The sequence below is a fragment of the Pelecanus crispus genome, chromosome 12 (genome assembly GCF_030463565.1).
Source record: "Pelecanus crispus isolate bPelCri1 chromosome 12, bPelCri1.pri, whole genome shotgun sequence".
Lineage (NCBI taxonomy): Eukaryota > Metazoa > Chordata > Aves > Pelecaniformes > Pelecanidae > Pelecanus > Pelecanus crispus.
This window is the reverse complement of record NC_134654.1, coordinates 13,043,429-13,154,331: the sequence shown is the minus strand read 5'-3', so window position 1 is coordinate 13,154,331 and position 110,903 is coordinate 13,043,429. Positions and strand designations below refer to the sequence as shown.

The following is a 110,903-nucleotide window of genomic DNA, read 5'->3' as shown; positions in this document are numbered from 1 at the left end:
GGGAATTCTGCTTCTTCTGTGCCGGCGTCTCCACCGCTACAGAAGGACACAAGTCAGGACCAGCTCTGGGCAGAGGAGGCATTTGGCTTGTACCAACGGGGTTGTCCCTTCTGACTCCTCTCTGGATGACCCATCTCAGAGCCAGGGGCGCGGCTTTAAGCCTAGGACAGGGCTGCGATACCCTGGAAGAGCAGCTGGCTGCAACACATCCCAGGGCAGCCTGTTACAAGAGCCTGCTGGGGCTCCATAGGGCAGCAGCCCCTTCCCACCTCCACGGACAGTCCTCGCACACTGCCTACCCAAAATACAAACCACACAAACTGTGTGAGCCAAACCTAGTGCTGTGCCATGGGACCCTATCTGCGATGGGCACAAAGGATTTCCTCTCCATTTTAGCTGAGGAAGCACTGGAATAAGCTCAGCCTAGAATGATCAGGGTGCTACTTGTACCACAGCAGATCTTGCCCCAAGGCTGACACCTGGACCTGTGCTAGGTTGGGGGCTGGTGTTCCCCCTTGCAAGCCAGCTCCCAGGCATCTGCTAGCACACTGACACTGTCAGCACCCCTTGCTTATCACCTGGAAATCCTTTTAGGGCAGTCGGTGAGGCCAGCAGAAGTGTCACTGCCTTGGGACCAGCACGTTCCTAGTTTCCAGGTGACATCTCAAGCCAATCCCACCTGCAGACCTCAGCTACCTCCTGTCCCACTGCTTGCTTGCACCGGTGGCCCATCCAACCTGGGCACAGAGCTGGGGCCCACCTATGCTCACCTTTCTCTGTCTGCAGCTCCTTGTCTGATTTCACTGGAGTGGAAGTGTTGGAGCAATGCAACTCCTCTTCCCTGCACAAGTTGGAGAGAACCAGTTAGGGTCAACCCCAAGCGTGGCCCCATCCCCAGGGAGGGTCAACCCCAGGCTTGGCGCCATCCCCAGGGAGCAGGACAAGACCAAACACGCTAAGGACTCCGACCAACATCTCTGGTGTGTTACTTTGCCTCCACCAAACAACAGACCTCAGGACAACAGCCTTGCCCTCACTGCACCAGCCTGAAAGCAGCTCCAGTCAGAGGAGCTACTCCCCTCCCCAGGACTCCAGCTTGGTCAGGCCGCTGAACCTGTGAACCCTGCGCAGAACAAGTCAGCCTCAGGGTGGCAGCCGGGGGCCCCAGACAGGCCACTGCCCCTTGCAGGTCCTGGCTTGGACCCACCCTGTCGCCAGGGCAGGCAGTTGTGTCAGTTTTAGTTCTGACGCAAGGTCCTTCTCTGAGCCGAGAGACAGGAGCACAAGGGCCTGTAGCTCCTGTGAATTGATTTTGAGGAGATGGCAAAAATTGGGACCTGTCTCTTCCCAATGTTTCAACAACCAGCAACCCAGGCCATGCCAAAGCCACAAGGCAACGTCACCTCTGTGGCAAACTGAGCCCTTAAATCTCTAACCCAGCCTGGGAGCGGGGCAGGGATGATGGAGCTCAGTGCTGCTGCCGGGACCACAGTGAAACAAGGCGGTAGGGATGCCATTCCACACTGCTGGGTGACCCAGCAGCCACATCTCAGAAAGGGGCCTGGATTGTCCCAGCTCCAGTGAAGAGCAGGACTTGGGCAGCAGGATGGCTGGGAAGGTGACTGCTCTCTTCCTGGCTGGCATGGACAAGCAGACGCTCACCAGGTGAGTGGCTAGTTACCTGGCTTTCTTGAGAGGCCACTCTGGCGTCTGGGAGCGGGAGGACGCTGGGCTGGACAGCGGGGTCATGCTCATACCACTTCTCTTCCACAGCTGGAAAGCAGAGAGAGACCAGCAGTAACTCAGTATGGGGGCGGGCAGGGAGCACAGCCTCCCATCCTTCTGCTCACCCACAGATTAAATCCCATCTCCCAGGGCCATGGCTAACAAGCCCAGAGCCTCTCTTGTTTCAACACTAAACTCCCCTCCACATTCCATGGAGCATGAAGTCTGGCCACCCCAAACTGAATCCGCTCTGGGAGCAAGTGGACTCCAGGCTCATTACAGCCTAGCCAAGAGGACGGGGAGGGAGGATACTGCTGGTCGGATGCTGGCTCTTGCCTTAATGTGGCACAGGCAGAGGCTGCCTGGCTGCCTCAGATGCCCCCCATGTGCACAGGGCTGCTCTGGCAGAAGCAGGCCACCTCCTCACCAGGAGCTCAGAGTGGATGGATCAAGATTCCTCAAGGATTTTAGACTCACCCCAGCCAGAGGAAACCTTTCCCTACAAATACATCCTGAAGGAAACCTTTCCTCACACAGACCGCAGAGCTCCATTAGCCATGGCTACATCCCACCACCACATGCAAGCCTGACCCAGGATGTAAGCAGTGTTTCATTATAGCTCAGCAGCTGCTGAAGGGATCTGGGTCAAAGTGGGAGTGCACAGCTCCAATACTTGCTGACTCCAGCTGAAAAAATGGCAGCGCAACAAAGTGATTTTTGTTTTTTTTTATCTTTTCACCTGGATCTATCCACCCTAGCAGACTGGCCAAGGCTGAGTAGGGAGGGGAAAAAAAGCCTCCTTCTTGCTTTGGTGTAAAACAAGCGCTGCAGCAGGACAGCTCAGCCTGGGGACTCCCCCCGCAGTGTGCGCCGAAGGACAAGTAACATCGCTGCCTGCTGCTGCCAGCCCAGCAGCCTGCCTAACCCATGAGAACATGAAACTGCTTGGCTGAGCTGCACTGGAGACTCCCTGCAGTGCTCATTGCCAGGCACCTAGCAACACTGTTCTCTTCTTATGAACCCAGGGGCAATCCCAGAGGAGGGCTGAGCCACTCTGTGCTGGCGTCCAGCGCTGCCTTTGGCAGGGTGTTTCCTACCTGTGAGAGGCCCCGACTGGAGCTGTAGGAGCTGGCGATGGCGTTGCGGATGGAGCCAGGGATCCCGCCAGTGTACGTATTGTTGAGGGAGCTCATGGAAGAGGTGCGTGACCTCTTGTTTGAGCAGTCATCTGGGCAGTGTGAGACAAGGCCCCTCTTCAGAGAGCCAGGCCTAGAGCACGTTAAAGAAGATTTTATGAGCTCCCCACCACTCTGCCCACAGGTCCCTTAAATGCAGGGCAGGTGGAGGAAAGCAACCCTGCTCTTTCTCACAGTGCAAGGTTTGGAAAGAGGCCTCAGCAGCGGCAGAGCCTTTATGACCACTGGCGCTCAGGGTGACAGACCAAAGGCATGGCCACAGCCTCTCTTGCTCTCCCCCGAAGCTGGGCTCTACAAGCAAAAGCCAAGCACCTCTTCCAGAGCCTGCAGGCTTTCAGACCCCGCTCACAGCTCACAGCAGTTGCTTTTGGCCCAATGGGCACTTACTTGGGTATAAGAGAGGCGGGGGCACCATTGGCTACCAGCGGCTCAAACGCCGACTGCCCACTTCCGCTGCTATCGTGGCGCCTGTGGGAGAGAGGGCAGAAGCCTGTGGCAGTGTGGAGGCAGCAGAGACAGAGGCTGCCCTCCCAGCCTCAGGAGAAGACCACTTCAGGTGGGCTCAGCACTGAGAAAACATAAACCTTGCTTTTTCCTTGTCACCCATTACCCAAGGACAGAGGTTTTCCCCATCCACATCCTGCTGTGGATTTTCTCTTCGCCTGACTCTCACCCCAAGCTGCCTCCTCCCAAGCACCAGCAGCTCCACCAGCTGCCTGCTGGGCAGAGTAGTTTTGATGTAATGAAATCTTTGCTCAAATCCATTATTCTAAACCAAAACATTTCAGAGAGTCTCAGCAGCTCATTTCTGGAACAGACCTGAGCTCCAAAACTCAGATCCACCTCTTCCTAGCCAGTGCCCTGGACTGTTTGAGTCAGAAACCAAACTCCCCCTTCCCAGAACAATTCAGTGAAGATCTGAAGTCTGAAAGTCTTAAAGCAAACCCCGTTGTGAAGCAGAGCTGGAGGTGTACGATCAGCCCTGTCACTTAGCCCAAGCACTTCCCTCAAGCTCAAGCATGCTGACCCCATTGCACAGGCAATCTAGCGCTCTCCAGCTGATGCAGGCTCCTTTCTGCCCTCAAAGGTCACAGGATTTTCTGCCTACAAGCATTCTTCATGCTGGCCAGGCTTTAATGCCTTCAGAGTTGGCTTTTGTAGCAGAGCTGGGTATTAGCATGTAAAAAAAAAAGAAAAATAGAATAAAGAAAAAAACCCAAGCTGATCCTGTCTGTGCACCCATCCTGTTGTTGTCCTGCTCAGCCCTTGCAGGGCTCAGATTCACCAAACTGGGGTAAAGGTTCAAAGGTAGAGGGAAATCCAGTGATGGAGGGGAGGACACCATGCCCTGCTGCAGCAAGGTGGCAGCCAGTAGCTCCCTGAAAACCTCTGCTCATCCTACTGTGCTCTCAGGGCTACCTCTAACAGTGGCCCCAGTGCAGCAGATGGGGCAAAGAGTCTGGGCACTGCCCAAACTGCTCTTCTGTGGTCTCTCAGCTCCTCTGCTCAGGCCCAGGCAGGCAGCCCTGGCACGCGAGGGGCAGAAGGGCACAAGGAGAACAGCCTCCATGTACACAAGCAGGAAGGACAAAAACCAGGAGGGGAGAATGGTGAGGCAGCGCTGTGGCCAGGCAGTTAGAAAGGCTCCGGGAAACCTTGGCACCCAGGATTTACACCTTGTCCTTCCCAGAGCGCTGACAAAGACACTGCACTGTCATTTCTTCAAGCTCAGAGCTGGAAATCATTGACCTTGACTAACAAAAGCAGAAGATAGTGTCTCTTGTTTTTACTTCCTTTTGCTAGCTACAGCACACAAAGGAAGCATGCAGACCTTTTAAAGTTTGACACTTCCACCCAGGGCTGTAAGACTTGGGGATCCCGTCTCTCCTGGAAGCCTGGGGCTGACTGAAGGACAGAGACAATGAGCCTACAGCAGATACCAGCATCTCCTGCTACATTTCCCCAGTGATGACAAAAACCCCTGTGATGACAGAAGCCACTTCCCTGCCAGGCCTCCCCAAACCACATCCCAGCCCCTCCCAACCCAAGCAACGCAGGGGAACATGCTGGACCCACAAACTTGCCCAGACAAAAACCTAAACCACACCCCTTTGATCTCAAGGACAAAACGAAGTCTCGGAGGACTTTCTAACATGGCCCAGAGGGCCGGGTGATGGGGTGTGCTTCCCCTCTGTGGTTCGCTTCCCACAGCACTTTTCCAACCCAGACTTGGTTGCGCTCTGAGATGCATCCCATTTGTCACCACTGAAGTGCTAGCCCCATTTATGACCTTCCCAACACACTGGCAGTGACCTGGACTGATGGCTTATTACCTTCTCTTACTCTCCTGATCATTCCCAAAAGCCTGGTCCTCCTCCTCCTCCTCCTCCACAGCTCTCTTCCTGCTCTCCTTGATGGCATTCAGCACAGTCTCTTTTGCACATGGGTCCAGGCTGCTGCTGGCTGGGAAGGCCACGGGTGAGATCGGCTGCTCCAGGCTGAGGCAAAGCAAAGCAAAGCGTTAGGTGAGTTCCGATCTCCAGAGGGAGATCCCTTGACCGGGTGCCCAGCTGCCCCTACAGATGCGGGGAGAGGGCTCTCCCATGAAGTCTCTCCAGGAGGTGTGGATCACACAATCCTCCCCGCAATGCCCGGGATAGGGATAGAGTGGTCACTACCAGGCCGAGAGCGGTGTGCTCTCCCCGGGGGACTGCTCCACGCAGCACAACCAGCTGAGGGCCAGGTAACCAACCGGTCACCCCCCCGCCCCTTCGGTCCCATCAAGGTGAAGTTCCTTTGGCACTGCCCGTGCGTGAGCCGAGGCCGAAGCGGGGCCCTGTCCCCACTCCCGTACTCACGCTAGGGAGCGGGCCAGGCCGGCGGCCGGCCGGGCGATCCTCACGGTGACGGGGCTGCGGAGCGGGCCGGCCCGGCGAGCCCATGGCGCGCTCCTGGGCGAGCAGCCCTCCCAGCGGGCGGCGGGCAGGCCGACCGGCACAGCGCTTCGGGCCTGCGGCAGCGGGTAGCGGCGGCGCGGGGCCTGCGGCGGGCAGCGCGGGGCGGCCGGCGTGGCCCTGCGGGGACAGAGGGGTCAGCGCCGCCGGGGCGCGGAGCTCTCCCCTCTCCCCGCCGCCCTCCCGCCACCCTCCGCCCCGCTTACCCGAGGACGAGGCGGCGCGGCGGGGCCCTCACGAGCCGGCCCGAGGCGGCGGCCGGGCCCCCGTTGGCGGCGGCTTTGCCGGGAGGGCGCGGCGCGGGCGGGCCGGGCCGCATCGCGCACCAGGCCCCCGCTGCGCCCAGCACTGCCGCGCCTACCAGCGCGCCCCGCAGCAGCAGGCAGGCCAGGGCCAGGGCCAGCGCCAGGGCCAGCGCCGCCGCGCCCCGCCGCTCCCAGCGCCCCGCGCCCGGCCCGCCCCCCGCCATCGCCGCCGCGCCGCGCCGAGCCCGACCGCGCCGAGCCGCCCGCCAGCCGCGGCCGCCCGGCATGCACTGCGCGGGCCGGGGCGGGGCCTGCCCCGTGCTTGGGCGGGGCCAGCCCCTCTCGGCGCGTGCCCCCACCCCGACCCCCGCGTCCTTGTGCCAGCCGCGGTGTCCCCTACCCCATCGCAGCCCCCGTGCCCCTCTCCTGACCCGTGTGTGGCCCCACCCTGACTCCTGTGTTCCCCCGTCCCCGTCCCCCCATCCCGACCGGTGTCCCCCGTCTTCATCCACATATCCCTGTCCCAGCCCACGTGCCCATGTCCCCACCCTGACCCTCGGTCTCCCCCACCCCGACCACCATGTCTCCCCCACCCAGATTCCCATTTCCCCATCCCCACTCCAAAACCTGTGTCCTTGTTGCCATCCCAATCCCCATGTCCCCCCTCTCCCGATCCCTACAGCCCCCCTCACTGTTCCAGCCTCTGTGTCCCCCCTGTCCCAGCCCCTGTGGTCACCTGCATGTCCCCACATGGCCCCATCTTGACCCCATCCCTGACCATGTGTGATCCAACGCTGCAGGCAGCTATGGGCACACAGCCCCAGTCCGGCATCTGCCTGTCCCCGGTCACCGCTGGCTTGCAGGGGCACCTCCTTGTGCGGCCATCCCCTGTCCCCCTGCCCCAGCTGAAGGGTGCCACCACCACCAGCCTGCGCTGCAAGGCAGGGCTGGGGACAAGCCACCCCTCACCATGCTGGGGACTGTGGGAAGGCCGCTCTGGCTGGCTGCGCCACTGGGTCCCTGGGGGACATGGGTATCCAGGGGAGTGCTGCACGCCCTGCTGCCTGCCAGCTGCCTGCAGCTTCTGCTGCTCTGCTGTGCCCTGCAGAGCAGGGCACCATAGCAGGGACCATGCAGAATGTGGCTGTAGGGACAGACCATAGCTGCAGGGACAGGCTCTCAGAGGGCTTTCTGCAGTCCAGGGGGGCTGGGTGGCCCTGGCCCAGGCTGGGGGAGGCTGGGTGCTGCCCAGGGTGTGACGTTCTGCTGCAGTGTCACACCTGGGAAGGGATGTTCGCCTGAGCATCTCCCTATCCATGGACCTCACAGGTCACCCAGCTGCAGGACCCCTGTGCCATGGCCCTCCCAGGGTGACCCTGCAGCATATGCAGAGAGAGCAGGATGGTCTGCATGGCCCCCCCACTGCAGCATCATCCCCCCAGGAAGGGACCACGGTGGTGGGGGCTTCGGGGCTGAGCAGAGACCAGGTCCTGATCCTCTCCCAAGGAACAACAGAGGTGCCATGCAAGGTGACCCTGGGGACAGAGCTGGGAGGTGGACATCATTGCCGAGACATCATTGCCAGGACAGCACCCAGGTTGCCTTGACAGCATCTCCCCAAGTTATTTTTTTGGGGGTGCTGAGCACACCTATCAGGGCAGAACCCTAGGGCCCCCATGGTAACACAGGTCCCCTGCTACCCACCCTGGAGCCGGCAGGGCTGAGCTGAAGGCTTTATTGAAAAATCGAAAACACGTAATGTAGTCATTATTATACAATGAAAAAAAAAAAATCAACCCAACCTGCAGCAGAGGGGCACCCCCACCGCCCCCGTCACCAGCCACCAGTGCTGGGGACTGCGCGGGGGACACTCCCTCCCTGCCAACACCCAGTCAAGATACAAAAAGGAGTAGTAGTAGTTTCGGCCAAGAGCAGTGCCACCACCTCCCAGCCCCTCGCCGACCCCCAGCCCTGACCCAGCCTGGAGGCCTGAGGTAGTTGGGGGTACCCCGTCCAGGTGAGACCCCCCTCAAGAGCAGGGAGGGTTTCAGGTCTGTGTCCTGCAGGAACGGGATGGTTGGTATTGCATCCTGAGGGGAGCCGTCACGGGTCAGGGTACTGCTGCAGTGGGTTGTGGGGAGGCAGTGGGAGCCCCAGGGGGGAGCCCTGAGGTCCTCGAGGAGCTCCCAGCAGGCTGGGGGCATGGAGCAGGTGTGTTGGCAGCAGGGCTGGCTGAGGGACATGGGGACACCAGGTCCCTGCACGGTGGACAGCTGTGCTCTCCTGCACGTAGTGGGTAGCAGCCCTGAGGCCATACTGATGGCCTGGCCAAGAAGGGGGATGCAAGCGGGTCCCACTGCTCTGAGTGCCAGCCAAGGGCTGACGGGCATCAGTGGGAAAGCATGCGGTGACAGCCCAGCCACTCTGGGTGATGCCACCACTTCCTAAAGGAAGAAAGGCCAAATCTTGCAACCCCAGGAGACCATGGGGATGGCCATGGGGGACACGGACATTGCTGCGCAGTCTGACGCCACCATCCCCGCCACAGTGAGACGAGCTGGGGGACCTGGAGCTGGCAGACACCCCCCTGCCCTCCAAGCCCCCTGCTCCAAGGCACAAAGGTTCCCTGGCCAGTGCCAGCCCCACGGCCACCCCTGCCCATGGAAAAGCTGGCACCAATTGTCCATGCACTGAAGAGGGTGGCGAGGATACAGGGGTGGCACCAGCCCAGAATGAGTGGGCGTGGGGAGCTGCTTGCTCTGGCTTCAGGGTGCTCTGGTTTTGGGGCACTCTGGTGGCCCCCGCACCCTCTGTGCTGTTGTCCTAGAGCTACCCCCTGTCCCCAGGAGCTGGTGGCTTGTTTGGTGGCACCATGGTTGCCCAAACCCGCGCCCAGCACCTTGCGGAGGGTTTATTGCTGGCATGAACACAGTGATCTGTTGGGGCAGGGCAGCCCAGCTCCGGGGGAGGAGGGGGCATTTTGAGGACCCGGGATGGGGGGGGCAGGAGCTCATGGCAGCATCCCTCCTGCTGCCTGTCCCCTCCTCACTGCTGGCTGCTCCTGGGTGGTGCTGCCGCCGGCACCCTGGTCTCACCAGCTGGGCTGTCCCATGGGAACGCTCCCCGCGTGCCCTGCAGTGGCCAAAGGCACTCGGTGCCCCCACCAGAGGGGGGAGCCCACCTAGCACCAAGCCCAACAGCACCCCAAAAGCTGGATCCCGACCCAGCGGCACCCCCCAGCGGCACCCCCGGGGCCCTGGGGACCGCGGCAGGCTCCTTTGCAGGGGGCAGATGTTCAAGCTGAGCCAGGGACCAGGTTAAGGCTGGAGAAGCAGCGAGAGGCGAAAGAAACCCAATCGCTCTCGCTCAAGCCAGAGCAGGCTCAAAGAGTTCCGAAAATCTGTGCAAAAACAAAACTAAAGGGTTAAAGACATCCCCCCACCCCCCCCACCCCCCACCCCGGAGACTCCCCCAACCCCAAGCAGCTCTAATAAATACACGTGCTGTTTGCGGCTGGCATCAGGCTGGCAAGCCCTTGCTTCTGGACCCGGGGTCTCGCTGGGTGGCTCTCGGTGCTCCAGCGCTGGAGGTGGCTCTTGGTGGGGGGGACGTGGAGGTGTGCTTTGGGGTGGCTTTTGCACTGGTATATTGTGGATCTTCTGGAAAGGCTGCACCGAGCTGGGTCCCAGCCACTGTGGGGGTGTCCCCTGTGGACTGCTTCCACAGCAGGTGTTAATCCGCAGCTGGAGAGGGGCAAGAGGGTAGTGGAGGGCAGGGCAACACTGTTCCCCCCAGAGCATACCTCTGCCCCATCCCTTTGGGACCCCAGGGCTTTGCAGGGCAGCAGAGACCCGGAAGCTCCTGGGTCCCACAGGCTCTTGCACAGTTCAGGGTCCCTGTGGCTTTGTCCATGTGTGCCGACTATCCTGGGGCTCTACTTGTGCCAGCTGGAGCGAAACCCATGCCCTTTTGCTGCCTGGACTGCAGGCAGGGCTTCCCCATCCTACCCCGCTCCTTCCCAGAGCAGCTTTCCAGCCGGAGCAAGACTGGAATCCACTCACCATCCTCCTCCCAGCCCTCTGCCACTCCTGCCAGCTCATAGTGCTTCTTGCGCAGCTCTCCCAGCTTCTGCCGCTCCTTCTGCAGCTGGTTTTCCAACTCCAGCACCCGCACCTGAAGGACATCAAACATGCCATGGCCACCCTGTACCCTGGCACAGCACCTGGGTGCTCCAGCTGGCATGGAGCCGTGCAGGGCTGGGCACCCCCCTTTCACACTCATTATCTCCCCAGTATCAAGCCCAAAGACCACTGAGGTACATCCCATGAGTGCTCTGATGGCAAACAGTCCTGGGGAGGGGACCGAACTCAGGTGGGCGCTGCTGGTGCAGGCAGGTGAAGGCAGAGCAATGCTCGTGGGCATGCAGGGAAGGGGAATTCCCCGGGGATACCCCATGCCAGGTGGAGGTGGGTGCCGTGTAGCAGCCTGGTGGGCGCACAGGAGCAGCGAGAGGCCTTGGGCTGTTGTGCCATGATGGGGACAGTGGCAGGGAAGGTTCCTGGGCAAACCTGGCCATTGCCTGCACACCTTGGGCCTTCCCTGCAAACTGGAGGTGCCCGGGGCCAGGCAGGGTGCCTGCACCCACCACATTTGGTGCCCCCACCCACCTCTCCTCCAGCTCAGGCAGCCTCTTCTGAGCCCAAATGAGGCACCAGCGGGTGCATTTCCCAAAGCATGGGGGAACCTCCTACCTGTGAGTCCATCTCCTGACGCTTGATCTGTGTGAGTGTCATGCTGGAGAAGTCCATGCTATCTGTGGAGAAAGACACCACCAGCCCCGCTTGAGCTCCGCTCTCCAGCTTGGACTCCCCCCAACAGCTCCCGTGCTGCTGGCAGGGTCTGCCATGATGGAATATGCAGGCAGCAAGGGGCAGCCACAGGCAGAGACCACCAGGGCACAGCCAGCTGAAGACGGCAAGTGCGAAAAGCAGAGGTTTTGGGGCAGGTCTATGCTCTTGCAGCCCGTGCTTACCTTTCTCCTCCACCTGTGACTTCCCGGCCTTGGTGGAGGCCACCACACCGGCTGTGGCCTGGTTGACACCCCGGGAGGCTTGCTGGAGCTTGCAAAGGTTGGCACTGTCTTTGTCTGCCTTCACCTGCCAGGGCAGTGAGGAGGGGTGCACTTACGCCCCACCAAGTGAGCAGAAGACCAACCCCACGGTTTTGGGTGACCACGTGGTGCCCCAGGGTCACCCCAGATGACAGCCAGGGGAGCAGCCTTGATGCTGCCTGCTCAGGGATGGAGCATCTCCCAGAGCTGAGTGCAGGCAGCAGTGGGGGGAACTGCTGGGCAGTGCAGACAGCTGCAGGGGAGCCTACCTTGGAGGCTGCCACCAACTGGGCAGTGCTGGCTGCAATCTCCCGGGAACAGACCATCAGCTCCTCGAATGTCCCCTTGCCTTGCACCACCAGGTCAGCAGCGTCACTGCAGGAGGGCAGAGAGAGGCTGGAGCATCCTCCCACCACCCCTGTCCCCTCCCTGTGGGGACAGCAGGACCCTGCCATCCTCTCCCCGCTCTGGGGATGGTGGCACTTACACCATGACGGTGGCGCCCCAGCCCACTGCCTTGGAGGCAGAGATGAGACCCTCGGTCCAGCGGGAATTCTTGGCGTAAAACTCCTTGGGGGATGCTGCACCCTGCCATCGGGAAAGGCACAGTCATGCATTGGGAGCCTAGGACACCCAATCCCCTGCTCTCAGGGGAACGGAGCAAATCAGGGTCTTATTTAGGATGTGCATGGGAGCCAGGGAGACACCAAACCCGGGGGGTCATGGGGTCCCCTACGTGGGAAAGGAGATCAGGGACCTCCATGACAGCCCAGGGACCACAGCCAGGGTGAGACCCCAGGGCTGGGGCAGGAGCTGCTGGCAGCTGGTGTTGATGCCCCAACTGGCCAAGACTTGGAGCAGCACGTCCCCAGCAAGTGTGCAGTGACCCTGGCTGGCCAAGCACCTGCTGCCCTGTGCCCTGCCTGCACCCCTGCCTGCATCCCTGTCCCCAGCTCACCCGTCCGCTCTCCACGATCTCTCTCTGGAGGTCCTTGGAGGCCAGGACCAGGATGTGGATGGCCTGCATGAGGCCTGTGCAGGAGCCTAGGATCCTGTGAGACAAACCCCACTGAGCCCCACTTGTGGGGCAGGGAGACCCCAGAGCCATGGGGCAGCTGCTCTGCCTGCCTGCCTGCCCATCTCTTCCCAGCACCCCAGCCACCGCTCACCTCTCGTTCACTTCCAGTTTGACCCCAGTGTCACCAGCCCGTGCCTTGCTCAGCATCTCCTGGTAGAGGGGGGAGAGGCCGTGCTGAGCCCTACATGTCGTCTTGGCTTCATGCCAGCGGTCCCAGCAGGCATGGCGCCCATGGGTGCCTTGTGGCATGTGGCCACCCTCACCTCAATGCGGGCGGCCGCCGTTTCAATGGCTGCCGCTGTCGCCGCCATCTCCTTGTCCACCAGGTCACCCAGCTCCTCCTGCTTGACATCCAGCCCTCTTGGACGCAGCTCCTGGGGATGGAATGGGATGAAAGGGAGCAGGGGTGGCACAGCCCCTCCGGCAGTGCCCACCACGGCCTGACCGCATCCCACCAGCCCTCCTGGGGCACCCACCTCCGCAATGGCGCTGATCCGGCCCAGGCAGGTCATCACCAGGCTGCAGTCGGCACCTTCCACCGTCCCTGGGTCTTGCAGGGCACTGAGGTAGCTCACAGCCTCGTTGCCACACTGCTTGCACATCTCCAGCAGACCTGCATGGGCAGCACAAGAGGCTGAGGGTGCCACACGTGGGGACAGAGACATCTGGCCCCTGCCTGCCCCAGAATTCTGATCGGCCTGGCCCCTGCCCAGCCCCACGTGCTGGCCCAAGCCCACCCTGGCCCCTGCTTGCCCCAGCATCCTGCCCACGCCGGCCCCTGCCCACTCTGGCCACTGCCCGCCCCAGAATCCTGCCCACCTCAATATCCTACTTGCCCCAGCATCCTGCCCACCCGGTCCCCTGCCTGCTGTGGCCACTGCCCACCCCAGCACCCTGTCTGCCCTGCCGGACAGCACTCACGGTCGGCAGGCTCCATGGGGGCCACGTGGGAGGTAGCGCTGCCATGCAAGAGGGTGTCGCTGACAAGGTGGGTGAAGAGGGCCAGGCAGGGCAGCAGGGAATCTACAGCTGCAGTGGGAGAGCAGGCACACGTCTCAGCCCCAGCAAGGCACTGCCCACTCAGCCCACGAGTGCTGGAGCTGCCCCCTTCCCCAAGCCCAGCCCCTGCCCAGGGCTGTTGGCTCTCACCTGCATGAGTGGAAAGGTATTTGCCATGAGCGTCCCGCAGCCGGTCCACGCACTCGGAGGCTGCCAGCGTCCTGGACAGGAGGCAATCTGCAGGCAGACAGCAGGCAAGACTCAAACGTGGGGCGTCCCTGTGTGTGGCATGGCTGCTCTCCGCCGCTGGCATGGCCCAGAGGAGAGCAGGAAGGGGGACTCTGCATTGCAGCGGGTTGGGATAACACCAGGTTTGGCGAGCACCAGAGAACTCTACCTGCTGAGCCGGTGCAGCCAATGTGAGCGGGATCCTCCAGGCGACTAAGGGCATCCTGCACCATCCGCTCCGCTTCCCGCGCGGTGCCCTGCAGCAGGGCAAACTGCTCCTCGGCAAGGCGCTGCTGCAGCGCCCGCTCCCTGCTCTCCTGCCAAGCCGGCATGGGTGTCACAGACCCTGCTGCACTGGCTGGGAATCACACCTCGGCAGGGAGGGGGATGCCAGGATGCCCCATGCCAGTGGTGCCCCCAGGGTACCTTGTCTCTCAGCTGGGTCTGCAACGTCTCCAACTCCATCTTGCTGCTCTCCTGCTCACGGCTGAGCATGTCCTGAAGCTGCTCCAGCTTGGCTCGCAGGGCGGCCATCTCCTCCCTGTGCCACTCTGCTGCCTGGCTCAGGCTGTCCCTCTCCTGCTCCAGGCTGATGATCTGGGTGCTCTGCTCTACTCCCACCTGGGTGGGCACAAAAAAGGGGTTGGGGCTGTGCCAAGGGCAAAACCTCCAGTTTGGGGACTTGTTCATGGTCCAGGCTCGGGCCACCCTGACTGTCCCTGCTTGGTGCATCGCAGCCCCAGCAGGTCACAGCACTGCATCACCTGCTGCCTGGCAGCACCCTTGCAGCACTGACAGCCTCACCTGGGGCCAGCTGAGTCTCCCTGGGGAGCCCTTTCACTTTTATCATTGAAAATTCACTTTTGTTATATCTGTCAGCATCCTGATGGAGGAGGGGATGAAGGGTGCTGGCTGCCAGCCCTGGAGCCAGCTCTGCCCCATCCCTGTCCTGCCGTAGCATGTCTGCCCACCCTGGGGACGGGCAATTCCATATTCCTGCCACCTTCTGCCTTCTACAATGAGCCAGAAACACCTGCAGTCCTTCACAGCTTCGGAGGCATGAAATACCCTCTGGCATGGCAGCAAGCCCGTGCAAAGGCTTACCATGTGATGGCACGTTCCCTGTCTGGGTTTTACAGCAGGCAGAGCCATGCTGCCTGACCCTGCTCTTGCACCCAGGAATGTTAAACCCCTTGGTATGATCATTAAACCCATCTAGATGTGAGGAGGAAGATGACAGGGATTTGGTTATCAGGCCAACAATGTGTAACACCTGCTGGATGGGTAACACGCTGCCCAAGCACTGCGTAAGCAGGCAGACATCCCCTTCGCCCAGGTTGCCCATCCTGGGGCGGTGATGGGGTTGGCGGACACTACCCATGGGCTCTCACCTGTGTGCTGGACTCCAGGCTGCCCTGGAGGACTTGCAGCTCCTGTCTGCTGGCTGCCAGCTCCCGCTTCAGTGTGTCCAGCACCTCTGCCTGCTCCTGAGACTGTGGGCAAGAAGAGAGTTGCTGGCACCAACGCCCCATGGGGAAGCCCCCTGCCCATCCCTGGCATGTCCCCCCCATGTCCCTACTCACCTTCCTCTGAGCCTGCTCACTCACCCGCTGGAAGGAGTCCTCCAGCTCCTTCTTCTCCCGCTCCATGTCCCCCTGAGCCTGCCTGGCTGCTGTCACCTGCTTGGTCACCTCCGCATTCTGGTGACAGCAGAGAGGGAGCTCAGTGACCCCCACTGTCAGGGGACACAGCTGGTACAGTGGACGCCGGGGGGGGGGTTTCAGGGAGCCCACCTTCCGCAGCAGGTCAGCATGGTTCTGCACCAGCTCACTGTACTTCTCCTTCAGCTTGCTGTAGCGCTGCTCGTTGGCCTGTGCCCGCCCTGCCATGCATGCAGGGACGCTGAGGTGAGCACCCGGGACTCCCACCCTGGGGCTCACCCCCACACTAAGCCGGGTGCTGGCTCTCCCTGCTCACTTTCAATCTCTGTCAGGCTCCTCTGTGCCTTCTCGGTGTCCTCACGCTGCTTCTTCAGCTCCTCTAGCTCTGCACGCAGGAACTCACTCTCATCCTGTGCCTGCTGCTTTAGGTGCCGCTGCTCAGCCAGCTCGGCCTCCAGCTCACTGGCGCGACCACGCAGCTGTACCGCACCCCGTGCGCTCTGCAGAGACAGCAGGCAGGCAGCTCCCGGCACTGTTCAGCTCCCGGCACCGTTCAGTGGCTGCCAGCATGGTCCGATGCCCACTGGTACTGTCCGGCAGCCACCCCGCGGGTAGCATCCCACAGAGCTCCAAATGTAGAAGGGTGAAACACTGAGGATGCTGGGCAGTAGGAGTGAGCCTGGCTCCCCCAGCAGGGATGCAGCCCCACCCCCAGCACACCTGGGGACCCCCTGTATGGGCAGGGATGGCTGCGCCAGGGATACAGAAGCCATCGGGGACAGGGCAGGACAGACAGACAGGGTCACTGCCTTACCCACCTGGGGACATAGCCACCACCCCTCCAGCCCCATTCCCAGCATGAGCCACTGGGTCTCATCCTGTCCCTAGACTGCCACATGGGTGCTCACTGCATGACACTACCGGATGGTTGTCACCCACCTCAGCCTTGAAGTTCTCCAGCTCCTCCTTCAGGGCTGCGATCTCCCCATAAAGCTGCTCGATTAACTGGTCCCTGGGAAGGAGAGACACCAGGTATATCCTCAGTGCCACCAGCTGCACTGGTGCTGTGGGGATGTATCCTGGGAGGGCAGGTGTCCCCTGTGCCACCGCGGCTGCTGTGCCGCCGCAGCCTGGCAGGCGGCTGCGGTGCTGTGCCAGGGAGGGAGCTCCCAGTCCGATACCGGCCACCACCATGGCATCACTGGGACTGCTCACTTGTCATCCTTGTTCATCCCGTTCTGGCTGTTGAAGTTGAAGGGGTCGCTGCTGAAAGAGCTGCCGAAGATGTCATCAAACTTATTGTCAGACAGGCTCTGCAGGGAGAGCAGCATGGACCTGGAGTGAACCCACCACCACCCGGGAGCCCTCGCCCCCTCCACGTCCCTGGCAGCACCACTGAGCCAGCCTACGTGCCAGGCTGCTACCTGCTCATGCTGCCTGGACACTGGAGCTGGATCCCCCCAGCAGCTCCCAGGGTGTTGAACATGGAGCATCTCTGGTCCGTCCCCACCTCACTCCCGTGGGAGGAAGATCCCCAAAGCCATGTCACCACACGCCCCTTCACCTCCCAAAATGCTCAGCGCCTGGGGACAACCCTTGGTGGAGAGGGGCGTGACGACCTAACGCGACCTAACGCAACGCAAGCGTGCAGAGCTGAGGGGTGATGCTGGGAAGCCAAACATCTCCAGCTGGCAATCACTGGGGGGCACCATACCACTAAGAGAAGCACCGTGACATCAATTCAGCCTGGCTCAGACCTAGCAGCACCCACATGTGACACCCAGCACCCATGCAGCCCCCTGCAGTGATGCTCCCCAGCACCTGAGGCCATCCCCACTGTCTCAGCTCCCACCATGGCATGGTTTTGCAGAAATAACCCTGGTCTTGGAGCCAAACAGCACCCACTGTCCTCTCCGCAGCCCAAGGGGCACAGGCAGTGCTACAGCAGCTCACCTGCGAGGCCGTGTCCATCTCCACCAGGTCTGTGATGGGCTCACTGTCGGGTGAGGATGCCTCGGCGGGGATGACTACCACGGGGCTAATGTGCTCTGACAGCGCTGAGGCACGCAGGAAATTGGGAGGATTCTGGGGAGGGAGGGGAGCACGGCTGGGTGAGGCAGAACTGTCACTGCCACAGGGCTTTGGGCATGGTTGGTTGAAATCTTGCCCTGGCACTGAGCTGGCCATGCCTGGGCCTGTGGGAATGGAGTCAGGACCCATAGGGATGAAGCCAGGAGCCATGGGGATGGACCCTGGCAAGAGCTGACAGTCTGTGTGAGAGGGGAACCCACCCAGGGAGGGGTGCAAGGATGAGCCTCAGGCCCCATGAGTCCCACATTGCCACCAGCCCTGGGAAGCCAGGCAAGGCAGCAGGTGACCCTTTTTGGGCACCCTCCCAGTGCCACCAGCCCCACTGCTGCTCCTGGCCATGGAGACAGCGGGCGTAGGGACTGGGGACCATGGGGTCTCACCTCTGGCAGCTGTGGGATCTGAATCAGCCGCTTGAAGTACTGAAGGTTGCTGGAGCGGTAGAAGAGGTCCTTCAGCCTGCAGGGAGCAGGGAATGGTTAGGGATGGCTCTTGCCCAACCCAGACACCCCACCCCACATGTGGGTAGCTCCAACCCCTTGCCTGGCTCCAGGAGGGTGTCACCGGGCCACCTCGCTGCACCAGATGGGACAGTGGCATGTGCTGCCACCAAACCCACAGCAGGTCCTGGCAAGACCCCATTGCCAGCCTCCCACCTCCAGCAAAAACTGACTGCTGGAGGCTTTCTCCCATAAACGCAGGACCTGATGAACAGAGAGAAGGACCTGAAACTTGAGCAACCTGATCTAGTGGAAGATGTCCCTGCCCATGGCAAAGGGCTTGGACTAGATGATCTTCAAAGGTCCCTTCCAACTCAAACCACTCTGTGAGTCTATGAAACCATGAACCAGAATGGCTGTACTGGGTTGCACCGAGGTACAACTACCTCTCTGTGCTGGCCTCACCACGGCCAAAGCTTGAAGGGACAGCTGAGAAACATTACCATTGCTCCCCCACCACAATCAGAGGGTTAGGGGCTTCCTGTCTGGAGGCCACATCTGCACCATCACCTTCAGCTCCCCGCAGGAGCATTTCCCCAGGAGCAGGGCTACTTCCCTTCAGGATTTCCAGTTCTGGGGAGGAGCAGCAGTGCCTGGCCATGCCACTTGTGGCTCACCTCCCTTCCAGCTGCCCCGGCATCCCAGTCGGTATCCCGGTGCTGTTGACACACCCCCCAACAGTCTCTGCCTTGGGTGGTCAGATCCCACAGACAGCCCCGCTATCTGCTCATATCGGTGCCTGGTGATTCTCCCATGGGTGCTGGTTTGCAGTTTATGACCTTGAATTGAGCTGTTCCTCAGCACAGTGACATCCTCCCCCTGCTCTCGGCGGCCAGTTGTCATTTTGACTATCCTAAATAATCATGTGCCAGAGCACTTCACTACTTGCTCTTTTTTGATCTCATTTAAAATACAGTGAGAAGACTGGTTCCAGCACCATCGCTGACGATCACCCCGAGACACTTGCTTGCTCTTGGGAGAGCGGAACAAAGGGGGAGCATCCCCTCCCTCAACCTGCTGGCCAAACTGCTGGTGATGCAGCTGAAGAGACACTTGGCTTTCTGGGCTGCAAGCCCACATTGCCGGCTCATGTCTCATCTGTCACCCACCAGTATACCCCAGTCCTTCTCCACAGGGTGCTCTCCATCATTCATCTATCCATTCATCCATCCATCCATCCATCCTCCAGTCTGTGCTGGTACTGGGGACTACCCTGACCCAGGTGCAGGACCTTGCCCTTGGCCTGGCTGAACTTCATGAGGTTCTCACGGACCCACTCCTCTAGCCTGTCCAGGTCCCTCTGGATGACGCCCCTTCCCTCCAGCATATTGACTGCACCACTCAGCCTGGTGTCATCTGCATTTCTCAGGGTAGTTCAATTTTTTTGCAGAACTTTTGGAAATAAGTATGTTCGCTCCCACTGCACATCACCCTGCAGCAGCTCATGGCCTCTCACGAACCCAACGCCCACCTCCCGCACACAGCAGCACCCACCCCATCCCATGCTGCCTTTTTCATGAAGACCTCCTCCCACTCCTTGTTTCCTTGCTGTGCCAAGCGTCAGGTCAGCCACTCCGCTGCCTCCCTCCCCTCTCCCTCAAGGCCTTTTTATCAACCAGCACCATAACACTTCTCAGCCCTTGGGCACTGGCAATACTCCAGCAGCATCACAGCTACCCTCACATCCAAGGTCTCAGGTAACTGGGTGACCAGTTTCTGGCTCTCTTGTCCTATACCTTTTATCTGCTGCTTTTAAAATCTCTCTTATTGATATCTTAAGTTGGGACAGACACAGGTGCCATGAGCTTTACCCTTTCCTTTTCTGTCTGTGTCCCTGGAAGGATGGTTTTTCCCACCCAAAAGCCACCTCTGCTCCACTGCACCACCCAGCAGCATCCCTGGCACCCAGGCTCTCTGCAAGGCTCTACACGGACTCCTCCTCAGCTCTGCAACACCCAAAGGCTTCATCCTTTGGCTGCCCCTTTTAATAAGCTCCCTCGGGTTTGTGCAACTGGCATTTTGTTTGAAATTCAACAGAATTGGGGGCAAAATCTCTTTTCCCTGTCCCACAGTCCCAGTGCCATGACCATGAGTCTTCCACAGGGCTTGTGCAGACCCTCCCTCCTGCAGCAGCATCTTGAACCGCCTCCATGTGCTGCTTGTGTTCTATCCCACTGCTCCTACCAAAGCATCCCTCTCCCAATGGAGCCAATCGACCCATTGCAAGCAGAAAACGCTGCTAAGGGTGCTGAGCACCCTGCTCACCCAGCACTCAGCCTAGGACATGCCTGGGGTGTCCCCACCAGCAACCCCCCATGCTTGGCTTCTCAGCCCATGCAGACTTTCATCTCATCAACCACAACTTGCATTTAAAACTGCAATTAAAGGGCTTGAGGGTTTTAAATTGTTGGACGTGCTGTCAGCAGCTGAACGCCTTGTTAGAATTAGTAACGGCATTATCTGGTAATTCAATAGCTGTGGATTAGCCAAGCGGAGCGGCTGTCCTGGAGGAAGCTCCAGGGAAAGCTGAGAGGTTGAAGCGGGCTGGATTTCAGAGCCTCAAGAAAGACTGACTCCTGCACTTCCTCCATCTCTGTTGCTCAGCTGCTGAGCCTCGGCACAGGAGCTCCGGCATCCCTTTGCACTCCCTCCACCCTGGAAGCACCCCTGAAGCATTGCTGGCAGGGGGGAGAGCCAGCGCCCCGGGTCTGGGCACTTACTTTCTGAACTGCTCCAGGAAGCGATCCCGGTGGCCCTGCAGTGTATCTGCCGGCAGACCTGGAAGAAGCAGCAAGCAGAAATCTCACCAGGCGTGTCCATGCCGGGAAGGAGCATGGATCAGGGGACAATCCCATCAGCACAGCCACACGGGGATGGTCTTTTGCAGAGATGGCCACCCTCCCTCCCAGGGTCTGAATGCTCCCAGGGCAGGGAAAGGCAGCAAGCTGGCATTCAGGCAGCTGCCACCACAATTTGAGGTCCTGGGGGATGTGGGTTTTGCAGCCAGCGCCTGTCCAAAGCCAGGGGGCCTCCTGCTGGGCATCGTCCCTGCGGCTGAGGTGCATTTGGCAGGGCAGGCTCCTGGGACAACTCGGTCCCTCGGCGCTTGCACCTCCTGGTCCCTTGCCCTGGTGACTCCCTCCACTCCCTCAAATAGGCTGGAAAAGAGATGGGGCGGCAAACAGCCCAGCCTGAGCAGGGTGGCAACTCGGAGTGTCCCCCTCTGTGTTGCCCCCCTGCCTAAGGTGGTGGTGCTGGGGACACTCACAGGAGTGGAGCTTGAAGAGCAGCTTGACAGTGTAGTCGTAGAGATGGCTGCAGTCCAGGATCACCTGGATGAGCGGGGCCAGGCGGCACTGCCCCGCGGCTGTCACCGACACTGAGCGTGACATGTCCAGGGAGCTGAACACTGCAGGGAAGGAATGTGGGATCAGGCTCCAGCAGCACCGGCAGCACCACAGGGTGCCATGCCGTGTCAGCCATGTCTGCAAACGTCACCCGGAGCAAGAGACCTACTGGCCCTTGGGGACCCAGCCTACCACTACACAGTCATTTGCTGGCTCAGAGAGAGGGGAAATTCCCACCCAGGACTCCCCTGCAGGCACGGGAACAATTCAGCCTAGCACTGTGGGCTGGAGGTGCCCAGTCCTGAGCCCCAGCTGGTTCCCAGGGCATAGGTCCCAGCACCACAAGGGTACGAAGCCCCTGTGCTCTGCCTGTCACTGCCATCCCGCTGGCATTTGCGTGTGACGGGGAGATGCTGCACAAACAGTCGGGAGCAGCTGGCAGTGCCTCACATCTGTGATCCTCTGCCCACATCACATCGACTTGCATCTTGTGCCAGGGTTGCAGATGTGCCCCACAACACCAGGCCACAAAGGTATTTCTGCTGCGGTGGGGACAGGCCAGCCTGGGGCACGGGATGCTGGGCTGCCAGAGACATGTCCAGTGACCGTCTTCATGGTCTAGGCTTTTGGGTCTCCCACGAGCCATGGGATGCCTGCCCTGAAAGCATGCCGGTGCAGCAGGCAGCCTAGCAGGGCAGTTGGAGATGATGTCAGCTTTATCTCCCCCCATCCAGGGACCCCATCTCCTTGCATCCGGTGACTCCCCTCCGACAGCAGTGAGAGCTCCTGGGAGCACTCTGGGGATTGGGCTGTGCCGCATGGATGAGCCCCCCGGCACCTGCACTATCCCACTGTGCCAGCATGTGGCCATGAGATGAGGGTGCTGCTTCAGTTCTGTCGAAACACAGCCCTGTCCCACCAGCACCCACAGCCTGGTGCATGCAGCAGATGAAGGCTTGCCCCAGAATTGCTTTAATTTATCCCAAACCTGATCCTGCTTGAGCGTGCAGAGTTGCATGACAGTCCTGAGGGTTGAGACTGCTTTGTTTTTACCCCTTCGCCTGCTTGCGCAGGACGAAGGCAGGGTAGCCCCATGCCTCCCCCAGCTCCAGCACTGCCACAAACATCCACGGCAGCTTGCATTTGCTGCTAATAAAACCCAAAACTTGTTGCAAGCCCATGAGTAAGATCAGAAGAAATTCAGCCCGGGGAGGCTGCTGGAGCAGGAGAGCCCAAAGTCTGGGTGGTGGAAGCGATGCACGTGGTGGGGAGTGGGATGGGGTGATGTGGCCAGCCCCATGGTACTGCCAGAGGGCTGCCACGAGGCAGCACGGCACGCAGGGACTTCAGTTAATAATAATTCAGATGAAGTGCCCAGAAAAGAGATGAGCTGCGATACTCTTCAGACAGCATCCTTCCCAGAGCCTCTGCCCAATGCAGCTCAGCCTCTGTGGACCCCCCACCCCAATCTCCAGCAGGACAGCATGGGGGCTTACCCGTCTGGAAGAGGTTCAGCTCACACTCCAGGTAGTCAAACATCTCCACTGTCAGCTGAAAACTAGGAAAAAGGGATGAGGATGGTTGGAGAACGTCCCCATGGCCAACCATGGGCCTCAACCTGTGCCAGGTGCCACCCCAGAGGGATGAGCGGGTGCTCCAATGTGGATGCGCCAGCCTTGCCCAGGGGCTCCCAGCACCCATGGCATGCGTGGGGGGAAGGTGAAAGGTCCCATTCCCAGCTCAGTCTCACTGCTGGTGAGGCTGGGCAGCGCCGTGCCACCCTGCCTGCATCTGCCCTCCTCCCTCGCCTCCCACCCCTGCCCTGTGCTCACAAATTATTGACGTCGTTCTCCCCTGCCTCGTCAAGCTGCCGGTCAGACATCTGGAGGTTGCCAGGGAAGCGGGGATTCTGCATGGGGAAACAGGAGTTGGGAAAGGTTTTCGGAGGATCTCCTGCTCTGGCCACAGCTCTGGGAACACCAGGGTTGCTGATCCAGCTGCCAGCCTCAGCTGCTCAAAGCCATGCAGGGCTTCCAAGTCCACCATGATTTCCCATTCTTCTCTTGGCAGCACGCTATTATTTTAATGCCACAAGCATATTCTATTCTATTCTATTCTATTCTATTCTATTCTATTCTATTCTATTCTATTCTATTCTATTCTATTCTATAGCATCTGCCTAAATAATAAGCTCCATCAACATAAGCACAGCTTTGTGAGGTGTGACAGGGCACTTTTCCCTTTCTATAAACATGCTCCCCATCACCCCAGCAGCCGGCATGGCATGGAGCAGACCTGGAGCCGGCCAACTCTGAGCGCATCCTCTCCAAAGTCCAGCCCAAAGAAGACACCTGCACTGCAGCACTGCTCTGGAGGCTGGAAACAAGCTCCTGATGAAGGGGAAAAAACCCAATCTGGAATGGTCCCCTGGGATTCCCCCAGGATGCTCCCACGCCCAGGACCACCCATAGCCCAAGAGCCCAAAAGGGAGATTCTGGTGAGCGGCACTGATTATTTCAACCTGGGGACAGCACTGGGTGGGACAAGATGGGACACCAGCTGAGACCAAACCCACAACATCCCACACGTACTGATGTTTATCAAGTGGGGCAAGTGAGGGAGGGCAGAAGCCCTGGGAGCACCAAGGCAGCTGGGAGCCAAGGGGTTTGTTCCATGCTACCTCGTCCTGATCTCCTGATAAATCTAAGTGAGATTTGTGGTCTGCAAGGAACTGGGTGTTCATAAAGAAACCTCAAATCTGTGACTGTTGAAAGTTCTGCTGAGAACTCAGGCTGTACACATTCAGCGGCACTTAGGTTAGGTTAACCATTATTTCTCCATCATTCTTAAATTTTCAGGCTGACTTGTTGCTTCCACTCCACTTTTCCTGCCCATATAAAAACCTTATTTCAGAAAGCACTAGAGCACCTTACATCCAAACTTTGGTCTTGATCAAAGACCAAGCCCCCAGCATCCCTCCCCGCATTCATGGTGATGCAGAAAAGCCAGGCTCCGCTGCAGTTTTCTAGGGGATTTACACCTCAGCACTGGCCCCTGCCCTGCCTGCGCTGCCTCCTGCCTATTCCTGCTGCCTGGACTTGCTTTAGCCATTGCAGGTCTTGCCAGAGCAGTGCTGGGGATAGGCAGGAGCTGCTCCTACAGCGCAGCACAGCATGGCATGTCGTGGCACAGCATGGCCCCCACAAGCCCTCCCCAGTCAAGAACCCCATGGCCTCTTCCATCCCTGCCCATCTAGGATACCTGGGAGGGGATGTGCACCCCAAAGCTGGGGGTCTTACTGCTTCTTGTAGTCCCCCCAGCTTCCAGCCCCTCCCAGGTGCCTCCAAGGAGCCCTGATCCACCACAAAACCATCCATCTCGGAGGCATTGGTCCTTGGCCCACTTTTGGTCCAGGCTAATCATAGAATCATAGAATGCTTTGGGTTGGAAGGGACCTTGAGAGATCATCGAGCCCAACCCCCCTGCAGTAAGCAGGGATTGAACCTGTGAACTTGGCGTTATTAGTACCATGTTCTAACCAACTGAGCTAACCCGGCTGGATCCTGGCAGCTTGGGACATATTTCATGGAGGCAGCAGGACAGCCATGACAGAGGAGAGAACCCATGGGGGTGACAGCACTGAGACAGCTCTGCCAGCCCCTGTCCTGCCCCATAACATTGCCACCACTTTTGTCCCAGCGCCCCATCACCCACCTCTTGCTGCGGCTGTGGGGACGGGGACAGGACAATGCTCACCTTCGTGTGAAACTCCATCTTTGTTCTCAGCAGTTTGAGGTAGATGCTGCAGAGCTGCCCGTAACCCTCGCTCAGGTGGCCCTGGGGACACCAAAAAGCTGTTGAGACCTGGGGCAGGCTGTGAAAAAGCCTTCTCCCCTTGCAGCATGAATGACCCCTCCCTTATGTCCCCCAAAACCACAGCCAAAACCCTCCTTGCCAACACCCTGGCTTCAGGCTGGCTTGCAGCAAACGTGCCGAAGCGATTTGGTCAGGACCTTCTCGTCACCTTCTCTGCAGATTTCAATGTTGCCTTTGGCTGCCAGAGCCAAGTTTTACTGGGTTTTGCCATAAAACAGGAAGAAGGCATTTGATTTTGGTGGAAAAGGATACTGAATGTGACTGGCAAACCCAGCCCAGGGACATCATGGCCATCACGGCTCAGCTGTGGCTGAGCACGTGCTCAGCCCTTGGAGCCTGGCTCTTCCTGGGCAAGACCACTGTCCAAGCCAGCACCACCCCCCAGCCCAGCTGGGGCACCAGGCACTGCCGAGGGACCTCCAGGGTGTCCCTACTGCAGTGGCTGGCAGGGTTGGCAGCTTACCCACATCCTGCTCATGTCACTCAACTCATTCTTGTATCTCACGGAGTCTTTCAGTACCTGGAAGAATGATGATGATAATTAGTAGGCAGCATGGGCAGCAGGCAGAGCACCAGGTCAAGGCATGCCATACTTGGAGCCGGCAATTTGGGTAAAGAATGGGAGGTCCAGATGCATTCACAACCCTGCAGCCCACCGGTGGTCTCATTACCCCCAGCCCCAGGGTGCCTCAGTTTCCCCAGCTACACACAGGGCATTGCTGGATCCTTGCTGATGGTCCTGCACCAATGCTGATGCCCCATGCTGAGCAGCTTCCTCCAGTACTGGTGCCACGGTCAGCACTGGGGGTTGTAGTGCAGGGGGGTTGTGGGCAGTGCACCACCAGGAAGGTTCCAGCAAAGCCAGCAGGGAGAGGTCCCCATGCCGGTCCTCACGCAGGACTGATGCCCAGGAGGGCACCAACCCACCACCATCTCCCACCGCCCTGTGCAGCCCCGCGGGAGAAAGAATTTGGCACTGGGGTGGCTGCCGAGCCGAGCTCGCAGCACTCACATTTGAGTGGCCATCCCGGAGGAGTTTATGGAAGACGTGACAGAACTTCCAGCAGAGCACAGCGTTGCCTGACAGCGGCAGCCGGTTCACCACTGACCAGAAAGTCTGCGCCCCCTTCTCGTGGTGCGTGCCCAGGATGCATGGTGGCAGCCTGTTAAGGAAACGCTCCTCTCCCCCTCATCAGTGACAGACAGCAGCCACCCTGAAGGTGGCTGGTACCCGCAGAGCTGAGGGGAGCCGCGCCACTGTGGGGAGCTGACGAGCTGCCAAGAGTGGGCACATGCCAACCCCTCTCCTCCAGCCCCATGCCACTGCTCTGGGAGCACCATGGCATGCTTAGGGGTGGGGCTGTGCCTCTGCCGAGTTTTCCTGGCTGCCCTGCCAGGATGCTGGGTATGTGGGTTTAGTGGCATGCTCACAAGCACCTTTGGGGATCTTGCCCCAGGGTAGACAACCTGCTGCGGGCATCTGTCCCTCCTGCCCTCCCATGGGATAGCAGCGCCAGGAGCACAAGGCTGGGCACCCACCAACAAGCAAAGGCTACAGCAGCAGGAGCAGGGACCCCCTGCCCTGCTGGAAAAACCCCAACCATCATTGAGAGCTCCCCAGGGTCCCATCCAGCCACCCCCAGCACCCTGGCAGCTGGCTTGCGGTGCTGACCTGGCTGTGCCAGCACCTCTCCCCACGTGCCGCCTTGCCACTGCCCCTTTTCCGGGTAGCCCCAGCCCCGCTCCCACGCTCACTTGTCCCACGGCCAGCTTTGGGAAGGATATTTCTGGCATGTTTCTCCTTGACAGCCACTTCCTGTGTGTTAATAGCCTTATTGATGCTGACAGTCTGCAAAAGAGAAATGGTGGAGGGGGGGTGAGATGGGAAGGGCTCAGGCTCCCCCCTTGGTCCCCCCTCACCCGCTGAGACCCCCCAGCTCTGCCAGCACCTGTCGGTAGCTGGGTCCCATCCAGGTCCCCAGCCCCTGCTCGTGCCAGCTGGATGCTGCCTGTTGCCAGATGCCTTTCTGGGATGTGGCTGGCATCCGCTAGGTTCAGCTGCTGCCAGGATTCATCTACTCAGCATAATAATGATACAATTAAAGCAGTGACCACAAAGGACACTCTTCTGCCCTCCAGGTGGTGGGACAGGCAGAGGGAAGGCAAATCCCTCTCTTGCCCTTGGATCACAGGCAGCAGCCGGCAGCTCCTGCTCTGCTTTTGGCGGAGGCAGTGGGAGGGGCTCAGTGGAGAGGGCATTTCAGGGCCCACAGGGAATCTGGCAGCAGGACGACGAGACCACCACATGCAGAGAGTGGAGCAGGACCTGGGCTGCCTGTGCTGTCTGGCAGCGAAGGACAGGTCCCAGCTTATTTGGCACCGAAGCAGAGTGGCTCTGCAATTGCTGGTGTTCTGCCACAGCCCATCCACCCTGTGGCCGGACAAAGCCCCAGATGCAGGATTAGAGGGGCAGGAGATGGACCTGCTGTCCATAGTGCAGGCAGCTGCCCTGGCTGGCACCTGCTGCCACCTCCCCCCACCCCACCACCAAATGGCACATCTCAGCCCGGCCACAGGCACATCCAGACACAGCACAGCTGGTCCCTGCCCACTCATGCTCCCCAGCCACTCTGATCCCACCAGGAGCTGGCATAACCCTCCCATGGGGCAGGCAGCGCTGCAGGCAGCCTCTCTCCAGCATGACCTTGCCCACCCTGCCTGCCAGCTGCCCTTTTGCTTTCTGCCAGGAAAAGCAAGGCTTGCAATGCAGATGTCGGGGACCTTGGGAAGCCCACACTGAGGAGCCTCGGCAGAGCCAGCGCTCCATTTAGCCTCTGGAGAGGCAGTGGCAGCTGCTGGAAGTGTTTGCTGGGCAGGATTTTTAACCCTACCCCATTTCTGCCCCTCAGAAAGCTGTGCCAGCAGTGGGGCAACACTGCAGCTGATACTATGTGGGAGCGTGGTGTTGCTGGCGCAGGGCCGCCCTCTCCCCAGGCTCCTGCATCACTCACAGTGGCACTGAGTGCTTGCCTGGCACCTGCTCCGTGAGGATCCCACTGCTGAGGGAAGAAACTGGCTGGCTCAACACTGCCAGAAGTAGCTAATTAATGATATAAACCAATTAAAGCAGCAGGGCTAATCTCTTCACCTTCCTCACTGCAATCCTTCTTGCACCCCAGCTTGCTCACCCTCTCCAATGCAGCCCCGCTATGGCTTCATCACGACCAATCCTGATGACTCCATGCTGAGTGGGGCTGGGGGGAACCACGGACACCAGCCTTGGGCACCCCATGTATGGCTGGGTATGGCCCTGCATTGAGCCTGACCCACCTCCCCAGAAAGTCCCTCTGCCACCAAAGCATCCACCAGGTGGAGGGGGCACAACGTGCTGAAGGGCTGAGACAGCTTCTGCTCTCACCCACAGCTGCCAACTGTACCCCCACCCCAGGGCCAAGTGTCCCTTTAGCTGAAACATGAGGTTGGGTCCTGATGTCCCAGTATGAACCAGTTCTGCCGCAAGGATGCTGCTGCTCACTCTGGCTGCACTGGCTGCTCTCAGCAGGGCCAGTCCATGTGGCCCCGTGGTGTTTGCAGCCCCATCCCAACGGTGCTGGCTCTGCTGGGGATCACAGCAGGTCTCCAGCCATGCCGAGCTGCTCACCATGCTCACCACCAGGTCCCTGTTTACTGGTGACCATGGAGATCATGGAGGTGACCATGGAGGTCATCAGTAAGATGCAGAAGGCTCATTTTGGGGTGGCAGGGGACCCAGATCACCAGCTGCAAGGCACAAGCATCCTGGTACGGTGGCAGGCTGGACACAGACCAGAACCTGTATCTTAGCCCAGCTTTATGGAGAGCTGAAAGAAACACTGGCGGTGGAGAAACCTGACCCCAATGGGCATCCCTTCCTGAGGGGCTGGATGGAGGCAAGCAGGTTCCCAAAGCAGGACGACCAAGGGTGGGAGCCACCTCTGCACCTCTGCCTGGCCCCGTGACTGCAGCCCCTTGCCATTTATGAAAACATAAAATAAAATTCAGCATTAAAAAATTCCCAACAAAATCCTCAGGAAGGCGCCTCTTCTGCCAGCAGCAGAAGCCTGGAACATGATGCCCACGTCCCAATGGCCATTGGTGACACATGCCATGGATCTAGCTCCAGGCGCAGCCTGTCCTCATCCGAAATCCCAGCCTGCAGCCATAATGGCACAGGCAGGCAGGACGGTCGCAACGGGCCACCCGGCATGGTGAGGAGTACCAGGACAGGCATTTAAACACATGTCCTGCCTTGAAATGGGAATCCTGGACCACAAGTAAGAAGCCAACTGCAAAGCTGGAGCTGGCGAGTGGAAGGTCATAGCTGGAGGCCGGATAGGGGCACTACTCTCCTGAAGCCAGCGGCTTCACCACAGCAGGTGTCCGCTCCCCAGTCCTTGAAAATCCAGACAGGGCAGTCTCTGGAAGGAAGCAGTGCTGGGGGGCTGCCACATCCGCAGAAAAGCTGGAAATGGAGCTCCCAGTTTAACTGCTCTTTCCTGCCAACTTTTCCTGGTAAAGCAAGGACATGTTTTTCCAACTGAAGAAGCCAGTGACCTCTCCAGAGTGGGGAGACATGGTGGGAAGGTGACGGGTGGCCTGGCAGCTCCTGGCTCTGGGCAGTGGCCTCCAGGATCCTCCATCCCTGAGTCCCCCACTCTGTTTGAAGCACACACAAGGTCCATGCAGACAGTGGAAAGGTTTTCTGAGGAAAAGTCAGATACCATGTTTCTGTCCTTGCAGATGCAGATATGTCCCCTGGGAGGGCAGGGCAGGGATCCCATCCTGGGAGCCACTTGTAGTAGGCACCGGGACTCGGGAGATGCCCAAACTGCCACTCCACCGGCCGGTGGCTCCGGCAGCACCCAGGCAAGCAAACCAGAGGAGCACAGGTCAGCAGCGAGGGACCAAAGCTCAAGTTTCACCTCCAAGGGACAAGTGGGGTCAGGGAGGGCAACAGCAGTGTATGCTCCTGTCCACAAGTTTTGGCTGTGAAACTGGGTCAGGAAGGAGGGAAATTTGGGGCTGCCTTGAAAGAAAGCTCAGACCTCTTTGCCATGGAGGGTCTTTCACCCCAACCCAGAGGCACTGCTTCCCAATACCATCCAGCACCATTACAAGCTGCTACACCACAAGGGCTGTTTGTAACCTGTCATGTCACCAGTGCATCCTTGGCAGCACCACTGGCCTGGCCCCAGTTTCTTGCTGATGGAGGGATGTCAGTCCCTGTACCTTTGGGGGTGCCCAAAGGGCTCCTCTTCTGCTGCCACTCCCCAGTGCTGAGAGCAGGGCAGGGGACCATGGCAGGCACAGGGAGCCTGCATGGGGCAGCTAGGCCCTTCCTCCAGCCCCACACCCTTCCCTGCCGCTGGGAAAGGAAACCCCAGTGTTTCCTCTTATGCAACGCTACCAAGGCAGCAGGGCCAGGAGGGAAGCTAGCGGAGAGGCCGGCTGGGCCCTGTTTGCACAACAAGAGCTGCAAGGGGGTGACACTGCCATGCCAGTCTCCCCCCAGCAGGGCCACAGGGCTGGGGTGTGGGGCAGACCTCAGCGCAGCAGCACCTGGGGCAGGGCTGGGCCATGGGTGCTCTGCCAAGGCTGGGTGAGCAGCACCATTACTGCTGCAAGCACTGGTAATGCTGCAAGCACTGGGAGCTTTTCAAGCGCCTCTTGAGCGGGGCATGGAAACCCCACCACCACAAGCACGGAAAGGCTCAGGCCATTTAGGGGAGGAACAGAGTCAGGTAATACAGACCAGGGACTATCCAACCGTACCTCTGCCCTGAACAGTGGGACCTGCCTGAGCCGCTTCTCCTCCCTCTGCAGCACCCAGAGGGTCCCCAGAAACCTGTGCAAGGTCTTTTGCCCTGGCTTGATAGACCACCACAGCCCTGCCCCAGGGGAATTTAGTGCGTTCCCATGGTACTCTGGGAATCCCACTGGCAAGGAGCGCTGCAAGCCCTCGGGGTGAGCTGGACCATATCCCATGGGACCCTGTGACCAGCCCAGCTCCTCTCACAAGGAGATGCCATGCCAGAGCAGAGCCACCAACAACTCCACATTGGGGTGACCCCCCCCAACCCTGGCTCACATCAACTAAAACACCTCTCCAGGCATGCAACTGCAAGCTCCAGACAGGGACAGAGGAGCCCAAAACTGCAGAGAGGGACCTGGGACAGAGTGACAGAGGTTTTCTGAGCACTGAGAAACACTTGTCTTTCACGTGCACATATGCACACCCTCATCCCCCTTCCAGATCTCCCCAAGTTATGCTCTCAGCCTCCTCTGAATTCCAAATCTCCCACTCTGCAGCAAAGAGCTGAGCTCTGCTCAGGAGCTGCACGCACCTTCCCGCTTCTCCTTTCATTTCCAAAAGGAAATGAGTGTTGATTAAAGAATCCAGAGCTATCGCAAATTATTTGGAGAAACTGAGTAAGTTGCAGTGCAAATCCTCTTAGTAACGCTCCCTCATTTCTCCTTAATTCCTTTCTATAAATGGAGAGCTGGGATGGAGCATACCTCTGGAAAACCACTCGCAACCAAGCCCTGCAGATGCAGGGGTTCCAGGGGAAGCAAGTGAGGGAGACGTGACTACAACAAGCCTGAGGGGGGGGGGGGGGAAAAATCTGTGAGGTTAATTAAAATGCAAATCCCAGCCTAGCAAAGCTTCGCTCTGGCCCCAAAGGTGTGCTGGACATGGGGGTGCAGGCAAGCTTTTTGGAGGGCACACGTCTTCTCTTTTTAAACATTGCTCGCCAATAGCAGCTAAAAGCAAATCAAAGCCTCGCTGGGGCCCAGGAAAGGTTCTTCTCCAGCAAAATCCCAAAGCAAAGCTGGCTGGATAACACTGGGGGTGCTTAATGCTGGGGACCAGTGAGAGCTCCTGGGGACAGCTGGGGTGCCTGTGGTCCCCTCTCTGCAGGGCTGCCAGGCGCCCATGGCCTTCGACAGCAGCGGCAGGAGCAGGGAACAAGCCTGGCTTTGTGCCTGCTGGCAGCTGGAGAGAAAGGAAGGCAGAAAGGCAGTGCCGGCAGGGCTGGCCGGCCTTGCGGGGCCAGGTGCTGTGCCTCGTATGTGCATGGATATATTTCTACGTATAGGATAAGAGGATGCTCAGCACAAATTGGGTAACTTGTTGTCTTCCTGCTCAGTCCTAAATGGGCAGTGAGAGGAGACATTAAAGAAGTATCTTCTCATCATTTAATGTGGGCTGCATCTGCTGTTAGATCCATGAGTTTAGAAAGAAAGCGTGCCTCTCCCACCCAGCTATGTGCTGGAGCCACGCCAGGGATGAAGTGCCTTGACTAGGGCCATGTGAGCATCTCCCTTAAGGTGCTGCCGGCTCTTCTCACCTCCTGCTCCCACCAGATGAGAAATAATTCCCAAAATGACACGTCTCAGATTTCCCTTCACTCGGGCCATAAAAACGACGTTTTCCTCAAAGCAATGCTGGCCTCTGGCGTTAGAGACCCTGAAACCTCACTACATCCACCAGGGTCTGCTCCCAGCTGTGGTGGCTCAAGATGTCCCTCTCTCGGAGGAGATGCTGACACCACCAGCTCAGATGCCAACAATAGGAGGACCAAGGTGTACCAGAGACAGCCCTGAATCCCAAGGAACACCAGTGTGGGGGCCTTAGGGGGGTGTTTGGGGACACCTTGCCCCACACACTGCCCTGCTGCCCCCACTGTGGTACATGGTACATGGGACACCCCAAACCGTAGTCACCAGGGAGACAGCCACGGGCTCTGCGAGCCACACTGCCAGCTGATGGCATCGCCATGATGCTCTTCTTGGCAGAAACCTGCCCTGGCTGCTATGCCCTGTAGCATTGCCACTGCTGGGTCTGCTCTCCTGAGTTTGGGAGGATGATGACTTCAGATCGACGTCACGCTTGGTCTACCCACTGTCAGCGCTCTCCAGTGCATGGTGAAGCCCCATGTGAGCGTTATGGAGGAGCTCTTCGAGCACACACGGTGCTTCCAGGGTAGAAACCACCTGGACCAGGCCAGGGAGGGGCGATGTAGCATTCAGAGGTCTCCACACCACAAGCAGACATGAGAGGATGGCAGCTGCCATCCGACTGTCACCAAGGCCTTTGCCTCGTGATCTGTAGTACTGTTACCACGGCAGAAAAATGAAAATAAGTTGAAGGATACATGTTTTTGAGTGTATCTGAACAGACCACCCCACTAGCTTCCAGCTCCTTCCAAGGGCAGCAAGGTGGCATCAAAGCAGAGGTTGGGATCCACAGGGTGATGTGCCCATAAGTTCCCTGTGCAAGGACTTAACCCACTGCTCCTCCTGGCCTTTCCAGAGCCTCCAGCAAAAATAATTAGTTCAATACCATCATGAGAGCTGGGGCAGGATGAGACAGTGCAATCTAATTGTTCCCCCACCTTTGAGGCAAGCAAAGGGAAAGAACAAAGACAACCACCCAACTGACTTGTGGTGGGTCCCAAGGACTCAAGTGAGACATCTGATGCCCGGAGGGGAGAGCTGGGCTGGTCACCAGCAGCTGGAAGGGTTTGGTTCCACCGACGCCAGAGACGAGAGCTTGCTACGCTGAACACATCACGGTCCACCATCGGGAGACCAGCACCCAAACAGCTGGGCCACTGGATTTCTCCAGTGCCATAAACAATTTATACAGATTAGAAAGGTCCTCCACCGCCTTCAAGTATTCCCAAGATGTTCCCAGTGGTCCCAACCAGAGTCGTCGTCTTCTGAGAAAATGCAAATATTTGGACATTTTTTGGAACGGGAGGAAATAAAGGAGCGCTGCTAGAGGATGCAGGGAGCAGACACTCATCTCCAGACATGCATTTTGGTGATCAGCTGCCATCCCAGGACTGACCTTCCTTGGGAAGTTCTACGCCAGTGCGAACACCTGGGGTGCATATCACCCTAGCGGGATGCTCCCAAATTCTGCAGAGCCAGGATACCCCGGGGATGCAGAACCCAGTGGTGCCCAGGTAGCTTTGGTGGAAATCCTTCCTCACAACGCCTCCCTCCAAACAGCAGCTCCTGTGAGCAGGATGGGGTGTCCCTTGCCGGTTATTCCTCCAGGATGTCTGGATCCTGGAACAGAGCTGAGAACAGCCAGGACCGTACAGGTGCATGCTACACCTGAGGGACCTTCCCCATCCGTAGCCTGGCTCTGCTGGAGCACCGTGAAAAGCAAAATCCCTCTTCCCAGGTAAGCAGCACAGGGGGTGAACATGCCTCCCTGCAGGAATGGACCCTAAAACCCCACTTTTTACCCCAGACTTGTTTCCATCCCTTATGCCCAGGTGAAGGGCTGTCCCCACGGGCCGAAGGGGCTGTGAAAGCAGCACCGTGTGTGGGGACACGGGTGCTCGTGACACCACCTGAACCCAGCCAAGCTGAAGACCAGGGAAAAGCAAGTTAAAACAGGTGGGTGGGAGCAAACCCCGACCGAGGCTGCAGCAGCACGGGGAGCATGATCAGCTTTAACCGCGGGGACGAGCCCCCCCGATAACCGAAGGAGGGGGCGCACAGCTCCCACTGCCCCCCCAAACCCATCCCCTGGTTCCTCCTGATTTTACACCAGGAGACACCGATATCTGGGGGCTTGCAAACACCCGAAACTTCCCTGGGAAGGAGTTTCGCTGCGTGCAAACCCTTATTCCAGGAATAAACCTGGATGCCGCGCTCTGCCCCTACCGAGGTGCTGGGGGGCCCGGGGGGGGCCGGGAGATCCCCGGGGCCGCGCACTTACCACCTTGCCCAGCTCCATGGCGGAGGGGCGGCCGCGGCCGGGAGCTCCGGACCCCGCGGGCGCTGGGTGCGGGCTCAGCGCGGCGCGGCGGCGCCCATGGCGGCGGCCCCGCGGGGCGGCGGCGCTGGAAGGTTCTGCCGGGCGGCGGCGGAGCTCGCCGGGGGGGGCGCGCGCACCCGCGCACGGCGCGCTCCCGCGGGGGGCGGCACAGCCGAGCTGGGCGGGGGGGGGGGGCGGCCGCGGCGCTCCGCCGGAATAACAAAGGAGCGCGGCGGGGGCGCGCGTGGGGGGGGCCGGCACGCCACCGCCCACGCTGAACCGCCCGCCCACCCGGGACCGCCCCGCCGCGACGCCCGCCCGCAGCCCGCGGGGTGGTTTCGGGGCAGCGGCGAGCGGTTGCGGAGGCGATGTGCGGTGGTAGGGCAGGCGGTGGGCTCGCACCCGCCGGTGCAGCCTGCCTGACCCCCCCGCCCCATCCCCTGTCCCACCAGCGCCCCTCTGCTCCTTCCTCTGCCCCATCTCTGTGCCTGGGGGGAAGCTACACCGGAGGGTCTGGCCGGTGACCCTGTTCCCTTGCACAGGAGCCCACACGGTTGTCACAATCTCGGTTCCAACAACAAAAGCAATTAAACTGGCATGGTAAACGAGTCCCCCGACCTCAGTCTGTGGGACTGAGGCAAACGCCCAGGCAGGAGAATTTTGTTTTTTCCCAGCTCCTACCAGCGCTCAAGAAGCACTTTAGCATCTGCTGATGGGAAGCATGAAAGAAAACCAAACAATTCTTCTATCGTTCTGCGAATCCCCTAAAAGCAACCCCAAAGCAGGGAGGAGGAAAAGCATCACAGCTGCCCCTCGGCTGAAGGTGGAGGAGAAGCTTCACAGCCCTAAGAAAAAAATGCTCTTGCGGTGCTGGCCTTGGCAGGATTACTATAGTCTAGTCACAGCTCAGCCACTTACTCTGGGACGGTGACTTGGCCACTCTTAGTAAGATAACGGGATCCCACATCCCTGCGGGGACAGAGTGCCACTGCCCCCACGCCCTGTCAGCACCCAGCTCCGCACCCATCCACCCCACCCAATTAATCCCAGCACTTGGAAGAGGCAGCTTTTAGGGCCAAGACCCAGGTTGTGTTTTCCTCAGGTGGCTGTCAAAGCGTCCACTGCAATTTCTGGGATGGATGCACCGCTCAGCAGCACTGGAGGCATGTGGCTCATCATTTTTTTGCTGGACCAAATGTGTTTTCCTGGACCAGATGGTTTCAAGCAGCAGCCAAATTCCTCTGGGAGCAGAGTCTGGTCCCTGCTCTGAGCCCGGGGGTGAGCACAAGGCAGTGCTCCAGGTGCGGGTACCTGCCCTTATCATAGGTGCCTGCCCCCATCACGGATGCCTGCCCCTGTCACTGGTACCTGCCCCATCATGGGTACCTGTCCTTATCATGGATACCTGCCCTGCCCCTATCACAGGTACCTGCCCCTGTCGTGAATATGTGCCCCTATCATGCCAGGCATGATGGGGCTCGACAGCCCCCTGCCACGCCAGGCATGACAGCACGTGTGCGTGGCAGGAATGGTCTCTGCCACACTGGCCACGGGAGGCACAGCGCCAACCCCAGCATCCCCAGGACAGAGCGCCCAGGCCCGAAAAGCAGAGGGGACAAACCCAGAATTGAGCACTGTGGCTGGGAAGGAGCAACAGGGTTTGTGCCCTCCCCATGGTGAAGCCCCTTGGCGAGCAACTTGCAGCTGTGCTCTTGGCATGGAAAGTAGGAGCTTGGGTCCTTGCTGCACAGCCCAGCCCTCAGCCTGGTGTTCCCCTTGACTTAATGGGATCCTGGAATTAATTAATTCACCCTTAGCTGGGTTTAGCATTGCTCTGAACCCAACGCCGCAAACGCTGCTGCCTTGCTCTCTGAGGATGTCCTGCAGATGTGGTCCACGCTTCCCAGAGCACCATCTCCAGAGCACCAAGAAGCCACAGCCTCCAGAGGCCACAGCCCTGCAATTAGCACTTGGCCATCAGGTTCTAATGCCTCATTTGCATGAAGAAACCTGAAGGCAGGTATGCAAAGAGCACACACTGCAAGGCACAGCCAAAACCAAAGAGCATCCTCTGGAGCAAAACCCAATCTCCCCCCCCAAACACATAGAATGGATGTGACTTTTCCTACAATGCCACCTGCATGGGAAATATATAGCTTGTAAAACAATATGCAGCATCCATCTTTTAGCCATATTTACTACCAACACCCTGGAATACCATCGAAGCTCGTGTGCAGCCATGCCAAGCTGCCCACCTCCTGCGTACAGGCTTTGTGCTCCCAACATCCCTCCTTAATCCCACAAATTAAGTCAGCTCATCACCATTAACCTTAGTTTTCAAAATTAAGCTTTCACCCAAGCTCACCCCTGAACCAAACATCTCAGCTGGTGCTAAAGCCAGTTCAGATGGTTATTGCCATTATTGATGAACTGCTACGGATGCTGCAGAGCTGGGACATGCAAGTGTCCAGCTGCTGCGGCACAGCCACAGCCACTGTGTGGTTCCTCATGGCTGAGCTGCTCCATCCGGCAAAGCCGATTTTGGAGGCCACCAGAAAGCACTTAGGGAAAAGGGAGAGAGCTCCAAGCCCACCTGACTTCACAACTAGAGGGCAAAAGTAAGAGCCAAGGCAGCTCTACAAGAAAACCTGAAAATTGATTTAAAGGCAATTTCAGGATGGTCCCTGGAGCAAAAGGAAACCCCAGTTCCCCCGTGGCAAGCAAAACTGTGTTCCCCAAGCTGAAAGCACCAAGCGGGGAGCAGGGACAGCAGTGCGCGTGACCACACCAGGGCTCAGGAGGGGCCGGTGTGACCCGTGACTTGCTCTAAATCTCCATGCCACTGAAGCAGGAGGAGGGGTGGATATATAGAGCATCCCAGGCAGTAAACCCACACGCTTCATCCCAGGCTCCAGCAACCCTCTCCAGGGCTGCATCCCAACCCAGCAATTTGGGATGAACTTGCGGAGGACCAGCCCTAGCAAGCCTCTCCGGAGCAGATGCGCTCCAGTTGGGATGGAGGGAATTACCTCGCGAATGAAGGCAGTGGGGCAGATGTTGGGGATGTGCTGAAGGGGCTGCTAAAAAACTGCAGGCCATCAAAGGCACTGCCTCCATCAACCCCTCTGGCTCAGGGGGTAGGAAGGGACCTTTCCCGGCAGAGAATAGGTAAGGCAAAGCAAGGGCTGCTTCCCTGGAGAACCAGTGGGGAGGCAGCCCCTCGCTTCACCCTGTCCTCCGAGTGCCTTCATCATCCTCCCGGCTGATCTGGAGAGGCGGACAGCCTCCTCCTCTCCCCCCACATGTATTTAATCTCTGATGGTGCTTTACTCCCAGACCCTTTACACCACCCTGGAAATGCCCTCCATCCTCCTGCAGCTCCGTTATTCTTCCACGAGCTGCCAGGACGGTACGTGTGGTCCAGACTGTGATGGATGAAGGACGAGAGACATTCAGCATCTTCCCCGAGCCCACTGGAGGCTCTGTGAGCAGCTTTTAAACACTATTTCGGCAACCACCTCCTGCTAAAATGAAGGGAATTAGGGCTAAAATGTTGTGGCAAATGTGGCCTTTTGTCATTACAGCCAGCTTGATGAGGTTCATTGGGTTATGACCTAGAAGGCACTTTCTTTTATTTGTTTTACATCCCCTACTTCTATTTAAGTGAATCTCCGCCTGAGCTGATGCTCAGGGCGGAATGGAGTGGAAAGCCCGGGCCACTCTGCTCCGTGAAGCATTTACATCTCTCTCAAAGGTCTCCTGCCTCTTTTCCCTCGCTACTGTTCACTTTACCAGGTCTAAAAATACTCCAAAGCCTTTTAAAACCTCTTCCCCTGCAGCCGCCTCCCTCCTTGATGACTAATAATATCTGTTGCTCCCTCTTGATCTCTCTGTATTTCCCAAGTCTTCCCCGAGGGAAGAAACCAAATGGGAGCTGCGCTCTCAAACCACCCCTCAGATTCACAGTCTCTTGAATTCATTTTCCTCTGGGGATGCCATTTTCTTCCAGCTGCTCCAGTGTAGGAGCAATTTAAACTCACCTTCCCAGAGCAGCTCTCTCAGCTCATGATAAACTAGTCCTGCCCAATGGGTTACCCACTCAAGGTGCTGCTGGAGCACCTTTCTGGTACAGGATCTCTAGGAACCTGGGGTTTTCAGAGCTCTAGGTATAAAGCAGAACAGCAGGTTCATTGGGAAAACCACTGGGCACTTAGAAAACTATTTATTTTGTTATTTTGCAGGTTTCAGTTCTTTTCAGCATCTCTCCAGATGTGGAGCACTCACCTGGGGGATGCGCCTTCGAGGACTTGTTAGGCTGGGTTTAGTGTCTGGTCCGTGGAGCTGGGTGAGCACCACTGGCTGTGCAAGGAGTTTTGTTTTTTAGGAGAAGGGAATGAATGCCGGGCACTGGGGTGTATTTGAAATAATGTGATTTAGAGGAAAACCCCACCTTGCCATCACTGTCTGTGGCAATGGCTTTTTTTCCACTGAGCTGGGAGGTTAGAGCATTGTAATACAGAACAGCTTTCCGGACTGATCCCCTGTGCTGCTCCACGTCCTTCCAAAACAGAGCCAAGACCTGCCCTGGGCACCGTCCCCACAGACAGCATCACATGTTATTTGGGATACAGGGACGGAGCAGCCACAGTGGCAGAAGCTGAAGGTGTGATGAGCTTCTCCAGACTCAGACACCACAATACGGCCAAACGCCTCTGGGCTGATCCCACACCACAGCAATTTTCAGAAGGGATCCAGCAATGAACCACCTTCAGAAAACCCTCACACTCATTAACACTGGTGATGTAAAAAAATATCACTGAAATCGTCAGTCTTGGTGAACCAGCTGCTTTTCAGTACCAAATCTGCACTCGCATGGGACACAGATTTAAAGGGTGTTCTGGTGCTCTGATACTTCTGGAAATCCCCCTGACTGACTAATGCCCAAATACCTTTGCAAATCTTCATTTAGGAAAAATATCCGCTCCGGCGTGGTGCTTAAAAAGCTCAAGGCCATTTTCAAATCCTTGTAATGCCGCAGTTTCCTGGGCATGTGAAAGAGAGAGGAAAAAGCAGATCAGTCTGAAGCAGGCACGGATCCAGGGCTGGCGGCCACACCAAAGGCTTGCGCCGGCATGGAGCAGGCAGTGCGGGCAGGAGCGGGCAGCCTGGGGCTGCCAGCAAGGGGGTTATTTCAGTGGGTACCGAGCTCCCCTGGCACCTCACTGCGGGCTGGACCAGCATGGGGAATCAAGGAGAGCCTCCCTTCCATGTTGCCCCCAGCAGAAGATAAATGAAGAGCTCCCAGGGTGCAGAACCATGCAGTCCCCATGGGACTGATGGGCATGGTTGAAGCCGGTACCGCTGCCAGTCCCAGGCCAGGGCACAGGCAGGGAGCCTGGCTCTGTTATCCCTCCTGCCTTTACAGGAAGCTGCTTTGTTGTGCTGTCAATACACAGATTTTCTTTAAAAAAAAAAAAAAAAAAAGCCAGGGTTCATGCTGCCATAATCGATTGTTTTTTATTTTTAGCTCCTTGTTCAATCTATAGCCACTGGTGTTACAGCAACTGCACAAGCCTTGTGTAACATTGCTCAGACAGCGCCTGCAGATGGGGCCAGTCCAAGGTTAGCAGGAGCTCAGCGAGCAGCTCTGCAAAGCCAACGGGATTAAAAATGTAAGAGGGAAAGAGAGGCACAGGATAAGCAGCATCCTCCCCGCTAACTGCTTCACCCTCCTGCTGATGTTCCAAGGAGCCAGGCAGATGCTCTCATCCGAACCTGGAGCAAGAAGAAACTCCCATTCCCCACCTGGCATGGAGGGCTAGGAAGCCACAGAAAGGATGATACCAAGCTGAGTGGTGCCATTGATACACGTGAGGGAAGGAGTGGCATCCAGAGGGACCTGGACAGGCTGGAGGAGTGGGTCCATGAGAACCCCATGAAATTCAACCAGGCCAAGGGCAAGGTCCTGCACCTGGGTCAGGGCAATCCCCAGTACCAGCACAGACTGGGGGGATGGATGGATGGATGGATCAATGGATGGATGGATGGAGAGCAGCCCTGTGGAGAAGGACTGGGGTATATTGGTGGGTGACAGATGAGACATGAGCTGGCAACGTGGGCTTGCAGCCCAGAAAGCCAAACACCTCCTGGGCTGCGTCACCAGCAGCGTGGCCAACAGGTCAAGGGAGGGGATGCTCCCCCTCTGCTCTGCTCTCCTGAGACCCCCCTGGACCACTGCATCCAGCTCTGGGGTCCCCAGCACAAGACAGACATGGACCTGGTAGAGCAGGTCCAGAGGAGGCCACCAAAATGGTCCGAGGGCTGGAACACCTCTGCTATGGAGAAAGGCTGAGACAGTTGGGGGTTGTGCAGCCTGGAGAAGGGACGGCTCCAGGGAGATCTTACTGCAGCTGCTCAATACTTAAAGGGGGCTTATAGGAAAGAGGGAGAGAGACTTTTGACCAGGGCCTGCAGTGACAGGACAAGGGGCAATGGTTTTAAACTGAATGAGGGTGGGGTTAGGTTGGACATAAGGAAGAAATGTTTTATGATGAGGGTGGTGAGACACTGGCACAGGTTGCCCAGAAAAGCTGTGGATGCCCCATTCCTGGAAGTGTTAAAGGGTGAGTTGGACGGGGCTTTGAGCAACCTGATCCAGTGGAAGATGTCCCTGCCCATGGCAGGGGGGTTGGACTGGGTGATCTTTGAAGGTCCTTTCCAACCCAAACCATCCTGTGAGTTTGTGATCCTGTGACAGATGGGGAAGGCACCACCTGAAGCCTTCGATCGAAGAGGACAGCCTTTGGTAGCCACATGAGTAAATCATGGCAGTGGGATGTAAACCTGCACGCTTAACCTCAGCTAATATGTACGTGACCGCTTGCTCATCTCTGGCAGATCTCTTGTGTGTCCCCTGCGGACCCATCCATATGTGCAGGTTATCTGGAAACCTTCTCAACTCCAGATGAAGCTTGGTCTTTCTTTACACATGCACAATGCACCACTGTAGTTAGTCACTTCCTTCTTGTAAGCCTAACACCAACACTATCAAGATAAGCAAAATGCCCAGAAGAAAGAAACAGGGTTAGCAAAGGTCACAACTGCACTACCGAACCATCAGCGCTGTGCTCACTGCTCCCATTTTTGCCACCTCGCTGCTCCCTGGGCTGCCAGTGCCCAGAACTCCTCTGCTACCCACCTCTTTGCAAGCCCCAGAGGTCTACAGGGATAAATGCCCCCAGCATTTATCCCTATACAGGGATAAATGTCCCACATCAATGGGGCCATTTACCCCCATCAACAGCCCCCAACTTTGCCTGCACTTCTCCACTTTGCAGCCCCTCTGTATCTGGATCAGTGCCGTCAACAATTCATAAGATGGTTGATAAAACACGGGGCTCCCACCAATTTCCTTTTGAAGCCCCTAAGTTCTGCCCTGGAGGCTTCATGTATGGGGAGCTGGGGACTTCACATGGAGCATGGCTGGTGCCTGTGGGGCCAGAGACATGCCAAATTACCTTCAGCATCTGCCCTCGGGTGCCCTCTCCCAAAGCACACCGAGCCTGCTCCCTTCTGTAGTCTCCAAACCTCTGCTTCAGGTGATCTTTGAATTGCCCCATCAGAGGAATCATTTTACTTACCTGCTTTTGTTTGTCCCTTGAATTGAGACCTGCAGACCCGGTGGCAATGGCACATGCACGATGCTTCAGCTCAGTGCTCAGCCAACACTTGCACACCCACCACCCAGGACCTTCTCACACCTTCTTCTGAGCTTTATTTCTAGGCAAACCCAAAAGACGGGGAGAAGGGGGCTAAGCCAACGCTCCCAGCAGATTTGCAACGTGTACACACACTGCAGCACCTACAAAAGGCCCTAAATGTTAACAGCTTCGGCACATCCGCATAACAATGAGGAACAAACTCATCTGAAATGAAATCACCTGATGCAATATGTTTGGAAATGCTATAGCAAATGTTTTCCCTGCGGCTGGACCCCACCCTATGCTGCCAGACCCCTGCCAGACCCTGCCTGCAGTCTGCAAAGCAGTGCTGGAGTGACACAGAGGGCTGCAGACGCTGAGCCTGCCTCTAGCTAATGGGCAGCAGCAGAAGTATTTATAGGAAACAGGCAACATGTTTACAGCCTGGGGGGAAAGTTTCCAGCTCTGAGTATATTGATATTTAAGCGCCATGCGGTTGCAGGGAGAGGTCGGAGCAAAATGCTGGCTCACAGCAATGCCACCTCCTCTTCCTTCGAGTGCTCCCGGAGGTTTTTCTGCTTTCTTTGGTGTTGCAGGTCACTTCCCAGCTCTCTCACCCCCCAACCAGGCCCCTGAGACCTCTGTCCACCTCGCTGTCTCTGGAGAGCCACTTTCCAGAAGTGCCATCCTGCCATGGGCTCCAAAGAGCTGTGGGTTTGCAGCCCGTGGTCTTGTAAAGGGGCAGCAGGGTCACCTCCCTCCTACCAGACCCAGCAGGATCAAGGTGCCCAGTTCAGTCTGGCGGGAAAAGGGCAAATGAACTGATGTCCAAATGACAGATAAAAAAAGACATTTTTAATTCACTGCTCAGCATTCCCCTGCATGTGGCAGGCGACCAGTGATGGGATGATACCCTGTGGTGAACCTGCTCCCCTCTCCCCCAGCAAGGACAGAGCTCACTCCCAGTGTCCACATCTCTGCCATTGGGCAGGTTTGACCTTTATAATTAATAAATGCTGTTTTACTAAATACATAGTTTTACTAAATACATAGTATGTATCTGTACATAGTACATAGTACAGATACTTAAGAAATACATAGGATCTAAGCCTAAAGGCAGCAGAGGGCTGTCAGCACGGGAGCAGGATGGAGCTCTGTGTGCACCCCTCTGGGATCTTCCAGGACATCAGAAATGAGTGTCCACCTTTGTTAAGCCACCAGCGTGGTCTGCAAGCCCTGGTCCCCAGCAGCCCTCCCCGGTGCCCAGGCCACCGCATGCTGCCAGCTGTAACTGGAGCTCAGCACCTGGCAACACAGGGTGTCCGTTCCCCATGCAGAGGAGCAGATGGGACAGAGGAGGAACAAGGGATGTTCTCTGATGGATATATAACTGGAAGATAAACCAGTCCTGTTCTGGTATGTGAGCTCAAGCTTTCTTCGTGCCCTTTTAAAAGCACTAGTGGGCCACGCTCCCCATGTTTGACATCTCTCCTGTGACTGCAGATGCTCCCCACCTGCAGGTGACTCTCCCCACAAGGAGCTCCATAACTTTGCTAGGCTGTGAGCATCTGGCATGCTGCCCACTCCCTGGGTGTGGAAAGCGCCTGGGGAGCATACGGAGCCGGAGCAGGGATCTCCGCTAGGACACAGGGTGGAGCCCAAGGTGGAGAAAAACCCAGCGTATGAAGGAAACTGTTTCATGTGCTATTGCTGCCTGTCTGATGCTTACCAACAGGGGAATGACAGGCATGATTCTGTGCAAAAGGCTGCAAAATCCCTTCCCAAGTAGTAAACACTAGTTTTTACTCATTTTCCTTGTTCGAAAACAAACACTGCTGGCTGGAGCATGTGCCAGCGCCCTTCGGCTTACTCAACCCAAGAAGAAAGGGTTGCACTGTCCTGCTCCTGCCAGCCCTGGAGGAATCAAGAGTGTAAAACCCAACTCCAGGTGTGGAAAACAGGCCTGTGCCTCCTGGCAGGATGGGGAAAATGAATGAGAGGCACTTGGACTGGACATTGACAGTGAGAGGCGGCTCTGTCAGGAGTCTCTCTGGAGGCAGGAGGTGATGCCCCCAGGAGCCACTGGTGCCCCACGGTTCACGCACATGTGATCCCACAAGGACACAGGCTGGGGTCGGGGGGTCAGGGGGCTCCACCCACCACTCTGCTCTCTGCCTCCTCTGGCCAGTGAGCGGGATGATGCATCCTCCACAGTAGGATGGAGTTAGGGGGGATGCAGTGCTTGTCCCTATGGCTACAGGGGGCAGGAGAGCCCTGGACACAGCCCTGCCTGCACACCACTGCCCTGCCTGCACACTGCTGCTGCAGGCAGCAGCACAGACCCAGCCTGGTGCAGGACAGGGAGGCAGGGCAGCTGAAGGGCTCTGCACCCCGAGGATGCCCCTGCCAGAGTTAAATAGGGCAGAGGGAAGGGCAGCCCCAGTATCTTCATGTTGTTTCAGGAAATCAGAAGGTATAATCTGAGAAGGAAATTTCTGCTCTCAAAAGCAAATCACAGCATCCAGAGCATGCACGATGCTATCACTGCCAACCGCCTCCTGCCCGCCCGATGCTGGGCGTGCATTGCTGACAGGGGGCACACAGGACACCAAAATGACGTATCAGCTCTAAGAGACAAAATGTGTGCTCCTGGCTACATGTCGACAGCTGAGCTGGGACTGAAGGGCAAGCAGGCACATCTTTGCAAACCATCAGTCACCCCCCATCTGTGATACAGCACTCATGTCAGCAAACAAGCCACGTGCAGCAATGCAATCCTTCTCTACCAGAGATGGCAATCAGGAGTCCGGCCAGTGCAGCAAAGTCCTGATGTTTTCCAAGTACTTAAAATCAAACATCCTACTAAACACACCCAATTTCATTCTTTTTCAGCAATTCAGCAGTTGTCAGACACTGCCAGGCCAGCACAGCACAGGGGACCGTGGTCCCCACTGCACCCAGGGCATCATCCTGCAAGAGATATGCTCTGTTGGAAGGTGACAGGGCTGGCCGGTGTCATGTTGGGACAAAGGCTCCCATGTGACTGGCATGACGTGGGGACAAGGGCTCCTGTGAAAGCTGGCGGGTGACAGCAAGCCTCTCGGACACAAAAGCCACAGGGATCAGACTTGTCTGGGCAAAAGCGGATGGATGGCTGAGCAAGGCACCAGCCAGAGGACACTGGGTGCTGCACCCAGTGCTTCTGCGGAGAAAAACCTCCGTGTTCCTATGGCATTCGGGGAATCAGGACTTTTTTTTACATTTTTTGATAAATAAAGAAGACTGTGCTAGAAGTCTACTGACTGATATTATCAGAAACAACCCAAAGAGCCCTGAACACAGCCCTGCTGCCACGGCCAGTCTCCTGTGCCATACCCAAGTGCTCACCAGCAAAGCACAAAGAAACAGAAATCTGCATGGTGAGAACTGGTGAGAATTTGCACAATGCTGCTACCTGGGAGAAGAGCATATTGCAACCAAACACCAGGACCAGGAAAAAAAGCAGGTGAGAAGCAGACATTCCCATACAGGAGCACCCAGGCTGCCGGCACCGCCCGGGCATTGCTGCTGTCATTATGTGGGGCAGACACGTGGAAGGAGCTCAGCACTGGTCCTTCTTACCCTGTAAGGCTGGAAAAGATGGAAATACCTAGGATCAGAAGAATAAGCTTTTGCCATGGCCAAGCATGATGCTTACAGGATGCTAGTTATTTCACCGAGGAGGAAACTCGCTGCTTCTCTTTGCAGGCTGGAAAGGAACAGTCCCTTGGAGGTGCTGGGATCAGATACCCAAAATTTGCTTACCATCAGAAGAAAGGAGCTGGCAGACTTCATCCCCTCTGATAAGAATCAGCAGTTCTTAGCATTTCCACAATGTGCAAAATCCCTTTTTTCTGCTGATGGGAAGAGAAGCTGGATAACTAGAGAGTAATTGCTCCCAGAGGTAGTGAATATGGCATAAAGGGAGGAAAAAGGGTTAAAATGATAAACAATGTAACCGACTCAGGCTGGCTAATTGCCATTTCCACACGATGGCTGATTAGAAGAACGAATTGGTTCAGATTTGAGCTCAGATGAATTTTTCCCAGGTAAGTCCCATTCCCAGCAGGCATCGGTGTCATGTCAGCCCATCCCAGCTGACGAAGCCCCGCTGCCTGAACAATGCTTGCACATGCAAGGGACTACAGAGGCCAGCAGACAACTGGCACCAGGGACCCGAAACAGTTCCTGTGTGATAAAAGCTTTTGGAGGGGAAAATTGCAGCCACGGCATACCCCAAAATGGTATCCAAGTGTTAAGAGATTAATGGAGAAGTCTAGTTATAGCCCTTTCCCATGTGAGAGAGGATCAGACCTGCTGGGATGCCTGCAGAGCCTGTACCAGCCCTCAGGCAGCAGCAGGGCAGCTCTGCCCACATGCCCCTGCCCTGGCTTTGCACCGCAGCCAAAATCCCAGCTAATTTTAAGGGGCTGAAAACCACAGGTCTTGTTAAACAAACAAACTATCCTCTCCTTTTTGCTCTCATTTATCTGTGGCCATGCAGCAGGTGAAGCTTCGCTTCCCTCCCAGTGGGCAGAAATCGCTGAACATTTTGTCTGAGCTCCTTGCTCAGCACCCAGCAGCTTTAGCAAATACCTGATCACTTATCCACCCCCAAGACATCATTAACTTCTGCAGCTTCGTCTAACACCGCCGGCACACAGGGAGCTCTCTGCCAAACCAGCTGTGCCGAGGCACAAAATCTGTGGGTTACGGAAAATACAGGCAGGGGTGAGACACCTCATTCCCTGGGAAAGCCATCTCACAGAGACTCAATGGCTGGTGTGAGAGCACTGGGAATAAGGCAGAGGAGAAAGAAGACCCAGTCCGAGTGGAAAAAATGCAGGACATGGTCCCCAGCTTGGCACTTGTGGCAGTGGGACTCTTCAAACTTGGACATCTCAGCTAAAATAATAAAACTGGAATGCATAAGCAGAGAGCAGCCCTATTTCTAGCTGCAACTCCTCCCTGTGTGCTTGGCCTCCCAGACAACTCAGAAACTCAACGCACTTTCTGAGCTATAAAAAGAGCTGGAGCAGGACTGCAATAGCCGGGAAGACAAACAATAGGGGAGCATGTCCTCCCATTGAGGCCAAGAGCATCTCATCAGGAGAGGAGCAAAGCCAGGAGATGGTCTTGCTCAACCCAGCTCCTCAGCTAATGTCACCTTTTGAGGTGCCCAAAAGGAGGGAGGGCTGTGGGGCACGGCAGAAACTCCAGGCTGGATCCCACCCACCAAAACGTTGGCTCTGTCGTGTCCTGAGTCATCCCACCTCTTCTCGCCCCCCTGTGCAAGGAGGAGTAGTGAAGGTCCAGCTTCATGATGTGCTGAGTGTGACACCCCCCCCAACTCATCACCCTGACATAAGCCTGGGTCACTGGAGCAACAAGATGCTCTGTGCTTGGGGGGAGGCACAGGTACATCCATGGACATCTGTGGCAAGTACCACGGTGAGCAGAGCTGAGGCACAAAGCCTTTCCTGGGACCACGGGGAGGAATAAGCCTCACCAAAACGCAGCTCCCTGCTCCACAGGTGGGCTGCTAAAGGGGTTAAAAACCTTGCCTGACAGCTGCTCCACACATCCCAGCTTGACAGCATGGATCATGCAAGTCCTAGGTAACAGAATGAGACCATAAAATTCAGCAAACTTAGAAATACCTACCTTTGCCCTCTTCAGACAAGTATTTACCTCCACAGAAGCAGTCAGACCTTGCTGACTGTTGGAATATTTCATTCCCATTTGTGAAGTGCACAAAACTTGGGCTGGGAAAACATAAGGTTTCCACCAGGTCACAGACTGGGAATGGCTCCACCGGAAAAGATGACTTCTTCAATGACTTCATTGACTTATTCAATGCAGAAGTCATCATGTCTTCTGGTGGAACCATTCCTAGTCTACATTGACGTCTTCAACACAGAAGTCAAAGTCTTTTGCTGCCTCCACTTCAGCATTGCCTTAAGACCTTGGAAAATGCTTACACACCTCTAATTGGTGGTGTGGGACTTCCGTTATGAGCTGTTCTGAGGGTTGTAGAGCTGGACTAGGTGGCCCACAAGGAACAACCTGAAGATGGCACGCTTACTGCATACAGTAACCGTGGCTCAGGAGGAAAGGGACAACCATGATGCCCACAGACCAGCAAGGGTGAGGGCCAGCACCAGTGTGACCTGCTGTCAAGCCCACTGAGATGCAGCAGTGCTGATCAGTGCTTGATTCAGTGGATTGCAGAGATTGCATTTAGTCCACGCCTGGATGAATAGTGACCTTCACCAGCAGCAGGTTGGGGACCTGAGGGCCACATCTTGCTTGTGCAGAAGATGCAAATTCCTCCTTGCAACTGTGCCCAGAGCCTTCCTGCACCCAGACATGAAATCCTGGGGGAGCACTGCTTGGTGGGAGCTGTAATCTCAGGACATGCATGACTAGGTCAGTGAAGTCTACTGCTGAGGTCTCAGCATTCATGCCATCACCTCTTTTTTGGGTTCTCAGGAGGAGGAGGAACAATTCCTGGGTGCCCCTTATGTCCTGGCACAAGCACCTTGCAACCCCATTTGCGCTTACAAACCCCTCTATTCTATTGTTCACTTCCATGTGGACACAATGATTGGAAAACACTATCTTCCAGCCAGCATTTGCTAAATAAAATAAAAAGAGATGCCATGCAGTCTCTAGAGAGCACCGAGCTGCTCACATGGAATGAAAGAGACAAATGGTAACAATAAATAGCAAGTCTCCAGCCCAGCCCTGGTGAGAGAAGCCTCTTCTCCCAAAGGGTCCCTTTGTTTGCTGCAACTTGCCTCTTTTCTGCATGGTAAATATTTGACATGCCCTCCTTGGTGGCAGTGCCTCTGCTGCCAGCCCAGCTCCAGCAGCACTGTGGTGCTGGCTCAGGGGCTGCGCTGTCCCATGCAGGAATTGGGTCACTTGGCAAAGCGGTGAATGCAGTGGAAAGCTAGGCAGTGAACACCAGACCACAGGAGACCCCAAAGAAACAGAAACCTAGATGCCAACAGCCTCTGATGGAGCATTTGGGGCAGCAGGACCAAAAACCCACCCAGGAAGGACACAGGTTGATACTGTTAAATTGGGATTTACTGCAATCACATCAAGCTGGCTACCAGTCAGGCTAGCTAAAAACAGCATGTAAAATTATGAAAGTCCTGCAATAAGGTAACCACAGCTTCAGCAATCTGATCTGCAAGCACGCTTAGCAGAGTTTTGTTAGTTTGCTCAACAGCCAAGAAACAATCTTCTCCACCTTGAGACTCAAAAGATGGCAGATCTGGGCAACTCAAGTCAACCTCACAACCTGAGTTTCACGACAAAGCCATAAAAAGCCTGGTAACCTCACTATGAGCTGCATAAAGCTGAACAAGCTCTGGAGCTCTGATTTCTAACACAGCTTTTGCAGCCACCACACTGATGCTTTTTGTGTTGGTGGGAACAGAGAATGCAATGGCATCTGCTTGTCTGAGCACCAAACCAGCATGGCTGGCTAAAGGCAGGGCAAGAAGGAGTCAGCAAGTGTGTGCCAAGCCCTGCAAGAGGGCACAGGCTCCAAGACACAGCTGATGGACATACCCACCTCAAAGCCTGAGGTGGGGACTGGGACCATCTGGGAGCATCTCTGAGCTAGGCTAAAGATGTTATTGGAAGCCATGGTCAGGGCCATACCCTAAAGTAGCTGCAAGGCTAAGCCCATCCTCGTGGTACAACACCAACCATGACCACAACCAACCTACATCACGCGCTCTCCATCAGCATGAGACTTGTCAAGCTGCCAAAATGTCTCACCAAAGAAAGGACTGAAATTTTGCAGTTAAAAAAGGAAGCTCCATGTGCTAAGACATTTTTAATCTGAATGAGGATGGGGTTAGGTTGGACATAGGGAAGAAATGTTTTATGATGAGGGTAATGAGACACTGGCACAGGTTGCCCAGAAAAGCTGTGGATGCCCCATCCCTGGAAGTGTTAAAGGGTGAGTTGGATGGGGCTTTGAGCAACCTGATCCAGTGGAAGATGTCCCTGCCCATGGCAGGGGGGTTGGACTGGGTGATCTTTGAAGGTCCCTTCCAAGCCAAACCACTCTGTGAGTCCATGATAAAATATTAAATGTCTGCATATGCCTTTGGGAAAGTAACTTCATCTTTTGCATGTAGACCAGGGATCATTTACCTTCCACCGTGAGTAGCTGGAACAGCACACAATGTATAATTAGTCCAGCTGTGGGCTTGGACTCGCACATCCGGGCTAAAATACTGGCTGCGCTGCTGATTTCTGCTGTCACCCAGGGAACAGTTTGTCCCCAGGAAGTTTTCTTATTTGGTGACTGTGCAAAATAAATCAGCCAAGCTGGCGGCAGAAATCAGGGCCAGGATCCAGCCCTTCCTCCAGCGCTCATGCTGCTGTGTGACCCCTTGGTTGCTGGCCCTGTGTCCCCACTGCCCGGGCATGGGTCAGCCTTGGGGGAAAGCAGAGAGAGACTGAATCCCTTTAGGACAGAGGGGTTTTAAGTCTATTCTCCATGCCCCGTGCCAGCACCAAGCCCACCAGGGCTGAGCCACGGGGCTGCTTGCCAAGCCTCCCTCTCCTGCCTGCACTGGGGTGTCCCTGGGGCAGTCCTCACGAGCCCTCCCAGCATTGCTTGCTGTGTGCTGAGTATGTTTTTTTCAAACATAATTATCAATAAAATAAATTAAAAATTAAAAATAATTTTTTAATTAAAAAAGAACTTTTTAAAAAGTAAAGTGTCAGGTTTGTGCAAGAAAAAGCCTACAAAGATGTGGCAACCTCTGGCTCTAACCACTGCCCCTGTTCTCGCTTGCTTTGAGTTACAAATACATCCAGTTTTCTGGCCCAGAAATACACGTGTCTGAGGACCCGGGCATCTGTTGAGCTCAGGTTCTGTGCAAAGGCTGGGGCAGTTGTTTTAGCCCACCACAGAAAAGTGAATGAGTTACACAGCCAGAGGTAGGTGATGGCATGAGCACAGGAATAGTATTTGGGTGCTGGGGCTCATGCCTCAGTGCCTGTGTGCTGGATGATGCCGGAACAGGTGATGCTCAGCCTGGTCCCACGTTGCACCCATGGGACGATGCACTGGGAGCTGCAACGGGCACCTTCTCCCCATCCTGTTTCTCAATCTTCAACCAAGATTGTCCCTCTTGCAGATTCAGCCCCTTCACTTTGGTCTCTCCAGGTTTTTTCCCCTGGAAGAGCAAAGCTGGGACAAGCCACCCCCTCCTCGTGACAGGTGCCCGCTTCCCACCTGCCCTTCCCCACCATTTTCCCTGGGCTCAAAGGTCACTGCCAGTGCTGGTGGAGGGGACCACACTCAGTCCAGAGTCCTCTGACAGGGAATTCGGTAAAAATAATCTGCCCGGGTGGCTGCTTCTTCCCATCTTTGCAGGAGGATGGAATTAAACAGGCTGAAGTTCAGAGGGCAAGAGCCCCCACGCTCATTAGCGCAGGACACAATTGGTGAGGAGTCCTCTCCTAACTGCAGAGCCACTGAATTGCAACCACCCTGGCTCACATCGTTCATGCTGATCTGTATTTTAAAGATCAGATTTTAAAGAGCCTCATATAACCATCAGGGCAGCATGTGCTGAGCAAGAGCAAACGGTTTTGGGGGCAGCAACATCCCCCAGCCCTGAGCAATCCTGCCTTCCCACTCAGCCTCCAGTGTGATTTGCAGCAGGGTCCCCCCTTGTCACTCGGTGGTCCAAAAACTTCACATCCCTGCCTGGAGCAGCCTCCTGGACTCGGTGGCAGATGTCTCTCACTTTCAGCACCAAATCTATTTATCCTCCTGAGGCTCGGCCGCTTCTGGAGTCTATCACCACACTAAAAAAAATCAGTTATTTCTGCATATATTTAAAAAAATCCCAAACCCCTCCATCCCAGATTGCACTAATGAGAAAAGCAGCCCCTAATCTGGTAAAAGACAAACTATTTTCTTTCCTGGGGATGGAAATAAGTTCCTAAGAAGGACTCACTGAAAAGAGATGAGATGACTCATTTCTTCACTGCTGATGCTGTATTCAATTCTAAGCACCTCTAATTCCAATTAAAAGACAGGAGACAGAAAGCATGGGGGTTCACACAACACAATGCACAAGAGCTCATTTTCCTGGAGATGAGAGCGCCATGAATTAATCCCCTGTATCACCTACTCCCCCAGGATGGACTCAGCTGCCTTCAGCCCTCGCTCCCTGTGAGGAGCTATTTTTTCCTGTTCTTGCTAGTGTCAATATGTTTCTTTAAATATCTTTTCAGAGAGGCGATATATATAGCCCCACTCTGGTGCTTTGAAAGGAGCCTCATTTCCTGTGTAAGAACTGAATTTCTTGGCAAAGCTGCTGGTGGCTGCAGCATCTGAACCACAAAAATTGTTTTTTTCAGTAGTAAAATGGTATTTCCTCTGCGACTGCGAGTCATACCGAGCCGGGTCTGGTCTAAAACCAACGGGGTTGCTGTGGATGGGAGATACGGTGCCATGTTCCCAATTAAGTAAATGATGGGGGAAAGGGATTAATTTCATTAATAGCAGTGGTTGGGCTGCAACAGTGCCTGAAGGTGGCACAGCCCATCACAGGGACCAGGATGGGCACAAGGCTGCTTTCAACCTGCATTTGGCTATGAAAAATTTTGTTTCCCACACCAAAAGGATTTACTTACCAACACTAGGGTAGGAAAAAAAAGAAAGCCCATTTCATTTGACATCACTTTGTGCCATATACATTTTCTTTTCCACACAGGCTTGGTTTTTGAGAGGGCTCCTCCAGCAGCAGAGCAGGAAAGAAAACAGCTTTACAGCCCCTGCGAAATGGTGGTGGGATGGCTCACAGATGCTCAGGGCCTTAAACCCTTTCTGAGGAGACGTGGCATCAGCTGTGTTCAGCATGCTGCATCTCCCCGCCAGGAAGCCCCAAGCTGCAGGGTTTGACACCCCTCTGCACCACATCAGGGACCTCTCATGATAGGAGCAGGGATGCAGACAGATCAGCAATCATCTTTTGCTGCAAATATGTCTTTCCAGGGTAATTTCTGAGTCATAAATTGCTTTTATTTGCTGGTCCAGCAGCAACACACAGTTCTAAGGACCCAGCGTGTAAATGTGCAAAAGAAGGTGGTGGCCATGGACAACGCAAGCAGTCCACGTTTCTCTTTGCTACTTGGTGACTTTCTCAGAAAAAAAATGCAGTCAAGCAAGATAAAGTGCAAGTTTTTTAGATTTTCTGGAGGAATTTTAAACAAGAAGTGTCTCTCCCAACAGTCAGCACTATCAGGATGGATCATCCTTGGGATTGTCCCCAGTGGACAAGTGCTCAGGGACCCTGACAGGCACTTAACCTTGGTACAAGGCAGCACCATGTCTCCTGGCACAAAGCCCCAGCAGACATGAGCTCTGGGTGACAAGCATGAAACTTCTGTCTCCCTCCGCAACCCCAGGCCTTGTCTCCACCAGTGCTGCATGGATGTCTTCATCCCTGGGAACCAGCACTGCCTCCAGACTGGGCAGCCTGCAGTGGTGTGGGGCATGATGACTCATGATGAAGCATGGCTTCATTGGAGCAATGCTCAGGACAGGGGGAACCATAGGAGAGTTATGTTGTCGTTTTTGCAGCCCAGAAGACAACATGCAATCACAATATACTGCTTTCCTTCTTCCCAGAAGCCACAGGGGCAGGAACAAGGACTGGAGCTCAGCACATGTCTTGCTGGGACTCCAAGGACACTTCCCCTGTCTTTGCTTTCTGAGCACATTTGCCTTTCTCCTGCATTCAGTTTCCTGAAAGAGGGAAGGGGCTGGTGCAGGAGCAGCTGAGCAGAATCATGCTGGGTCAGGAAGGAGATCTTCCCACACATTCAGCTTTCCAGGGGCCAGCTAGTGCTTGGGGATGCCATACACCACCTCTGTGAGCCTGCAATTCTGCCTGCACTGATGCTGTGTGGCGCCTGGCCTCGCTGGCAACATCCCTGCTGGGAACAAAGGGAAATTCCCCACGGCAGTCCAAAACACGAGTGAAGCAGCAGCACAGCCTGGCATTTCACCCCAGTGTGCATCCTCCATGCCCTGCAGAAGTCCTGCACCCTTCTGACTCCATTTTCACCCTCGAGACCTTGGCTCATCCAGCTGCTGAACAGATGTTTGGTTTTTGCCAAACCAGCCAAGCAAGTCAGCACAGAATGAATTTCACTCCTTGGCACCATCATGCCAGGATGCCTGCTGTGAACAACTGCGGTGAGGAGAAGGGGAAGGAGACCCAAGGAGGGAAGATCCCAATGCACCAACCTAAATGAGGAGGTCTTCAGACCTTCCCTGCAGAGCTCCAATACCAGGACATGCTCCTCAATACAACCAGGAGAACTTGCAGGGGATGCAAACGTCAGACTCGGATACCATGTGAAACACAAACATTTATCTTAACATATGGCAGAATTGTCACTTTTGGTGGTTTTTCTCCTCCCTTGGTGACCTTTGCTCTGTCCAAAGATTTATTCTACTGAGGATGAGGCAAAGAGCAGCGGTGAATCACAGCAAGTGAAACACGAGCAAAAGGGAGACAGTCGTGGTAACACTCACTCCCTCCACGGCAGTGATGCACCCCATATAGACGTGCATCTGCAGGACAGCAGAACTGCAGGATTTGGTGTCCCTGTTGCTCAACTTCCTGTGAAAACTATCAGCATTGATGGCAAAAGAAAAGGGGAGCCCTTGGGCACATGTCCAAACCAGATGGCCTGATCTCTGCAGTTCTCACTGAACCAGCTCTCACCCAGCAGGCAGCAAGGACACATGCAGCAGCACAATGGCAGGGACACCATGTTTCGGCATGTCCTCAGGTTTGTCACATTTGCATCACCAGGAAAACCAAGACATTTGACCAACCATGGGAGAAGAAAAGAGGCCACCAAGAAATTTATTCCCATTTGTCTCCAAGCCAACAGATGGACGTTGTCAGGGCAGAGCCGTTGTGCAACTTGATAACCACCACAAAAGCATCCCCCCACCAGAGTTTCCCACCACCATGCGAGTGTCCTAATCCCACAACCACGAGAGTGTCCAACCACCAGAATGTCCCACCACCAGACCTTCCCATCATCAGAATGTCCCACCACCACCGCCAGAGCGTCCCATGACCAGAAGAGCTTTGTAGGGTGCTCTTGTTTTTCCAAGCTGAATCTCAAACCATATCAATCAGGTGGTGCCAAAACCAAGCAGGAGTTACTCAGGCTCACCACAGGCCCATTTTGACACACTTTCTGCCTGTTCAGGCTCTTTTAGCCCAGAATAGTATTTCTGGTGAGTGTGCTGCTGTCACAAGACAGGCAGGTTTGGAGGCGAGGAGGGAATGAGCATGTATATGCAGAAACATGGGTAAAATCTTAATTTTAAAGGCCAGATTATACTTTTCTTAAGAAAAGTCACTTCCAAAAAAAAAAAAACCCCAAACCCCATAAAGTTTCTGTTAAAAAAACCTCAGAAAGAAGAAGTTTGACAAAAACTGTGGATGACCAATGTGTGGAAGATGTGAGGAGTGCCTGGCAAGTTCCCTAAACTGGAGAGAAAGAGAGAATTATGCAAAAAAAAAAAAAAGGGGGGGGGGGCGGTAGGGGGAAGGAGTAAGAAAGGAAATTGCACAGAGCTGAACACAAAGAAGAACAAAAAGCCAAGCAGGGACTGACCTCCTAAAAACACATGCTATGTCATTTGTCTGCAAATTGGACAAGGAAGATTAAATCCAGTTAGTACAGATATGACAGGCAGCATGAGGGTTCGTGGTGCTGCCCGCACGGTGTTTGGTGCCATGTCTGCCACTCCTCCAGCCAAGCCCGCCGCCCTCTCCAGGTCTGCCCTTCCCGGGGAGCAGCAGCTCTCAGGGAGCATGTGGGAGCTTCAAGGATCCCATTGGGTTATTTGCTGAGACATGGGATCAGGCAGGCAATTGCATGCACAAACTAGTCCCAGTTCCACCTCTAGTGCTATAAATAATTGATTTTTGAGGTAACTTGAGCAAGGAAGGTAAGAAGGCTCCCTGTGCATAATCTCACATCCAACCTTAAATCCTGGTGTTTCTCTTTCTGCAACAAAAAAAACCTCAGAGCTGATCCTTGGTCTTTATTTTCATTACTGAGCCATCACCCACATGCTGTTCCCACCCTGGTTTCATCCAGGTCCTGCTCACCCCCTGTACCGCTCCCAGAGTGGCCGATCTCGCTCGCCGCAGCCTCTGCCCTTCTCCTGCCTCAGTTTCCCTTCCTTTCCCACATCAGGTCAGGATGGCACCGCTTTGCTTTCACTTTCCATTCCTGGACACACAGCAGGGGCAAGCTGTCCCCAGTTCCTCCCGCTGCCATCCATCCCTCTTCACTCTCCCCATGGCTTATCTGGGTATCTCCTCAGCTGCTTCCAAGCATGCCCCTTCCCCAAATCGCCAGCTTTTTACCCCAAAGCACCCCTACTCTGCCACCACCTTCCCCGCTGTGCAGGATATCGGGCTGTCACTTAAAACAAATGAAGGCCAGAAAGGCCCCATCCAGACACTCTGGATGCTTCTGGGGAGAAAACCACTGATGTTTTTCAACATGTTGGTGCCTCTTCCCAAGAGCCACCTGCAGGGGCTGTCCCTGTCCCATGCCCTGCCCACACCAGGTGTCCCTGAGTGACACTGGAGGTCTTTGGGGGTAACACCCAACGCAGTGACCGACCCTGCTCGCCATGGAGCCACACCGCATCCCCTCCAGCCAACAGGGGCAGAGGCTGCCATGGCCTGGGGGTGCCTCTGAGAAGAGGACACAAGATGGAGCCCAGGGTGGAGAGACCACTGGCCTGGGCACAATGCCTGGCTTTGGCTGGGCTTGGAGGCCAAACCCCACCAGCAACCCAGGCCAGCCAGTAAGTGGCCCCCGCCCCGCAGCCAAGGCCAGAGGTGAGCCCCGCAGCCCCCTGCCAGCAGCCCCGGCTGGGACAGCCGCTGGCGAGAGGGGGCCAGGCTGAGCAGCCCACTGCTGGGCCCAGGACACCCGGGTGCCACCACACGCCACTGTCCCCAGGCACACTGCCCGCCAGGCTCCTCCCTCGCCGTCCCACAGCAGAAAGGCTCAGCCACAGCCCAGGGAGGAGCCCGGGAAGCCCCATCCCCTGCCCTCCATGGCAACCCACTGCCCTCCTGGGCGTGGCCATCCTGGGTGGGTGGAGCCAGCCCAGCCCCACCCACTCAAGCAATCTTCACCTACCAGGAGCAGCCCCGCCCACTGGAGCCACCCCAGCCCACCTGGGCTGCCCCACCCACTCAAGCCCCGCCCACCCACTCAAGCCCCGCCCAGTTGTACCAACACCAACCTACTGGCCAACTTGAGCTAGCCCCGCCCACCCAGGACAGCCCCGCCCCCTGCGGCTCACCTGGGCCTGCGCGCTCAATAACCCCCACACACCTGTAATAGCCCCGCCCACGCAGACCAGCCCCGCCCGATCGAACCAACTCCAGCTACCTGGTAGGCTCCGCCCCTCCGGCCGGCCCCGCCCCCTCGGGCGGTGCCCCCCCCGGTCGGTATCACCCGCCGGGCCGGCCCCGCCCTGCGGCCCCGCCCCGTACCTGGGCACGCTCGAAGCTCTCCCGCTCAGCCTCCAGGCCGCCGCCGCCGCCCGCCCGCCGGCTCAGCACCTTGGGCAGCGGGTTGGGCACCTGCTTCATGGAGCTGCTCACGCGGTCCATGGCCCCACCGCGCCCGCCGCCGCTCCGGCTCCGCCGCGCCGCGCCCTCGCCACCGCTCCGCTCCGGCGCCGCCGCTGGCCAGACCCCGCGCCATTGGCCCGCCTACCTGCCACTCATGCGTGGGCACGCCCCACCGGCACTGCCTCCACCCCGGCGGCTCCGCCCGCCGTCTCGCCCCTTCTCTCTCATTGGTCGCCCCCACTGCACTCGGGAGGAGCCCCCGGGAAGGTCGGCTCCGACCCGGCTCAGGCTGCCAGCTCACGTGATCGCCGCCAAGCTCACTGGTCCGGCTGGACGCCACTCAACGCCAGCTCCCGCCCCTCCGCGAGAGTCCGCCCTCTGTCCCGCCTTTAGGGAACGCCCTAAGAGCACTAAGAGCTAAGAGCACCGCCCACCTCAGCCCTGTGGTCTCGCCTCCGTGCCATCGTCCTGTGATGATTGGTCTCCGCGCCTGCCGCTCACACCCCGCTGGTCCGCCCATCCCCTCGCCCGTGCGCCGCGCGGCGCCCCCTGGCGGGGATGGGTGGGGCCGCTGAGGGCCGGGGCCGGGTTCGGAGCGGGGCCTCGGGTCCGGTTGCGAGGCCGCTCGGGTCCCGGCCCCGGCCGGGAAGGGCTCTGCGGTGCCCGGCCCAGCCCCAGGTCTAAGCGAGACCCCCGGGACTCGGCACACCCGGTGCCGAATGGCTCTGAGCTGCGGCCGGAGCCAGCCCGGGTGGGCAGGCCTGGGGGGCCCCACAGGCCTGGGCGTGCGGCCTGTGCAGCTCCTGCTGCGCTGAGGCCCTGCCCGGGGCTCCCGGCCTGGCCCAGCCCCACAGCGGAATGCGGCATCTGCTCTCCCCCCACAGCTTGGCCCAAACTATAAACAGGCCACAGGGAAGCACAGAGGTGTGCGGGTCTCCTGTGCATCATCTCCCTCCCCTCCTCTCTGTCACAGGCTCAGGTCAGCCCCCGGGTCAGCCCCTCTTGAGTGCTGTGTGCTGGCTGGGCTGAGCTGCACTGCTGGTATCCCACTGAGCAGCATTTGTCAGGCTTCGCTCAACGTATGAGATGGATTCAGGGATTCACAGTCCTGCTTGAGGCCAGGCAGGAGGTCGGGAGAAGGGACAGCTGGGGTGTCAGCGTGGAGAGGGTAACCACAAGCCTGCAGGAAGGTTGTATGGGCCTTTGCCTTTTGTGTCATCCAAGCTGTGGATGAGGAGCTCTGGAGAGGTGTGTGCTCGGCAGGAGGCAGCTGCAGGCACAACTGGTAAGAGCAGAGCAAGGAGAATAGGTCATTTCTCTGGTAGCACTGGCAGAGGGGAAAATGGTTACAGGTGTCTGACAAGGAAACAGAAGCAAGAGAAGGTTTTCATTTCTGAACAGCTGGTAGACTGATGACTGAGATGCTCTTTTGCATAACCTGATCCAGGCTCATGTCTCTCGTCCCTTCACTCATCAGATACTTGTGCTGGGGCCTGATCTTTACCCTCTCTCAACCTGGTGAACTGCTGGACTGTGGCTGGCTTGTGGTTTTGGCTAGGAATCCCATCCCAATCTGGAGGTGAATTTCCCACTGGGACCTTTGCCAGAACTTGAACATTTCTGCAAAATTCAGACAAATCAGCATTTTTGCAAAGAGACTGAAATCCTCTAAGGCTGCTCCTCAGTTAATCCCCAATGATGGCAAAGGGGGCTGCGCTGGGGTCATGCCAGCTGGGTTCCTGAATCCTTAAAAACAGGTCACACAAATTCAGTGTCTTTGCTTCAGGTGGGGAGTAGCTATGCAAAACCATCTTGTCTGCCACTGCCAGGGGTGATGGGGCAATCTGGGAACAACTGTTTAGGATGTGGGTTTTCAGGAGCTCTTGTGCAAGCAATTCTCCCTGTGTAACTCACTTTTGTGGCTTATTTTTCAGCTGAAACAGTTGCCACAAGCACCCTCCTGTAGCTGCCCAGTGGGATGTGTGAACAGGCTCCATGATAGACCTTTCCCATTTCTATGCCTTGGATATCAGATTCACAGCTGATGGGAAATGGCCTACACTGTGTGGCAAGGCCATCTCCTCCCACTCCAGCTCGTCTCGACTCCTTGTCTGCCTTCTCCCTAATGGACTTTCTGGAAACCTGCCTCCTTCCTTGGGGCTGGTCCCAGAGGAGGTTTAATGGGTTTAATTCAGCCACTGTTGCAGTGAGGTGATTAATAATTGAAGAAATGAAGTCATTGCCGAACAGAGATGAAAGAAAGAAAGAACAGAGGAGGGCATTCGACAAAAGACAGCAAGGTCCTTGGGATCTGCCTATCTCTCCCACCCCTCTGCCTGGCTAAAAGCATCCTGCTCCTGCATGACGTCTCTGGCATGCAGGCCTGGATCTGGGAGGGCTGGACCTCAACCCCAAGGCGAGGGACCACAAGGCTTGTGTTATCTGCTCCTTACTGAAGAGCAGAGTCACATCTTCTTCCATGGCCAAGGCTGAGTGCCCATTTTGGGACCTGGGCTGGCCAACTGGGAGACTCCTGCCTGGGCAGGAGCAGAGGAAGGTGGCTGTATGCAGGCCAGAATGGGCTGCTCCTGCCTCCTCCAAGACACGGATGGAGCCAGGATCCGGCCCATGGGCAGCTGATCAGACCACCCTGGGCTGGTGCAATCCACCCAGTGGCTCTGCTGGATTGTGCTTTGGGGCTCTGGCCCAGGCTTGGCTGCTCTGCAGGGATTTGGGAGGCTCCCTTCTGGTGGGAGCATGTGCTTTGTTTTTAGGCAGCTCTGCAGGGATTTGGGGGGGCTGCTTTCTGGTGGGAGAGGGTGCCTTGCTTTTAGGCAGATTGAGAGATGCTCTGGAAGTGAGGAAGGCACAGAGCTGTTCCTGTGTGGGGTCTGTTCCTCTGCCTTGGGTTCCATTGGGAGATGATGGAGAAGGGCTAGTGTGCAGGGCAGAGGAAAGGTGGGTTGGGCATCACTCCTCTCACCCAGCAGGTCCTTTTCAGAAGCCGTGGGTCTGGTGTCTGCTGGGACATGGAGAGGATGGTGTGTCCCCTCTCTTCTTCCCTTCGAGCAGCCTAGTGCTCAGTAGTGTGTGACACCCATCAAGTGCTGGCTCAGGCTGGGCAGGGGGGACTGGAGCTGGTCCTTCCCCCTGTTGCAGGGCTCCATAGGGCAGCCTCCCCTTGGTACTCATATGCTCCAAGGCTCCTGCCCATAACAGCTATAAAGGGGGCTGCTCCCTCTCCACTAGGACATTGCTTCTCAGCTTGGTCTAAACCCAAAGGACCTGCAAGCAAAGGGGAAGAAGAAGTGGCAGGAGAAGGGCCAGAAGGGACTGCAGGGGCCATGGGCCCTGACTGGGGCTGAGGGTTGCTCTTTTCCCAGGGGTTGGGAGCTAGAGGCTCCCTTTTCAATCCCCCTCCCCAGCCAGAGCTGGGAGAATCCCAGGGTGCTGCTGCAACACTCCTCACCCTCATGTGAGCATGGCCTGGCCCAGGCTCAGGGAGAGCACAGATACCCCTTGTTTCTGCAAGAAAATAGAGGCACAGAGTGTCACAGTACTTCCTCTGTTATCCAGCTGGCTGCGCCAGAGCAGGCAGGCACAGGGCTCTGTGCAAAGGTCCTGCTCTCTTTTCCCCACTGGAGGTGAGCTCCCAAAAGGACCGCCTTCAGTTGCCCCTTTAGACACCCCAAGGCACAATCTCCTGAGCCAATCTGAGCTGACGAGCTAACCCTGGAGGGCACATCTTCTGGAAAGCCACGCAGTAGGAGGGCAGTGGCCGTGACGAACCTTCCACAAATGCAGTCCTGCAACCACAAATACAACCATGCCCTGGTGACAGGGCTATTTGCTCATACCCTGGGACAAAAACATCTTACAAGCCAAAGTGCCTACCTGGTGCAGGGAGAGGGCAGGGTCTCGGGTGCAGGGTGGTGGCCCAGACGCAGCAGGAGGGTCCCTGGGAGAGCAAAGAGCACTTGGGGCAGCACAGTGCACCCAGAGGAGCCTCTGTGTGTGTGTGTGTTTTCATCTTTTGATGCCACTTTTTGAATGCTTTGGGCAAACCAGACGCTCCTGCTGAATCCTTGTCTGCTTGTGCTGTCAAAGAGCCACTGAGCTGCTACTTGGGGTGGCGGGTGGTGAAGGGAAGGGACAGTCCTGGTGCAGCAGGGCCAGAAGAAGAAGGAGAGCGGCCCAGGAGAGCAGCTGAGGCAGAGCAGCTGCTTGAAAGGGGACAGGGAGAGGGTCTTGGAGAGGACAGCTTAGCTAAGGAGTGTGAGGGTCCATGGGGCCCTCACCTCTGTCCTGGGCAAGGTCTCCTGCTTGCCCAGCTTTTACAAGGAGGGATGTAACCCCAAAATATCACCAGGTGTGTTCTCTGCACTGGAGCCTCAGCAACTGCCTCCACTTGTTCAAGAATTCAAAAGCAAAGCTGAGCATGCCTTCCAGCTGGATCTACAGGAGAGGACCCGAACCCAACCTTGGGCTGCAGTTCTGCAGGGGTGGCTGCCAAGGTGAGAAACTTGCTCCAGAGCAGGACCTAGAGGTGGGAAGTGTTTGCTGTCTGCTGGAGAGCTTCCCCATTGCATGGACAGCAGGTCCAGCTGGAGCATTGCACCCAACATGCAATCCTCAGGCTGACCACCTCGCGCTGGCTGCTTGTGCCAGGAACAGGTGGTGGGAAAGGCTGGTCTCTCCCAGGATAGGACATGGCAAGCTTGCTTTACTTCTGTGTTATGAGGCAGCCTTTGGCTGCCAGAATGTGGTCACTGAGAAAAGGTTTTCCGTGTATGACTTGGAGTGTGCAGGGTTGTGTGTAGGACCCCTATACTTGCTGCAGAAAAGAGCATGGGTAATGAACGAGGCAGGAGCTGCAGGAAGGCATGGGCTGTAGATCTGGAGAGCCAGTCTATCCCTGTCTTCCCTTTAGGATACGGGCATAACCCAATGTTCACCAGTGCTCTTGTGGAACATTGTCTTTGTTTTCTAGATTCCTGAAATCCTACCATGTGACTTGCAGACATCACACGTACCTTCAATTGAAGACAACAGGAAGCAGACTTTGCAAGTACAAAGTACCACGTAAGGCCAAGTGCTCAGAAATGTCAGGTCCTGGGTGTCTCAAAGCTAACACCCAAATGTTTTTCTCTTAGTTTCTCTGAATCTAAGCTGCCATAGCTAAAACAGTCATGCAGTGCTATAGCTGCTGGGCAAACCCTGCTCAGCTCCAGCCAGGTTGGTGCTTGGTGCTGAGGGCATCTTCAGGGAAACAAAGGTATATATGCATGGCTGTAATTTGGCAAAGGCAGCCTGCATCTGTCCTTGGAAGTACTACCAAATTTCTGTGAGGGTCACATCCTGACATGGCAGCTGGCCACCTCTCGCTCTTCAGGCTCTTGGTCCAAAAGTGAGGCTTTTCTAGGTGCCCCAGATTTGTCTTGGAAAATTGCACAAACTGCAGCAATATATTTCTGCCTTGCTGCATGCGTAGAAACTGTTGGTGTCTTTCTGCTGACATTTACCAAAAATATTCATCTGGAGGCATATCCTGATATATAAATTTCAGTTCAGGGATTTCAATGCAAATTCACAAGCTACTCTATAGACCTTACAGTCCTGTAGGAGCAGTTGTCCTGCAAATCAAATATGAACAGTCCAAGAGGATGTAGACTAAGGGTCCATCTAGCTCAGCCTTAATATCTCCAGATGTGGCCACAGCAGACCCTTTGAACAGAAAGGCAAATATTTGTGCTGCCTCCCTCAAGTGCACTCCCAGCCTCCAACCATTCTCATTTTACAAATCATCTTGAGTTTATTGCTTTGAAATCCAAGCCCTGACTTAGGCACATGGAAATTTCGTTGCCATCATCATGTCCCTTGGCAAGGAGCTCCTCATATGAAGAGCTGCTTCCTTCTGTTAATTTTGAACCTGGCTCTTGCCAGCTTCATTTGACGGTCCATGGTTCTTGCTCTGGGAGAGACAGTGAATAATCGCTATTTGTCCCTCTTTCTAGGCCACTCATCATTTTGCAGACTTCAATTCCCCTGCTAGAAAGTCTTGATCCCTCTGGAAAATACCTCTTCTCATCTGAGATCTTGCTTGTCTGTCTTGGAACCTCACCACTCTGCGATTGCTGACTTCCCCCACTCATTATCTTTCTGTTTCCAGCTGATTTGGTTTTACCAAAGTTTCCTACATTAGTGATCTGGCAGCTCCCAGGGGCACTGTGATAATGTGATTCCCCCAGACATGACTCCAACCTAAGAGTCCGTGTGGTGGAGCAGGCTGCCTTCAGGACTAAGAAAAGACTTCCTCCTGCATCCCAAATCTGGTCTGATGATGGATCCAAAGATACCATGTGTGGTTTCTATCGAAAGCTGAAACACACCATAAGGCAGAGGTTTTACAGACTCCATAAATAGCTCCTGTTTAGGATGTATGATATGGAGGAGGTTTTAGAAATCAAAATATTTAGAGATTTGTGTTATTTGTCTTGGCAGGCAGGAGCAGCCAAGACTGTAATACAAAATCTTCCTTCAAGGAAGGAACAGAGTTGAGGAAAACAGTGAATAGGGAGAGTAACAGAGGTGTCAAAACCTCCGAGAATTCCTTTTGCAATGAATGGAAGCAGGAAACACAGCCTGGTATATCTGAAAGGAGAGAGAATTCACTGAAAATGTCTAGGCACATTTATATTCCTGATAGAAAATATTGATTTTTCAGAATGAATCTTGACATTTCCATCAAACCCATATTTGAATATTGCAAGAACATCCAGAACATTCAGCTAAAAGCAGCTCCAAGCTGGGCTGTGTTGGTGTGAGCTGCATCAGCAAGGATGTCTCCAGCTCATTCCTCAGCCTGTTCTCCTCCTCTCAGTTTTATTCTAGTCCCTGTGTGAAGATGTGTAACAGGAATGTTAAGATTCTTCAGAACAGGGAATGTGTGCAAATGTTGGGTCTGAAAGCACTGGTAGAAATGGCAGGAGCAGGGCTACCAGAATGGTAGACTTTGGTGGCACCTAGGTAAGCAGGTCATCAGTGCATCATGATCATCTCGTCTCATCTCATCTCAATCTCGTCTCTCCATGTGGTTTCCCAGTCTGCCACTTGGTCAGACCCATCTCCAAGCCTCTTTCTAGCACTTCCAGCCTCAATCTGCCATCTGTTGCCTCAGGCAGGTGTGTCAGTCTTGGTCTGTTGGGTGGTGGGACCTCCTGCCCCTGGAGGTGCAAGGCTCTGTGCTACCATCTGAATGGACTCTGGAGCACATGACAAGGGAGATTATAGAGCAGGCAGGCTCCCAGATGAATCCTGAGATCCTTGGCTGTTCAGAGTGGGGTACCATGAGTCCTTCTCTGCCACAGGTGGGTAAAGCCGCACCCTTGATTCAGGCTGTCCTGATTCACTCTTGCTCTGGGATTTTAATCCCTTGGCATGATCTGGGATGGCAGCAATCCCATCAATGGGGAAAGAAGATGCAGAGAACCGAAAGGATGTGCCAAGGCCTTCAATGCTGTAAGGCTGGGGACTGAGCTACGATGGCTGCAGAGGAACCATGGGTTGTGGGCTGAATGGGGGCTGTGTCATGGGAGATGCCTGTCTCTGCTAAGGAAGAGTCTTTCCAAAAGCTGTGCTGGCAGCATGTGCCCTGGGGTCCGAGGGCTCTGCAGGCAGACTTTTCCTGGCTGCCCACTCTGCAGGCTCCCTCGAGTATGGGCTCCCTGCCTCCATGGCAGCAAGGCACCCACATGTGGTTTCACCCTGGCTCAGTTTTGCTCATGCTTGGTTTTAGTGAAACAAAAGGCTCTGTGTAAAACAAATCCTGCAATGCCACCTAGCCCACACTTTCTAACAAGTCTGGTTCAGTTTTTCAAAGAGTTCAGTCTACTAAGACATGATGATGATGTGTATCATGCCCTGGAGCACTTGGGAGCCCCAGGCCTGGAATCAGCCGGTGCAGGGAATATCCTCATTTCCCTTCTAGCTCTTTCTCTGGGTTCCTACAAGGCCACCACTTTGGACAGTGGTTGCTTTTTTTGTAATCATCCTCCTCCATAGAGGAGCTAGGTCCCTTTCTTCACTGGACCATCATGAAAGGCAGCCTGCTCGTGTGGCTTTTCCACTGTGGCTGTGGTTGTCCAGTGCCCAGACATATTCACTAGCACCATGAAGACCTCGCTCTTCCTCCAGTGTCCTGAGGCTTCAGCCACAAGCCTTTGGGTGGAAGTCAGCGGAGCCCTTCTGCAAGGATGTGGCATTTCCAACAGGAGTTTCTCTGCCAGCACAGTGACACCATTCCTGTCCCAAACAATATGAGCTGAACCAGCAAATCTCTTCTGTATGTGTCTGTGGCTGCTGGGACGATGACAGAGCTATGTCAGGAGGACGTTGGTTCTACACTGTTGGAACCAAATAATCATCTAAGTCAACTCTGCTGTGCTAATAGAGTCATGAGCTTCTAAAGCTCTTTGTAAACATTAATGGCCAATTCTCATGTTCATGGGTAACATAGTGCTATTTTAGCTGTCACTGGTATTTGTGAAACTGCAATGTAGCGACAGAACCAGTTTCCTAATGACTTTCTGCAAGTGAAGGTCAAGAACAGGAGAGGAGCCCAGACCTGGGGTGGTACTGCGCTCTACCCTCTGCTCTGCACGCTTACATACTGATGGCCTTCTGGGTCCCATGGAGAAAACCCCTGTCTCCTTGGGTCAGTGCTGCATCAGGGCACTGCATGGCTGCTGTGTGCCCCACCAACCCACTTGGTGGGCAGCCAGGGACAGCTGCCTGTCTCACGGACTCTCCCTGCTCCAGTGAGAAGTGAATTGTCCCCAATTTGTCTGTGACGCAGATATTCTAGGAAACACGAGTACATGGCAGCCATGGTCATTCTCCATCTCTTGCCATCATGTGACTTCTAGGCAAGAGGTCCATCTACCAATCTTCTAGGTTCTCTACAGAGTTCTTTGGTCAGGGGAAAGGAAAAGAGAGGTCATATCCTGTTCTCTATCATTTCATGGTATCATATCATTACATAATATGCCACGTCAGGGCTCTATTCTAATCGGGGCTCCGGGCACTTCCCTCCACAGCACTGCGCAGCACCCTTGACACAGCACTTTTTCCATTGTGTCATGTCATGTAGCAATGTTTCTGGCATGTTTCCATCCTCGCTCACTGTCTCCCTCTGTAAAGCGGGCTGAACCCAGGGATCCCACATCAGGCACAGCAAAGGGCTCTCTGCAGCAGTCTAGCCTGACTCCTACAATTTATCTCCACCCAACAGGAGCATGAAGACCTCCACAGCTGCCCTTGCTGTACTTTTTGTGGTTGTCCCCTGCTACCAGAGGTGCTACCTCTTCTCCAAGTGAGTCCAAGCTCTCTGAGGAGCTCCCTCCTCTTTCTTGCTGCCATATAAGATCTAGTAATGCTTTGCAGCTCTCCCTTCTGAGCATCTGCCGTGGGGAAGGAGAGGCACATCTTGCTACTCTTTGGCTTCCTGAGGGAAGGATGGCTGTGGTGGGAGCCCATGGTGGGAGCAGCACCTCCTCCAGCAGGGACCTTCTGGTCTTCTGACCCTGCTTCTCCCCACTGGCGCTTTTCCTGGTCTGGTTTAATCAGAAAACTTAACTTCTCTTCCAGCTTCTGTCAACTTTTCTGGTCCCTGCTGCATCCAATACCACACCAAAGTGTTTCCCTCAAGCCGTGTGGTGATATATGAGCACACAGGCAGCCAGTGCTTCCAGCCAGCTGTGATGTAAGTAGATCTCCTGCCCAAATCCTGGGGGACCCTGCTCCACTGAAGGGTGGCAGTGCCAGGATACCCCACATCACACCCCATCTTGGCAAGGGAAAACACCAGGCTGGGCTCTCCTGTGTTAGAACAGCCTGGAAATGTCTCAGAGGCCAATCCCACATCACAGGCAGCCAGTTTCTGGACCTCCCTATTAGATCTGAGCCAAAAGAGCTTCTGCTGGTCATCCCCCTCATCTCCAGAGAGGGGAACCCAGGCAGGACAGTGTTCCTTCCAGCTGGAGTGGGCATGCTGGGGATGAAGTGGCTTAAGTGGCAGAGAGCAAGACCTGTAATGACATTAAGCCAACCCCCCATCCCGTATTTCCTTGAGGCTGTTCTGCAGCTATAGAGGTGGTTTGGTGGAGTTCACCAGTGGCAAGGAGCAGGTGGTCCTTCTCTCCTCTAAGCTCCTCTCCTCTCTGCTCCTCTCCTCTCCTCTCCTCTAAGCTCCTCTAAGCTCCTCTCCTCTAAGCTCCTCTCCTCTCAAGCTCCTCTAAGCTCCTCTAAACTCCTCTAAACTCCTTTAACTGGATTTCCTTTTGCAGATTTACCACAGTCACAGGCAGGATGGTCTGTGGCAAACCTGTTAAGAAGTGGGTCCAGGACATCCTGAATCACCAGAAGGACAAGGCAGGCAGTGGATAAGCAATGCCCTGCTCCCTCCAAACATCACCTCTGTGAGGACCTTCTCCCATGGGCACCTCCGAGACATGTCCCATTTTTTTTTATTGCCTGTGAATTTGGCAGACTATTTAATACAGTGCTAGCTCTTTTATTTAAGTTTATGCAAAGGTATTTTTAATTTATTTGGCATTTTCAGTGAAACTTTCCATTCTAATTTGTACTGATTGTGTTGAAGTTATTTTGTGTAATAAAAAGGAGCAGAACCTGCAGCTTCTCCCACTGGCTCCCGGGATGCTTCATGGAGGCTATGGTGGGCAGCGGCAGCTGGGAGGGGGTCCAGGCTGACATAGATGGGTCTGCAGGGCGGCAGGGCGGCTCCCAGCTGCCCCCCAGCACCTCCGTGCTGCACAACCCAGCACGGCGGAGCCGTGCTCATCCTGCCCGTGCCCGGCAGAGCTCTGGGCAGCTGCCTGTGCCTCCTACCCCTTGCCTGCCAGGCTGTGCTTGAGCCCTGCCCTGGTCGATACCCAGCCTTGCGGCTCTGTGCTGGGTGGGTGTCGCGGGGGATGTTTCGGCGTAAGCGGCGGCGTAGTAAGGCGCGGGGGTCACCGAGCTCGGCCAGCGCCTTCGGGCAGCTTGTGAGCAGGCAGCGGGCAGGCAACGCCGGGGCTCCCGCTGCAACCAGGGGCTGCTCGGCTCAGCGGAGACCGGAGACGACCCCGTCTCCTCTGCCGTCCCAGTGCTCGGGTTTATCTACGAGCACGGATTATTTCTGGCGCTTCCTAATTTGTCCCGCTCTCCCAGCAGGGTTTTTCTTTCGCTTCGACCCGCCGGGGCCGGAGGAAGCCCCAGCCTTCAGGGCTGGCAGCAGCTGTCCCGGCGGCGCCACGCTCCTCCCCCAGCCGGCGTGGAGGCTCCCGCGGCCGGTGCCCAGGGCGCCGGGCCGGCCTCTCCTCCGCGCTTTCGTGAGGCTGCCGCAGCCGCGCCTGCCCGTGAGCCCGCCCTTGCTGGGTGACCCCGGCGGGGAGGAGGCGGCCGGCGAGGCCACCCGGGCGCAGAGGCCACCATGGCCCTGGCGGGTGCCCTGGAGCGGCTGCAGGAGGAGGCCATCTGTCCCATCTGCCTGGAGTACATGAGCGAGCCCGTCAGCGTCGACTGCGGGCACAACTTCTGCCGGGGCTGCATTGCCAAGCACTGCCAGGAGAAGGGTCTCTGGGCCGATGGGCCCTTCTCCTGCCCGCAGTGCCGGGCCTCCTGCCACCGCAGCGGCTTCCGACCCAACAGGCAGCTGGCCAACATCGTGGAGAGCATCAGGCAGCTGGGGCTGCGGGGTGGCCTGGGAACGGAGCCAGGGCCGGGAACCCCACTCTGCGCCCAACACGACGAGCGCCTCAAGCTCTTCTGTGAGGAGGACGAGGAAGCCATCTGCGTGGTGTGCCGGGAGTCCCTGCACCACCGCTCGCACACCGTCTACCCCATCGAGGAGGCTGCGCAGGTGTACAAGGTAGGGGAGGTTGGGGTGCTGGGGGTCCCTGTCCTGCCCTCATGCACCCTGGGCATGCCAGCACTGGGGGGATTGGCCGCCAGGACCCCACTGCCCCTCTCCCAACAGCCCCGGCAGCACCACCAGGAAAGCAGAGGAGAGGGTGGAAGAGACAACGGCACCCACCAGCCACTCTCATTGCAGGGATGAGGCTGGACCTGCTGGCTCCCAAATTCTGGAGGCACCCAGGCTCACCCTTGTCCGTCCAGATGCATGGAGGCAGCCTGGCTCCCTGCCCCTCCATGACCCCCCCAGAGCAGGGGTGGTGGTGAGTCCTGCCCTGGGGACGTTTTGCCTCAGTGGAGGGGTGCACCCAAACCCCATGTCCCAGCGATGCTCCCGGCAGCACGCTGCCAGCCTCCCTGCATCGCAGCATTGCAGAGAGCAGTCACTTTTTTTCTTCAAAACCTAAATAGTGAGAAAAATATGGGTAAAACCTGAGGAGCGTGGAGAGGGTTAACACTGCAAGTAGAGTGAAGAGCACAGCTGCTGAGTTTGGGTGCCAGGGCTGGCACCGCCTGGCACGGGGTCACTGTCCCCTGGCTGTCCGCTGGCACCAGTGGTCCCAGGGCAGAGGGGGCCCGGCCGAACTGTGGTGCTTGGCAGTTGTTGTTGGTGCGAGCTGAGCCTGTTTCTTCTCTTTTCAGGTCAAACTCCAGAAATCCCTGGAGCATCTTTCGAAGGAAGTGGAGGATGTGAAGAAACGTGAGTCAGCAGAAAGGATGAAAACCCAGGAGTGCAAGGCAGGTGCCTGGCTTAATTCTTAAAGAATGAGCTTCAGAAATATCAGCAATTATGATCTTGTCTGGGGCCATGAATTTGGCATAGTCCTCAGGATGGGACATGCCCCCATGTCCTGCTTTGTATGGAGGACTGGTGCTGGAAACCAGGCTCAGTGACTGTGTGTGGCTCTATAAAAAAATTAGAATGCTTTGCAAAGAAATGCTTTGCAAAGAAATGCTTTGCAAAGAGCAGCACGCCAGCTCCACTGAAACCATGGGGGCTTGTGTGCTGGTTAAACAAATAGACACTGGATATCTTTTATTTGCCTTTTGTTTTACAACATGTGCTTGAGTTACAAGCCAGGTGGGAGCCATACAGTGAGCTCTGCTTCACAGCAATAGGAACTAGAAGTGTTTTCATTAAAAAAAAGAAAAGCTGAATTACTGCACCTCTGCCCAACTCTCGGCAGTCCCAGGGAGATACAACGTCAGCAAAACAGCTGCATTTCACCTCCCTCTGGGGTGGAAGCTGAAAAGCAAAAGTAACTGCAGAAAAGGAAACGAAACTGCTGGACTGAGTTATCTAGCCCTGAGCTAGACTTGATGATTAATCAGCTTTGGCAGGGAAAACAGGTTTCTCTGGACTCCCCTAGTTATTTTGCTCAGCTCCCCTGCCTGCCCTCCACAGCCTGGCCACGCGGGTGGTGGGTTTTTGGGGTGCCCCTGTGTGCCTGCCATCTGCCTCGGGGCCGGGATAGAGCTGGTGATGGAGGTTGTGAAAGAGCTGTGTCACACTCCCACCACCCACCTGAGTCAGGGCTCCAGGGCCGCAGCTCAGCTTCCTCCAGCTTCCTCCCAGCCCAATGGCTGGTTGCGCTTTTTTAGTAAAAAGGAAAAAATGTCCCTGAGCGGTGGGGGGAGAAGTGGCTATGACTGTTCTGGCTTATCAAGCCTTTGTGACTCAGGCCCAAGAAATCATGTGCTTGGACAGTAAAATATATGCAGTTCAGTTTCCTTTCGTTTATCTTCTGCATTTTGAGGTTTCATGGTCCTAGCTCTAACCGCAGCGTGTTTTCCTGGTGCTTCAGGTTTTGAACAAAGCACCAATTTTTAGGGCTTGGTCAAAAAACCCCAAAGCACTGGCAGACCCTGCCTGTTGCTGGCTGTAGTGAGAGCTCTCAGACACCCAGGGAGTCCTCCCTGGCTCCCCCTTTCCATCCATCCCCATCCCTGGGGCTTCTTCTACCTCTTTCCCATTGCTGTGGGTTTTTCCAGACATGGAACATTTCCTCCATGCTGCCCAAGCAACAGGTTAGCCTGAATCTAGCTGGAGGGATAAGTTGCACCACACCTAATAAAAACCTACCCTGACATCTGATGGCATCTCCTTGCAGCCCAGCAGCCCCCTCCAGTCCCCCCTGTGCTGCACTGAGATGTCATGAGACATTTGAGGTCCAGCTGAGCAGAAATGCCCCAGGCAAAGTCCTACTTCTGGTAAACTGAGGATGTCTAGTGGGAACTCGGGCGAGGTGAAAGCACAGCAGTTGGCTTCTGGCTGTTTTTTTTAAATAAATGCGCTTATCAAAAGAATGCCATGGTTTCCCAGGGCCTGATGCCAGGCATGGATGCCAGAGAATCCGGCTGTGTCTCAGCTGCTCAGCTAACGTTGCCTCCCTTCACCCTGTGTATCTTCTTATCGCAAGGAGACGGTGAAGAAAAAGCGGGAGAAGATTGTGAGCGAGTTCGGGAAGCTGCATCGGCTGCTGGCTGATGAGGAGAAGCTGCTGCTCCAGAAGCTGGAGGAGGAGGAGAAGCGGATTCTGCTGATGATCAATGAAAACCTGGCCAGGCTGGTGGAGCAGAAGTCATTGCTGGAGGAGCTGATTCTGGAGATAAAGGAGAAGACCCAGCAGCCGGCTGATGGGCTACTCAAGGTCAGGCTATGCCACCAGCCCCACTAACTCAGTCCTGATGCCTTTGCCATCTGGGTGGGTGTCCAGGCCAGGCTGGCTGTTGGGCACGAGGCTCTGGAGCCCCACACCCAGAATGGTTTTTCTCTTCTCGTTCTAGGACATGAAAAACATCCTGAGCAGGTAGGTACCCATGCTTGTTCCTCCTACCGTCCTGGCTGCCTCCAGGCTCTGAGATGTTCATGTCTGCTCCATGCTAGCCACACCCTGTCATCCCTGCCCAGCATCTGGTTTGGCTGTCCCTGGGGCTGACAAAGGAGGGACTGAGACCAGCAGAGGCTGGAGAAGAGACTCCATCCTCTTCTTCCAGGGCCCCACAGCCAAGGTTTTGCCTGGCTTTGTGGTGTGAGATGTGCCCCTCCTACATGCTACACAGCTGGCCTTGCTCCTTCCTTCCCAGGGACTGGCACTGCCACTCCCCACATCATTTAGCTCTGGTCCCATCAGGCTTGCCAATAAGCAAGCGGTTATCCCTAGTGCTCTTCACAGCCAAAAAGCTCAAGGAAGGAGGTGCATCTGTGCAGCCAACAGAAAGGCATTAAACAATCCCCCAGCAGGAGACTGGCCATGCTGTGGGCTCTGGATACAGCCCATGGGCATTGCTCTCCTTTCAGGTGTGAGGGGGTAAAGTTCCAGTCCCCCAAGGCTGTGTCCGTGACCCTCAAGGAAAACTACAGCATCCCTGAGCGCTGCCTGGGCATGAGGGACATGCTGAAGAAGTTCAAAGGTAAGGGGGCTGCTTTTGTGCCAGCTCCTGGCACAGTTGGGCTCCAGTCTGCCCTGCCCCTCCCCCATACCCTGGGGCGTGGGGAGGTTTTTACAACAAGCTTTGTCCAGCTGGTCCCAGTTTGTGTACTGATGAGTTCAGGCTGGTTTCATGGTGGGGAGACCTTCCTTGTTCTCATCTTGGATGGATTGTGAGGTGACCCTGAAGCCTTGGAGGTCACTCAGGAGATTCAGGCTCTGCGTTGCCCACGAACTCTTGCTTTCAGTGTTGGCTGTTTCTGAAGCTGCACTGGGGGCTGCGGAGCCACCCTCATTGTGTTCCTGCTCTGCAGCCAGATGCCAAATATTTCGATGTGGTTTATGGTTAGCATGATTTTCTGTATTGCACTTCCCCACTGCTGGGCAGTGCAGGGAGCTGTGCAAAACCATGGGCACAAGCAAATAAATACGGGAGGTAGGAAGATCTGGATGAGCCCGGAGGCCGCACTGCTCCCTCCCCTCGGGGGTGCAGGATTATCCAGGTCACAGGCACCTGCTCATTTCCATGCCTGCAGACCCCTGAAGCCCTGTCTGTCCTTCTACCCTTCTCTCGCCCCAGTGGACGTGACTCTGGACCCTGAGACAGCACACCCTGAGCTCACCCTGTCCGAGGACCGCAAGAGCGTGCGGCGTGGGAGCAAGAAGCTGCTTCTGTCCCTCTTCGACATCCCTAAGAGGTTCGGCACCACGCCGGTGGTGCTGGGGAGTCAGGTCTTCTTCTCAGGCCGCTGCTACTGGGAGGTGCAAGTGGGAGACAAGCCTGAGTGGGGCTTGGGGCTGTGCAGGGAGTCTGCCAGCAGGAAAGGCAACATCCTCTTCTCCCCAAACAATGGCTACTGGGTGCTGTGGCTGCAAAATGGGGGCAACTATGAGGCCCTCACCTCACCCATCTCCCCTCTGACCCTGAGCGTGAGACCTCGGCGCATCGGGATCTTCCTGGACTATGAAGCAGGAGAAATCTCCTTTTACAATGTGAGCGACCGCTCCCATATTTACACCTTCACCGACAAGTTTTCGGGGAACCTCCGGCCTCTCTTCTTCCTGGGTGGCTTTTTGGGGGGCAGAAATACAGAGCCCTTGGTGATCTCCTGGGTCAGGGACACGCAGGGGTCTGGGTGCATTGTCCTCTGACAGTGGTTGCCCTGGCTTCTCACCAGTGGGCAGAGACCTGGGAGTCCGACTGGCTCCTCCTGTGAGCAAGGCAGCACCAGGGAAATAGCTGTGTGCCTTGGTGAGTGTCATGGCAGGGTCCCTGCATGCTCCTTGCTGCTGGGGGTGACCCACCAAGTGTGTTACCCACTGTGTGCCATGCCCATGCTGGGAAGGGCGTTTTGCAGTGGGGATGTGCCATAAGCTGCCAATGGGGACTGTGGAGCCTGCTGACCACCGCTGCCCTGCCACTCATCTCACAGGCTGCTGGAGAAGGGTGCGTGCCCAGCCTGCTGTGTAGTGCTGATTTTGGTGTGAATTGTACTGGAACAAGGTAATAAAGGGTTGATTTGGGGAACTTTGTGCGGTTAGCAGTGTGGTTTTTTTGGTGTGTCCATCCCTGCTCGTTAGCCCCAGCTAATCTGCAACATCTTAGAGGGCAAAGGGTGCTGCTGGACCTGGTTCTCTCTGGCCCAGAAAGGGTCCTCAAGAGATCCCACTATGGCATCGGTGGGACACCGCAGCAACATGGGCACCTGCCAGGCAGGGATTCGGTAGTGGCAGCTGCCTGTGCAGTTGGCCTCGCTTCAGCCTTGTGGTGCTGGGGCCTGGGGTGAAGGCAAGGGGACATCTGTATGGATGTGGGTGCTGCACTGCCTGGTGGCTCCTGAGTTGCTTTCTCTTGTCCCCTGGAAGGGAGTTCACCTCCAGTTTGGTAGGTGCAGCCCCTCTGCCTCCCCTCACAAGCCTCGTGAATGGGAAATCTCCAAGCGTGGGAAGCTGTGCATTGCACACCTCAGGATGGGGGCACTTTGGGGGCTACAAAAGCCAGGGAAAGAAAAACAACACAGCCTCTGCTGATGTCTCCAAAGGTCACCTTTGGTCTTTCCATCCCCTGGGACTTCCCTTCTCCTCCAGGCTGTAGTGCTGCACCAGCCTCTTGCCTCAAGCAGTCTGCCACCGTGTTGCTGGAGGAAAAGCTCTCAGGTCCTTAAGCTCAGTTGTGGTGTCAGCTAGTTCTACTCATCTAAACCAAGTGCCTGTGGTCCACAGGGCCAGGAGGCAGGAGACACTGCCCTGGGGGCAGACAGGGTGGAGGCGATGCCAGCAGCTGTGGACTGCCAGCTGGAGCAGCTGTGGAGCATGCCCTTCAGACAAAAATAATGAAGCTGCTTAATTTAAAAACTGATTCAATTCAAATAAAATGAGATTTGACAAAGCATGGTCTTAAATGCTCAGCACAATTTTGCTGGGGATGTCCTGAACGGTGCTTCAGGAGTCTCCTAGTGAAAAAATTATGCTGGACCTGAGAGAATAGTTCCTCTTGGCTGAGTTTTGTTGCATTTTGGGGAGTCCCACCCTCTTCCTTTCAGCTGCAGGCTCTTTCTTTTGGAGGCTGCACAGCAGACCAGCTAGAAGAGCCTAGCCCCATCTTTGCTATGTCCCAGGGCAATGGGTCTCGGTGGGCTCTGCAGCTCATTGACTTCCATGGAAATCTTACAGAAGGAGTGTATGGAGCCTGAGAAGATAAGAAAGGACATGAACTTTGAGGTCTTGACAGAAGGGTGGAAGCAGAGGCAGTTGTGGGGGGAGTGGTGAGGACAGCCAGGGAAACCTGTTGTGCAAGGTGACAGTTGGGAAGGGACCAGGCTAAATACCACTGAAGCAGGGGCAGGAAGAGGTGGTGGGATGGAAACTGTCCAGAAAGCAAGAGCAATCTCACCATGGCAAGGTGACAGATGAGTGGCACTTGCTGTGGCACCGGAGGGATGAAGAGCATTTCCAGAAGAGGCAGGAGGAAGTGTGACAGTTCAGAGATCTTGCAAAGAGGGGGAAGAAATGTATGAGCAGAAAGGATGTGAACTCATCCTGATGCAGCATCCAAAGCGTTCCTAGAAATCACGAATCTGCCTCTCCCAGGAAGGAGAGTAAAGGTTGAAGGCATGAGATAGCTCTGAATATGCTGTAAAATTTTCCATCTGGTGGACTCTCCGCATCACCTGCAACTAAGAAACTACTCGAGGCAGATACCATTCTGCCCTGAGATGCCCAGGCTGGTTGGCAATGGCCAACTAGAGAAAAGCCAGGAGCACAGCTCCCTGCTGACTTAAAGCTAAAGCTGTTCATAAAGCTATTTGCAAGCAGGTTTTCTGTTTAAGGCATGACAAGTCTAGCTTGCCCCTGTCCTTGGTGGAAATGCATTTATTGCCTGGCTCTGGCCTCCATGCAGATCCTGCCCAGCAAGGACCAGGTCCTGCTTGAACCACCTGCCCCAGCTGCAAGGGATGGCTGCACGGCACAGTGCAGTCAGACCTGAGAACATGGGTCTTCTGCAAGCACTCCTGCTCCCCACCTTCCCAGCTCCAAGAAAGCTGGTGACCCTCACATGGCATCATAAGGTAATTATTACCAAAGGGGCTGACCTGTACGTGCCAGGCTAATCACAGTCACACCATTTCTGTTTGATTTCCATATTCTGAAGGAAGATGGGCATATACATATGCATATACATACATTTTGCAGGGACATTTTGGGTTGACACAGTCTCTTGCTGTGGTGGGTCCCAGGACTGACCTGCTCAAGGTGTCTGGTTTTACTGATGGCAGTAATCCCTCAGGATACCACGTCTGGCAGAACAGCCATGGTTTGCAACTGGGTGATCAGGGAGCTGTTTTTCTGAGCAATCAGTAGATTCATTTTTAGGCTTTAGCTCCTGGGGCAGTTTGGTCACCCAGGGGTGCTGACTGTGTCCTTTGTTAAGATTCTCCACAGCAAAAATTACAGACCTGCAGTTTTAGAAATGTGTTTTCTCAACAAATGTTAACATCTTTCTTTCTCTTCTAGTATAGTGGAAAATACTTTGTCATCTTAGGGGGATGTGAGTAGTCATCTGTGTCTTTCTAAGAACTGAGCAGAAATGTTCTTTTGGGTCTTCATTGACAGTTCTGCCTACTGTTGGCCATTACTGGGAAGGTGATAGCCAGGCACCATTTCTAGCATTATATCTCTGTGTCTTCCTCAACCCTGGAAGTCTGGGATATATCATTACTTTAGGAAAACATTACTTACGTATGCAGCATGCAAAACCATCCTCTTCTACATCCCTTTTTGGGTGCTAGCCCCCAGAATAGACATGTACCCCCATCTTGGTGTCTCTGGGAAGAGCTGTTTCAGGTGGAGGACTAAGCCTCTCCTCCCTGCGGGGAGCCGGGACTCTGGTCTCTGGGATGGTGAGGAAGGCACAGAGCTGGCACTTCTGAGCACACAGGCATTTTGCCTTCAGGGTGTCTAATTCCTCTCCAAAAAAGTGGAGATGTAAAAGCTGTCAGACCATGAACCTTGATTGCCATCAATCCATATCTCCATCAGCACAGACCAGCTCCTCCTTCTGTGCAATGCCAGACACTGACCTCCAACTTCCCTGGCTGTCATTATACCTCAAAATGCCTGCAGACATACCAGGGTGATATAAACAACAAATATATAGATGTGCATGTATATTATAATAATGATGTTACTCTTATCATAGTGATGATTTTATTTTTGTTCATGGCTAGGCTTTCCCACAGCTTTCATTAAAAATATTTACTTCCATATACATTGCATAAAATATTCAGCAAATACCACACTCTGGTTTCAGGATGAGTCTCTCTTTTAGTAGTTTACAAATTCTGAAATCCTTAACACCATTGCTCTTGTTTTGGTCTGAATCCAGAGGAAACCCCCTGCAAGCCACCCTCCTCTTGGGTCCCAGTCTCCCCTTTCTCTTCATCTGCTACCTCCAGCTTAGTGCCCTCTGCTTCTTGCATTCACCTGCCCTGTCTCCAGTGGGTGATCCCTGAGCACCCCATGAGGGTGTTTCTGGGAGGGATGAGCATCATGATTAGCCCCTGAGACCCATACACGAGTACCGGAGCATCCTGGAGCTCCTCCACAGGCTGCATGGTGTGAGGGTTTTCTTGCATGAATCGGCTCTAACAGCAAGGTCAGCCTCAAATAGCTGCATCAACGTATATGGCAAATATATCCCCTGCTCTGGGCAGGGTAATCCCTAGGTGCAGATTTGAGCTAATGGCGACATGGGTACTGCAACACCTGCCTGACTGTCCCTGCTCTGGGCCACCTTCCTGCACTCCTCCTCCTCCTCTTCCTTTGCAAAACACGGCAGTTCTGAAGATTGCCAGGGATGTTTTCTCCATGCACACACTGCTGCTTGTGGGCCTTGAAGGCAGCTGCCAGCTTGCTGAAACCTGCTGGCTGCTTTTGCCTTGCTCCTGTGGGCTTCATTCACACCTCTGTGCCTGGGGGTGTGGATTAACGAGTGTGCTGTATTCCTCGCATGCACTTTGAGGGCTTCTCTGAGCTGTCACGCGTAGGTGGGTGTAAGATCAAGACAGACATGAGCAATTCAGGACTCCCTGCAGGCTCCCAGAATAGCAGTGAGGAGTTAGCTGAGGTACCCAGGGTAGGTGTCTGCTGTGGGTGGCTTGAATGTGACCAGGGTTTTTAAGGACATTGGTGCATGGGGTTGTTTGCAACAGGCTCAAACAGTGCACGGGCTGGATGGTGTTCCCCAGCTGACCCGGCACTGTGTCTCCTTTGACAAGAAACCCCAAGGCTGCAGGACTGCTTCCAGTGGGGCTTGTATCCAAGAAGGACTGTGGAGGCTCAAGCCATTTTGGGATGACACTGTTGCAGGTCTCCCCCCTCCTGTCCCTTGCTCTTGCTGTTTCCTGGAGCGAGGGCAGCACTGGGCACTCAGCTTTGTGCCAGTCTTAGTCCTCAGGGTGAAGGTACCGGGTGCCGGCGCTCAGATACAGGGCTGGCTGGCCAAGGCATCCTCACCTCCAGTGTGGCCATGATGAGCCCTGCTCCCGGAGCTGGTCCTGGGGCATGCAGTGTGCAAGGAGTCAAGGCTGTGACCAAAGCCACTGCCCTCGCATGCAGGAGCAGCTTCTTGTCATCAAGGCACAGCCACCTTTGTGGTGATGCCCACCCAAACCACCTAGTCATGGGCTCCCTCCCAGCAGCTCCTTGGGGAAGGGAACTCAGGTCCTGCTCACTGGCACAGCTCTCCATTTCACACCCCCTCTGCTCCACCTCCACCTCTTCACCCTCCCCCCCCTCCCCCCCCCTCCCCGGTGCTATTTTAAGCTGGGTGCAGTCAGTGCTGTAGCGGGATGACTGATGGGGTACATGCCGCCCTGTGGGCTGAGGAGCTGGGGGCTGCAGTTCCTGAAGTGACAAGGCTCCTGACGTAACTGATATGCTCCCTCCTCTCCCAAATGCACCCATGGCCCCCTGTTCCCTTCTGGCTACACCTGAGGCTCCTCTCACTGCATGGTTCCCACCCCGCCTCTGCTCTCTGTCTTCTCATCTTCACCCCCTCCCCAGGAGCCCCCTTCCTTCCTTGCTACCCCATATGTCACTGATGTTCACATCTGTCCTCCCAAATTCAGTATGTAAATGCTGTGGGGTGAGCTGAGTCTCTGACCTAAGCCTCTTTCCTTGGGTGCCCTATAGGCACCAGAGGTCCAGGCAGGAGGAATGCAAACCCTTGCTGTTCATCGAACAGGGCATGTCCAGAGCTGATCAGAGCAATCTAAATGCCATCAGTGGTGTGGGCTGCATCTCCTTCAACTCCAGTGGGAGACCAGCCTCAGGGCTGCAGTGGAGATGTCTCCTTGCAGGGGCAGATCCTGCCCTGGGGCTGGGGTCTGGCAGGGCGATTGCAGGGTGACACTGCATCTCTGGACAGGCATCTCCGAAGATGGGCATGTTTTGGAGACATGGAGAAAAAGCACCTTTTCTTGTAAGAGGGACACATCTGCTAAGCCTCATGTCCCAGCTAAATGAGAGTTTAATGAAATAGTTCTAAAAATCTTGTAGTGATACATGTTTTTTCCATTCTCAGCTCTGGGAATAGCTGATCCATTTAGCTGCAGCTCTTAGAAAACTTTCCCTGAAACAGCCAGCATGTTAAATTCCAGCCCCTAAAGGTAACATTTTAATTGACTATAACGGGGCCAACAATGGAGTTTAACTAGCTGCCAGTAGTCATAATGAGTAGTGATTAAATATCTTATAAAAAGAGTGAGCCAAGCTACCTGAATGTAATCTATGCCCTTCTCACACATCGTCCATCATTGTTTTTGTCCTGGTTCTGGCTGGGATAGAGTTCATTTTCTTCCTAGTAGCTGGCATAGTGCTGTGTTTTGGATTTAGCATGAAAATAATGTTGATAACACACTGATGTTTTAGTTGTTGCTTAGTGCTTACACTCGTCAAGGACTTTTCAACGTCTCATGCCCTGCCAGCAAGAAGCTGGGAGGGGGCACAGCCAGGATAGTTGACCCAAACTGGCCAAAGGGATATTCCATACCATGTGACATCATGCTCAATATGTAAGCTGGGGGGAGCTGGCTGGGCGGCAGCTGGGCATCGGTTGCTGGGTGGTGAGCGATTGCATTGTGCATCACTTGCTTTGTATATTATTATTACTATTATTATTATTACTATTATTACTATAGCTATTTTACTTTATTTCAATTATTAAACTGTTCTTATTTCAACCCACAAGTTTTCTCACTTTTACTCTTCTGATTCTCTCCCCCATCCCACCAGGGCAGGGGGAGTGAGTGAGTGACTGTGTGGTGCTTAGATGCTGGCTAGGGTTAAACCATGACAGTTTTTCTCTTCTTATTTTGCAAAACAGTACATTTGGATAGGGAAAGCTTGTGGGGTTTTACACCACAGAAAAGGGAATAAAGGACATGTTGCCATTATTATAATTTCAGCTATTGTCATCACAAAGAATTGTAATAGAGGCAAAGACAGAAAGTTCTTACAAAAATATTTATTTCTCAATATTTAAGTTAAATGTTACATCAAAAAATCAATTAATTAAATACATAAAAAATAACCTGAGCATGAGTCTTCACTTAAAAAATATACCTATTAAGTAACATTCTTATTTGTCTGGAGTGGAGTTATTGCACCTGATCCCTCCCCTATAAAAAATTAAATAGAAAAACATTAAAGTCAGATTCTGGAACATTTTCAATTTCCTAACTAGCTTTAAATGACATTGAAGCATTTCCAACGGAGCCCATAGCTGGCCATGGCTCACTTGTCCTGGCAGCCAGGGGATGCAGGGCAGCAGGGTCTGTCCTGGGACCTCAGTTCAGCTCCAGCTCATTCATGTACTGCTGGACCCAGTCCTGCTCGGGGTTGGCGCAGACTTCGCGGCCCTTCTTTGTGACAAATCTGTGGGGTGCAAAGAGGTAAGTTTTTGGTGGGAGATTAATGCATGGAGGGGAATCCTGCCCCAAACCCAACCTCCCCCGATGATCAGCAGAATTTGGGCAGGCAGCACATTATGCCCATGATGTTGGCAGTGGTGGAGCAGGACTGGCGTGAGCCCCATGTGTTCTGAGCCCTTGGAGCATCACCTTGCACCTCTTGGCCCCTCATCCCTCCTGTCCCCGGGGCCAGCCTCCATCCCCTGTCTTTTGAAAAGGGGTTTTTCCCTGTCTGGATCCTCAGCCCAAAGGGCGAGTCCACCACTGCCCTGGAGGAGAGGACTTACACGACGGCTGGCTGGGAGCACAGGCTGTTGGTCTCATAGTAGTCCACCACGAAGCTGCGGGGCAGCTGCCGGGAGATGTAGGTGAAGCAGCAGGAAGTTGGTGGGTCAGAGCCAACTGTGAAGGGCAAAGACAGTCATCAGCAGTGGCAAGAGATGGGGAGCAGGGGCAGGGGGCTGGGACAGCAGACCCCTGGGTCCGGGGAATGGGGAGGATGTGGAGGAGGAAGAGAAAAGAAGGGATCTTCTTTCTTCTTCCTTCAATTCTTTCTCTTCGGGGTTCACCCTGAACTGGCACTGACACAGCCCATGCTGTACTTTGAGGTGTGCTTTTCCCATGGCAGGAGAGCCCCAATGGCCCTGGAGCACCTGCTCGAGGGTGGTCTGACATGGGAAGAGACCCAGAGGTGGAAGGCCTGGCAGAAGGGACCCTTTCCCAGCAGCAACATCTCTCCTGTCCCCATTTAGAGAGAAGGGGGAGAGCACGGACTCACCTGGTGCAGCGGAGGTCTGGTAGCAGAAGGTGGCGATGAGAACAGTGAGGGCAGCCACAGAGACCTTCATATCAGCTGAGAAGTGGTGGTTGAAGCTAAAGCAGGCAAGTGGAGCTTGAAAACCTCTTTTCTGTCTGATGCTGAGACAGCCAGCAACTCCACAATTTATGGAGTGAGGTGGCCTGTGCAGTGGCTTGCGTAGGCATGGTGGAATTTCCCCCAGAGAAGAGGGTGCTCATGGTACAGTCTTGCGGTGGAATGGAGCAGCAGCCCCAGCCCCGGAAGGGTGAAGCTCCCTCCTCGATTCAGAACCTCCCCAGTGACAGAGGATATGAAACAGTCACCATTGCTATTTCTGCTTCTTTCATGCATGTCCCTTAGTAAGAAGTTCCCCTGTGGAGGTTCCTGCATTTGTCAACAAGCCCCTATTACCCAACCTGCTCAAGCATCTTGGAGGAGAGATTGCATCCTTCCAAGAGCTGTGTAAATGGGCTGAAGAGCATGGATGGAATGAGGCCAGTTAGGGAAAAAGTCTCCTCTACTGTGAACTGTTTCCCTCCCACATCTGCACAGTCTATGCTGCCCCGGTAGCAGGAGATGGGACCTGTCACCAGTGGGCTCCATGTCCTGTCCATGCTTCACATAATTTGAGGGGATTCAGGGCATGCCCTGCAGCTGTGACAGCACTGCAGGCACCAGCACAGGTAGTGATGGGCATGAAATAAGAGTCCCAGAAGCTGAAGCACTTGAGTTTCCTCCTCAGTTTAAGGGAATGGAGAGCTGAGATGGGGCATTATGTCCTGGAGGTGCCTGCTGCACTCCAGGTCACATAAGGAGACCTTAAATGACCAATTTAGATTAGACAGTTAAATTTCAAGGGCTACTGCTAGGTGAGGCCTATCATTGCCAGGCATGGAGATGCAGAGAGCCAAGAGAAGTATGGAGACTTTGACTGTGACCCTGATGATGAGGCAGTAGGGGCTCCAGGAGCAGGGTGAGGAAGAGGACACCGCTTCTGAAGACCAGGAGCAGTTTAACTGTGGGGCAAGGGCATGGGTAGAAACTGGGATGTCCGGGAAGAAAGACTCAGGAGAAGAGAGAAAATTATAATGACCGCAGACAAGTAGGAATGACCACATTGTATCAGAGAGAGTAAAAGCTCATGGGTCTTCAAGGGCTGGGCAAGGGCTGCGACCAGGGACAGTTCACTGGAAAGAAGCCACCAGCCTGCATACGGACTGCCATGGAGGTCTACCAAACACCTCTCTGTCTCTGCAAAGGAGGAGAGGGGAGGCCTGGCAGAGAGGTGATGGATGCTCTGGGAAGAGCTGAGGGCTGTCCAGCTGTAATGACATGTTCCTAGAAGGACATCTCTTCTCAACAGGGAAGCAGATGCATTTCTGGGAAATGTCTCCACTTCATTATTTCCAGGATATCATTGAGTGGTGATGTCTTGGCAGATGCTGCCTGGAAGTCAGTCGAAAGACTATAACATAAAGTGGAGCAACCCAACCTCACCACCAGCACCTCTGCACCCCTACTACAGTGCTGCACACTGACTCACTGTGTTTCTATTAAAGGCTCCCAGCTATCGACCCAGGCACCTTCTGTAAATAACCTGGTGTTTTCCAAATATCACTCCAATGCTGCATGGTGTGCATAGCCCTCCACCAGCCATGGGCTGCCCTGCCTCCCCTTCTACCAGCCGTGGCAGATTAGCTCCATGCAGGTTAACTGCTCTGCTCCATGCAGGCAGAGAGGGGACTGGAGGACAACATGGTCCTGGACTTGCACAGGAGAAGTCCCAGAGGTGGCCCACTCGCAAGGAGGCTCCTGCTGGGAGCCATGGTGGTGCACCTGCCCCTCACCCTGGCTGGGGAGGGCAGATCTATCCCATGGAGCAAAGGTGGTGCTTGTGAAGCTGAGCATCACCTCTGTCCTGGCCACACCATGGCCAAGCTGGTCCCCTCTCCATCCTTCTCTTCACTGTCTGCAGAGAGAGGCACATTGCAGGGATCAGTTCAGGCCCAACTCCCTGCTCCACTTGTCAGCTTGCTTGTCCCCAAATATCCTAGGAGAATGAGGAGAGAGCCTGCCTCTGCAGGCAGGGCACCCAGCCAGGCAGGAGGTGGGAACCCAGCATTTAGCTGGACGCCAGCTGGACCAGAAATCAGCTCTGAGCTAGTGTCAGCTTACTTGGCTCCTCTGTCTGGTTGCTCAGGCAATATAACTTGTAGATGTACGTAAGAGTGTGGTTTGCCTCTGAGCTATTCCCTGTGATTGTACCTTCAAGCACTCATGGGTCATGTCTTGAGATCTGCCACCTACAGATATCTGGTCCTGTCCTGCTCCTAAGGCAAATGATGTGGGTAGGGCAGGCAGGGCAAATGCCATTTATGGTGCAGAAATGTTCTGATAAAAAACAATATTCATTAAATCAGAAGAATTACTTGGAAATCTGCATTGATTATTCAAATGTTTTCAATGAGATATTTTTACATTTCAGGCAGCTGAAAACCTCCATGCCTTTATACCTTTATCAGCAAGCAGATGCCAAATTATTTTGGACTGTCAGGGACCATTTTTTAATTAACAAAAAAAAAATTTCCTCAGTTTAGCTGAGTCAGTTTAGGATCAGTTAACCTAGATAATGTGTGTTACAAAGGCCAGGTAAAGGCTGAAACTTTTCTACTGCTGAAAGCCAAAAATAATCCCAAAGTCAGGGTGTTTGCTTCCTAGGGGTCTGTTTTTTCCTTAGAAATCTGACAAAAGCCCCAACTCTGCCAGCTCTTTGCAGGCTGGATAGAGGTGAGAGGCTATAGACGTATCAGTGATGCCCTGGGATGTTGCAACATCCTCCTAAAAAATGTTTTCTTACCCACTCCCCCGCGTTCCAGTCATGATGAAACGAGAAAGTAATTTCTTCTACCTCTTCCCCCTTTTAGAAAGAGAGGATGCCGCGTGTCTCAGATGAAGGACCATCTAACCCGGGAGGTGCTCGGAGATGGAGAGATGGCCACAGAAGAGTGGCCAAAGTGGGCTGGAGCATCTCAGGGGGAATTAGGCTCCTAGCACAGCAAAACGGTGGTGTAAGATGGAAGTTTTCCCACTGTGGCTCCAGGTGGTTTCAGGATTCATGACCCAGCTTGTGGTCTACCCTTGCCCCCAGCACTGGCAGGCAGTGCCTGGAGTCAGCAGGAAAGGCCATCCAAAGCAGTTTGGCTGATGTTGCACCAATTTACATAGAGGGATATGATAGAGCTTTCCTGCAAGCCCCCAAAAAATCCCAGGAGAAAGTGCTAAGTAAAGCAAATGCCCAAAATAAATTCAGTGATAGCAGAAATAGGGAAATTCTTGATCTTGAATGAAAGGGGAACCCTGAAAAAGATAGCAAGACTGGCTGATGTAAGCTGCTATTTATAGCAGGTTTTAATGCTGAGGAGTCAGGATTCGTTTGGAAAAGGAACTACTAAAAAATGTCCTGAGTTCAGAAACTGCCTCTGGGACAAGCTCCGTTTCCACCTGCAGCAGTCTCCATCCTGCCCTGCTCAGAGCTTGGGCACTGGTGATTTTCCATCAGTGTCCAGAAATTTCACCCCCACCATTCTTGACATTTCTGGAGAAATGTTGGAATTTTTGAGATGATGTCATGTGCTGGAACTGGCTCCAGTGGGAACCTGTGCCTGCGGGAGTGACTGGGAACCATCTGTCTCCACTGTGCCGGGTGAAGGGGAGAGCATGGCCATCCTGGTCAGGAGGCGTGACTGAGCACCAGTCACTGCCGGCTGCATTGCACAAGCGACCCCTTCATGTTTCCCCAAAATCGTGTCACTCCAGGAAGATGTTTGTAGCTGATAAGAAAAATTTACCTCGTTAAAGGTTCAATCTTCCTCCAGCAAGGGCATTTACTGACAAAAATACAGGGAATACTATCACTTTCTAATGGCTGATGCCTCAAATTTTTCCTGGAATTTCTTTTGAAAGAAAACCAAACCAAAAAGGATTAAGTGTACAGTATTTCAAAGCAAATTAAAGTGAAATAAAAAAGCCTCTTTGCTTCACACCCCGCTCTATCTTTGGCATGAAAGGGAAAGAAAAAAACAGGGAAAACTTAAATTTTAGCAATTTTTGAGCCTTAGGGAAACAGCTGTGGGGCTGTGCTCTTCGCTCGCCCTAACTGCTGGCTCCAGGGGCTGCAGCATGCCCAACCCTCAGCATCCCTCAAACCCTGCGAATGCCTGGGAGGACCAGATGAAGTGTCTCTGCTGGGGCTGCATACTCTGCCCTGGAGGACAGTCTACCTCACTCAGATCTTTGGTGAGTCCTCTAGAAAGAGCAAGGAAAACCAGGCTGAAAATTGAGAGCTCTGCTAGGGTGAAAAACAAAACCAGTTTATAAATGAACCCACTGAGCCTTATGTGCTCATCACAATCAAGCAAAAAGGAAAAGAAGCAAACCACAAATTGATTATTTTCATTAGTGGTCCTGGAGCCCAGCTCTCCAGGAGGTTTGGGTGGGCTGGCTGCAGGTGGCCCGCAGAGTGCAAGGTGGCCAGCTGCACCCCACGGGTGCTTCAGGGAAGGCTGAGCATCACAACCTTCCCCTGCTCTCGGAGGGGGCTGAGACCAAGGTTAACCTTTAAACTTGTGTCAGAGCAAACTTGCCACAGCTGGGAGACTTCCCTAATGTATGGCCCTCAGATCTCCTGAAGACCCCGTGTCCAGCAGCACTGGCTCGGTCCCTCTCTTTGCAGCGTGCTGGCAGAGATGTGTCTGGTGTCAACCTCCCCCCCCCCCAGCACTGACTGACAAGGGGTAGGAAACCCCATGGGAGGTGTGAGCCCCCGTTCCCACAGCAAGGTGTGAGCTTTCCAGCTGTGGTGGTCATGCACGGAGACTGGCAGTGGAGCTCAGATGTTAACTAGCCTCACTATTTATTTTGGGCTCGCTGCAAGGCTGCAAACCACTTCCCGTGTGTGTGGGCTGTTTGTAGGTTAGGGAGCTCTGCAGTTTCTCTCTGAAGCGCAGGTCCCATCCTGCTCCCCGTGATGTGAAGGCTTTTGCTACCCCAGATGGGCTTGTGACCTTCAAAAGGGCCATTGTCCGGCTGCTCAGGCCAGCACAGGCTCTGCCTGGCACCTGCATCTGTCTGGCACCCACATCCCCTGGGGGAGAGGGGAGGGCTCAGGGAGCTCTGGCACCACTTGCCAGCATGCCATGGCCCCACAGCCTCCCCATGAGGCCTCCTGCATCCCATGATAAAACATGGCTTGTTTCCAGGAATAATATAGGAAGCTTGAGAGAGCTCAGCTTATAAATACTTAAACTAAAGGAACTGTGACAGCAGAGGGCCCTGGGATTTGACAAAGAAACAAAAACCAGTGTACAGGAACAGAAAACTGAAAACAGAAGCTGGCCTCAGAGGCCAGCGAGGGTGAATTGGTCTGGGAACAGCCTAGCAGGAGTATGCAGCTAGGGTTGCAGCCAGTGACTTGAAGCTGGAGTCCTGTGGCAGGGCAATCAGCAGTGCAGAGGAGTAGCTGGGGAGGGAGAGGTGACCCCCTTCCAGGAGGCTTCTCAGCACTGCGGGGGAAACAACATCACAGCTGACAAAGGGAAGTTTTGTAAGTGCTAATCGGTTTGTGCCGATGACACAACCAAGCAACTGCAGCTGCAGCAGCTCTTTGCAGACCCTCCTCCTCCAGGTCTGTCATATTCATTAGCAGTAAATGACGTCTCCTTTCCTTCCACTGACCATCTCAGGGCTTCCAGATGGGGGACAGAGCTGCCTGATGCAGATCACGTCACACCCACATCACACCTCCCCACCACTCCTGGGTGCTCTGTGCAGCAAGCGAGATGGCACCACATGGGCCACTGGCCCTCTGGCTTGCTCCTTGCAGGCAGCAGGCTGGAGAGCAGAAGCTATGAAGTTCCCATGAGCAAAGCTGGCTCTGGCTGGTGTTAGCCACAAAGCTGTCTTTCTGTAGCCACAACCTTTCTCACCCAGCAATGCAGTGCCGGCAGCTGGCATTTGTCATTTCCCCATGCACACGCTAACATGTGGGTTGCAAGCACAGAGGAACATAAAACTCCCACTGTTGGTTTCTGCATGATTTATTTCCATGGCAAAAAGCCATAATTTGGTTTTGCTCTGCAGCCGTTCAGCTGAAAGCTGGAGCCACGTCTTGTTCTGCCATGCACCTTTGCCCAGAGGTGCTCAGAATTACCCAGGGAAAGCAGAGCCGGTCCTTCCAGGGCTTGTTATGAAACCAGCAAAATCCAACACCCTCCCTGATAGCCATGTCAGGACTTACAGGGTCTTTGGCCCCAATAAAAGCACACCCTCAGCCACTCTGGTGGTGCCTCCGCCCAGCTGGAGTGTGAGCCTGCAGCCTGCCACAGCTGATAGCACCGGTGTTCTGGGTTGTAATGCAGTATAAGAGCATGCAGGGAAGCAGGGGTGCAAAAGAGGTCCTCCCTGGGGGGATAAGTGTGTGCAGGAGCAGATCATCACCTGTGTCAGGGGCCTTGAGCCTTCTTTCTGTCTCTGTCAGAGATGAGCTGATTTGTGAAGGACAGTGTCTCCACCGCTCTCACTTGCAGCTCCAGGGTAGCCAAGCAGGGCATTTGTACTTCTGGGGATGAAAATCCAGGCCCTTGGAGCCCACCCACAAGCCTGAGCATCCTCTCTGCAGTGGGGAGGGGCTCTGACTCCAGCTGCACCCCAGGCTGTGGCAGGATGACAGGAAGTCCCAGGTCACCCCTCTCCCTGAAGAATTGCTGCTCTTCCCTGCTCCATGGCACAGTGCTGCTACCACTCCAGCGCCGGGGACCTGTCGAGGCTTCAAAGTCTCTCCCATGCCAGGCAGGTTCTCCACCACTCATTCTCACCTTTTTGGCCAGAAAATCCATCTTGGACTCAAGGGAGCTTTTGGAGGGAGTGGTTCAGGCTGGCAAAATATTGCCAGTGTGGTAAACTACCTCTTCTGGCAAACTCCCTGCTCCCCTGGGGGCTGAGGTTGGGGGTGGCAAAAGATCCTTCTGCCTCACCTGCAGGGTGAGATCCTGCAATTTGATTGCTTTGTGGAGGCCTGTGGCTGTTAAGGTGACTGTGAGTAGCCTGCAAAGATGAGATGGCTGGCTTGGTGGATGAGGGCAGAGCAGTGGATGTTGTTTATTTTGACTTTAGTAAGACTCCCATAACATCTTCATAAGCAAACTGATGAAGTATGGATTAGTTAAATGGCAGTGAGAGGGACTGAGAACTGGCTGAATGGCTGGACTTGGAGGGTTGCGATCCATGGCACAAAGTCCAGCTGGAGGCAGGGCACCAGTGGGGAACCCCAGGTATCAGTATTGGGACCAGTAAAGTTTAATATCTTAATGACCTGGATGATGGGATGAAATGCACCCTTAGCAAGTTTGCAGATGACACAAAGCTGGGAGGAGTGGCTGACACACCAGAGGGACGTGCTGCCATCCAGAAGGACCTCATCAGGCTGGAGAAATGGGCTGACAAAAACCTCATGAAGTTCAACAAGAAGTGCAAAGTCCTGCTCCTGGGGAGGAACACCCCCAGGCACCAGTATACACTGGTGCCAACCAGCTGGAAAGCAGTTTGGTGTAAAAGGACCCGGGACTCCTGGTGGACACCAAACTGGACATGAGTGGCAATGTGCCCTTGCAATGAAGAAGGCCAACAGGCTCCCGGGCTGCATTAAGAGGAGCATTGCCAGCAGGTCAAGGGAGGTGATCCTTCCCCTCTGCTCAGAACTGGTGAGGCCACTCCTGGAGTGCTGGGTCCAGTTCTGGGCTCCCCAGTATGAGAGATATATGGACATACTGGACAGAGTCCAGCAAAGGGCCACAAAGATGATTAAGGGACAGGACCATCTCTCCTAGGAGGAAAGGCTGAGAGAGCTGGGACTGTTCATCCTGGAGAAGAGATGGCTCAGGGGGATCTTATCAACATGTGTGTGGGAAGCAAAATAGATGGCGTCCGACTCTTCTCAGTGGTGGCCAATGACAGGACAAGAGGCAATGGGAAATTCTACTTAAACACCAGATAAAACTTTGTTACTGAACACTGAAACAGGTTCCCCAGAGAGGTTGTGTAGCCTCCATCCCTGGAGATATTCAAAGCCCATCTGAACATGATCCTGGGCAGCCTTCCCAGCTGACCCTGCTTTGAGCAGGGGCTGGACTGGACAACCTCCAGGGGTGCTCCAGCCTCAGCTCCTCACTGGTCCATGTTAAGCCAAGCACAGCAGGACTGGTGGGGGCAGAGCACTTTGGGTAGCACAGAGCCTGCAGTCCAGCCACCTCTGAGCTCCATGTGCTGCAGTTAGCAACCTTTGATAAACACCCAACACACTAACATGCTTTGGAGCCTGCCTGTTTTTTTCTTCCAGAGTTGCATAATCTTAGGCAAACATTGTGTTTTTTGCTATACAGACTCACAGGGAAAATCCCTCCTGTAGTTCACATAAATAGTTCTCTTCTTTGTGGCCATGCCGCTTGGCACATTTTAGTTTCCTTTTGATTTGATGGAATTGAAAATGAGCACTTAGTCAGAGCTCAACATACTTGGCTCCAATGTGAACCATATCCCATTCTTTCTGCCTCCCCCCCTCCCTCCCCCCCCAAATTCCCTTTGGCTGTTTCACTTTCGTGACATCCTCTGTCGTCATTCTGGAATTTCCACTCGGGCTTCTCCCAGTTGCCTCCAGGACTCCCTCTTAAAAGGGAGCTGAATCCAGCTGCTGCAGTCCGAGTTGCATCTGCCAGAGCTTCTGGTCCTGCTCCGACTGCCCTCACCTGACAGGAAGATGAAGGTCTTTGCAGCTCTTTTTGCTCTTCTCCTCATTACAGCCTCTTGCTCCCAAACTTTCTCTGGCCCAGGTAAGTCCTGCTTTTTCATTTGTGAAGGAAAAACAGATTGAGCCTTCATTATCATTTCTCCATTGAGCTCCCCTGGCAGATAACTGGGAAGTTTTCAGCATTTGTACCATTCTCCACTCTGAACTGAGATCAGCTACATGTAGGAACCCCAGAATTAGAAAATCATCCATCCATCCATCCAGCCAGCCAGCCAGCCAGCCAGCCAGCCAGCCAGCCATCCATCCATCCAGCCAGCCAGCCTGCCAGCCTGGGCTCAGGGTACTTACTCCTGGTTATAGTTTAGGGACTTCCATCTCTGCTCTGGGGCTGGGGAAGGTGGGGAAATGAAGTTCTGAGCAATGACTGGGTGGGAATCTCCCCCAGTACCTGACAATACTGTTCCCGGCATTGGACCAGATGATCCCTAATGTCCATTCCAACATTAATTATTCTCTAATTCCTCAGTCCCTTCCCTGCCAGCATGGCTCCCTGAGCTGGCTGCTCCCAACGCATAGTCCAGCACATGCTCACCTTGTCTCTCCTTGCCTCTTCCAGTTGGATCTGACCTCCCAATCTGCTGCTTCTCTTACACACACCACAAGCTCCCACGGAAGCTCATCCTGCGTTATTACAGCACCAGCACCAGTTGCACCCTGCCGGCCATCGTGTAAGTACCAGCGCCGACTCCTGGGTGCAGACAAGCTGGGGCAGTGCGGGGATAGCTGCTGTGGGGTGTGCGTTTGTGAGTGACCAGCTCTGCAGGGTGGCTGTGGGCATGGGGTCCTTTAGGAACAGAGCAGGGTGAGGGGAAGCCCAAGGGGAAGGGGCTTGCATAGGGACTGCCAGGGATGCTCATGTGGGGATGCCTGGAGATGTTCCTGCAGGAGTTGAGGAGGCAGTGTGGGAAAAGGGATGGGAGTGGGGGAAATTACAGCCAGCTGCTGGTTTCAGCATCAGCTTAGGGCACAGGGGAGAACCTCTTGCAATGCCCCAAAGCTGAGATCCAGGATCTCCTGGGTGCAGGTCTGAGCAGAGATCTAATATGCCTCATCCTTGTTCCACAGGTTCATCACAAAGAAAGGCCGCCAGGTCTGTGCCAATCCCAGTGACACCTGGGTTCAAAGTTACCTGCAAAACTTGAAGCAGAACTGAGTAAAGCAAGATGGCAACCATAGCTGCTGTCATGCACGAATCACGCTGTCCTGAGCTCCTGCTATGGAGCAGAACACTGGGGCAACAGGAGCTGCACGAGCCCATGTCATCTGTAGGTAGCTCCAGGGGACTGCTGCAAGGGGACCACGAGATACCTCGTGTTGGGGTGCTGCTACTTGCCCTTGGTTTGCATGGACCAGTCTGCAGCCTCATCCCTCTGCCCTGACACCTCCTCCTGTGGTCTGGGAAGGCCCATGGGACTGCACCTCTATTGTTCTTATATTATTTTAAATTATTTAAGAAATTATCATATAGGATAGGCAGTACTTTCTTCTGTGGATAATAATGCTATTTATGGGAGGGTGGCTCAGAGTCAGCATTGGATGATGGGTAGCCCTGGCTTACACATGTGAAATCATGATTCTGGAGAATAAAGAATTCAGACAAAACCTCTGCTTTTTTCCCTTTATGTGCCTCTGTGTGGTGTTCACCAGCACAGAGATAGAACCTCACCCTGAGCCTATCTGCACACTCTATATGTGTGATGATGGGAAATGGTTTGAGGCAAAACCATAAAGTTTCCATACTGCAGACATATGAATATCCTCCGACACCTCATTCCCCCACCACATACACCCCCGCCTCCCACATCCTCTACAGAATTAGACATGTTTGTATGCACACATGGGCCTTTCACATACATGAATAAGCTCTCCACACACCCCAGCCATGTCCTATATGCTTGCTTGCTGCTCCCAACCCCACACACTGAACCCCAAACTGGTCCCTGGGTGCACTGTGTGTGCAATAGGTTGGTGACAGGATACATTTCTGTAAGAGGTAAAATTCTGCCAGAAGCTTTGGGGTGGGGAGCAGGGAAAGCACCTCATGGTTGGATGGGAAGAAGCAGAGGGCATGGTGCTTCTGCGGTGCTGGGAGCTGGCAGGTTCCCTGGGGCTCTTGAGCTGCTCGTCCGCCCTTGTGCCAAGGGTGCTGGGGTGCAGAGCAGGGCCAATTCCCTGCCCATACCCACTCCTGCTAGCCATTTCTGCCAGCTAAGCAGCAGTGTTTCCCAGCACAGAGCCCACAGGCACCCACATGCATGCTGTCAGCGACCCTGCGACATGTCTCCTCACACATATCTGTTCCTCTGAGACACCACTGCACCTCTGCCCGCCAGCCCCCTGTGTGCAGCTGGGTCCTGCCAAGCCCAGCAGTGCTGCCTGGAAAGGGGTAGGGACCCCAGCTTTCTTTCTGACCACCCCAATGGGGGTTGTTCCTCACTTTCCCACCTGTAAAACAAAGGTAAGATTTCAGCTATGCTGCAGGGGTAAAATAGCCACTAGCAAACCTGCTGCAGTCATTCCCAGGACACTGCTTTGCATAGGAACATGAATGGGAGGGAGTAGGTCCCAGGGGTAAAAGCACAGTGCTGGACACAGCTTGCCCTTTGCAGTCATGCTCAGCACTCCTCTGCTTCTGCACACTGAGAAGAAATGCCCCCAACAGCACAGTCACTCAGAGCTGGCCTGGCCTCGCAGCCATCCTGTTCCAGTCGGTATTTCTTCTTCCTAATGCAAAAAAAGCCTTTCTCTTATTGTTTCATTTTTTCCTGCAGCTATAGATCAGACTTGGCAACTCTAAGGCTGGGAAAGCACCTCCACATTGTCTTGTGATTTCCTTCCAGTCTTGTGTTTTCCAGGCTGGAAAGCTGGCTGCAGGCAGGAGGGCTTGTGGGGCACCAAAGGAGCAGCATCCCAGCAATGGACAGACCCAGCTCAGGCACTAGTTGAGTCCCAGGAGATGGTGCTGGTGATGGGGGACCACGTGGAGGGCTCCTCTCCAGTTCTATGTGGATGGTTCCTGACTACTCTGCTGGGAGGATGATTTGGGAGAGGCACAGGCTCTGTGTCTCTCACAGGTCCCTGTGCTCCCCTGGCACAGCAGGGTCTTAGCAGAGAGGATCAGGTCTAAGCAGGGACAAGGTGGGTCAGCATGTTTGCAAAAATCTTGTCCCAGTCTATGGCCAGGGCTTACCATCATGAGGGAGAGACAAAAATCAGCAGAGGTATATCCTGAGCAGGGCTTCCCCACTGTGCTGTGAAACACAGGAGCAGAGAGTGGCCACTGCATGGTGGGGTGGATGGAGAGGAGCTGCTGCCTGTGGGTGGGCAGGTGAGGAGCCCAGGAAGGGGTGCTGGGGGTCTCGTCTACCCCTGAGGGCACCCTGACAACCCCCACGCGTGCTGCATGCTCAGTCGCCTTTTGTGCTGAGAAGCTGTGTTTGGTGCTGCAGAAGAACTGCAGGAGCCCAAAATAGTCCCTGATCTGGGGCTCCACATGCTGCGAGGGGATGGAGGACGGATGTTGTGCTGAAAGGGAAGGCTGGGGGGTGGTCTGAGGTATGTCCCAGGCCCGGGGTGCAGGGGACAGGCTGGAGAGGCCGGAGGACTCGGTGCTGCAGCCAGCTGTTCTCTGGACAGTCCCTGGCTGGGAGCCCAGGCACATGCAGGAATTTCCCTCTCCAGCCTTTCTGGTTTCAGTTTCATTCCTGAAGATCCAGGAGCAGCAGCCAAGCCAGCCTGTTCCAGGAGCCCTGCTCCCTGCTATCCCAGACCCACTCCCCTGGCACGAGCCAGGCACCACAAAGGCAGATCCCTCTGCGTGGGGACCGTGGCAGCCCAGCCCAGGGCTTCTGTGCCTGTCTGTACTGCCTGGCTGTCCATGCTGGCCCATGGGGATGGGGCTGGTTGGGGGCACCACCATGGTGGGGGTCTGTAAGAGCAAAGGAGACATCGTAGCCCCAGGGGTCAAATGTGTAGGGAGCAGCCTGCCTGCAGCCTCTCACCTGCTGCCAGCTCTGGGCAGGGAAGGGCAGTCAGGAGGCTGGCTTGGACACTTGGACAAGCCAGGAGAGCTGCTGTGGGGAAAGATATTGCTGAATCCAGGGGATGTATCAGCTGCTCTTGATGGTCCTGTCTGGACGCTTGGGGCACAGAAATCTGCAAGAGATGGCTCAGCTATAGATCAGTCCCTGGCCCCGACACCCTTCTCCACATCAACTCTGACGGCCAGCACTCCCTTTCCTGCAGGTTTCTTTGCTCTGCAAGCAGTTCAGGGACATCTGTGCTGCAAAATGGCGTGTGAGTCGGGATGGGCTCCGCCATGAGACTGCATGTGGGACATCGGACACAAACAAGCGTGAAGCCAGGTATTGTTACCTATAATTTAAAATAACTTCTGAAATACACGAAGTATGTTTAGAGAGGAGACATTGTTTTATTCTGCGCAGGGTGCAAGGTGGAATATTTCCACAAATCAAGCACACCTACTGAAGTTCTTTTTGGCATTCATACATGACACTTAACACACCACGTCTGTCTAATATATAATCATTGAACTGACTAAGCATCCTTTTCTGTTGGTCTGTATCTTTTCAGCTTAATTTTAAAGCTACAGTGTGATTTTAATTCACTGTGCATGCTTCAAAAAGAGTGTGGGGGGGTAGTCCTTTTGTCTCTCCATTGAGTTGGTGGTTTGGCAATCTCCCCCTGCCGGAACTACCAGTTCCCCAGTTACAGTGCTGCAGCAATCAGCCAATTTCTCAGCATTTTCTGGGGCAAGGTGTTCCCTTTTATCACTGCTGACCTCACATTTGTGGCCTTCCCTTATCTTCACAACCTTCTTTGTAGCAAGATGTTTCCATTGTCAGTCCCTGAAGTTCTACAGATTTGTATTCTTTTGAGGAGGCACTCGCTAGTGAGGCATGCATTGCTAATACCCTCTTATCTGGCCTAAGCATTATTTACTGCCTTGAATATTCTAAAATTCTCATGTGTTAGTTTCCACTCCTAACTATAATCCTTTCTTAACTACTACTAACTCCTGCACTATTTCCATTTCATCCAAGAAAAATATGTATGTTTGAGGTAACAGTATCAGGTCTCAAGACACAAGTCAGGACTCAGCAAGTAGTTCACCAGCCAGGTCTGAGCTGAAGGAATGGGAGTCCAGCAGAGAGGCAAGGGAAGAGCTCCCCAGCTGGCTGCTGGAAGGTGACCGCTACTCAGCCATCAGGCTTCTTGTGTACTTATAGAGGTGGACAAAAGCCAAGGCCAGCACCTCCTGTAGGGCCTGGAAGGTTGACTCTGCTGAACCTCATGAACCACAGGCTTTTCCTTCACTGCCTGCTATGGCAGAAGGCACCCAGAAGTTCAGAAGACCCTCATAGTACCATGGGCAAAGCACCTGATAGCCCACTTCTCTCTGGTCTTTTTGAAAGCATGAATGCTATGGCTGTCCTCTTTCTCCCAGCTTCACTGGGAGAAGTCCTGGGAAGGGAGGTAGGCCATGCAGACCTTCAGACCCAATGGCTGCTGGCCCCTGTGCCTAATGCGATTCTGTAGCTGTCCTCTCCATCAGCCCCTGTGGGGCAGTTCTCACCTCCTCTCACTCTCAGCTGTTCTTCCCAACACAAGAAGTGCAGTTGTGGTTATTTATAGCCGATGTTGCTGAAGCACCTGCTGTATTAAGGGATGTACATCCTGACAGGGCCTCTCCCTGCAGCTCTTCGATAGCAGATGGTTTGAACTTGGCCTCATGGCTCAGCCTCTTTAAGTTCTGTCTTTCTAACCTACAGTGGCCATGTTCTGGCAGCTCCATGTCACTCAAGAAGCCTTTCTCCTAAACCTACCTATTTATACCTCGCATCACTGGTGATTCCTGGTGGCAAGTGGGAACTTGATGGATCAGTGCTAAGCACAAACATGGTCTGTATGTCTGCTTAGCTCCTGATTGGAACATGAAGGTCTCTCTGGTTGAACCTTGTTGCTCTCCTTGTTGCTGCCCTCTGCTTCCAATCCTGCTCTGCTCCAGGTGAATCCACCTCTATCTTTGGGCTGGTTTTTCCTCTCCTGGAGGAAGAAGGTCTCATGATAGTGACCTGTAATGCCTGAGGAACAGGCATGACCTGGTCTGACTCCTTGGTCTGGACCGTGGCCTGCTGGGAGTGCTTATTCTCTGCTGGTTGTACACAGCCACATTGTGTCCCCTCCTGGTCATATGGAGTCAGTCCTGCACCCCAAATCTCTTCCAGCCATCCCTAACACAGCAGTGTGCTTCTTCACATGCACCTGGCAGAAGCTTTCCAGGAAACACATGAAGGACTGTTTCTACACCACCAGCTGGTGCCAGCGGCCAGCTGTTGTATGGGTACGGGCCTTTGCCCGTGCAGGAAGCCTTTGGCTCGGCCCCACAAATCTTTCTCCCTCTTGGGACCAAGAATGGGACTTGTTGACGTGTTATCTGGGATTGGCCATCACTCAGTCCTGGCAAGGAGAGATGCTTTCCAGTTGCAAGGAGGTGGCTGAGAAGGACCTGCCCACACTGACACTGGGATGTGCCCAGTGGAGGGAGGATGAGAGGTTGTTCCTGGTATTCTGTGGGGTGCAGCTGCCCCAGCACAGCTGAGAAAGTGCTCCCAGGTGAGGTGTTTGGTGTGCAGCAAAGAAGTACCCAGAAAGTGCCTGCCCCAGGAGACACCAACCACATGCTTTGCAGTGGCCACTGGGGTCTGTGGTTTGTGGTCCTTCTCCCTGCCTGCTGGAGCCAGCAGCAAGCTGAGGCAGAGCCAGGAGTCTGGCCCAGGAACCTTCTCTACATTCTCAGCACCCCCGTCTTGGCTGGCTGCCTCCACAGCAGACAATGGTCACAAAAAGGACATTCCTCAGCCCTGCTGTGACTCAGTGCAGCTCTGCAGTGGTGTATACCTTCCCCACCACAAAGGTTTCCTGGTCCTCCCCACTTCCCAGCTTCATCACCAGGACGAAGCACCAGGTCTGGGCTGACCCTGATGCTGTCTAGATGAAGGCATTTGTGAACTTTTTGGGGACACACTAAGATGGCCAACCCCACCTGGTCCCCCACTGCTCCAACTCTGGACCCTGGGAGCCCAGGGCTAGCCCCAGCTTCTTCTTCCACTCTTGTGCTGGTTTTGGCTGGAATAGAGTTAATTTTTTTTCCTAGTAGCTGGTATAGTGTCATATTTTGGACTTGGTATGAGAATAATATTGGTAATGCACAGATGTTTTAGTTGTTGTTAAGTAGTGCTTACACTAGTCAAGGACTTTTCAACTTCTCATGCCCTGCCAATGAGAAGCTGGGAGGGGGCACAGCTGGGACTGCTGACCCAAACTGACCAAAGGGGTATTCCATACCATATGACATCATGCTCAGTATATAAACTGGGGGGAGTTGGCTGGGGGGAACCACTGCTCAGGAACTGGCTGGGCATTGGTCAGCGGGTGGTGAGCAATTGCATTGTGCATCACTTATTTTGTATATTATTATTATTATTATTATTATTTTCCCTTCCTTTTCTGTCCTCTTAGACTGTCTTTATCTCAACCCATGAATTTTACTTTTTTTTTCCAGTTCTCTCCCCCATTGCACTGGGGAGAGGGAGGAGTGAGCGAATGGCTGTGTAGTGTTTAGCTGCCTGCTGGGTTAAACCACAACAACTCCTCTTGCAAAGGAATGATTTTGTTGTCGTGGACTGCTCGCCTCTCGCTTATCATGGTCCTGGGGCAGGGAAGTGGGACCTGTGACCCCAATGGGGAGCGTTGGCTCCATCAGCCCACCTCATCCAGCATGGTTCTGCAAAGGCAAGCTTGTGCCTCAGGTTCCTCATCTGTAAGTGAAGGATAGCAATGCTTAAAATCTTTCTGTGAAGTGTTCAAGGAGCCACTGTATGAAAGCAAACCAACATGAACACTGTTTGATTATTCTCATGTTCAGGAAGACTTGGCTGATTTTATACCCCTTCCCTGCTTCCCTCCATTCCTGCTCTGTCCCAGGGTCCCCTTGTCTCCTGCCACAGTGGGCTGTGCCAGAGCTGCTTTGCAGGAATGCAAAACAGAACCTTGTACCTCTCCCCTCCTGTTGAGCTACCTGACCAGCCTGCAGAGCATTTGGGCTCCTTTGAGAGCTACTCTGGGGCATCCCTGTTCTGCCTTGAGGGAAGGGGCATTTCAGGTGTGCTGTTAATTAGCAATTTTCACCCTTATTCTGTAGAAAGGGTTTCACACTGTCTTTAAGGAATAAAGCTGCCTGCTCATAACACCTGTCTCCATCACTGAGCTTGGACATTGATGGAACTCCTCACTGATGCACAGGCTTCCTCTTCCCACCCAACCCCGAAAGAGTGATCCTTTTGTGATCCCCAAACCCTGCTCCCCACAGCCCAGACACCTGGGTGCACAGGGGAAGGTGGGGGGACTGAGCCATGAGCCTGCTGTGAGCCCCAGTTCAGGATGGAGCTGGGCCCTGCTCCCTGTGGAGCACATTGTTCCCCATTTCATTCTGCCAGATCTTTGTTCACTCTGCAAGGCTGCTGTCAGAGTGGGCTGAGGGGCAGCACCCCTGGGCTCCAGCCCCGGTGGCTGCAAATCCCACTGACCCAACAGGGGTCTTCCCATCCCAGACCTAAGTGCTGGGATCCCTTCCTTTGCTGCATCCTCCCTCTCCCTCCTCTGCCCCGTCCTCTGCTCCCAGCCTCCCAGCTCCCTGCTTCTTTTCTCTTTTTCTCTCTGCATCTCCTTGATGCCCTGCTGCCCTCTGCACCCCAGGGTGACCTGCACCCACCTCCACTCCCCTACAGCTTTCCTCCCCATCCGCAAGGACAGCCACCCTCTTCTGCCTGGGGCTGTGCTGCCTTGTGCCCCATCACCAGGGATTTGGGGCTCTCTCCATCCCTGGGACCCTTGGGACACCCTCCATCCCTCAGCACTTGGGCAGCACGCAGGCAGGTGCCCTGCCAGGATGCAGGGACAAGAACAGTTCAGGTTGTGGCACCAGCTCTTGGTGCACAGATGTCTTGAGGCTCCCTCCACTGTCTGCTGTTGCTGGGAGGATGCTCTGCCAGCTCAGCCTGGTGGGGGGGTGGGGCAGTGGTCTACCAGGGCTGCAAAGGCTCCTTGCTGACCCTGGCCTCATGGCTGGGAAGGCCCCTCCTCTCTGGGGACCCTCGTCCTGGGCACTGAGAGACTCCCCTGTGCCTTTGGGCTCTGTGAAGTTTCTGCACCCATTCCCTGCACTGATGTAGGCAGCTGCTGCTGGGAATACAGTCCCAGGTTGCGGAGAGCCCTGGGAACAGTGGGTGAGAGCTGTGGCCTCAGCTCCTGCCAGAAATAGAGTCTCTGAGACAGTTAATAAGGAAATGCAATAGGAAATGCTGGTTAATAAACAGGGAGACCTGTGGAGAGGTGGTGATGAGCAAGGGGAGAACAGGAGACAGCCTGAACATTTGCAGACCACTGTGGCACCAATGGGCTTGGGGGTGTTTTATGGACACTGTATCTCACAGTGGTTTGCTTGCTCCTAATTATGGGGGCTTATTTGTTGCTAGTATGAGAGGGGCCTGAGAAATTACTCCCAGGGGCAATGAATAGCTCATTTTGTGGTGGAAAATGTCCTGGGAGGTGAAGATTTGACATGCACAACCTGCCAGGTGGGGATACTCCTGGCCAAGCAATACTAAAGATTCTGAGCTTTTGCTTCAGACAGCTCTGATGGAGACAGCCCAAGGTCCACCCTCCCACCCCCCTCACCCCGAGCTTCAGCGGCAGGGAGGTCAGACCCGGCAGTTTCATTCTCTACCCACAAAGATATCAGCTAGTTTTAAATGCAAACCATAGGCTGACAAAGCACTTTTGTCAGTTTTACTTGGTGCAAAAGATCTCTTGTGCTTTTTTAAACAAAATTTAGGTTTCCTTCCCAAAGCAGCTGAAGAACAGCAGATAATTGGTGCCTGTTGCTTGCAGTAAAACACTAACAGAGCATACCCAGAGCTGAGCACAGCTCAGGCTGCATCCCCAGAGAAGCCTGTGCTGGGGCCATGGTCCCAGCTGGCCAGCCCCTGAGCCAGCCTCCTTCAAGCTCACTGCAGAGACGCTGCTGCACCCCCACCCTGTGATTTCCAGACATCCCTTTGCCAAACCTGCAGAGGCAAATCCAGTGGGTCCAGCTCCCCAGCTCCTGGGCTTGGCTACTGATATGATGGGGGGAAAGGACTGGGGGAGAAGTCTGGCTTTGCAGCGGCACAAGAGACTGCAAGGGAACAGCCCTGGGAGGTGTTGGAGTCATGATGGGGCCGCTGCTGCTGCTGTGGTGCTGGGAGCAGGGAGGCGATACAGAAGGGAAAGCTCAGATGTTTCCAGCTGGGAAGTTGCAATTCTTCCCCTGCTTCTCCCAAAATGGTTGTAATGGGGCCCTATTGGACCTGTTTTTCCAGGTAGGAGGGGAACAACCTCTTCCAGAGCTGACATGGAGAGAAAAAATGTTTATTCTTTGGCAAGAGACAGAGTTTTGAGAACAAGGCTGAACAATGTTGTTCCACAATGAGCACCCTGTAAGTAACCAGTGTACCACTTCATCCACTAAGGAGACAGATCTTACTCACAGCATGTACCGTACTATGGCAAAATTCAGTCAGCTGACTTGGAAGTCAGCCTGGGTTTATACAACAGCACTCATACCTAATTTTGACAGACCACTTCCCACAAATAGCTCTGGGGATAAAATCTCCCTCCTATTCTAGCAGCAGAGGCACAAGGAGGGGACAGTTTAGCCACATGTCACACAGCAGGCTACATCAAGACAGGTCTGCAAGGCCAGGAGGTCCCTATAGCATCAGAGCTGCCCATAAGGGTGGCTAGATTATCATGGGTAAATGACACCTTTGCAAGGCAAAAGGAACTTCAGGGGTCCCAAGGTGGCTCAGCAGGTCCTGGTACTCAACAGCAGGATATCTAGGTCTGGGCCAAGACTCTGCTGGATGGTCTTGCAGGACTTCTCCAGGGCAGAGACCTCTTGGCTCCCAGCGCTCACTGCAGCTCCAGGGTATTCACATATTCCTTCACCCACCTGGCATCAGGGTTAGCACAGACCCCCCAGTCCTTCGTGGTGATGAACCTGTCAAATCAGGCAGGGAAGTGTTACAGCCGCAGAAGGGGAAAGGGGCATGAGGGCCTTGGGTCACCTCCTGGGCACATGCTGACCTGCCCTGTGATCAGGGCTAGCTCCCAGGGGGATCATCTGTCCTTGGGGCTTCCATCCCACAAACCCCCAAGCATCAAGGGGCTGCAGAACCTACTAAAACCCAGTGGGCAGGGAGAGATCAAGGTTCCCTGCGAGAACCCCCCATGCTCAGATGTTCCTGGCTGTATTCAGTGTGGAGGTGAGCCTGGATGCAGCATACGGGTGTCTGGCATATCAGGTACAAGTCTTGCATGTGGCACATTATGTACATTGGGCTTGCCACCACTGGGAGGTCCTGCCGGCTACACGGGGACTTCCTTCTCACACCTTATTCCCAGCACCAGGATGGTTCAAGGAGACCTAGGATACCACTTATTTCTCAGCTGAGGAAGATGGGTGCTCACATGCTGCACATGGGACCTGTGGTGGCTGCCCCCTTCCCTTACTCCAGATATGGTTCCTCATATCACCATGCTTTTGGCACTGTTGGACGTGAAGCAAAGAGCCCAAAGGCTGGCAGAGCCTTTCCTCAGAGCCCAGAGCAGGAGCTGGTACTTACACAACTGCTGGCTGTGAGCACTTGCTGCTGGTGTAGAAATAATTCTTCACATGACTCTGGGGCAGCTTTCGTAAGGTGTAGCTGAAGCAGCACACAGTTGTGTCAGCCCCAACTGGAAGAGATCAGGAAAGCCAGCGTGAGTCTATCACTCAATAAGCTGCACATTCCCCAGCCAAGAGCATGGGCAACCATCCCCTTAATCAGCTGTGGAGCCCTCTTCTCTTCCTGTTTCCCCAGAAAGTCAGCAAGAAATTGCTGTGAACACCAAAGCTTAATTAAAGTCATTGCTAGTATTGCTTGTTAAATGTTTTGCACTCACTTCCAATGATAAAAATCCCTTCAGTCACCCTGGGACCAGCAACAAAATCAGGGGAGATGAAACCTGAAAATTTTGATACTTATCAGTGAAACTCATCCCTAAGATAAAAGGATGCTGGGAAGGAAGACCAGTCCCAAGAAAGCAGGAGAAGCTGTTCACACAGGTTCCAACCTTTGCAGCTAACTTTTTCCAGTTCTGCTTCAAAATTACTGCCAGTCAGAGCAAAAGTCCACCCCAAGAGAGCAGAGAGAGATGCTGCACTCACTTGGAGCAGGAGAGGCCTGAGAAAAGAGGGCAGCAATGAGGGTGATGGAGAGGCACACTGCGGAGACATTCATTATGGACAGAAATGAGCTGCAAGGGCAGAGGCACGACCAGAGCAGATTCCTCCTGTGTCTGGTGCAAGGTGCTGGCTCAGTCCTTGCTTTTTATAGGAACGGTGGCCAGCCTCCTCAGTCAGATTTCAAGACAAATGCTTGGAGTTTCCAAAGCATAACAAAGCTGATGTCATGGCACCTTTGCTTCAGAAATGCTGAAAAAAAGGAAGCAGCAGGTCTACCAGAATAGCCTTTGTGTGAGGTAAGTCTGGGCAATTCAGCACCCACATGAAGGCTATACTGACCAAGACAGGATATGAAACCACCCTTGAGCAGCAGGTTCACACTTGCATTCACCAACAAGACAGTAGGACTCATCAAACTCATCTCAGCATCCTCCCTGAAGGACTAGGAGGGCCTCAGCTCAGTCTCCTTTTCAAGGAGACTTTTCAAGGCCTTGAGGAAAAAGGTGTTCAGACCCTCAAAACAGCTTGGGGACAGTACAGGTCCAGTTGGGGGGTCCTTGCTCCCATGGTGGATGCAGGGAGGCAGTGCGGGCAGCATGGGCAGCAGGCACGCTCTGAGCTCTGCTGCCTGTGCAGGCAGCAAGGATGGCTGGCACCCTGGAGACTGGTTGTAGATCTGGGCTGGCGGTCTTGGCACCATAAAACACAAAAGCCTCAATGCTGTGCTTCCAGTATGGAGCTCAGGACTGCCAAACCCTTCCTAACGCACCCCAGCATCAGCCAGTAAGGGGAGTGCTTGCCTGGGAAGCCCAACTCGGTGGTCTCACTCTGCAAATACCATCTTCTCCCACAGACACAGGGCAAACACAAGTGCCAGCATGGGTTTGGTATAAGGTGGGATGCAGAAGGCAGAGCAGGAGGTTCCCCCACCCAGGAAGTGGAGAGGGACCAGCTCTCATGCAAACGTATACCACCATCCCCTTCTACACACTCACAGTCACAGGGCTCATGACGTGGTCCACCCAGAGCCCCCCAGCACTGCCTTTGCCGTGAGGTGATGGGCTCCCTGGGATGCCCCAGGGAGCATTTCCCCTTTTTCTACCTCCCTCTTCTCTGCAACAGGCACCAAATTTGCCAGCTCACAGCCTGTGGTTTCTCTGGGTATTTTCACCCCCAGCTCCCAGTGACAACTGCTGTTCACGAGGCACCATGAGCTCATCCCCTGGGATTTCCTTGCTGCCCTGCAGCCCCAGTAATGCAGCTCCCACTCTTCTTCTCCCCCACCATGCCATGTGGGTCTGCGTGGGGCCCTCAGAGACCTTGTGTCTGGCTGTATTGGGGCTGCCTCCCCACAGTGTCCCCTTCACTGCAACATCCCCACGGGTGGGGACCAGTGTTGCAGGAGGGTCCCCATGGGCTGTGCCAGGGACCCTGCACAAGAGTCCATGGCTTTCCCAATTCATCCTCCCAGGAGCCATTCTCACGGGGCTGGTGGTGTCCTGGGGACCCTGAGGACTCCTGCCTTCAAAAGCACAGGAAGGACCTGGAGTTGAACTAAGTGACTGACACCGTGGGGTTGTCACAAACATGTGGTGGTGTCGTTTTGGGGCAGAACAGCAACATGCTAGCAGGTACTCAGGCTTTGCAAGCGAGAAAAGCTCAGCTGGAATTTGCGAAGGGACATCCCACTCTCAGAGGTGGGGAGAGGGATTATTTATTGCTACTCCCATATTGCATTTATTCCAGTATTGTAATCAGCCTGTTGTTCTGGCTAATTTATGTGTGTATTACTCATGCCACCCATCCATGTAGGGGTGCAAAGCAAGGCAATGTGTCTCAGCCTCGTCTCTTCCCTACAATAGCAAGTGCATTTTGTACTGAGCCTTGACCTGTCCCTGCTGACCCAAGACTGATCCTGGGGCTGGGTCTTCTCTTTCAAAGGAGCAGTGCCTGTAGAAAGTAAGTTTTTACATCCCCACCACCTGCCTCACCACATGGCCCCACACACTCCTGCACTCCAACATGCAGCTCCTGGGCTGCATTGCTTCCTTTTTGCACTTGGTGGGGTGGCAGTCACTCATCTCCCCTTCTTCTGCCATCACAGATGGAGACTGTCCTGCTATGGGACATACAATGTTTTGATATGCCCAAATCTGCTGGCAGAGGAAGGAACTGTTACTGTCTATGACAAAATATCTGACAGGTCCAGATAGAGATCTAAGAAACCACAGAGTGATACTGATGCTTCCCCAACCACAAGGCTGCCAGAGCTCGTGCTCTATTAGAGCTTGTAGAGGCAACCGAAACCACGACATCTGCATATCTTTCTGAAAGCACAGGGTGGCTGTGCCTCAGCCCAGCACAACTCCCTCCCACACCGCGCCCCCCCCCCCCCCCCCCCAGCATGCCCAAGGCATGGCATAATCATAATCTTGTGTGACTGTTGCACAGCCCACACTTGCCCCTCACTCGGGAGTTTTGGCCCTGTGCAGGTTTTTGGAGGTCTATTCTGCAGCCCTGACCATCACAGCAGAGATGCCAGAGTGTTGGAAAGATGCCAGACGATTCATCATGGCTCCATCCTTGCTCCAGGTCAGGTCTTGTAGGAGGGTGACACTCCTCCCTTCTCTCCTCCTCGTCCTACTCTGCACTCCTCTAAAGCTACGCACTGCCTCCCTTTGCCCTCTCCTGCTCATTGCAATGCAGCTCCTCAGGGAAAGGTGGTGGCAAAAGGCAGCAGTCAGCAGCTGGGATCCACCAGGCATTGCAGAGAAACCTGGGCAGAGACCAGGGCACCATGGGGACAGGGGACCTGGATGCCAGAAGTCCCACTAAGACCCCAGACCATGTCATGGAAGGTCTGCAGGGGGAACCATGGGGACCATGCTGGGGTTTGGCCTCAGATGGAGAGGGGAGCTGCACTGACCATTTTAGGGAGCTGCATGGGACAAGGCAAGCCACGAGGAAGTTTCCCCAGCGCACTCTGTGTGCACTGACCCCTGCAAGTCAGAGAGAGATTCTCTCTGTCCATTTACTTCCCCTCTCAACCACACATGAGCATCCAAGGAGCACCGGGCCCTCTACCGTCTTCTGTGGGAAGTGTTCCTGGAGCGCTTTCATTCATGTCCGTCTCAGCCACGGCTCATCCATCTGCTGAGAAGCCCTGCAGTACTTCCTCCTGCCTGTGCAAGTGCACGGGTGGGGGTCTCCTCCCTGCACACAGCCTGGGGCAGGCAGGGCTCCTGCTAGCACCCGGCACCCCCCTGGGTGTCATTCTTTGTGTCATTGCTCATTCCCCTCTGGGTCTGAACCTCACTGTGCTAGGTGCTGCAGGGACAGGTGACTGTCACCTTGAGCCCTGGGCTCCCCCTTGGGCTCCTTGCCCCGGGCAGGGGTCCAGGGCTCTGCAGTACCCTGTTGTGCTGCCCATGCTGGTAGCAACCACCTGAGGAGTGTGGGGCCCATTTCAAACCCCTCTGCATCTTCCTATTCAGCAGAAAGCCTCTTTTCTAGGCAGTGAGTGCAGGTGGTGGGGAAGAAGTCTGTTTCTGTTTTTGCCCAAGCCTGACAGCCTCTTTTTAAATTTTTTTTTTCCCTTAAGTGAAATGTATTCTTAAGTCTTATTTTCTTAAGTGAAATGCATGGGGTCAAGTAAACAGGCTACATGAGGTCTTCAGGGCAAGGGTGGGGGGATCACAAGCATCACTGCTGCAGGATGCCCAGGCAATGTCAACGCATTGCTGCTGCCCATGACTCCCACCCAGCCCCTCTGGCAGCACAGCTTCTAGACCACACTGGCTAAGAGCGCCTGCTTCCTTCTGCAGGGTAAACGAAGGCAAAAGTCTCTGCTCCCTCAGAAGGACTCCCTGGAAACCGGGATCACTTACTCTTTGCAGCTACAGATGAAGCCTCAAAGATGGCCCCAACTGGCTCTTTTCCCCTAGAAAAACAAGATGCAAACATTACTGTAAAATCAATAGGAAGAGGGACTCCAGACACACTCCCTCTACGAGCACAAGGGCTCAGACCCCTGTTTCCCCTGAACAGGGGAGGCTCTGCTGGCAATAATCAGCCTGCACCTACACTGTTCTGCTTCTCCCGAGGTGACTATGGGGAAACCCTGGCTGTGCACTGGGAGCTGGGGTTGTTATGTCCATGAAGGTGGGTTGCCTGTGCCCAGTGTGATGTGTGTCACACGAGCCTGGCAATGTATAGCAGCACAAATGGGGTACATGCTCCATCATCAGCAGAACCTCATCAGCAGACTGAACCTCCCTGGTGAACCCCCAGGGGACTGCTAAGTCTTTTCTTGAACCATTAGCCATCATTGTTTTCCCCAAACCTGCCTTTGGTGGTGATCAGAGTCCTGGCATAGCCACCTCCTGCTTACCAGACCTGGCAGAGATGGGTTCTTCTTGCACAGAGGGTCTTCCTAATGCCACAGCTCTTGGAAAGGAGAAAGCAAGTCTCCAAAGTCCCCCAGAAAGGCTGTGGCATCCAGCCCATCTGGTCTTCTCCTTGGGCTGTGGGACCCAAAGGGTTCATGTCCCTTCAGGGCTTGGTTGGTGGCCACCAACAGGTCCACCACAATCATCACCTCATCCCTGGTGGTCTAGTGGTCAGGATTTGGCATTCTCACTGCTGTGGCCTGGGTTCGATTCCCAGCCAGGGAAGGGGGCCACTGCAGGTCCCATCCTTTTCCTGGGTGGCTGCACTGCCCTCAAGCAGTTCCTGGGGTTCAGCATGGGGTTCAGGAGCTCCCACACCGACTGCATGGGTCTGGGTCAGGGTTGGATGAATTTTGGGGGGTTGCAGCAGCCTCCTGTCCCCCCACTGCCATCAGGCCACACCCCCCAGTGGAAAAATACTGCAGGTGGAGGGCAGCCTTGAGCCTGTGATGGGCTGTAGGGAGCAGGTTGACATGGCTGTAGGGAGAAGGGTGACAGGCTATAGGGAGCAGGGTGACCCAGCTGTGTGGGGTGGACACGCTATTGCAGATTTTCTTCTTGTGATATGGAGACGTGCAGCACTGCTCCCCTGAACACCGTCTTGACCCTCTCCTAAAGGTAAGGGCTCCCTGGGAGATCAGGGCCAGGGCCAGGGCGGGAATTCAGGGTCCCTTGAAGAGCTGTGACAGGTCTGTGACCATCTGTCCCTCCTGGGGACAGGAGGGCAGGGGCTGCCAGTAAAAGCTCCCGCTGTGAGCAGGATTTGAACCTGCGTGGGGAAACCCCATTGGATTTCAAGTCCAACGCCTTCACCGCTCGGCCATCACAGCAGCTTGCACAGAGGGCCTCTGCAGGAGCCCATGGCTGTTATCCTGACCCAGGGGCCACAACAAGACCTGATTCCACCCTGGACACAGGTTCTGCCATCTTGGCCCCTGCTGCACACCCAATACGGGTACTACTGTTACTGCTGTCACCTGCCCTGCACAGAGCTAAGGCTGATATGGAAATCAGTGCTGGGAAAGGGAACTGGGCACTAGTCACAACATATCAGTGGTGGAGACATGGGAGAGGGAGATGGTGGGAGGTCTATGTCCTATCTCGCCTCCTTGCATCCAACAAGAAACTTGTCCCTGGACAACCATTCCCAACCTCCTTTCCCAGTCTGGGAACATCCCACCCTCCTCCATCCCTTTCTCCCTATCCAGTATACATACATTTGCCTCTGTGAAAACAGGTCCAGACTTTGCTAACTGAGGCAGTCTGACATACAGTCCAGTCAGTGTTTTGTCCTGTAGCTGGCAGGATGATGTTGCAGACTTGTGTGGTTTTCACCAGATTACTGCCTGCCTTTTGGCTTTTGGAAGAGGGGATTTGAAGAAAGGAAGAGAAGGTGACTGTCAAGAGGAAATCCTTGCTGAGCGAGGTCTGGTAGTAACCTAGGTCTCTCTTTTGGAGCACGAAGGTCCTATATGGAGCAGTCCTAGAAGCACTTGCCTATGCCTGTTTTGGGTGGGAACTGGCTCTGGGAACCCATCCTGAGACATCCAGAGCCCTCTCTGGGTTCTCAGCATTACGCCCAAGAGCTGTGGAAGTGCTTTGCTATGTCACTGGCACCCCACCTCTCTCCCATGGGGATTTATCAGCAGGGTGTAGCTTGGATGAAAACCTCACCATGTAGGAACTATTCCCCCATGCTCAGCTCCCAGCCCAAAGGAGGGTCTGTCTGCACTGCCACCCTCCCCGGCCTCTGCCTCACTGGGTAGTTTGATTTCCCTTCTCTACTGGCCAGGGAGGAGCATAGTCCTGACACTGAGTCAGGCTTAGCACAGTCCCACAGGTACAGATGGATGCCCAGGTGTGGGTAGCCACCTGCTCAGATGCATCAATGTGTTGGAAACCAGGTGCTCAAACCAGCTCTGGACTCATGACATTGTGAGTAGAGAAAAGCCAGCAAATGTGATAGAGCTAAAGAGAGGGGTGAGTGGAGGGAATACTGTCTTTGGACAATTGTGGAGAGACTCAGGAGAAAGGTTAAGCTTAGTTAATCTGTTTCAGTTATACAGGTTTCCTTCTCCCTCTTCTAGGCTCCGTATTCATGTTCAGAGCTGGGAGATACATTCCCTGGGTCTCCTGAAGTGCCTGTGGGGTTCAGGTATGGCACAAGAGCGGAGAGCCTTCAGAGAAGGAAAGCCACTAACATCCTGATGGGCAGAGGTAATGAAGATGAGGTCTATGGTCTGGAATGAGCTGTTTCTCCTTACTCCTTTTGAGGATGAAGTACTGAGCGTTTGGTATCCAAAGAAGTCTGTTGAGGTGAGGTTTC

The 110,903-nt window shown here is 54.9% G+C and overlaps 7 protein-coding genes and 2 non-coding genes across 10 annotated transcripts in view; 4 read left to right on the top strand and 5 right to left on the bottom strand.

Annotated features, from left to right (window-relative positions):
- Window positions 1-6,344, bottom strand: part of LOC104031565 (nuclear envelope pore membrane protein POM 121C) — a 10,637-nt gene extending 4,293 nt beyond the window's left edge. The window contains exons 1-8 of the mRNA XM_075719522.1: window positions 6,082-6,344; window positions 5,780-5,995; window positions 5,255-5,419; window positions 3,309-3,389; window positions 2,823-2,994; window positions 1,682-1,773; window positions 771-841; window positions 1-36 (exon numbers count right to left, since the gene is read on the bottom strand). The exon at window positions 1-36 is cut by the window's left edge and continues 89 nt beyond it. Of these exons, the coding sequence (XP_075575637.1) occupies window positions 1-36; window positions 771-841; window positions 1,682-1,773; window positions 2,823-2,994; window positions 3,309-3,389; window positions 5,255-5,419; window positions 5,780-5,995; window positions 6,082-6,344 (1,096 nt within the window). The remainder of the gene's footprint in view (window positions 37-770; window positions 842-1,681; window positions 1,774-2,822; window positions 2,995-3,308; window positions 3,390-5,254; window positions 5,420-5,779; window positions 5,996-6,081) is intronic.
- A 3,408-nt stretch (window positions 6,345-9,752) lies between these two features.
- On the bottom strand, window positions 9,753-58,288 carry HIP1 (huntingtin interacting protein 1). The gene is made up of 29 exons (XM_075720132.1): window positions 58,169-58,288; window positions 26,793-26,856; window positions 26,020-26,162; window positions 25,471-25,527; window positions 24,888-24,968; window positions 22,964-23,040; window positions 22,628-22,689; window positions 21,053-21,193; window positions 20,505-20,562; window positions 17,668-17,743; window positions 17,150-17,281; window positions 16,412-16,509; window positions 16,136-16,208; window positions 15,513-15,696; window positions 15,329-15,417; window positions 15,119-15,235; window positions 14,910-15,028; window positions 14,017-14,139; window positions 13,705-13,844; window positions 13,458-13,544; window positions 13,230-13,337; window positions 12,785-12,921; window positions 12,572-12,682; window positions 11,718-11,818; window positions 11,500-11,605; window positions 11,153-11,276; window positions 10,872-10,933; window positions 10,182-10,293; window positions 9,753-9,863 (listed from the first exon to the last, which is right to left on the bottom strand). The coding sequence occupies exons 1-29, from the start codon at window positions 58,286-58,288 to the stop codon at window positions 9,853-9,855; spliced, it is 2,913 nt and encodes a 970-aa protein (XP_075576247.1). The 3' UTR covers window positions 9,753-9,852.
- A 9,254-nt stretch (window positions 58,289-67,542) lies between these two features.
- LOC104035054 (C-C motif chemokine 3-like 1) lies at window positions 67,543-68,013 on the top strand. Its single transcript, XM_075720324.1, has 2 exons — window positions 67,543-67,600; window positions 67,880-68,013. The coding sequence occupies exons 1-2, from the start codon at window positions 67,543-67,545 to the stop codon at window positions 68,011-68,013; spliced, it is 192 nt and encodes a 63-aa protein (XP_075576439.1).
- A 1,724-nt stretch (window positions 68,014-69,737) lies between these two features.
- LOC104034625 (E3 ubiquitin-protein ligase TRIM39-like) lies at window positions 69,738-74,802 on the top strand. Its single transcript, XM_009487671.2, has 6 exons — window positions 69,738-70,175; window positions 70,862-70,957; window positions 72,640-72,870; window positions 73,007-73,029; window positions 73,521-73,633; window positions 74,231-74,802. Exons 1-6 carry the CDS (start codon window positions 69,738-69,740, stop codon window positions 74,800-74,802), a joined length of 1,473 nt encoding a protein of 490 aa, XP_009485946.2.
- Window positions 74,803-81,998: 7,196 nt separating this feature from the next.
- Window positions 81,999-82,969, bottom strand: LOC104034624 (C-C motif chemokine 4 homolog). Of its 2 annotated transcripts, none has more exons than XM_009487669.1 (3): window positions 82,900-82,969; window positions 82,409-82,523; window positions 81,999-82,086 (listed from the first exon to the last, which is right to left on the bottom strand). In XM_009487669.1, the coding sequence occupies exons 1-3, from the start codon at window positions 82,967-82,969 to the stop codon at window positions 81,999-82,001; spliced, it is 273 nt and encodes a 90-aa protein (XP_009485944.1). The 2 variants fall into 2 exon arrangements, with proteins under 2 accessions (XP_009485944.1, XP_009485945.1); XM_009487670.1 differs by having other exon boundaries at window positions 81,999-82,073; window positions 82,411-82,523.
- Window positions 82,970-91,729: 8,760 nt separating this feature from the next.
- On the top strand, window positions 91,730-92,933 carry LOC104034623 (C-C motif chemokine 4). The gene is made up of 3 exons (XM_009487668.2): window positions 91,730-91,802; window positions 92,337-92,448; window positions 92,846-92,933. The coding sequence occupies exons 1-3, from the start codon at window positions 91,730-91,732 to the stop codon at window positions 92,931-92,933; spliced, it is 273 nt and encodes a 90-aa protein (XP_009485943.1).
- Window positions 92,934-102,814: 9,881 nt separating this feature from the next.
- Window positions 102,815-104,184, bottom strand: LOC104034622 (C-C motif chemokine 5). The gene is made up of 3 exons (XM_009487667.1): window positions 104,112-104,184; window positions 103,528-103,639; window positions 102,815-102,902 (listed from the first exon to the last, which is right to left on the bottom strand). The coding sequence occupies exons 1-3, from the start codon at window positions 104,182-104,184 to the stop codon at window positions 102,815-102,817; spliced, it is 273 nt and encodes a 90-aa protein (XP_009485942.1).
- Window positions 104,185-108,730: 4,546 nt separating this feature from the next.
- TRNAE-CUC (transfer RNA glutamic acid (anticodon CUC)) lies at window positions 108,731-108,802 on the top strand. Its single transcript has one exon. It is a non-coding gene; the product is annotated as a tRNA-Glu (tRNA).
- Window positions 108,803-109,325: 523 nt separating this feature from the next.
- TRNAS-UGA (transfer RNA serine (anticodon UGA)) lies at window positions 109,326-109,407 on the bottom strand. Its single transcript has one exon. It is a non-coding gene; the product is annotated as a tRNA-Ser (tRNA).
- Window positions 109,408-110,903: the final 1,496 nt, after the last annotated feature.

Coding starts and splice junctions, on each gene's coding strand:
- HIP1 (XM_075720132.1), bottom strand. CDS start 58,288: ATGGACCGCGTGAGCAGCTCCATGAAGCAGGTGCCCAACCCGCTGCCC. Junction 16,510..17,149: donor AGATGGACACGGCCTCGCAG/GTGAGCTGCTGT, acceptor CTCTCCCTGCAG/AGCCTGTCTGACAATAAGTT. Junction 12,922..13,229: donor CCCCATGGAGCCTGCCGACC/GTGAGTGCTGTC, acceptor CTGCCCATGCAG/GTCTGCTGGAGATGTGCAAG.
- LOC104035054 (XM_075720324.1), top strand. CDS start 67,543: ATGAAGACCTCCACAGCTGCCCTTGCTGTACTTTTTGTGGTTGTCCCC. Junction 67,601..67,879: donor GGTTGTCCCCTGCTACCAGA/GGTGCTACCTCT, acceptor AATCAGAAAACT/TAACTTCTCTTCCAGCTTCT.
- LOC104034625 (XM_009487671.2), top strand. CDS start 69,738: ATGGCCCTGGCGGGTGCCCTGGAGCGGCTGCAGGAGGAGGCCATCTGT. Junction 70,176..70,861: donor AGGCTGCGCAGGTGTACAAG/GTAGGGGAGGTT, acceptor TTCTCTTTTCAG/GTCAAACTCCAGAAATCCCT. Junction 70,958..72,639: donor TGAAAACCCAGGAGTGCAAG/GCAGGTGCCTGG, acceptor TCTTATCGCAAG/GAGACGGTGAAGAAAAAGCG.
- LOC104034624 (XM_009487669.1), bottom strand. CDS start 82,969: ATGAAGGTCTCTGTGGCTGCCCTCACTGTTCTCATCGCCACCTTCTGC. Junction 82,524..82,899: donor CCAGACCTCCGCTGCACCAG/GTGAGTCCGTGC, acceptor TGCCCTTCACAG/TTGGCTCTGACCCACCAACT. Junction 82,087..82,408: donor TGCTCCCAGCCAGCCGTCGT/GTAAGTCCTCTC, acceptor TGCACCCCACAG/ATTTGTCACAAAGAAGGGCC.
- LOC104034623 (XM_009487668.2), top strand. CDS start 91,730: ATGAAGGTCTTTGCAGCTCTTTTTGCTCTTCTCCTCATTACAGCCTCT. Junction 91,803..92,336: donor CCAAACTTTCTCTGGCCCAG/GTAAGTCCTGCT, acceptor TGCCTCTTCCAG/TTGGATCTGACCTCCCAATC. Junction 92,449..92,845: donor TGCACCCTGCCGGCCATCGT/GTAAGTACCAGC, acceptor CTTGTTCCACAG/GTTCATCACAAAGAAAGGCC.
- LOC104034622 (XM_009487667.1), bottom strand. CDS start 104,184: ATGAATGTCTCCGCAGTGTGCCTCTCCATCACCCTCATTGCTGCCCTC. Junction 103,640..104,111: donor TCAGGCCTCTCCTGCTCCAA/GTGAGTGCAGCA, acceptor GATCTCTTCCAG/TTGGGGCTGACACAACTGTG. Junction 102,903..103,527: donor TGCTCACAGCCAGCAGTTGT/GTAAGTACCAGC, acceptor CTGATTTGACAG/GTTCATCACCACGAAGGACT.